At 42.6% G+C, this 144,179-nt stretch overlaps 1 protein-coding gene across 1 annotated transcript; it reads right to left on the minus strand.

Annotated features, from left to right (window-relative positions):
• Positions 1-9,519: 9,519 nt before the first annotated feature.
• opn5 (opsin 5) lies at positions 9,520-63,984 on the minus strand. Its single transcript, XM_072279094.1, has 5 exons — positions 63,852-63,984; positions 30,512-30,631; positions 18,586-18,756; positions 18,157-18,491; positions 9,520-9,771 (listed from the first exon to the last, which is right to left on the minus strand). The coding sequence occupies exons 1-5, from the start codon at positions 63,982-63,984 to the stop codon at positions 9,520-9,522; spliced, it is 1,011 nt and encodes a 336-aa protein (XP_072135195.1).
• Between the last annotated feature and the right edge of the window lie 80,195 nt (positions 63,985-144,179).

Raw genomic sequence — 144,179 nt, forward strand, 5'->3', positions numbered from 1 at the left:
TATCGCAAGAACATCAAGTGTGAAGGCAAAATGCCTGCAAAAGTAGATGCACAGACCAAAACCCAGCTGGATGAATGGAAGGACAAAAATAAAGGAGTCAATGCAGATACAAATACAGAGGGTTCGGTAGATGATGTTGTGGAAGATTTTGTGGATGAAGAAACCAAGAGGAAAGATCAGATCGTGAAGGGAGCAATAGAAGGATTAATAAAAGAACACTCAAGTGAACTTTGCCAAGGTCAAGATGCACAATCTAGAGAGAAGAAAAAGAAAAAGAAAGAGGGGGATGACCTAGTGCTATGGAAATGGAAGAGGATTTACAACATCTAATTTCTCAAGAAATTAGCCGGTTCAGAGATACCCACGAGAAACCTGAAGAAGGAAGGCAAGAAGAAGAAAGACAAAAAGTTGAAAAAAAGAGAAAAGATGAAAAAAGGGGAAGAAAGGTGTCCAGAGCAGTTAGAACCACTTCCCGTGGTTTCAGAGTCAACTCCTACAACCACCACGGGGTAGGGCCCAGAACCTGAGACTGTTTCACAGCCAAGTCTCAGCTGCCGAGCAGAGTGACCCCCTTTGTCTGGAAAGGCATTGACCTGTAAGTGTAGGAAAGTCTCCACAGTGATTAAATCTTTAGGCCTGAATGGGACAATTTAAAATTGTAGATGTTATATAGTATACTGTGTATATCATTGGGATGCATTCTAAATTGAGTTAGAGTTTATAGCTAAGCAGGGAGGAGTGTTGTGTATTTAATATTTCATTAATAATTGAGTAATATTATAGATATACAGTATTGTTTGATTAAGCATTCTTGTTTGCTTAATAATACATCATGGGTTATATGTAAAAATAAGTGAATTGCATATGTCATAACACTACCACATGATACGTGCACACCTCACTTCAAGTAAACACAAAGTTAGGTTCATTATTCCCATCTCCCTTGTTTTTATTTCAATTAGTTTTTGTGTTTTGGATGTCCGAAAGGTAAAACCTTATTCTGCGGAGAAGGAAGAAGAGATTCATGGAGGGAACTTACCCGCTACTTCTTTTTAAAGATTAGCATTATTCGCCACGTGTACATCAAAATGTTGAAACATACAGTGAGTAGAGCTACTAGGACTTGATGTTTCAATCCCTATGGTAAGTCGGCACTCTCGATGTTGGCAGTCGGCTTGGAGTGGTGACAAGGAGGGAGGGTAGCTACATCATCGGGGTCATCAGGTGGGCACCCTCCTTCTTTGACATTTCATTGATAAGCCCACGATGTCTCCAGAGGGCTCAACAGTGCTACCTGGCATCCCAGATACACCCCCCTCAGTTCCATACCCTCCTGTCTTCATCTTGCAGCCCAGTTGTTGTCTTTCCTTTTTTAATCCAAATCCAATTGCTGCTTTCTTCTGCTGAGTTTGACAAGGACTTGATTGCTTGTTGGAGGGGGTAGCCCCTCACCCCCATTTTCTTCAATAGACTGTTCGTAGATGTAGCAACGAATCCCCTGCATCCCACTTCCACAGGGAAAATCTTGGTCTTCCAGCTGTTCTGGGCAGCTTCAGTTGCCAATTCAGAGTACTTGGTCTTTTTCCTCTCATAAGCTTCTTCGACACCATCTTCCATTGTCATTTGTGTCAAATCAAATCAGCAAGGATTGTGCTGGGCAGCGCCCACGGTTTCAGCGCCAACCTAGCATGTCCACAACTCACTAAACCTAACCATAGGTCTTTGGAATGTGGGAGGAAATTGGACTACCTTTTCTCTCTGTTTAGTTCAATAATCTTTTCTCAATATTGAATTGATGATTGTTACATCATACGCCTGCTGTTTACTTCACAGGCAACCTCAAAATATACCCACAAATACAAGGGATTCTACAGTTGCTGGAAATCCAGAGTATCACACACAAAATGCTGGAGGAACTTAGCAGGTCAGGCAGAAGCTATGGAAAGGAATAAAGAGTTGACGCTTCATGCTGATACCTGATGAGGGATCTCAGCTTGAATCCTTTACTCTTAAATACCTTTCTATATACTGTATGCTGCCTGACCTGCTGAGTTTCTGTAGCATTTTGTGTGTATTACTCTCAAACCATACCTTCCTATCTCTAATAGGCTTCTTGCTCCCATCAGAAAAGATCAGCATTTTCCTGTTGGCCCTTCCAAACCTGGCACTGCATCCAGTTAAGCATCACAAAACAATACCTGTGCTGTATTACTCCAATAGGTCACAGTGTATTGTATCAGTTGGCATGACACTATTACAGCTCGGGGTGTCAAAGTTTGGAGTTCAATTCCTATGTCCTCTGTAAGAAACTTTGTATATTCTTCTCATGAGTTTCATATGGGTGTTCTGATTTCCTCCCACAGCCTAAAGATGTATTGGTTAGTACAGTAGTTTAACTGGTCGTTGTAAATGGTCCTGTGATCAGGCTAGGTTTAAATCAGTGGGTTGCTGGGTGGCACAGCTTGGTGGGCCATAAGGCCTGTTCCGCCCTGCATTTTAAATTTAAAATTAATATATCTCCAAAAGCATGAGTTGAAATTGATTGCTGTTTATTTTCCAAGTACCTGAGATTGCTCAAGAGACATAGCAATAACCTAAAGATACACATAAAATTCCATGCATCCCATGTATAGCTCAGTAATGAAACAACCTAGAAGTCTGAAATTTTTCATGTAAGTTAGGCTTAGCATAAGGATGTGCAGTGCATTCCTAGTTTCTCTAAAAAAACCCATGGAGGATAGCCATATCCCAAAAGAGGTCTGTCCAATTTTAATTTTCTCCACCAAAAGTTTAAGATAATGTTTTGGATTCACATTTGAGGTTCTAAGTACTTGGTTGGATCTGACTTAAATACCTTGGTCTTCTTGAACCACAAAGAGAACTTGGAACATTGTGCACCAAGTACATTGTGCGTTGCAGGCTACTTGAATCAGTCTGATGAACTTATCCAAGAGAAAGAGCCAAGCTCAGCGAGATACAGAAGAAATACCTCAGATACTATTACAGAGGCTGCTTAAAATGACCAAGGATTTTTTCTTAAACAGACGCTGGAAATCCAAAGCAACACACACAACGTGTTGGAGGAACTCAGCACGTCAGGCAGCATCTATGCAATGGATAAATGGTTGACATTTCGGACCAAGATCCTCCCCTGGGGCCTTTTCTTTTTTTTTTGGAGGCTTCTAGCAGAATGAGTTAATTTTTCCTTATTTACCTACTTTTGGCTAAAGAAGTCCTCATCAGGCATTGCTTCAACAGGGGGTAGCTTTTAAACTATCTTTAAATTTGACATATATGGAGACCAAGATGTAACATTGTTCGGGGAATGTCAAAGGCAAACATTCTAAAAGATTGTAAACTTACTGACTAGGACGAATACACAACGGCTCAGAAAGCAGCCACTTAAGCTTTTAGTCCAATATTGCAAGGTCATGGACACAATAATAAATTAATCTCTGAGAGAGTTTGCTTCAAGTTAGGAAATGGGAAAACTAAACATAAGACTCAACAGGAATTTTGCAATATCTTTAGGCCAAATTGTTACCTCACTTCATGATCTGATATAAACAGTTTTCCTATATTTCACTCAACACTGATTTTAAAATGTCGCGTGAAAGAGCAACTTTAGCACAAAAAAATTATGCTATATATGCTATGAATAAAGATCATCTTTGGAAGCGCCTGGCCAACCTGTAAATAGACTTCTTTTGACAGTATGACGGGCATTGAGGAGGCTGTGGAGAATTTTAAAGCTCTCTATCACCACCTGCTGGCAAACTAACATAAGTATTTCTAGTCATAAAAGATTTGTTTTATTTGTCACGTGTACATTGAAACATACAGTGAAATGCATCTTTTGCGTCAAATCAAATCAGTAAGGGTTGTGCTGGGGGCAGCCCATAAGTGTTGACTCAGTTCTGGTGCCAACGTAGCATGCCTCCAACTTTTCAACCCTAAACCTAACTACATTCCTAGAATGTGGGAGGAAACCCACTTAGTCATAGTCATAGTCATAGTCATACTTTATTGATCCCGGGGGAAATTGGTTTTTGTTACAGTTGCACCATAAATAGTTAAATAGTAATATGTAAATTATGCCAGGAAATAAGTCCAGGACCAGCCTATTGGCTCAGGGTGTCTGACCCTCCAAGGGAGGAGTTGTAAAGTTTGATGGCCACCAGCAGGAATGACTTCCTATGACGCTCTGTGTTGCATCCTCTTCCTCGATCCTAACACCTTGGTTTCCTTCCCCTTGCCAACTTAGGGAGGGTTTAAACTAAGTTGGCAAGGGGAAGGAAACCAAGGTGTTAGGATCGAGGAAGAGGAAAATAGAAATAAGTAAAAAAAATGTGCAGCAAAGATGGTAAGAAGGACAGGCCGGTGAATATACAGGATAATTTGCTGCAAAATAGATATATAGCACAAGTGGCAACAGGTACCGATCTAAATGTACTGTACTTAAATGCACGCAGCATTAGAAATAAAGTGGATGACCTTGCTGCACAGCTGCAGGTTAAAAGGTATGACATTGTGGCCATCACCGAGTCATGGCTAAATGATGGATGTGATTGGGAGCTGAATATCCTAGGATACTCAGTGCACAGGAAGGATAGGAAGGTAGGTAAAGGGGGTGGCGTGGCCCTGATGGGAAGTAACGATATCAAATCAATAGAAGGAAGGTACATAGGATCAGAAGGGGTAGAATCCTTATGGGTAGAATTAGGAAATGGCAAGGGTAAAAAGACACTAATAGCAGTTATATACAGGCCTCCAAACAGCAATCGGGATGTGGACTACAAGTTGCAGCTGGAAATAGAAAAAGCGTGTCAGAAGGAAAATGTCAAGATAATTATGGGGATTTTGATATGAAAGTAGATTGGGAAAGTCAGGAAGGTAATGGATCTCAGAAGAGGGAGTTTGTAGATGCCTACAGGATGGCTTTTTGGAGCAGCTTGTCCAGAAGCCCACCAGCGGACCGGCTGTTTTGGATTGGCTGCTGTGTATCGAATCTGAGGCAATTAGGGAGCTGGAGGTAAAGGAACCTCTTGGAAGTAGTGATCATAATATGATTGAGTTCAGTTTCAAATTTGAAAAGGAGAAGCTGGTATCAGGTATTTCAGTGGAACAGGGGAAATTACAGTGGTATGAGAGAGGAACTGGCCCAAGTCAATTGGAAAAGTAGACTAAATGGAGTGACGGCAGAGCAGAATTGGATGAAATTCCTACAAGAAATAAGGAAAATGCAGGAAAAATATATTCCAAGAAAAAAGAAAATCATGAATGGAAAAATGGCTCAAATGTGGCTAACGAGAGAGGTTAAGGCAAAAATAAAAGCAAAAGAAACGGCGTACAAGGAAGCAAAAATTAGTGGGAAAAATGAGGACTGGAAGACCTTTAAAAACTTACAGAAAGAAACTAAGTCATTAGGAAAGAAAAGATGAATTATGAAAGGAAGTTGGCGATAAACATAAAAAAGGATACTAAGAGTTTTTTTAAATATATGAAGGGTAAAAGAGTGACAAGGGTAGATATGGGACCGATTGAAAATGATGCTGGAGTAATTATAATGGATAACAAAGAGATGGCGGAGGAGCTGAATGAGTATTTTGCATCAGTCTTCACAGTGGAAGACATGAGCAATATACCTGATAGCCAGAGGTATCAGGGAATAGAATTAGGTACAGTCAAGATAACTAGAGAGAAAGTGCTTGGGAAGCTAAGTGGACTAAGAATAGATAAGTCTCCCGGCCCGGATGAGGTGCACTCAAGGGTTCTGAAGGAGGTGGCTTTGGAGATTGTGGAAGCATTGGAAATGATCTTCCAGGAATCAATAGACTCTGGCATGGTTCCGGAGGACTGGAAGGTCACAAATGTAGTTCCGCTATTTAAGAAAGGAAGGAGGCAGCAAAAAGAAAATTACAGACCTATTAGACTGACATCAGTGGTTGGAAAGATATTGGAGTCAATCCTCAAGGATGAGGTTATGAAATACCTCGAGGTGCATGACAAGATAGGCCAAAGCCAGCATGGTTTCATGAAGGGAAGATCCTGCCTTACCAACTTATTGGAATTTTTTGAGGTAATCTCGAATAAGATTGACAAGGGAAAGGCTGTGGATGTTGTGTATTTGGATTTTCAAAAGGCCTTCGATAAGGTGCCACATATGAGGCTGCTTAATAAGATGAGAGCCCATGGAATTATAGGAAAGATATTGAAATGGGTGGAGCATTGGCTGATAGGCAGAAAGAAAAGGGTGGGAATAAAGGGATCCTATTCTGATTGGTTGCCGGTTACTAGTGGTGTTCCGCAGGGGTCGGTGTTGGGGCCGCTTCTTTTTACGATGTATATCGATGATTTGGATTATGGATTAAATGGTTTTGTGGCCAAGTTTGTGGATGACACCAAGATAGGTGGAGGAGCGGGAAATGTTGAAGAAACGGAAAGGTTGCAGAGAGACTTAGTCAGTTTAGGAGAGTGGGCAAAGAAATGGCAGATGAGATACAACGTTGACAAATATATGGTTGTACATTTCGGAAGAAGAAATAATCGGGCAGATTATTATTTAGATGGGGAGAAAATTCAAAAATCGGAAGTGCAAAGGGACTTGGGGGGTCCTCGTGCAGGATACCCTAAAGGTTAACCACCAAGTTGGATTGGCGGTAAGGAAAGCGAATGCTATGTTGGCATTCATTTCAAGAGGAATAGTGTATAAGAGTAAGGAGGTGTTGATGAGGCTCTATGGGACATTAGTGAGACCTCATTTGGAATACTGTGTGCAGTTCTGGGCCCCCTATCTTAGAAAGGATATACTGATGTTGGAGAGAGTTCAGAGAAGATTTACGAGGATGATTCCTGGAATGCAGGGGCTAACATATGAGGAGCGTCTGTCGGCTCTTAGATTGTATTCATTAGAGTATAGAAGAATGAGAGGGGATCTCATAGAAACGTTTCGAATGTTGAAAGGGTTGGACAGAGTAGATGTGGAAAGGTTGATTCCCTTGGTGGGTGAGTCCAGGACAAGAGGCCATAGTCTTAGAATTAGAGGGTACCCAGTTAAAACAGAGATGAGGAGAAATTTTTTTAGCCAGAGGGTCGTGGATTTGTGGAATTCGTTGCCACATATGGCTGTGGAGGCCCGATCATTGAGGGTGTTTAAGGAGGAGATTGACAGGTATCTAATTAGTCAGGGTATCAAGGGATATGGGGAAAAAGCCAGAAATTGGAACTAGATGGGTGAACAGTTTAGCTTATGGGGGAGGTGCGGAGCAGACTCGATGGGCCGAATGGCCTACTTCTGCTCCTTTGTCTTGTGATCTTGTGATCTCGGTGGAATGAGTCTCTGGCTGAATGTACTCCTGTGCCCAACCAGTACATAATGTAGTGGAAGGGAGACATTGTCCAAGATGGCATGCAACTTGGACAGCATCCTCTTTTCGGACACCACCGTCAGAGAGTCCAGTTCCACCCCCACAAGACCACAAGATCACTGGCCTTACGAATTGTTGATTCTGTTGGTGTCTGTTACCCTCAGCCTGCTGCCCCAGCACACAACAGCAAACATGATAGCACTGGCCACCACAGACTCGTAGAACATCCTCAGCATCATCCGGCAGATGTTAAAGGACCTCAGTCTCCTCAGGAAATAGAGACGGCTCTGACCCTTGGTTACTGGGAGAGCGATTGTGCTAACTGCTTCTATGCCGCCCTCAAGAACTTAGATCTACCTATACTATTGTAACGCACTCTAAGGTTTCACTGCTAATGTAATGGCCTTTCTGCAATGTTTCACTGCTAATGTAATGGCTTCTCTGTAGCAGCAATGTTTGGGTTATGACTAGAGATAACGGGGGCTTTGAATTTGTGCGCCATCCAATGAGAGACATGTTGTTTCTTTCTTGTGGGTCTGACAGAAGGGATTCGTGGTCTTTTGCTGGTGAGAGATGGAGAGAGAAGATGCGAATGGAAAGAGTTGGTAGACTGCCGGACAGAGTGGACTTGGAGCGAGGGTCGGAGGGTCGGCGATGCTCGGGGAGGTCGAAGAGGAACAAATGGACGGAACCGTGAGCTCCAATCTTGCGCATTAGACTGTTTCATCAGAATGGGCCCTTTTCCTTTTTTGCTTCTTTACTAACCCTATAGTCAAATTAAGAATTATAAAGCTCAATCATTTAATTGCATATTGTGTACTGTTTGTTATTTCGTGGTATTAATTTGTAACAGGGGAACACATCATGCAGCATCCACCCAAACAAGATTTCTCAAGTTTGGCCGGGCTGGAGGCTGTCTTCCCCTAGATCAACGCCGTTAGCCGAACCGGAGGGTTACATGATGTAACAGCATCGGATTATCAGTTCAAAACTTGCTACCACATCTAAGTAAGGCTGCAATAGTGACTGGTGATGTTGTTGCGGAAAATACCTTCATCCCTCGGATACCAATGTTATCACTTGATCTACCTTTTCAATTCAAACATCCTCAGTTTCCCTATGAACATTAACAAGCTGGAAGTAAAAATCATTAAAAGTTGTTGGTCTTAATCTTGAGACTTAGTGCTTTTCACATGGTCAGCTATATATGGGTTGCTCCAGAGCTGAAAACAAAAATAATTTATACACTTCACACTGGATTCAAAGGAAAGAAAATATCAAACACGAGAAAAATTTGCAGGTGCTGGAAATCCAGAGCAACAAACACAAAATGCTGGAGGAACTCAGCAGGCTAGGCAGCATCGATGGAAAAGAGTAAACAGTCAACATTCTGGGTCAAGATCCTCCATCAGAAAAAATATAGTGTATTCAAAAGCATTTCATCATAGGTTCATAGTTATGTACCTACTTAAAAATAACTGTATTACATGCAATGTTTGTATGCCCATTTATTTTTAGTATGCATGCTTTGATTAGAAATTTGATTAGAAATTAGAAATGGTCTAATTAAATCATTAATGAAAAAATTAAAGCTAGATCAGCTTTCTTTGTCGCAGGTACAATATATCGAAACGGTGAAGCATACAGTGAATTGCATTGTTTGCATCAAATCAAATTAGCGAGATTTTTGCTGGGCAGCCCACAGTGTTACAACACTACTAGCACCAAAATAGCATGCCCACAACTTACTGACCCTAACCGTACATCTTTGGAATGTGCGAGGAAACCAGAGAACGTGGAGGAAACCCATAGACACCTTAGAGATGGTGGCAGGAATTGAACCCTGATTGGTGTTCACTGGTGGTGTAATGGCGTTACGTTAACCACCATGCTACTGTACTGCTGCATGGCTTAAATTACATATTTGAGTTAGATTTTATTCCACTTGTAAGGACTATCATACATAAGGAATATCATACAATCTAATGTAAATGCAGGAACTAAATACAGTTACTATAATGAAGTTAATAATAAGAAGAGAAACACCAGGTACAGCACCAAATACGGTAACCATGCCTCATCAACACCACCATAGATCAGAGATGTAAAGCTCAGCCCAATAAGTCCAAATATTATTCTATCGCCACAATATTTACCATGTATTCCTGTCTGATGTCTTTGGATGTGACGATCGGAGGCAGCCGCAGATTCTCTCGTAGCTACATCTACAGCCAATGACTTGATATATGATGGGATTATACATTGCTGCTGACTTTGCAAATAAAGTTGGTACCAGAGAAACTTTTATTGGCACGGAGTCAGGAGTTCCAAACGCTGACCAGATTGAAACAACTGCATACGGAATCCAAGCAATCAAGAATCCTGCGCATATTAACATTGCTACCTGATATGAAAATAAAACAAACATGTTTATTAAGTCAAAATCACACTGCATACAAAAATTGCAATATTTAATGGGAATAATATCAGAATGTGAATTTGGACCTGGCTGGTCCAGAGATCTGACAGGACTTTTCTATTTCTATTTCTTTAAGACAACAAATAGGCGTTTGATGAAAGGCCTTCAACCTGAAATATTAACTCTGTTTCTCTTTCCAATGGTGAAGCCTGGCCTGCTGAGTATCTCAAGATGTCTCTGGCTTGGTTTTAGATTTCTAGCAACTGTGGTATTTTGCTTTTTGAGCATTAAATTTAAGGTGCAAAGCTTGGACCTTCAACTCTGACCTGTGGTTTTTCCATAAGACTGTAACAGCATAAGACATAGGAGGAGAATTGGGCCATCTGGCCCGTCAAGTCTGCTCCACCATTCAATCATGGCTGATCCTTTTTTTTTCTCCTCCTCAACCCCGGTTCCCAGCCTTCTCCCCGTAACCTTTCATGCCATGTCCAGTCAAGAATCTATCAATCTCTGCCTTATATACACCCAATGGCCTGGATTCCACAGCTGCATGTGGCAACAACTTCCACAAATTTACCATCTTCTGGCTAATGAAATTTCTCAGCATCTCTGTTTTGAAAGGGCGCCCCTCGATCCTGAGGGTTGTTCCCTCTTGTCCTAGACTCTCCCACCATTGGAAACATCCTTTCCACATCTAATCTGTCTAGGCCTTTCAACATATGAACGGTTTCAATGAGATCCCCCCTCAACCTTCTGAATTCCAGCGAGTACTGACCCACAGCCATCAAACGTTCCTTGTGTGATAACCCTTTCATTCCTGGAATCATCCTTGTGAACCTCCTCTGGACCCTCTCTAATACCAGCACATCTTTTCTAAGATCAGGGCCCAAAACTGTTCACAATACTCAAGGTGAGGCCTCACCAGTGCCTTATAAAGCCTCAGTATCACATCCTTGCTCTTGTACTCTAGACCTCTTGAAATGAGTGCTAACATGGCATTTGCCTTCCTCACCACCAACTCAACCTGCAAGTTAACCTTTAGTGTGTTCTGCGCAAGGACTCCCAAGTCCCTTCGCATCTCAGATTTTTGGATTTTCTACCAGTTTAGAAAATAGTCTGCACATTTATTTCTACTACTGAAGTGTGTGACCATGCATTTTCCAACATTGTATTTTATTTACCACTTCTTTGCCCATTCTCCTAATTTGTCTAAGTCCTTCTGCATCCTATCTGTTTCCTCAACACTACCTGCCCCTCCACCAGTCTTCATATCATCTGCAAATTTGGCAACAAAACCATCTACTCCATCATATAAATCATTTATATACAACATAAAAAGAAGTGGTCCCAACACCGACCCCTGCGGAACACCACTAGTCACTGGCAGCCAACCAGAAAAGGATCCTTTTATTCCCACTCGCTGCCCCCTACCAATCAGCCAATGCTCTAACCATGTTAGTAACTTTCCTGTAACGCCATGGGTTCTTAGCTTAGTAAGCAGCCTCGTGTGTGACACCTTGTCAAAGGCTTTCTGAAAGTCCAAATATACAACATCCACTACATCCCCTTTATCTATCCTACTTGTAATCTCCTCAAAGAATTCTAACAGGTTCGTCAGGCAGGATTTTTCCTGAAGGAAACCATCCTGACTTTGTACTATATTGTCTGGTGCCAACAAGTGCTCCATCAGCTCATCCTTAACAATTGACTCTAACATCTTCCCAACCACTGAGGTCAGGCTAACTGGTCTATAATATCCTTTCTGCTGCTTTCCTCCTTCCTTAAAGAGTGGGGTGACATTTGCAATATTCCAGACCTCTGGCACCATGCCAGAGTGCAATGACTTTTGAAAGATCATTTCTAATGCCACCACGATCGCTAATGCTACCTCTTTTAGAATCCTAGGGTGCAGTTTATCTGGTCTGGGTGACTTATGTATCTTTAGGTATTTTCGATCATGCAGTCTCTGCAAGTGCAGTTGAATGTGTGAAATGCATTTGTAGAGTTTGCATGGTTGAAAAGCCAAGGTAGTTCGGCTCTTTATACATCAGTGTGGTGAGTTTTAATGACATTTGAAAACCTAATGAGGAAAGAACTCCCTTTGATTATATAAAAGGCATGGAAAATAGTGAATTCTGCAATTTGCAGTCCTGCATTTTAAATCCTATAGTGTGAATTAAGTATCAGGCATATAAATATGAAAATCTTCCTTCTGCCCTAACTATACATATTAGAACTGCTTACTGATTTCATTTGATTTAGTATGACTGACAGAAATTATACTTTTATGATTCAGAGAGTTTACTGGAGTACGTCAGCTGCTAAAGAAATTTGACCTGAATTAAGGCCTTTATGTTATATTAATTATAAATTACATCTAAACAAGCAATACATTATACAATGCCACATAGCAGGATATGAAGCCTGCTATGCTGCTGGCAGTTAGTATCAATATGTTTGCACTTAATGGAAATTAAAATCAATTCCCACTGTTCTATATCACTCTTAAAGTAACATATCAGTACATATTATCAACAATGTTGTCAGGGCACTACAGAACAGAAACGGGACCCTTGGCCCAAATTTCCTGCACTCAAATAAATGCAGTTTAAATGAGTATTCTTTTCCCTGCCTTTACTGTGGCCCTGGCTATCCTGGATACCAATCTTGCTCTTGCTGGCTACTGGGTTATCCAAGCACCATGCGACCTGCATGGGTCCCATCCCGAAATGGAGTATCCCAGCAATGGTGTGCATGGCCTGGTGCAAGATGTGCCACACCAAAATGGTACTGCCTAACACATGGTGTATGGAGGGCTATGGTCCAGTGGTGGTTGATGGGACGAGGATAAATAACAGGTCAGTATGGACCAGCTGGACCAAGGGCTCTGTTTCTGCTCTGTTTGTTTGACAACTCTAGCATCATTTCTAATATCTTCCCTGATCAAAAAGACTACACCGTCCTCTTGCCTACTTGTATCTCCGTCACATCGGTAGCATCTGCATCCTTGACCTCAGAGCCAATCCTACCCTTCTCTGAGCCACTTTTCTGTCATGACGGTAACATCCCAGACCCCTGAGCCAATCCACACTCTCAGTGTGTCTGCCTACCAGTTAAATATCATGCATTCAAATAAATGCAGTTTAAATTGGTATTCCTTTCCATGTGTTTCCTTGTCTCTGTCTATTCTGGTTACTAGACGTGATCTTGCTGGCTACAGGGCTATCCTATAACTTGGTCCTGACCAAAATCTCAATCCCTGCCAATCTAGTTCAAACTCTCCAGTGTAGTACTAACAAATTACCCTGCAAGGACATTGGCCCCTCTCTGATTCAAGTATCATCCAATTCTATTGTGCATATCACCTTCATCCTAGAAGAGATCCTACTGGTCCAAGAACTCTTTCCCTTCCACCAGCTCTTTAGCCACAAATTCTTCTGGGCTACGCTTCTACTTCTGACCTTGCTAGCATGCGGCACTGGGAGTAATACAGGGATTACACCCTTGAGATCCTGATTCTTATCTTCTGACCTAACTCTGTATATTCATATCTGCAGAACCTCGTCCCTTGTTCTACCTATATCAAAAATAAGTCTGGTCAAAAACATGCTTAAATTGGAAAGAGTGCAGAAAAGACTTGAGAACATCAGAACATAAGGAGTAGGAACAGGATTAGGCCAACTGGCCTGTCAAGCCTGCTCCGCCACTCAAGCAGATCATGGCTGATCTGACCATGGATTCATCTCCACCTACCTGCCTTTTCCCCATAAGCCTTAATTCCTTTACAATGCAAAAATCTATCTAACCTTGTCTTAAATATATTTACTGAGGTAGCCTCCACAACTTCATTAGGCAGAGAATTCCACAGATTTACAACTCTCTGGGAAGAGCAGTTCATCCTCATTTCTGTCCTAAATTTACTCCCCCAGAAGGGTTATATCCCCTAGCTCTAGTCTCACCAATCGGTGGAAACAACTTTCCTGCTTCTATCTTATCTGCCCCTTTCATAATTTTATATGTTTCTATAAGATCTCCTCTCATTCTTCTGAATTCCAGCGAGTACAGTCCCAGGCGATTCAATCTAACTCCCTCATCTCTGCAATCAACGTGGTAAACCTCCTGTGTACGGCCTTCAAAGCCAGTATATCCTTCCTCAAGTAAGGAGACCAGACTGCATGCAGTACTCCAGATATGGCCTCAACAGTAGCCTGTACAGTTACAACATAACCTCCCTGATCTTAAATTCAATCTCTCTAGCAATGAAGGCCAACATTCCATTTGCCTTCTTGGTGGCCTGCTGCACCTGCAAACCAACCTTTTGTGATTCATGCACAAGCACTCCCAAGTCCTTCTGCACAACAACATGCTGCAATCTTTTACGATTTAAATAATAATCTGATCCAAAGTGAATGACCTCACATTTACCAACATTGTACTCCATCTGCCAGACCTTTGCCCACTCGTTATATCTCTCTGCAGACTCCCTGTATCCTCCGCACAATTTGCTTTTTCACTTAATTTTGTGTCATCAACAGACTTAGATACACTACACACAGTCCCCTCTTCCAGATCGTTAATGTATATCGTGAATAGTTGCAGGCCCAGCAACTACCCCTGCGGCACACCACTCACCAATGATTGCCAATATATCACAGCTCTCTGCTTTCTATTGGTTAACAAATCCTCTCTCTATGCTAATACATCACCCCCTACTCTATGCATCCTTATCTTATGGATAAGACTTTTATGTGGCACCTTATCGAACACTGGAAATTCAAGTAAATAACGTCCATCTGTTCCCCTGTATCCACTGTGCTTGTTATATCCTCAGAGAACTCCAGTAAATTTGTCAAACAAGACCTGCCTTTGCTAAATCTATGCCGCACTTCCCTGGTGGATCCATTTCTTTCCAGATGCCTCACTATTTCTTCCTTAATGATAGCTTCAAGTATTTTCCCAACTGCAGATGTTTAACTAACTGGCCTATAGTTACCTGCCTTTTGCCTACATCCTTTTTTGAACAGTGGCATGACATTCGCTGTCTTCCAATCTGCCAGGTCCTGCCCAGAGTCCAGAGAATTTTGGTAAATTATTACCAAAACCTCTACTATAACTCCTGCCATGTCTTTCAGTACCCTGGGATGCATTCCATCAGGACCAGGGGAATTGTCTTTCTTTAGGCCCACAAGTTTGCTCAACACTACCTCTTTAGTGATAGCTACTGTATTGAGGTCCTCACCTCCCATCGCATCCGTATCATCTCTTTTCAACATGTTAATTGTGTCCTCCATCATAAAGACTGACACAAAATAGTCATTCAAAGCCTTGGTCATTTCCTCATTAGCCAATATCAATTCCCCCCTTCTCGCTCTCCAAGGGATCTACATTCACTTTAGCCATCATTTTCTGCTGTATATAATTATAAAAACTTTTACCATCCATTTTTATATTTTGATTATCTATCTTCCCTTTCTTTATTGCTCACTTAGTGGTTCTTTGTTGCTTTTTAAAGTTTTCCTAATCTTCCAACATCCCATACACTTGGTGACTTTATATGCACTAGCTTTTACTTTAATGCCTTGCTTTATTTCCATGGCTTGACTCTCCCCACCCTTACTGTCATTGCTTTTAACTGGAATATACTTTTGCTGAGCGTCACAAAAAATCTCTTTGAAAGTCTTCCACTGTTCCTCAACTGTCCCACCAGATAGCCTGTGTTCCCAGTCTACCCTATCCAACTCCTCCCTCGCCCCATTGTCATCTCCCTTGTTTAGATGTAATATACTGAGCATGTTGCCAGGACAAGAGGGCCTGAATTATAGGGTGAGATTGGCCAAGCTAAGTCTTTATTCCTTGGAAGATAGGAGAATGAGGTGCAGCATTATAGAAATGTTTTAAATCATACTTTATTATAGATAAAATAGATGGTAACAGCCTTTTCCTCAAGAGTCCAAAATTAGGGGGCATAGATTTTGGGTGAGAGGGGTAAGGTTTAAAAGGGACACGAGGGGCAACTTTTTCATGCAGAGAATGGCAAGTATATGGGATGATCTGCCAGAAGAAATGGTTGAGGCAGGTACAAATGTCTGTTGAAGAAGCACTTGGACAGGTGGACGGGGCTTAGAGGAATCTGGGCTAAATAGAGGAAATTGGGACTAGTTGGTTGGGCATCACAGTCTGCATTGACTTGTTGGGCTGAAGGGCCTGTATTCATGCAGTATTGCTCTACGATTTCAAGAACTTTTTTAATTGTACAATCGGTAATTTAATTGAAAAAGTAATATTCCACAAATTGAAGGATATTTGCAGGACCTTCACAAAGTTGCCTTTAAGTCTCAAACTAGGGTTGTGGTCATACTTAGCAACTCACACAAAATGCTGGAGGAACTCAGCAGGTCAGGCAACATCTATGGAAATGAGTAAACAGTCAATGTTTTGGGCCAAGACTGGAAAGGAAGGGGGAAGATTGTGCCGGTAGTTTTCTCGTACTATTTTTCCACCTTTATAATTCTTAGGAATATTGTATTGGAGCATGACAGAGTTCCTGACGTGGCTATGTGTGGATGAATCGGCAAGAAGAGCCTACTGATTAGAACCACAATGTTTTCTCTTCATGATGTGCCAAGGTGTGAGCTGCCGAAACTTATTCCTACTCCTTCATAGGGAATCGTGCCAACTCCTCGCCCCATTTCCTGTCCTAGTCAATACCAAACATTGAAATATATCAAAACAATCTGAAAACAAAACACCAGCAGAAAAAAAATCCAGCTTGTATTTAAATAAACAAATGTTTCAATGAAAAGAATTATTAAGAAATGTTTTGTTTCTATTACTCTAGTTACAGGGGGAGAAATCTAAGGTGATTAGAGCCCAGAATCCTCCTGGAACTTCTAAGTTTTTTCCATGTAAGCATAGAGAAGGCTGTCCACCTATAGGCAGGTGCATTAACATCAATTGATCAATGCAAGCTCCTTGAATGGTCAGAATTTCCTAACAATATCATTTTTTTTCAATCTGATTCCTAGAATTATACTGCTATCAGAAAACAACAGAATTCCATGGTTTATGACCTGATTCTGAGTCATGCAAAACATTCCCACTAGAGTTAAGACCATAAGACCACAAAATATAGGAGCAGAAGTAGGCCATTCAGCCCATCGAGTCTGTTCTGCCATTCAGCCCATTGCATCTGTTCTGCCATTCAATCATAGGCTGATCCAATTCTTCCAGTCATCCCCCACTCCCCTGCTTTCACCCCATACCCTTTGATGCCCTGGCTAATCAAGAACCTATCTATCTCTGCCTTAAATACACCCAATGACTTGGCCTCCACAGCCGCTCGTGGCAACAAATTCCACAGATTTACCACCCTCTGACTAAAGTAATTTCTTCGCATCTCAGTTCTAAAAGGATGTCCTTCAATCCTGAAGTCGTGCCCTCTTGTCCTAGAATCCCCTACCATGGGAAATAACTTCGCCATATCTAATCTGTTCAGGCCTTTTAACATTCAGGATGTTTCTATGAGATCACCCCTTGTTCTCCTGAACTCCAGGGAATACGGCCTAAGAGCTGCCAGACGTTCCTCATATGGAAAACCTTTCATTCCTGGAATCATTCTCGTGAATTTTCTCTGAACCCTTTTCAATGTCAGTATATCCTTTCTAAAATAAGAAGCCCAAAACTGCACACAATACTCTGTGTGGTCTCACGAGTGCCTTATAGAGCCTCAACATCACATCCCTGCTCTTATATTCTATCCCTCTGGAAATGAATCCCAGCATTGCATTCGCTTTCTTCACAACCAACTCAACCTGGAGGTTAACCTTTCAGGTATCTTGCACAAGGACTCCCAAGTCCCTTTGCGTCTCTGCATTTCGAATTCTCTCTCCATCTAAATAATAGTCTGCCTGTTTATTTCTTCCACCAAAGTGTATGACCATACATTTTCCAACATTGTATTCATTTGCCACTTCACCCATTCCCCAAAACTATCTCAGTCTCTCTGCAGGTTCTCTGTTTCCTCAACACTACCTGCTCCTCCACTTATCTTTGTATCATCGACAAATTTAGCAACAAATCCCTTAATACCGTAGTCCAAATCATTGACATACTGTACATCTTAAAAAGCAGCGGTCCCAACACCGACCCCTGTGGAACTCCACTGGTAACAGGCAGCCAGCCAGAATGGGATCCCTTTATTCCCACTGTCTGTTTTCTGCCAACCAGCCAATGCTCCACCCACACTAGTAACTTCCCTGTAATTCGATGGGCTCTTATCTTGCTAAGCAGTCTCATGTTGCAGCACGAGATGCGGTAAATTTTTTGTTTGTTCTTAAACACAGATGATAGATAATTGATAAAAAAAAATACCTTGGTAAGTTTAATTTCCAGTAAGTGGTTTCCTTGAACTCTTGAATCAAAATGTGCAACCTCTTTGGCAGATGATTTCACTTTGCTTATGATCTTTACATAGGAAAATACTATTATAGCTGTTGGAAGCACGAGACAGAAAAACAGTATGCTCAGTATGAAGACCTGTCCATTCACAGAGGCCTGTGCAAGCCACCAGTTCAGAGTGCATGATGTACCGAAAGGCTCAGGGACATATTCTCCCCATCCAACAAGGGGTATAGTGGCCCAAAATACGGCATAAAGCCAGATGAAACCCAAACACATGAAGGCATGACGTCTCTGAAACCAAACACCTGAAAGATAAAAATTTTAAACTTAACAATAGTTATTGCAGAGGCTGCTGCAGAAAACTAAATTTGCACAAATCTAAATTTGTATGGCACTTACCATACCGTAAATGACAAATTTTCAGATATCTGTCCAGACTTACAACAGTTATTGTAATTAGACTGCCACATCCAAAGAAAAACCCTGACCACCCATGCCAACGGCAGCCAATCCAACCAAAGATCCATCGATGAGAAAAACAAGAGGTGATCAGGAATGGTTTTCCTCCGACTGAGAAAACAAACATGCATGATTAAATAAAGACGCATATATAGCATTAATTGTTGCTTTTGGACAGAAAAGTTACTAAACACCTTTATAAAGTCTTTGTCATTATGAAATTCCTTTCCCAAGTCTTGAAAAATAGACTGTAAAATATTTTATTTTCAACAACCTTAAAAAAAACATTTTCCCTTCTTCTAATCTCTTAATCAATCTCTTCTCTTAATATATTCCACCTACTTACTGAGGATTTCCGATAATCTATACTTGCAGTATAATCTGCTAGCTTTTACCTATATTCCCAATGTGACACTGATGAGAATATTGTAAAAGACAACAAATAGAATGAAAAAAAAGGTGTTTGATTAAACTGTTTCACACCAATACTGATTTCACATCGGTAAGACCAAATTATTCAGTGGATGGCATTTATCTTGAATAAGTTTTATCAAATCTAACATGCATGGGAGAACACGCTGAACTTTAAACATATCTGACATTCACAATTTATTACAGAAAACTTGTGCAAAGTGTAACTCAGTATTTGCAGTATTTTGATATTAAATTTTGGTCAATGTAATTAGTAAGAATAACCTCTGCAGTCATAACATTTTGAGCAAAGATAACATCTTTGATCAGCTGTCTGGAACAGAAGGAAAATTTATGCAATTATTCTATATTAATGTAAATGAATACATTTTAAAAACAAGAACTGTTAAATGACCATTAGAGAAAAGAATGAAAGATATCGGTTCATATGGTTTTTCATTTTGACTTAGTTCTACTCCTGAAACCATCAATTCTGCAAAAGCCATTAAGATATTTAAATGTCATGTGAAGAGCATTTGATGGCTCTGGACCTGTATTTACCAGAATTCAGAAGAATGAAGGGTGGCCTAATTGAAACCTATTGAATGTTGAAAGGCCTGGATAGAGTAGATGTGGAGAGGCTATTTCCTGTGGTGGTAGAGTCCAGGATCTGATGACCCATACTCAGAATACAAGAAGGTCTTTTTAGAACAGAGATGAAAAGAAATTTCTTTAGCCAGAGAGGGGTGAATTTGTGGAACTTGTTGTCACAGGCGGCTGTGGAGACAAGTTATTGGGTACATTTAAGGCAGAGCTGGATAGATTTTTGAACGGTCAGGGCATGAAGGGATACGTGAAGAAGGCAGGAGATTGGGGCTGAGAGGGAAAATGGATCAACCATGATAAAATGGTGAAGCAGGCTTGATGAGTCAAATGGCTTAATTCTGCCCCTATACCATATAGTCTGCTATTATAAGAGAGATTCATCTGAGTATTCACTGGGGGAATACACTAAGGTACTGAAAAAAATATTCTTATAAAGATATTGAAATCAAATACGCAGTCTCTTGGGTCCACATAAGGAGAATGGCTTATAAGAACACTATTGTTAGACCATGAGGGAGTTGGTGGTGTATGGAGTTAAATAACTATACTGGTAGTCTAGTGGCCTGAACTACTACTAACAATACAGAAGACTGAATTCCGATTCCAACATGACAGCTATAGAATTGAAATTCAGATAAAATTCTGAAATTATATTATTAAAAAATTACATAATTAGAAATGATTACCATGAAACAACTGGATTATAAAACTTCATCTACTGCATTTCGGTGATGTAAATATACTATTCTCATGCCCTCTGGCCCATACATGATAATTAATTGGGTTAGTAAGTCATGAATGAATGCTGGCTTTCAAAGAGATACCCAAATCCTGGGGGGAAGAAAGAATATTTCAGATATTGAAAAAAATCAGGGAGGTTTACTACTGCATAATTGAATTTTGTCTTTGCTGTAGAGGATAGATCGAGAAACATGAGCTAAATTTTAAGAGCAAGCCCTGACTCCACGTGGCTTCCAGTTAAATTTTAATTCCATTTAAAGATTTCAGATTAATGCAGTTCATTGATGTGCAAGTATCAAAGAAACCCTTCATGAATAGTTAAGTAACTTCAACCACAGAATCCATGTGGCACACACTTGTGGCTAAGGATTTCCTGTACCCAGCAATTTTACTGCTCTTGCTGTCAAGCGGAAGATTTAGGCTGTCATACATTTTTCTGTATAAAATGCTTGAAGGTGTTTTTGTTATGTATAAAACCTGTAGCAACAGATGATACCCCAATGACTTTCCAAATGTCTCTCTTCTTTAAGTGGGAATACAAATGTGAATGCAGTAAGCTTCCACATTTCACCAGTAGATGGCAGTATACAGCGGCATTATAACATTCAGCTCCCTCAAATCTCTTGGAACAGTAGTGATGCAGAACACATATCCCAGATCAAACCAATGTCCTACCATAAACTAGTTCAACTCTTGGCAGGAGGAAGCCCCTTGTTTCAGAAACTGCTAAGATGGAGGGGATCCTTTAGGCAGAAGTAGATTTATTGAGTTAAGTTTTTGAGCGGCATGTCTAACACAACACTTTGCATCGTTATTCAACTGAGAGACTCCAGATCAAATATTATCTCAGGATCATTAGCTTGACACTGCCTAAGGCCTAGGCATAATAAGTTACATATTCAGATAGGAGGCTCAGAAGATCAGAGAGGTCAAGAGGACTGCAGTATTGATAGGAGATACCCTAGTCAGAGGAACAGAATGAGGTCCTGTGGACTTCAAACGGACACCTGGATGGTAGTTGCCTCCCTAGTGTCAGGATCAGGGAGGTCACGGATCGGGTCCATGGCATCCTCAAGGGTGAGGGTGAGCAGCCAGAAAACTTGATGCATATTGGCACCAATGACATAGCTGGACAAGGTGAGGAGGTCCTGAAGAGAGATTTTAGGAAGCTAGGTAGAAAGCTGAGGAAAAGGACCTCCATGGTAGTAATCTCTGGATTGCTGCCTGTGCCACGTGCCAGTGCGGGTAGGGATAGGATGATTTGGCAGGTGAATGCGTGGCTGAGGAACTGGTGCAGGGGGCAGGGATCATTGGGATCTCTTCTGGGGAAAGTACAACCTCTTTCAAAAGGGATGGGTTACACCTGAACCGGGGGGCGGGGGGGGGGATCCATCATCTTTGCAAGCAGGTTGACTAGAGTTGTTCAGAAGGGTTTAAACTAATTTAGCAGGGGAATGAGAACCAGAGTGATAATGCTGAAGATGAGGCAGCTGGTTTACAAACAGAGGCAATGCCTAGTGAAGAGAAGCTGTTGATAGGGCAAAATTGCAGTCAACAGTATGAGCTGCAACATAAAAGGCAGACAAAATCGAAAAGGGTGAATAGAGGACTGAAGGTGTTGTATTTGAATGTGTGCAGAATACAGAATAAGGAACTTGAACTTGTAGCACAGTTGCAGATTGGCAGGTATGATGTTTTAGGCATCATTGAATCATGACTGAAAGAAGATTATAGCTGAGAGCTTGATGTCTAAGGATACACACTGTATTAAAATAACAGGTAGGAAGACAGAAGGGGGCGGCGTTACTCTGTTGGTAAAAAATGAAATCAAATAATTTGAAAGAGGTGACACATGGTCAGAAGGTGTTGAACTATTGTGGATAGAACTTAGGAACTGCAAGGGCAAAAAGACACTGATAGGAGTTGTAGACAGACCCCCAAACAATAGCAAGGATGTAGTCTACAAATTACAATGGGAGATAGAAAATGCATGCCAAAAGGGCAAAGTTACAGTAGTTGTGGGGAATTTCATTATGCAGGTAGATTGCGAATATTAGGATGCTGTTAGATGCCAAGAGGGGAAATTTCTAGAGTGCCTACAAGATGGCTCTTTAGAGCAGCTTGTGGTTGGGCCCACTAGGGGATCAGCTTTTCTGGATTGGGTGTTGTGTGGTAAGATCATAAGACCATAAGACATAGGAGCAGAGTTAGGACATTTGGCACATCGAGTCTGCTCTGACATTCAATCATAGCTGACTCTTTTTTCTCCTCCTCAGCCCCACTCCCCGGCAATCTCCCTGTAACCTATCAATCTCTGCTTTAAATACACCCAATGACATAGCCTCCACAGCTGCACGTGACAACAAATTCCACAAATTCACCACCCTCTGACTAAAGAAATTTCTCTGCATCTCTGTTTTAAATGGACACCCCTCTATCCTGAGGCTGTGCCCTCTTGTCCTAGACTCCCCACCATGGGAAACATACTTTCCACATCTACCATATCTAGGCCTTTCAATATTTGGATGGTCCCTCCCTCATCCTTTTAAATTCCAGAGAATACAGACCCAGAGCTGTCAAACGCTCCTCGTATGATAACTCTTTTCCCGGAATCTTCCTTGAGAACCTCCTCTGAAGTCTTTCCAGTGCCAGCACATCTTTTCTTAGATGAGGTATCCAAAACTGTTCACAGTAATCAAGGTGAGGCCTCACCAGTGCCTTATAAAGCCTCAGCATCACATTCCTGCTCTTGTATTCCAGACCTCTTGAACTAAATGCTAGCATTGAATTTGGCTTTTTCAAGACTGACTCTACCTGCAAGTTAACCTTTAGGTTGTTCTGCACAAGGGCTCCCAAGTCCCTTTACATCTCAGATTTTTGGACCAAAGTGCATAACGATGCATTTTCCAACATTGTATTTAACTTGCCACTTTCTTGCCCAATCTCCTAATTTGTCTAAATCCTTCTGCAGCTCACCTGTTTCATCAACACAACCTACCCCTTGACCAATCTTCATATCATCTGCAAACTTGGCAACAGAGCCATCTCTTCCATCATCTAAATCATTGATATACAGCATAAAAAGAAGTGGTCCCAACGGCAACCCCTGCAGAAAACCACTACTCACTGGCAGCCAACCAGAAAAGGATACTTTTATTCCCACTTGCTGCTTCCCACCAATCAGCCAATGCTCTAACCATGCCTGTAGCTTTCTTGTAATAGCATGGGATCTTAACTTGGTAAGCAGTCTCATGAGTGACACTGTATCAGAGGCCTTCTGAAAATCCACATATACAATATCCACTGTATCCCCTTTATCTATTGTACTTGTAATCTCCTCAAAGAATTCCAACAGGCAAGTTTTTCCCTTAAGGAAACCATGCTGACTTTGTTCTATCTTGTCCTGTGTCACCAAGTACTCCATAACCTCATCCTTAACAATTGACACCAATATCTTCCTGGGGTTGAGTCAGGAACGTTCACGCCGTGACCCTGTTAATCCGAAAGGAGACCAATCCTGACATTATGTGCCAAACCAAGTGATCCAATGAGTGGTAAAAGGATAAACCCTCGGCCAGCTGGAAATCATGAAAATCGTTAGCCACAACATCAAAGGCTTCAGCCACAGTAAAGCAGAAATCCTGGCAAACTTAAAACCGGACATCGTGTGCATACAAGAAACTCATAGTCTGAACAACCAACCCGATGTGCCAGGAATGCACTTGGCTATTGACTCCCCTAGCCAAACTTACGGAAGTGCAGTCTTTGTTAAAGATAAATCTATAATAATGAGCACAGCAAACATCCAAGCTAGCTCAATGGAACTTCTGAAAGTTGAAACAAAACACATAAATATCATCTCGATCCACAAACCCCCTAATGAACCATTCATGTGGCCACCTAACCTAGATCTCCAGGACAAAATGTACCTCATTATTGGTGACTTTACAGACGGAAGTGGTTCACTCTCAACAGAGCGAGAACAGGAGTTTGTAGGACGGGAGACAATATGGTGAAGTGGGGTTCAAAGACCAGCGAATCCTGTGAGTGTGGCGAAAGGGTGCAGAACAATGAACATGTTCTGTGCAAATGCCCACTCTCACCTGATTTACCTGACTCTGACCTGCTCAACATCAACCAAACAACACCAGAGTGGCTGGCTGTCTGGTGTGACAAGCTATGAATGAAAAAAACAATATCTTCCCAACCACTGAGGTCAGGCTAATTGGTCTATAATTTCCTTTCTGCTACCTTCCTCCTTTCCTAAAGAGTGGGGTGACAATCGCAATGTTTCAGTCCTCTGGCACCATGCCAGAGTCCAATGAGTTTTGAAAGATCATTACTAATACCACCACAATCTCTAACACTACTTCCTTCAGAAACCTAGGGTGCAGTTCACCTGGTCCAGGTGACTTAAGTACCTTTAGGTCTTCCAGCTTTTTGAGCACCTTCTCCCTTGTAATAGTAACTGCACTCACTTCTCTTTCCTCACACCCTTCAATATCTGGCACACTGCCAGTGTCTTCCACAGTGAAGACTGATGCAAAATACTCACATAGGTCAGAGGACATCTCCTTGTCCGCTGTTATTATCTCTCCGGTCTGATTTGCTAGCGATCCCATATCCACTCTCATGTCTCTATATTTTACATACTTGAAAAAGTTTTTACTATCTACTTTGATATCGTTTGCTAGCCTGCTTTCATATTTCATCTTCTCCCTCCTAATGATTCTTTTAGTTGCTCTCTGTGGGTTTTAAAAAGCTTCCCAATCCTCTGTCTTCTCACTAATGTTTACTTTGTTGTATGCCCTCACTTTTGCTTTTGCATTAGCTTTGACTTCCCATGTCAGCCACAGTTATACTATTTTATCATCTGAATATTTCTTTGTTCTTGGAATACATTTATCCTGCGCCTTCCTTATTTTTCCCAGAAACTCATGCCATTGCTGCTCTGCTGTCATCCCCCACAGCATCTCTTTCCAATATACTTTGGCGTACTCCTCTCATGTACCACTGTAATTTCCTTTACTCCACTGAAATACTGCTACCAGGACTATCATAACATTTCTCTTTTGACACACCCTTTCTATTTTCGATTGTAATCTGTGGTCCACGTCCCAGCTACTATTGGGAGGCGTGTACATAACTGCCATCAGGGTCCTTTTACCCTTGCAGTTTCTTAACTCAACCGACAAGAATTCAATATCTTCCAAACCTATGTCACATTTTTTTAATGATTTGATGCCATTCTTTGCTAACAGAGCAATGCCACCCCCTCTGCCTACCTTTCTATTCCTCCGACATAATGTGTAACCTTGGACATTCAGCTCCCAACTACAACCATCGTTGATAAACCAGAATTGATTATGGAGCTTCAAGTAGAAGAACCCTAAGGGGCAAGTGATCATAATATGATCGAATTCACCCTGAAATTTGAGAAGGAGAAGCTATAGTCAGATGTATCAATATTACAGTGGAGTAAAGGGAAATACAGAGGCATGAGAAAGCAGGTGGCCAGAATTGATTGGAAAAGAACACTATCAGGGATGTCAGCAGAGCAGCAATGGCTGGAATTTCCAGAAACAATTCGGAAGGCACAGGATATATATATATATATATATATATATATATATATATGTTCCAAAAAGGAAGACGTTTTCTGAAGGAAGGATGTTACAACCATGGCTAACAAGAGAAGTCAAAACCAACATAAAAGCCAAAGAGAGAACATATAACAGAGCAAAACTTAGAGGGAAGTTAGAGGATTTGGAAGCTTTCAAAGACCAACAGAAAGCAACTAAAAAGTCATTAAGAAGGTAAAGATGGAATACAAAAGTAAGCTAGCCAGTAATATTAAGGGGGAATGTCGACTCAGACCATGAGAGGCCTGCGTCGGGCATTTTCATGCCTTACAAGGCGCAGATTGGAAGTCTGTGTGGGGCGCCACTCCTCGCACAGACTAGAGCAATGTGTGATTAAGTGCCTTGCTCAAGGGCACAAACATGCTGCCACAGCTGAGGCTCGAACTAGCAACCTTGAGATCACTAGACCAACATCTTAACCACTTGGCCACATGCCCAACATATTAATAATAATAATTAATAATTAAGTAATATTAAAGAGGATACCAGAAGTTTCTTCAGACACATAAAGTGTAAAAGAGAGGCGAGAATGGATCTCAGACTGCTGGAAAATGATGCTGGAAAGATAGTAATGGGGAATGAAGAAATGGCAGACAAAGTGAATTAGCATTGTGCATCAGTCTTCACTATGAAGACATGAGCAGTATGGTGGAAGTTCTGGGTGTCAGGGGTCATGGAGTGTGTGAAATTACTATTACTAGAGAGAAGGTGCTTGGGAAACTGAAAGGTTTGAAGGTAGGTAAGTTACTTGTACCGGATGGGGTACACCCCTGGTTTCTGAAGGAAGTGACTTAAGAGATCATGGAGGCATTAGTAACGATCTTTCAAGAACCACTAGATGCTGGAATGGTTCCAGAATACTGGAAAATTGCAAATATCACTCCACACTTCACAAAGGAAGAGAGATAGAAGAAGGGAAACTATAGGCCAGTTAGTCTGACCTCAGTGGTTGGGAAGATGTTGGAGTCGATTACAAAGGATGAGCTCTCAAGGTATTTGAAGGTACATGATAAAACAGGCCAAAGTCAGCATGGTGCCTCAAGCAAAAATCTTTCATGACGAATCTGCTTACATTTTTTGAAGAAATAACAAGCAGGATCAACAAAGAACAATCTGTTGATGTTGTGTACTTGGATTTTCAGAAAGCTTTTGACCAGGTGCCACATGTGAAGCTGCTTAACAAGTACAAGCCCATGGTAGAACAGGAAAGATTCCAGCATGGATAAAGCAGGGGCTGATTGTTAGGAGGCAAAGAGTGAGAATAAAGGGAGCCTTTTCTGGTTGGCTGTCGGTGACCAGTGGTGTTCCACAGGGGTCTATGTTGGGACCGATTCTTTTTACGTTATATGTCAAAGGCTTGGATGATGGAATTGATGGCTTTGTTGCAAATTTTGTGGACAATATGAAGACAGATGGAGGGGAAGGTAGTTTTAAGGTAGTAGAGAGGCTACAGAAAGACTTAGACAGAATCGGATAATGGGAAAAGAAGTGGCAAATGGAATGCAGTGTCCAGAAATGTATGGTCATGTCCTTTGGTAGAAGAAATAAAAGAATTGAGAATTTTCTAAATAGAGGGAAAATACAAAAAACTGAGGTGCAAAGGGACTCGGGCGTCTTTGAGCAGGATTCCCTAACGGTTAATTTGTAGAGTGGATCTGTGGTAAGAAAAACCAATGCGATGTTAGCATTCATTTCAAGAGGTCTAGAACATAAATGCTATAATGTAACATTGAGACTTTACAAAGCACAGATGAGGCCTCGCTTGGAATATTGTGAGCCAGTTTGGGCTCCTTATCTTAGAAAGGATATGCTGAAACTGGAGAGGGTTCAAAGGAAACATATAAAACATAGAAAACCTACAGCACAAAACAAGCCCTTCGGCCCACAAAGCTGTGTCGAACGTGTCGTTACCTTAAAACTACCTAGGCTTACACATAGCCCTCTAAGCTCCATGTAGCCATCCAGGAGTCTCTTAAAAGACCCTATCGTTTCCACCTCCACCACTGCCGCCGGCAACTCATTCCATGCACTCACCACTCTCTGCATAAAAAACTTAACCCTGACATCTTCTCGGTACCTACTTCCAAGCACCTTAAAACTGTGCCCTCTTGTGTTAGCCATTTCAGCTCTGGGAAAAAGCCTCTGAATATCCACACAATCAATGCCTCTCATCATCTTATACACCTCTATCAGGTCACCTCTCATCCTCCGTCGCTCCAAGGAGAAAAGGCCAAGTTCACTCAACCTATTCTCATAAAGCATGCTCCCCAATCCAGGCAACATTCTTGTAAATCTCCTCTGCACCCTTTCTATGGTTTCCATATCCTTCCTGTAGTAAGGGGACCAAAATTGAGCACAGTACTCCAAGTGGGGTCTGACCAGGGTCCTATATAGCTGCAACGTTACCTCTCTGCTCTTAAAATCAATCCCAGGATTGATGACGGCCAATGCACCGTATGCCTTCTTAACCACAGAGTCAACCTGTGCAGCAGTTTTGAGTGTCCTATGGACTTGGACCCTAATATCCCTCTGATCCTGCATACTGCCAAGAGTCTTACCATTAGTACTATATTCTGCCATCATATTTGACCTACCAAAATGAACCACCTCACACTTATCTGGGTTGAACTCCATCTGCCACTTCTCCCCTTAGTTTTGCATCCTGTCGATGTCCCGCTGTAACATCTGACAGCCCTCCACACTATCCACAACACCCTAATCTTTGTGTCATCAGCAAATTTACTAACCCATCCATCCACTTCCTCATCCAGGTCACTTATAAAAATCACAAAGAGCAGGTGTCCCAGAACAGATCCCTGAGGCACACCGCTGGTCACCGGCCTCCATGCAGAATATGACTCCTCTACAGCCACTCTTTGCCTTCTGTGGGCAAGCCAGTTCTGGATCCACAAAGCAATGTCCCCTTGGATCCCATGCCTCCTTACTTTCTCAATAAGCCTGGCATGGAGTACTTTATCAAATGCCTTGCTAAAATCCATATACACTACATCTACTGCTCTACCTTCATCAATGTGTTTAGACACATCCTCAAAAAACTCATTCAAGCTCGTAAGGCATGACCTGCCTTTGACAAAGCCATGGTGACTATTCCTAATCATATTATGCCTCTCCAAATGCTCATAAACCCTGCCTCTCAGGATCTTCTCCATCAACTTACTAACCACTAGTCTATAATTTCCTGGGCTATCCCTACTCCGTTTTTTGAATAAGGGAACAACATCCGCAACCCTCCAATCCTCCGGAACCTCTCCCGTCCTCATTGATGATGCAAAGATCATCGCCAGAGGCTCAGTAATCTCCTCCCTGGCTTCCCACAGTAGCCTGGTGTACATCCCGTCCGGTTCCAGTGACTTATCCAACTTGATGCTTTCCAAATCTCCAGCACATCCTCTTTCCTAATATCTACATGCTCCAGTTTGGAGGTTCACAAACATGATTACAGGATTGAATGGCTTTTCTCATGAAGAACATTTGATGGCTATAGGGCTGTATTCACTAGAATTCAGAAGAGTGAGGGTTCCTTATTGAAATGTACTGAATGGTGAAAGTCCTTCACAGATTGCATGTGGAGAGGATGCTTCCTACGGTGGGAGAATCTAAGACCAGAAGACACAGCCTCAGAACGGAGAGGCATCCTTTTAGAACAGAGGCAAGGTGAATTTTCCTTAGCCAGAGAGTGGTGAATCTGTGGAATTCTTTGGCAGCTGCAGAGGCCAAATCTTCATGTATATTTAAGGCAGGGATTGATAGGTTCTTGATTGGTCAGGGCATGAAGGGATACAGGGAGAAGGCAGGAGATTGGGGCTGAGAGGAAAATTGGATCAGCCATGATGTAATGGCAGAACATACTTGATAGGTCAAATGGCCTAATTATGCTCCTATATCATATGTTTTTATGGAATTATGGAAAAAACAGGGTTCTCCTAAATTTATATACGACAGCCATATTCCCTTTTAAAAATGGTGGGTGGTGCAGGTACGATCCATTTTAGAACTATTAGTAACCCTAACCACATCAACACGCACAAAATGCTGGAGGAAATCAGCAGGCCAAGCAGCGTCTATGGAAAATAGCGCAGTCGCTGTTTCAGGCCAAAATCTTTCGGCAAGACTGGAGAAAAATTGCTGAGGGTAGATTTAAAAGGTGGGAGGAGAGGAGGAGGTGGGATCTTCCCCAGTCCTGTCAAAGGGTTTCAGTCTTGGGGAACTTTAGTCATTCAAGTATCCAGGAACTTCAGCAGGGAATGAGCCATTTGCTATAGAGGGTGGAACAGCAGTAACTTAGTATGGCCTTTCCACGCCTAATAATCATTGTGCATTGTGTGGAAATATAGTCTGTGTGTATACTTACATATTTAAAATACCACTTCAAAAATACTTTCTGTTCCTCAGTCTGCAACTTATTTCAATCCTAAAAAGGCTATAATTCAAAGAAAATATTTTACCTGCCATGCCAAAATCAAAAATCGCTAGATTTACTGTCATCAGTTCAGCGGGTTTTAGCTTATTCTTCTGTTTGATTGCCATATAAATCACATAACCATTTCCAAAAATTGATACAAATCCTTTGAAAAAGAATAAAAAAGAATTATGCTTAGTAACAAGAACATCACTTTCATATTTTCAGAACTTACTGTTAAAAGGAAGATATTTTCTAATCTATCCTATGAATATACTTGAACGAACTGGGACATAATTTTGAAGCCACTTACCTGTTTTCCTTTAATTCATACCCCAAAATTTCCTACTCTGTGCTATTCTTCAAGTACAGTTTTGGGCATAAGGTGTGTAGTCAATTGTAAGAGTGTAGTGACATCAGCTGATTGGTGTAATCTGACCCACAGCTGAATTCTATTTCAATATCACCATTCAACACAAAAAAGATGTTGCTAATTTTAATTTATTGAGATACAGCACTTCGAGCCATGCTGCCAAGCAATCCCCTGATTTAATCCAGGACTACCCACAGAACGATTTACAATGACCAATTAACCTACCAACCAGTACGTCTTGGATTGTGGGAGGAAACTGGAGCACACGGAGGAAACCCACATGAACACAAGGGGAATGTACAAACTCCTTACAGGCAGTGGTGGAGCAAAGGAAAATGAAGATGACTAAAAAGAAAAGCAATAATAAACAGTATACAATGTTGTTGTTTTTGCAAGAACCTTTGGATGGAATGTCAGAAAATTCTTCTTAGAATTACATAGAAATGCCAAGTAAATGCATACACATCAGAAATGGGCCGTTGGTCCACGGCAGTCCATACGGATACGTCTCCTCCTCATGAGCTGTAGCCTTAAACCAGCTGGATGGGTCTGTTTCTAGGTTCCTTTATTTACCTCTACATCAAAAGCTAACTAACCTATTCTTCATTTTGGTTTTCCTCTACATTCATTACCAACTGCGCAAATAAGTTTGAGTCTCACCCGAATATCAGATAAACCAGCGGTCTCCAACCACTGGGCCGCAGACCGGTACCAGGCCTCAAAGCATGTGCTACTGGGCCACGAGGAAACGATATGAGTCAGCTGCATCTTTCCTCATTCCCTGTCACACATTGTTGAACATGATGATAGGGTTGCCAACTGTCCTGTATTTGCCGGGACATCCCGTATATTGGGCTAAGTTGGTTTGTCCCATACGGGACCGCCCTTTTCCTGTATTTCCCCCGCTAAGGTAGTGCGTTCCTATGAAACTGTTAGTGCCAAAATGGCGTAAAGCAAAGAAGCTATTACCATTAATCTATATGGGAAAATATTTTGAGTGTTCCCAGACCCAAAAAATAACCTACCAAACCATACCAAATAACACATAAAACCTATAATAACTCTAACTTATAGTAAAAGTAGGAATGATATGATAAATTCACAGCCCATGTAAAGTAGAAATAATGTATGTACAGTGCAGTTGGGAAGATTAAGGCAAAACCGATTTGTGGAAAAAAAATCGGCACGTACGCGCATGCGCACGTCACATATGTGCACGTCACGCATGCGCACACGTGCCCGCGCAAGGCTTCGTGGTCATAGTAGTCTTTCTCTGGGTAAACAAGTGTCCCGTCAACACACACAAAAAATGCTGGTGAACGCAGCAGGCCAGGCAGCATCTATAGGAAGGGGTACAGTTGACGTTTCGGGCCGGGACCCTTCGTCAGGATTTGAGAGCTACTTTTGTCCCTTATTTGGGAGTGAGAAAGTTGGCAACCCTAACTGTAAAAGACATGTTAAGGTGAGTTTAACCCTACTTGAAAACCACCCGCTCCCCCCCGCCACCTGGTCGGCCGGTCCGCAAGAATATTGTCAATATTAAACCAGTCCGCGGTGGAAAAACGGTTGGGGACCACTAAGATAAACCACTATATTTCCTCAATTCCAAAGGTGTGGGTTTAAACTGCAATATTTTGATTCAGGGTAATATCCTAACCTACTAAGCATTATTTGCAGCATCATTACCCTCAATGAGGACCATGGACTTGCACTTAAAATGTCACTGCAAAGCTTAGAATGCAACTGAGAATATCGTAACTTTGAAGAGCAGGTTTCTAGAACAATGAAGCAACTGGAAACATCAGAGTATCTTCAACACAACATCCTGGGCAAAGAACCTGTACTATGCTGTATTGTTCTTTAGGCTGGAAGGGTTAGGTTGATGTTAGATTAAGTTAAAGGCTGGCACAACACTGTGGGCCAAAGGACCTGTACTGTGCTGCAATGTTCTATGTTCTTTGTTAGCACCACAACTCAGGGGAAACATAGACACAGACCGCAAAGCTACAATTTGAATAGGGTCACCAAAATTCAATAAAACAAGCAAACGTAAATGGTTTGCTCTTCCTTGTTTTAAATAATATTCACGATTTTAGTTACCTGTTAAATGTGTTTTTAAGAGAATGCATGACATAGAAACATAGAAGTGCTGTGCCGACCATGTAACCTACTCTAGAAGCTGCCTAGAATTTCCCTACCACATAACCCTCCATTTTTCTAAGCTCCATGTCTCTTATAAGACCTTGTTATATCCGCCACTGCCATTGTAGCTGGCAGTGCATTCCACGCACCCACCACTCACTGTGTGAAAAACGTACCTCTGACATCCCCCTTGTACTTACTTCCAAGCACCTTAAACCTATGCCCCCTTGTGTTAGCTATTTCAGCCCTGGGAAAATGCTTCTGGCTATGCACACGATCAGTGCTTCTCATTATCTTATACACCTCTATCACGTATCAGGTCACCTCCCATCTATCACTCCAGGTAGAAAAGGCCAAGTTCACTCAACCTATTCTCATAAAGCATGCTCTCCATTCCAGGATTAAAGACACTATCAGACTGTATTATCATGTGGAATTACAGAATACGCAAGCTGATAAGCATGAAAATCTCAGACACCTCTAAGCAAATATACTAATGTTCTAATTCTCTTCCTATGTGGGCTCGTGGCCAAGTGGTTAAGGTATTCGACTAGTGATCTGAAGGTCGTGAGTTTGAGCCCCAGCTGAGGGAACGTGTTGCTTATGCCTTGAGCAAGGCACTTAACCACACATTGCTCTGCGACGACACTGGTGCCAAGCTGTATGGCTCCTAATGCCCTTCCCTTGGACAACATCGGTGTTGTGGAGAGGGGAGACTTGCAGCATGGGCAACTGCCGGTCTTCCATACAATCTTGCCCAGGCCTGCGCCCTGGAGAGTGAAGACTTTCCAGGCACAGATCCATGGTCTCGCAAGACTAACGGATGCCTTTACTTAATTCTCTTCCTGTTATTTCCTATTATACACTACCTTCATTTGCAAGAGGAAAATTTGACAGTGAGTATGCATGGTACTCACTGTAACTTAGTGAGAGAGATGGAAAGAAAGAAGAGTGTCCAGTGTGCGCTAGGTATGCAGTATTGACACAGGAGACTGTGGATGCTGGAATCTGCAGCAACAAACACCTGGAGGAACTCAGTGGGTCAAACAGCATCTGTGGGAGGAAAGGAACTGTCGATGTTCTGGGTCAAAATATGCAGTGTTGGTGGGGGAGACTGAGGGTCTTCAATTAAAGGTGCAAGTCCTGGGAACAGAGACGATTTGGTGCTCCAAAAAAGCTGCTTCAGTGCAAGAAGATTAATGCTTTGACACCAGCTTTCAAGGAACGTAAGCTTGATTTACAATGCCATCTGGACCATTAGTCTTAACCTTTCTTCAATTCTTTTCAATCCTTCAAACCACGTAATTTCCATCATTCACACATTCAGCAATGATGCAGGTATCACTTCTATATTTCATGTCCGCATACATACTGGAAACCATTCAATCATAGCGGGCATATCATGCATACTTGCTGTCAGTGACTCTTACTTACAGGTAACGGTGGTAGATAGTAAAGGCATCCATTAGTCTTGCAAGACCATGGATCTGCGTCTGGAAAGTCTTGGCCTGGGCAAGGTTGTATGGAAGACCAGCAGTTGCCCATGCTGCAAGTCTCCCCTCTCCACGACACCAATGCTGTCCAAGGGAGGGGCATTAGGACCCATACAGCTTGGCACCAGTGTCGTCGCAGAACAATGTGTGATTAAGTGCCTTGCTCAAGGACACAACATGTTCCCTCGGCTGGGGCTCGAACTCACGACCTTCAGGTCACTAGTCCAATGCCTTAACCACTTGGCCACGTGCCCACACAATGGTTGTAGATAACAGGAAGACAATAAGAACTTTTCAGCATATTTGCTCAATTTGATAGCACAGCCTGTAGTATGTGTTTAATTCAAAGTAAACTGGCATTAAAGGGGATTGCATTGCAATGTATTCCACTAATCTTTTGTGCACAGTGAGTGGAACAAAACCAACATTTTAGAAGCCAGAGGAGGGATATGTACCTGATTGCATTCATAATGACCATTTACTATAATTGACAGATTAAGAAATTTCACCTGATGCATGAGTAAATTAAAATTAAGAAGGTTAATTAATGATCAAGAAGTCCAACAGGTGTGACAGCACAGTAAGGAGTAATGCTGAAATCCTCTAATAACGCTGAGCCATCACATATATACCCTAATTAGAGTAGAAAATTACAGCATGAATTAATTTTTTTGGTCAGTTATCAAATAGAATTATTTTCTTGAGGTAACAATGGACTAATTCACTTAATCAACCAATTTATAGATGCAATAAAAGAGACAGGATTAAAATTAGGGATACGTTCAGAATGAGAGGGGAGGGTGTCACCCAGTTAAGAGAGAGACAAGCAGGGTCATGCACCTTTGGAATTCTCTACCCCAGGTGGGCTCATTGAAGGAAAACCTGGTAGACATTTAAAATAAAAGAGGTCGGGAGGTATAGGGAGACAGAATGGGGAAATGGTGTTGAAATCAAAATTGGACCATAATGAACAGCTGGAGGAACAGTCTAGTGGAGCTACTTCTTCCTAGTGTCAACAGCTTGGGTTCAGTCCTGATTTCCGGGGCTGGCTGTATGTACTTTACATCTTCTCACCACTCTCACTTGGTGCTTTGGCTTCATCCTTCTGTCCCAAAGACAAGTGGGTAGAAAAGTTAACAGCCCTAATGTATACTAGAGTTAATGGGAATGTGGGGAATAATCTGATGATAGGGAAAATTAGTGGAGGAGTAGGATTGCTCCGTGACTTGGCCTAGACCCAAAGCCTGGCATGCCCTCTTTTCATGTTCCAAGGAAACTCACCAGTTCCTGCATTTCATGTTCAAATGGATTAATTCTGGGGCCAAATCCTGGCAAATTGAAAGGGAACTGCTTAAAATTTGATCATCTGATCAGATAGAAATACAAACGTTTGTAGATTTTTCTGAGTGATTATTCAGGTGCAAGGTATGAATCAGAGAAATTTAAAGAGAATTGTGCATGTGAGTGATGTTTAAGGTTAAAAGGGACAAGTTAAAGAGAACAGATTACTAATCTTTGTACAGTATTCATAATAAGGGACACTGAACTGCATTGTTGGTCAGCCCTAAACAACCTATCACAGCAGAACTGCTGTAGGTCAAATTTGGGAATTATAGTAATAGAGGAGAGGTGTTAGTCCTTGTAGTCATACACCTCTTCCTCCCCATCCCCATTCTTCTTTGCAGTATGAGGAAGGGCCATGACCATAAGATAGGCAAATTGCAGGGGGTGGACTGCAGAAGAAGGGAGATATTTTGGAAGGCACAGCAGCTCCAGACACCTAAACAATTGTTGTCAGCATTCTCAGTGGTGGTCTCCACTATCTTCCTTGAGGCTGCACTCCCATTAAAACGGCTCTGCTTTTCTCATTAACGGCCCTAGCTGATTTGAAAAATCATGTGCAAAGGTAAGGACCCTTATCCCAAAACGTAATAGTGGCAACGGGTAAGTTTTAAAATTAATCCAAGATGACTACCTACTTGTTGAAGTGTAGTGTGTTTTCTCTCTTCACAAGAGGAGAGAGAGATGGTTAAGTTTTAAAAAGCACAACACGTATCCCTTTGGAAAAGGAGAGACAGTCAAATTTTTTAAAAAAGTGGATGAAATTCATGAGTTCATAAGCAGTGTACCTGGTGATGATGATGACAATAATAATAATAAATAAGCAAAATGGCTGGCTACAAAGGAAAGATGGACATGTTTGATTGCACAAGAGATAACTCAATATTGTATACTGAATGAATTAAGCAGTATTTTAAAACAAGTGAAACAGCCAATGAAAAGCAAGTGCCACTTTTGTTGAGTGCATTGGGTGGAGAAGCATAAAGTTTGCTGAGAAGTTTGATTGCTCCAACCAAACCAGCCAAAATGAGCTTTGCTGATATCATGAAAGAAATGCAGGAACATTGAGAACCAAAATCATTGTTGATTGCAAAATGCTTTAGGTTTTGTAAATGGAATCATAAGGAAGGGGAGTCTATTTCAGCGTAAATGGCTGAGCTGAAGAGACTCTGTGAGCATTGTCAGTTCAGTGATGGACTCAATAATACACTGAAAGATCATCTAGTTGTGGAATCTTACAAGAAAGCATTCAAAAACAGTTCCTAACTGAAGCACAACTCATATTTAAAAAGCAGTTGAAATCACTGTGTCAATGGAAACAACAGACAGAGAGACTGGAATGAAATTGAGTGTAAACAAAATTGCAATATCTAAACAGGAACATGCCTGGCCAAATAACTGTGGTACGTTGTGGCAGGAGCCACACATACAGCAGCCCAATGCAGATTTAAAGGTGAAACCTGCAGAAGATGCAAGCAAAGTCGGACAATACAAAGAGCATGCTGACAAACAAAAATAAATGGACTGCACAGGGAAGAGAAAAAAATAAAAAGTCAAGATGCAATTTCAAAATGAACACCAATCTGCAAGACGTTGATGAAAAACCTGACAATGATGAGAGTGACACAGGAGTGGGTAGCCTTGAGATTTATGATCTGAAACCTAAGAATAGACAAGCAATATGGCTTACACCAGAAGTGAATGGCAAATTAACTAAAATGGAATTAGACCAGGGGTGTCAAACTCATTTTAGGTCACGGGCCAGACTGGGCAAAATGCGACTTCATGTGGGCCGGATCAGTTGTGCATGCGCAAACACTCACGCGCGTGCTCCCACAGCTTTTATTGCCTTCGTTTTTTCAACCTGCTCTCATGTGTCTCAGTCTCTGCTATAACTACAAAGTGTTTCACTTTACAAATTTCGTTTCTTATGAAGAAGATTGCCTAGCAAGCATTATTTTTATGATTGGTATTAACTTACAGTCGTAGGCTACAAGAAAGTTGTGATGAGCGAGAGAAAAACGATGCTATTTTGGCTAAGATTGTTTTGGGAGCCATACCCTTTCCATTAATAAACCATTTGAGATCGAACATTAGCAGACACAAATGTCGACCTAATGAAACAAATTGTAAATGTAGGCTACACAACTGCACCTAATTTTTATTAGCCTGCTTCCAGCAATCAAACTAAGACAAGGAACACAGTTAGCCTCTAATTTTTATTGAAGTGATCACATTTACAATAATAGTCAGAAAATGAATGAATCACAATACTATGACACTCAATATTTCATAATGCATTTTGCTTACATGTCGCAGTGCATCGAACAGTGTCACTCATTTTTCACTTGCTGCTTCCAGACACCTGACATCTCTTGGCTTTAACTAGCCTGTCAACATCAGGGAGCAGTTTCTAGGCGGTTGTGATTTTCATAATGTTTGTGTGTCAGTTTGGATTTGTTAATGTTCATTATGGAGAACGCCTGCTTACAGAGATATGTTGTCCCGAACTTGCAAAGGCTCTTTGAGGCAAAGTCTGTCATCTTGGGGTACATCAGTCCCAGGTATTGATAGAATGAGTCCAGACTCACAGTCTCAAATTTATATTTCAAAGCTGAGTTACACTGAATTTCAATTAGTTCCATTTGGAGTTCCTCCAGCACATCTGACGCTGCGTTGACAGCAAACGGCGAGCAAAATAGTGAGAATTCCTTCTCGAGCTGAGTGAAGACTTGGAAATGATTCTGAAACTCACTTTTCAGCTGTGATACTTTGTCCTTGTACCTGTCCATGTTGTCATTATTCCCATGAGCGACACACACAGACTGCAAAGAGGGGAAGTGAGCTGGGTTGCTCCCAGATAGTTGCATCTCCCACAGGCCTAATTTAATTTGAAAGGCATGAATGCTGTTGCAGTATTCCATAACAAGTTTGTTGCATCCTTGTATGTTAACATTAAGCACATTTAAGTGCTCTATTATATCCACGAAAAATGCAAGATCGTGAAGCCAGTCTGGGTCATCCAACTCTGCCAGTGGTTCCCCTTTCTCATTCATGAATAGTCCAATTTCTGCACGAAATTGAAAAAAACTTTTGAGCACAACTCCTCTGCTCAACCAGCAGATTTCAGTGTGGTAGGATAGGCCGTGTCCAATATTACTTTCGGACAAAAGAGTGTCAAATTACCAATGGTTGAGACCCTTGGCTCTAATAAAATTATCTGTTTTGATTACTACATCCATGACATTGTCCATTTTCAGGCTCCTGCTACATAACGCCTCTTGGTGTATAATACAATGAAAATTCCAGAATTCCTGCTGTGGATTCTCTGTCTGAACTTTCTCTTTGGGTTTCGCAACAACACCTGCCTTTTTCCTGACCATGGACAGTGCGCCATCTGTTGCCACGCTGACAGCGTGACTCCAGTCAACCCCCAGTCTGTCCAAGGCCTCGACGAGGCTGGAGAAAATGTTGTTTGCCGTTGTGGTGTTTGTCATGGGCACCATCTCCACAAACTCCTCGGTGACGGTCAAAGATGCATCAACACCATGGATAAATATTCCCAATTGAGCTACATCAGTCACATCAGTACTCTCATCAATTGCAATAGAGAAGGCAATAAATAACTTCACTTTGTCTTTTAGTTGACTGTTCAAATCTCCTGCAAGGTCCCCAATTCTCTCTGCAACAGTATTTCTTGACAAGCTGATATTACCAAAAACCTGTCTCTTCTCAGGGCACACCAGCTCAGCCGCTGTCAGCACGCATGCTTTGATGAATTCCTCCTCTGAGTATGGCTTCGACACAGCAGCAATAATATAGCTGGCCTTGACAGCTCCATCATGAGTCTCTCAACTTTTGGTGAACACTGATTGCTGTCTTTTCAGAGCTGCTTCAAGCTCATTTACCTTTTGCGTTCTGAGTCATCCTGCGTACTTGTCATATTTTTCTCCGTGTGACGTCTCATAGTGTCGTTTGATATCGTACTCTTTTGCCACAGCCACTTGTTGTGAGCATATCAGACACACAGGTTTGCCGTTGACCTCACAGAAGAAAAAAATGATCTTTTCAATTATCGTTGAATATCCGACCTTCGATGTCAACTTTTCTTTTCTTGAACCACAGCAACGAACAGTCTCAGCCTTGCTACAGGTGTTACTTACCTGCGTACTCTGTGTGTTTATATTGACGACGTAAGTGGGGCCCTAGTGGTCTTCAGTGCAGGGTGGTAGGTGCTTACGCACAGCGGGTGGTTAACTGCCGCCGTTTGTTTTCTAAGTACACACAACAAGCTGCTGGCGCAGCAGGCAGCACAGACAGCGGCGGGAGAGAGAGAGCGGCTGCCGTACAGATACATAATATATGGTCATGAATATACTTTTTTTTTCCCAAATCATCCCGCGGTCTGGATTGGACCCCTTCGCGGGCCGAATGCGGCCCGTGGGCCAGTAGTTTGACACCTCTGAATTAGACACTGGCTTGGCTGTTTCAGTCATTCCATAAAATGAGTTTTAAGGGCATTTTCAAAGATACTGAACTGAAGGCTGAAGATATCCAACTAAGAACTTATACTGGAGAAAAGATAATTCCTGTGGTAACAACATTCATTACCATGAAATACAACAACCAACAAACCACACTGGGATTGTATGTGGTAAATTAAGGAGGGCCAACACTGTGGGTCATGAGTGGCTGAGACAGCTACCATGTGATTGAAGATACATCCACCATTTGCATGCCATATACCCTGCAATAGAATCAACTGAAAGCAAATTAAGAAAGGTACTGGATGATGCTGCAGCAGTGTACATGGATGGAATTTGAAAACTCAAATATATGAAAGGTAAAGTAGTGTTAAATGAAAATATCACACCCAAGTTTTACAAAGCCCATCTGGTTCCTTATACCATTCAGTGATAACGTAGTCAGTGAGTTAGACTGCCTGGGGGCTAAAGGAATTGTTTTCAAGGTTGAGTGGAGTCCATGGGCAACACCAGTGGTCCCAGCAGCCAAAACGAATGGTTCTGTCAGGATCTTTGGTGAATTTAAGGTCACTATCAACCCAGACTGAAAGTAGATCAATGCCATCTGCCCAAGATAGAAGATATCTTTGCAAACACTTCTGGAGGAAAATACTTCAGTGAAGTGGACTTAGCTAAGGCCTACCTACAGATAGAAATAGATGAAGTATCCAAAGTGTTTCTCACCATAAACACTCACAAAGGGCTTTATCACTATAATAGGCTTACTGTTGGAATATAACCTGCACCCGCACTCTGGCAGAAAGCTAAGGCTCCCCAGGCACTCAGTGTTACCTGGATGACATCGTAGTTACCTGGATGACATCATTGTTACCGCTGAGGATGACAACAAAATCTCAAGGCAGTGTTAAAATGATCAGATGATTATGAAGAAACTAAGCATCACCTACTGTCGTCACACCATTAACACACAAAGATTACACGTGTGCTGAGAAAATTCAAGCAGTGGTGGATGCCACAAGGTCAACGGAAGTGCCACAATTGTGGTCCTTTTTAGGATTTGTCAATTACTATAACAGGTTCTTGCCAAACCTGGCTACTGTGCTCCTCCCCGTGAACTCATTGCTACAAATCGGGAAGAAATGTCAATGGACAAAGCAGTGTGAAATAACTTTCCAAAAGGTAAAGGAAATTGTGACATCAGACACTATATTCACACATCATGATCCATGTCATACCGTGAAGCTTCACAATTTCACCTCACTTTATGGTATAGGTGCAGTGATGCACATGTCCTGAGTGATAGAAATAAATGACCCATAGCCTTTGCATTATGTTCCCTTACCACTGCAGAGAAAAATTACACAGATTGACAGAGAGGCCTTGAGTCTGTTTGGGCTGTAAAATGTTTCAACCAGTACTTGTACGGGAGAGAATTTACCCTCATTACTGATCATCAACCACTAGTGTCCATTTTCAATCAACTGAAAGATGTTTCACTAACAAACGCAGAGATGGGCTCTGGTTCTTGGAAGACACAATTATAAGACTGAATTCAAGATCATTAAAATGATGATGGCTTGTCCCATTTATCCTTGGAAAATGAAATACCTGAAAAATTTACAAAAGAGGACACTCCTCTTGATGTATTCTCCCTAAAACAAATCAAAACTCTCCCTATTATGGCAGAGATGATCCAGAGGGAAATGAGAAAAGACCCCACACTGTCTCAAAAAGGCTAGAATGTGCAGGAGAAACTCCAGTACCCCTATTTTTATGAGATCAAGAAGAACTTGCCCTTGATGGAGATTGCCTTATGTGGAGATAGAGAGTTGATATACCATCCTAGCTGAGAGCTGAAGTGTTGGAAAAGCTACATTCCGGTCCTCTATGTCAAAATGAAAGCATTGGCTCAAAGCTTTGTCCGGTGCTCAGATTGAGTAGCTTACCATGTATTGGTCAGGATATCAAAATGTCTAGAAGAAAAGAGCCCAGAGCTGTCAGAACCAATTCCTGCAGTCCCAGAGTCAGCTCTTACTACTGAAATGAGCTTTTTCTGATATTGTGAAAGTAATGCAATGCATGAACATTTAGAACTGAAACCACTGGTGATCGCAGAATGCTCAAAGGGGAGTCTACATCAGAGTGTATCGCTGAACTGAAGAAATTGTCTGAGCATTGTCAGTTCAGTAATGGGCTTAATGATGCACTGAGAAATCATTTAGTTTGTGAAATCTTGCAAGAAAGCATTCAAATATGGTTCCTAACTGAGGCACAACTCACATTTAAAAGAGCATATAAAATTTCTATATCAATGGAAACAGCAGAGATGCAATTGGGTTGAAGTCAGGAATGAAAGTGAACCAGAACAAAATTGCAATGTCTAAACAGAAACTGGCTTGGCCAAACAACTTGTGTTACAGTTGTGGTAGGGGTTCACACACACAAGACCAAGTCAAGATTAATGGCAAAACTTGCAGAAAATGCAAGAAAGTAGAACACATACAAATGGTACGTCAGGTAGAAAAAATAAATGGACCACACAGAATAAAGGAAAAGATAAAAAAATCAAGTTGTGGTTTCAGAACAAGAACTAATCTGCATGCTGTTGATGAAAAACCTGATAATGACAAGAGTGACACAGAACTTAATAGCCCAGGGACTTACAACGCAAAACCTAATGACAGACAAGCAATATGGCTTACAACAGAAGTGAACAGCAAATTAATTAAACTGGAATTGGACACTGGTTCAACTGTTTCAGTTGTTCCATAAAATGAGTTTGAACAAAATTTCAAAGAGACTGAACTGAAGCCTGCAGATATTCAGCTAAGAACTTATGCTGGGGGAAAGATCATTCCAGTGGGAATAACATTTGTAACAGTGAGATACAACAACCAACAAGCCACAGTGGTATGTGCTTACAACAGGAAGGCCAGCATTGTGGCGCTGTGGTTGATTACATCCACCATTTCCATTAAACATTCCCAGCACAGAGTCCACTGAAAGCAAATTAAGAAAGGTACTGCATGATGCCACAAGGATAGCATTGGGAAACTCAACAGTAAAACAATGAAAATGTCACATTCAAATGTCACAAAGCCCGTCCTGTTCCTTATACCATCTGTGATAAAGCAGCCAGTGAGCTAGTGAGGAGGATGGAGAAATTCTTTCCAAGGTTGAATGGAGCCCATGTGCAATGCCAGTGGTGCCAGTAGCCAAGAAAAATGAGTCTGTCAGGACCTGTGGCAATTTGAAGGACGCCATCAAACCAGTGCTGAAAGTAGATCAATACCCTCTCCCCAGGATAAAGGATACCTTAACCGAGCTTTCTGAAGGGAAACACTTCAGCAACATGGAATTAGCTGAGGCCTACCTGCAGAAGGAGATAGAAGAAGAGTCCCAAGTCTTTCTCACCTTAACCACTCACAAGGGGCTTTGTCACTATAATAGGCTTATTTCTGGAGTAGCATCTGCACCTACACTGTGGCAGAATGCTATAGACCAGGTGCTTCAAGGGTGCTCAGTGACCCAGTATTGCCTAGGTGACATCATTGTTATCAGTAAGGATGACCAGGAACATCTCCAAAATCTCTAGACTGTGTTAAAAAGATTAGAAGATTGTAAGTTCGGAGCACAACACAACAAGTGTTAATTTTATAAACCAAGCATCATTTACTGTGGTCACACCAACAAGTCATAAGGAGAAAAGTGTGCTAAGAAAATTCAAGCAGTGGTGGATGACCCAAGGCCAAATTCCAGCTATTGCTGCTTTATCATCATCCCTGCCAGTGTTCTTTTCCAATCAATTCTGGCCAAATACTCTCTCATAGCTCTGAAATTCCCTTTGCTTCACTGTGATACTGATACATCTTCAGTATGCTGGATGAACTCAGCAGGTCGGGCAGCATCAGTCAGAAACGATGAGTTGACGTTTCGGGCCGGAACTCTTCGTCAGGACTGAAGAATGAAAGATGGGAAGGATTTGAAGAATGCTTGTAGCGTCAGTTGATAGACCAGTAATTTGAAAGACAAAGGGGTGGGGGAGGGGAAGCATTGACATCATAGCCCTGAAAACAATGGGTAGTAGAAGAAGGAGGCGGAACCATGAGGGAGTTGGGGGAGGGGGTGGAGTGAAATAGGGATAGAGGAAGGGAGGGGGAGAGAATTACCGGAAGTTGGAGAATTCTATGTTCATACCAAGGGGCTGGAGACTACCTAGACAGTATATGAGGTGTTGCTCCTCCAACCTGAGTTTAGCCTCATCATGGCAGTAGAGGAGGCCATGTATGGACATATCAGAATGGGAACGTGAAGCAGAGTTGAAGTGGGTGGCTACCGGGAGATCCTGTCTGTTGTGGCGGACAGAGTGGAGGTGCTCGACGAAGCAGTCCCCCAAACTGCGTCAGGTTTCACCGATGTAGAGGAGGCCGCACCGGGAGCACTGGATGCAATAGATGACCCCAACAGACTCACAAGTGAAGTGTTGTCTCACCTGGAAGGACTGTTTGGGGCCCTGAATGGTTGCAAGAGATGAGGTGTAGGGACAGGTGTAGCACTTATGCTTACAGGGATAAGTGCTGGGTGGGAGATCAGTGGGGATGGACGTGCGGATAAGGGAGTCGCGAAGGGACCGATCCCTGTGGAAAGCGGAGAGGGGTGAAGAGGGAAAGATGTGCTTAGTGGTGGGGTCCTATTGAAGATGGCGGAAGTTGCAGAGGATAATGTGCTGGATCCGGAGGCTGGTGGGGTGGTAGGTGAGAACAAGGGGAACTCTGTCCCTGTTGTGGTGGTGGGAGGATGGGGTGAGGGCCGAAGTGCGGGAAATGGAGGAGATGCGGGTGAGGGCATCATTGATGACGGTAGAAGGGAAACCACGATCCTTAAAGAAAGACAACATTTGAGATGTCCTGGAACGGAAAGCCTCATCCTCGGAGCAGATGCGGCGGGGACGGAGGAACTGGGAATAGGGAACGGTATTTTTGCATATGGCGGGGTGGGAAGAGGTATAGTCGAGGTAATTACGAGAGTCAGTGGGCTTGTAGAAGATGTCAGTGGACAGTCTATCTCCAGAGATGGAGACCGAGACATCGAGAAAGGGGAGAAAAGTGTCCGAGATAGAGTAAGTGAATTTGAGGGCTGGGTGGAAGTTTGAGGTAAAGTCGATGAAATTGAAGCAGCACCAATGTAGTCGTCAATGTACCAAAGGAAAAGTTGGGGAGCAGTACCAGGATAGGTTTGGAGTACAGACTGTTCCACATAACCAACGAAGAGGCAGGCATAGCTAGGGCCCATGCGAGTTCCCATAGCTGCACCTTTAGTCTGAAGAAAGTGGGAAGGGCCAAAAGAGAAGTTATTAAGTGTGAGAACCAGTTTCGCCAACCGGAGGAGGGTAGTGGTGGTGGGGAACTGGTGAGGTCTATTATCCAGGAAGTAGCGGAGGGCTTTGAGGCCTTCTTGATGGGGAATGGAGGTATCAATCCAGCCCTCAAATTCACTTACTCTATCTCGGACACTCCTCTCCCCTTTCTCGATGTCTCGGTCTCCATCTCTGGAGACACATTGTCCACTGACATCTTCTACAAGCCCACTGACTCTCATAACTACCTCGACTATACCTCTTCCCACCCCGCCACATGCAAAAATGCCATTCCCTATTCCCAGTTCCTCCACCTCCGCCGCATCTGCTCCAAGGATGAGGCTTTCCATTCCAGGACATCTCAAATATCGTCTTTCTTTAAGGATTGTGGTTTCCCTTCTACCATCATCAACGATGCCCTCACCCGCATCTCCTCCATTTCCCACACTTCGGCCCTCACCCCATCCTCCCGTAACCACAACAGGGACAGAGTTCCCCCTGTCCTTACCTACCACCCCACCAGCCTCTGGATCCAGCACATTATCCTCCGCAACTTCCGCCACCTTCAACAGGACCCCACCACTAAGCACATCTTTCCCTCTTCACCCCTCTCCGCTTTCCGCAGGGATCGGTCCCTCCGCGATTCCCTTATCCACATGTCCATCCCCACTGATCTCCCACCTGGCACTTAACCCTGTAAGCATAAGTGCTAAACCTGTCCCTACATCTCATCTCTTGCAACCATTCAGGGCCCCAAACAGTCCTTCCAGGTGAGACAACACTTCACTTGTGAGTCTGTTGGGGTCATCTATTGCATCCGGTGCTCCCGGTGCGGCCTCCTCTACATCGGTGAAACCCGACACAGATTGGGGGACTGCTTCGTCGAGCACCTCCGCTCCGTCCGCCATAACAGACAGGATCTCCCAGTAGCCACCCACTTCAACTCTGCTTCCCACTCCCATTCAGATATGTCCATACATGGCCTCCTCTACTGCCATGATGAGGCTAAACTCAGGTTGGAGGAGCAACACCTCATATACCGTCTAGGTAGTCTCCAGCCCCTTGGTATGAACATAGAATTCTCCAACTTCCGATAATTCCCTCTCCCTCCCTTCCTCTATCCCTATGTCACTCTGACCCCTCCCCCAGCTCCCTCATGATTCTGCCTCCTTCTTCTACCACCCATTGTTTTCAGGGCTATGATGTCAATGCTTCCCCTCCCCCACCTCTTTGTCTTTCAAATTACTGGTCTATCAACTGACGCTACAAGCATTCTTCAAATCCTTCCCCATCTTTCATTCTTCAGTCCTGACGAAAGGTTCCGGCCCAAAACATCGACTCATCATTTCTGATTGATGCTGCCCGACCTGCTGAGTTCATCCAGCGTACTGAAAGTGTTGCTTTGATCTTTTACAGCATCTGCAGATTATTTTGTGTATACTGATACATCTGACTTTAGCTTCTTCTCAGATTTCAGGGTGAATTCAATCATATTATGATCTCTTGGCCTGAAGGAACCAGTGATTTTCCCACCTGATTTTCCCAATCTACCTGCAAATTGAAGGCCTCATGACTATCATAACACTGCTCTTTTGGCACGCAGTTTCTATTTCCCACTGTAATTTGTAGACAACATCCTTACTACTGTTGCAGTTCTTTAGCTCTATCTACAATGATCCAACACCTTCCAACTCTATGTCACCTCTTTCTAATGAACTGATTTAAATTTTTACTAACAGAGCAACGCCGACCCCTCTGCCTTCCTGCCTTTCCTTTCGATACAAACTGTATCCTTGAGCATTAACCTCCCAGCTATGATCTTCTTTCAGCCATGATTCAGTGATGCCTACAACATCATACCTGCCAATCTGCAACTGTGCTGCAAGTTCATCTACCTTATTCTGTATACTGCGCGCATTCAGATATAATACTTTCAGTCCTGTATTCAACCTTTTTAATATTGTCCGCCTTTTACATTGCAACTCATCCTGTTGATAGTAATTGTGCCCTATCAACAGCCTCTCCTCACTACATATTGCCTCTCTTTGTACACCAGCTCCCTCATCTTCAGCACTATTACCTGCCTTCCCTATGATACTTCTTGCATATATATATATACACGCAGCCAAGGACACTAGTCGCACCATGCTCAACCTTTCGATTCCTAACTTTGTCTGATGTCTTACCAACATCTGCCTCCACAACCTCTCCACTAACTGTTCTGGCACTCTGGTTCCCATTCCCCTGCAACTCTAGCTTAAATCACACCATGCAGCATTAACAAAACTTACTGCTAGGATATTAGTCCCACCAGTCCCCCTTCAGTTCAGGTGCAAGCCAAACCTTTTGCACAGGCCCCATATTCCCTGGAAGAGAACCTAATGATCCAGAAATCTTATGCCCTTCTTCCTACGCCAATTCCTTGGCCACATATTAAACTGTATAATCTTCCTAATTCTGGCCTCATTAGCATGTGACATGGGTAGTGAGATTGCAACCCTGGAGGACCTGCCCTTTATCTTAGTTTCTAACTCCCTGAATTCCCTATGCCAAACCTCGTCACTCGTCCTACCCATGACATTGGACCACGACTTCAGGCTGTTAACCTTCACATTTAAAAATGCTGAGGACTCGATCTGAGATATCCCAAACCCTGGCACCCGGGAGGCAACATACCTTCCAGGAATCTCATTCTCACCCTCAGAACCTCCTGTCTATTCCCCTAACTAACGAATCCCCAGCACCACTACGTGCCTCATCTCCCCACTTCCCTTCTGAGTCACAGAGGCAGACTCAATGTCAGAGACTCAACTGCTGTCACTTTCCTCTGTTAGGTCATCCCCTCCAACTGTATCCAAAATGATATACCTGTTGTTGAGGGGGATGGCCACAGGGGTACTCTTCATTGGCTCCTTAACTCCTTTCCTTTTCCTAACTATCACCCAGTTTCCTGTGCCCCTCACCTTAGGTCTAACTACCTCTATATGTCCTATCTATCACTCCCTCAGCCTCCTGAATGATCCAGCATTTATCCATTTCCAGGCCATACTGCTTAATGCAGACTTTTAGAAGCTGCAGCTGGATGCACTTCTCACAGTTGTAGTCAGCATTGACACTGAAGGTCTCCCTGCCTTCCCATGTCCTGCAAGAGGAGCATTCAACTATCCTGCCTGGCATCTCTACTTTCTTAGCTGAGCAGATATAAAGAAGGGAAGGAAAAAAGCTTAACCTTGAGCTTTTCTTTTCCTTTGTTTTCACTAACTGAAGCCTCGAAGAGCTAAAGCCTCAAGATCACCATGCTGATTCTGTCCACTGAGACGATGGCCGTTGCGTTTGCTCCTGCCTTCCTTTAATTTGCTCTTGCTAATCAATGGCAAACGTGAACTGGTCGCTGGTCAAAGCTCTTTATTGCTGTAGTGACCATCTACTCCCTTTTGTACTTAGGCAGTGGACCTAATTCCCCTCCTCTTAAAACTTCTAATGTGTGGATTGGCCACAGGTCAAAGCTCTTTATCACTGTAGAGACCCTTCTTTGGTGTTCATATAACTAATTACAGATTATAGGTAAAAGTATGTGAATGGCATACATTATCACATCACCATGCACATCACCCAAGGTAAAAACGAGGTTGGATATGTTTATCCCAGTCTCCCTGTGTTTTTCTTTTGATTACAATCCATAGCATACAGGACCTTCAACCTCCCATCCTCCTTGGCCAATTCCAAGTAGTTATTTTTAAGCCAAGAATCTGTTGGCTTCTGAACATCTGTCATACACAAAGCATTAGCTACTGACTGTTAGTTAATGCAAAACAAGGTTGGTTGTCTTTAAAAGCAAGTGTAGACAGTGGGGCTATATCGGGCTGGAAGAGTTAGCATGTGACTTGCACTGTTTTGATGGTCAGCTCTCATTACAACATGGTCAAAGAGTTTCCAGTCGTTCAGGGAAAGGTTTACTAATTTGGTGCTCACTGAGTTAATCCAATGTTGATTAATCCAAGCATGTAGGGGAAATGAGGGAATGATCCTTAATGAAAGAATTTCCTTAATTTGGAATTGATTTAATAAAAATCCTAGGTTAAGTAAAAGATATTTACAGAAGTCTAAAAAGGAGGGTGGTCTGGCATTGCCGAACGTCAGATTTTACTATTGGGCAATTAATATTCGATATTTAAAATTTTGGACATGGGACTTGGACATAATTTCAAGTCTACATTGGGTAAATCTTGAATATAAATCTGTTCAAGGGTTTTCACCGGGTTCTATTTTAGGGACTTTGCTTCCCTTTGCTCTTTCTAAATTGCATAAGCAAATGGATAATCCAATAGTTAAATATACTTCATGAATACGGTTTCAGTTTCGAAAATTTTTTGAGTTGAATCAATTTATTCTAGCAAGTCCTATTATATCTAATTTTTTTCAGCCCTCTAATATGGATCAAGCCTATATGGTTTGGAAAACCAAAGGTATATTACAATTTTGTGATCTATTTTTGGATAATTGTTTCATGTCCTTTGAACAATTATCTAATAAATATAATTTGCCTAGATCCTATTTCTAATTAGATATTTACAAACTAGAAACTTTTTAAATACTGTTCTTCCTACCTTTCTGAATCTATATCCAACGGATATTTTGGAAAAAATTTTAGATTTAAATCCTTTTCAGAAAGGTGTAATAGCAATTATTTGTAATATAATTATGAAAATACCTCCAGTCTTATCCAATAAAATTAAGAATGATTAGGAAAGAGAACTTAAGCTTACTTTACCTATTGAAAAATGGGAAAAAAATCTTCAATTAATTAATTCTTCCTCTATATGTGCTAAACATGCGCTGATACAGTTTAAGGTAGTACATACGGCCCATACGTCTAAGGATAAATTAGCTCGTTATTACTCTCACATAAATCCTGTATGTGATAAATGTCACTCTGAGCATTTCCTTTTTTGAAAAACTACTGGAAAGACATTTTTGATATTATTTCAACTGTTCTGAGTATTGATTTACAACCTCACCCTATTACTGCAATTTTTGGTTTACCAATGATAGAACCAAATAATTTAACTTCTTCAGTTCGTCGGATGATGGCATTAGTTACATTAATGGCTAGAAGATCCATTTTGCTGAATTGGAAAGAGATTAATCCTCCAAACACATTTCACTGGTTTTCTCAAACTATGTTGTGTTTAAATTTAGAAAAAATTAGAAGTGTCATTTATGATCCTTCTATTAAATTCGAAAAGACTTAGAGGCCATTTATTCAACACTTCCATATGATGTAATTTGACCTTTTCCAAACCTATTCTATTACTTTCAAATATATGGAGAGAGGAGCAGAGTTAATGACACTAATGGTCCTATTTGATGTAACACAATAGCCCATGTCTTTTTCTTTTCTTTAGTTTAGTTGATTAGTATTGTTTAGATTAGTTTTCTTTTTGGGGTATTTTGTTTTTTTTTTCTTTTCTTTTTTTCATGCTACTTCTGCATTTTTTTCTTATATTCGTATTCTGTAAGATTTTGGGAGGTTTAATATCTGTGTGTTAACTGAGTTTATATTTATATATGCTAATTAGCAATGTAATCCCAATAGCTTTTTATTAATATTATGTTATGTTTAACATTTTGATATTAATAAAAAGATTGGAAAAGAAAGAAAAGGAATTGAATGTCAGTGTTGAATCTACATCACTATAATCCTGTTCTCCCTGAAGAGCATCCTCCAAAGTAGTTAAGACTACTCCGCATCTTGTGTTTGTATGTGAAGGTCACAGTGAGCTAAAACTATGTTTCTGGAAATAATAAAGAAGAGGTTGCAGATGACCTCTCAACTTTCCTCAGCAAAGACCCATTTCTAACAAAGAAGCGACCATCTTAATGAAGAGGTATGAGCTCTTGCTGCTCTCCAGTGAGCAGGCACTCGTCATTGGGTGCTCTCAGGCTTGGTTTTCAGGCCAATCGGTGAGCGATCCAGTGACCTTACTTCTTCACATTGTGTGACAGGGATGTACGGTTCTGGTCCAAGTGCCAAGGCAGAGACGCTGAAGTCGATCAACAGTTCACTGACTTTTAATAGGAATTGTGCAAAAGTAAAGGAAAGACAATAAATGCTGGGTCAACAGGGCTGCTAACTAAATCTTTCAGACTAAAGCTCATGCCGATACAGCAGCTCGGCAGTAATAGCTTAATCACAAACAAGAGGAAATCTGCGGATGCTAGAAACCTGAGCAACACACACAAAGTGCTGGATGAAGCATCTATGAGAAAAAGCACAGTCGACATTTTGGACCAAACCCCTTTGGTAGGGCTGGAGAGAAAAAGCTTTGAAAGGTGGGGGAGGGAAGAGAGAAACACAAGGTGATAGGTGAAACTTGGAGGGGGAGGAATGAAGCAAAGAGCTAGGAAGTTGATTGGTGAACGAAACAGAAGGCCATGGAAGAAAGAAAAAGGGGGGGAGGAGGACCAGAGGGAGGTGATGGGCGGACAAGGAGATAGCATGAAAGAGGGAAAGGGGGATGGGAAATGGTGAAGGAGGGGGAGGCATTACTGGAGGTTTAAGAAATTGATTTCATACCTTCAGGTTGGAGGCTACCCAAACGGAATATAAGGTGTTGTTCCTCCAACTTAAGTGTGGCCTTATCACGATAGTGGAGAAGGCCATGGGTGGACATAACAGTATGGGAATGGGAAGTGGAATTAAAATGGATGGCCACTGGGAGATCCCGCTCGCTCTGGCGGATGGAGCGTAGATGCTCAGTGAAGCCGTCACTCAATCTACATCGGGTCTCACTGATATACAGGAGGCCACACCAGGAGCACCAAACACAGTATATGGCCCCGAACAGACTCACAGGTGAAGTGTGGCCTCACCTGGAAAGACTGTTTGGGCCCTGAATGATAGCGAGGGAGGAGGTGCAGGGGCAGGTGTAGCATTTGTTTCACTTGCAACAATAAGTGCCAGGAGAGAGATCAGTGGGGAGGGACGAATAGACAAGGGAGTCACGTAGGGAACGATCCCTGTGGAAAGCAGAAAGTGGGGGGGGAGGGAAAGATGTGCTTGATGGTGGGATCATGTAGGGAGCGATCCCTGTGGAAAGTGGAGGGCAGTAATAGCTTAACACTAAATAAATACCACGTCTTAACAGCGTCAGTCTAAATGGTAGTCTGCAATCAAGACAACGGTAAGAAAGGAGTGTTGACATTGCTGTGCTTCTGGTCAATTCTCGACAAGACTGAAACAAGAGGAAGGGTGTTAAATACCATCACAATGAAATGCTAATTATCTGAGCATGCATAATCATCAGTGTGATTGTCAAATCCATTCCGCTGGATGTTTGCAAGGGCGCACAGATCCCACGGCAGAGGGCATGGTTGTGACGGGACCCCCCCTCCCCTCCCTGGGCACAGCTCCCGATGCCTTCCCAGGATGGCAAGGTTGACCGACGGGTAAACACTGAGGCCAGCGCCTCCTTGATTTATCCCGTATACATTTGAGATACAACACTGAGTCATGTCATCTGTAGTAATTCTCCGATGACTCAGAAATTGTTGGGTGTATAAAGGAAGGACGTGAGCATGAATACAGGGCCCTAGTAGAGGATTTTGTCAAATGGTGCAAGCTGAATCATCTGTAGCTGAACATCAGTAAGACGAAGAAGATGGAGATGGACTTTATGAAGACTAAGCTTGCACTTCTCACTGTTACTATTGATGGTGAAGAGTAGATGTGGTGAGGACCTATAAGTACCTGGGGGGGGTGCACCTGGATGACAGACTTGAGTGGAGCACCAACACAGAGGTTGTGCACAAGAAGGGCCAGAGTCGCCTCTACTTCCTGAGGAGACTGAGGTCCTTTGGAGTACACAGGCCTCTCCTTCACCTGTTCTACCAGTCTATGGTCACCTGTATGATTTTCTATGTGGTGATATGCTGGGGCAATGGCATCTACATGGATTATGCCAACAGGCTCAATAAACTGATTAGAAAGGCTGGCTCTGTTATAGGAGTGAAACTGGATACACTGGAGGCTGTGATAGAACAAAGGACCCTACGGAAAATCCTGGCAATTCTGGACAATGTTTCTCACCCTCTGCATGCCACCTTGGCTGAACTGAGGAGCACTTTTAGTAATAGACTAAGACAACTGTACTGCTCCAAAGAGCATGATATGAGGTCATTCTTACCCTCGGCCATTCGGCTATATAATGAATCAACCTACAGCCGGAGAATTGATGCCCCCCTCCTGTCAGACTGTTTGTGGTTACTTATTTTTTTATTCTTTCTACTTCTCTTCTCTTTTTTTAATTTTATTTTTATTTGGATAAGGAATTCACAAATATCATGTACTTTTTTCACACATAAACCTTTTCCATTTTTTATATGTATAAAACTACAATTATTTATACATTCTTAAGTACACATTGAGATGATATAAAAGGAAAATAAACATTTAAATAGATAATTATGTACTGTGGTAAATCTAACCTATTAGGCTAAGTAATGGAATTAGTTGTTAAGAAAAATGGTAATAATAGTTTCCATATAACCCTTCTGGACCATTTCCACTGGTCCAAAATGTTGTATATAAGCCTATGTAACAACCATTGTAGGTGTTTATATCTTAATTTGTTCATGCTTGCTCCTGCCCCCAGACATAATTATCCAATCCCTATATACTTATTTACTTAATTTTATCATTTTTTATCCCTTTTCCAAATCTTTCCCTTTACTTGTGTTAATTCTCTATTTTCCAAAAGAAAACAAAAAAAAAGACATTTAGACTAGGGGTGCTTACGTTAGCAATATTACTGTGTTGATGAGAAGAGCAGTATAAATCATTAGGAGAGTCATCTAAAGTCTGCTCGCATTGGGGTTATATATTCAATCCATTTATTCCAGATTTGATAAAATTTTTCTTTTTGAATTCTCAGGGAGTAAGTCAACTTTTCCATTTTAAATATTTCCAAGATAATTTTGTGCCAATCTTCTAATGTAGGTGGTATTGGATTTAGCCACTTTCTAGTGATTGATTTCTTACTTGCCGCTAAGAGGGCCTGCAGCAACTTTATATCTTCCTTCTGTTCAAGAAACAATACATGCCCCAAATAGAGCGTCTCAAAGTTCAGAGGTATCTGGGACCTAAATACCTTAACTAATGTTCTATGAATACCTTCCCAAAATAGACTTAATTTAGGGCAATCCCAAAAAATATGAAAATGATTTTCTACTTCTCTTCTAATATTTTTATCTCTGCACTTGTAATGCTACTGTGACACTGTAATTTCCTTTAGGATCAATAAAGTATTTATCTTGATGTACCTTCAATGGCCACCATTTCAAGGCAAGAGAAGGAAAAGAGTTGGTCCCAGTGAGGAGTAGTACTGGGTCGAAGGTTAATGATGCAGTCGTGGATGCAGGGAGGTGGTCTTATTTTTACTGACGATCTCAAGAAGGCCAGCATATTCAGCCAGAATGCCAGACAGGTCGAAACTAGTAGTTGACACAGGAGGGGATTCGTGGACAGGGGCATGAGCTGGACCAATGCTGGTAGACAGGCATGCCAGTTCCCACTATTGGAGTACCTTTAGGAAACAAATAATCCGTGGGTTGTGTTGAGATAACCAAAGAAGGCCAAGCACCTGCAGTAGTTCAGGTAGAAGGAGAGTTGTTCCCTATGTTTGTCATCTAGCACAAATTTGAAAGAGTTCTATGGAAAGGTGGACCCTGCCAGTGCCCAGAAGCCAGCCATTGATGTCTATATTTTCTCTCAATTGCTGGGTTAGAACTCTCCATTTTTGAGCCAGAGGGTTATCCATGAGATTCCCAGCTGCCCCAGAATCAATAAATGCTTGAAACTCATGAGCGCAAGAACCCCATGAAAAAGAAGCTGGGAGCATGCACAGTTAGGGGAAGATGCTTGCAGGGAGACTGACCCATCAGAACTCTCCTGTCTGCTCATGGGTTTCCTCTTCTCCCAGGCACTTGACAGATGAAGTTTGGAAGTGTCCTGGATCATTACAACAGTTCTCCTTAACTGATCTTGTTCCTCCTGAGATAAGTGTATGTGCCCCACCTGCGAAGGCTCCTCCACCCACTGTGTACGGGGAGATGTGCGAGAGAGTGCAGACAAACTGTGATCTAAGGAGTAGGTAGCTCTAGCATTCTTTTTTGCTCCACTCAATTGCCTGGTTGTCAATTCAAATAGCTAGATTAAATAAATTATCCAGGCTGTCCTCGTGTGCTAGACCCCTGTGCTCAGCCCCCACTGGAAGACAGTGATGACAGATCTCTCGTTCCACCCTGTTTCCACCGCAAACATGCAGAACTTTACTGCATAGTTCCTCACTGCACCTCCACCTTGACACAGGTCCAGGAATCGGTGCCTGGCTCCTGACCCCATCCTGGAAGATTAAAAGCTCTCTTAACTTGACAACAAATTGCCGTACCAATTGGGTTGCGGGGGAACCTTGTTGTCATAGAGCGCTGAACAGGCCGAGTGGAGGTCCATCTAAGAGATTCACCATGTATGCAATCTACACGCATCATCACTAAACTGAGCAGGCTAGGCTTGCAAAGTCAGCCCACACTGGGTAATAAAATTCTTACAGCCGTCAGGGTTACCAGAGTATCTGCCTGGTGGAGCAATTCTCTGTTCTGGTCCAGACCCAGTTATGGGAGTCGGGGTATTAGTGGCTGAGGTTGCTATGGCTGTTGAAGATGAGGATCTTGGAGATGCTGTGAGTAGGACTGAAGTAGATAAAGGCTGCTGAATTGCAGCTGTGAGAGCAGAAATCGCTGGCACCTGATTCCGGTGTCTGCCGTGAGTTGCTGAACTGTGTGAAACTGATACCTGTTCTTCTAGCTGGCACGGGCCTGTCACCCTGAAATTAGCTGTCACACTGCACGAGTAACACTGACCAACCCAGCTTCTACTGGTTCTAATTTCTCCTCCTTCAGTCTGGACTGAGCATTCTTGTCGCACTGCTTGAGTCACTTCTCTCAATGCTGCCTCAACTATGCAGAAATAAAGGAAAAGCAATAAACACAGGCTAACAGGGAAATTGATTGGAACTTTCAAACTAAAGCCAGTGCTGGTACAGTGGATGGGCAGTAGTGGCTTAATACTAAATCAATAATGCTCCTGAACAGCTTCGGTCTAAATGGTAGTCTTCTTTCCTAGAACCCCCAAGACAATTGCAAGCAGGCAGGTTTATGTTGTCCTGCTTTTGTTCAGTCTTGACCAAACTGAAACAAGAGGAAGGGATTTAAATACCACCACAATGAAATACTAATTAGCTGGAATGTGCATACCCATGAGTGTGATTGCTGAACCTTTTCTTCAGCTTGCCTGTGAGCCAACCCTGTGCCAGAGTTTGTGGTTATGATATTATGAGGGAATTCTGTATTCTGTAGCACAAAAGTAACTTCCAGAATGTCTGATGAGGACAATTAGACTACAATTCTGATATTGTTATTATGAGCCCTTTCTTGAGGAGTTGTTATAAGGGAGCCTGCACTCTAGAATCTTCTGAGAACAAGGTAAACTGCAAGATTGTTGTTGGCTTCCTGTGATAGCACTGCAGAGAGCATAAGCTACCTGATGTTAGGATTGTTATTTTTCCTCAAGGTCTTAGGCCTGTTTTATGCGGGTTATTTCGGCTTACTGAGAAGGATTCCATTGGCATTCCAAGGAAAGGCCTGAGAAAACTGTTTGTGCTGACCACCAAATGAAAGGCAAGAACTCCTGAAAGCTTGTTATCCAGCACAGGAAAAAGCTTGAACCTATACCATAAAAAAAGACTGGGGCTGGATGCCTGTGAATTGAATTCCAACTCACACAATTTTCCTCATTCCAAATGATATTTTTCTGTTCTTGCTCATTTGCACATTCAGCATGTTGGAATTCCTTCTGTGATCTCAATATCAGAGTTTCCACAGTAACAACAGAGCAGTAGGTCAGGAAGAAGAGTCCTCAACAACCTCAGTGGCAAACAGGAATGAGCAAAGAAGAGCAAACCCCCAAGTGATAGTAAATATGAAGGCACATAACTCTCCATGGTGTCACAGTTTCATGTTGCTATCTCTCTATTATTATCTATCTCAGTTATCTAAAAGGAAAAGCATTCAACCAAGAACTAAATATATGAGAATTGCAAAGACGTTTACATTTCCATTCCAGTCCAACACCATGAAATTGCTAGCGAATCACCCTAGTGTATATCATTGATGCCCATTCTTCATGTGCCTTTCCCTGCCCTATTCTTTCTGTATAGTCTATAGGCAAACTGTAGGATGGTCACTCATTCTGAAGTGGGGAAAGGGAGTTGGTATGAAACATGGTGTGAGAACATGGCACAGCTTCACACTGCACTGTCTCACTAAGAACAGGAGCAGTCTGGTCAAGACAGCTAATGGACAACTGTAAGTACTCGAGGAAAGTACAAAACTGGTTTATATATATACAACAAGCAAGAGAATGAATAAGAAGCCAACAGGTTTTATTAGGACCAAAATCCTAACCTGGGAAAGATTCTAAGTGAATATTTTGCAAGTTTCTTCACAGGAGAGGGGATGGAGCTCATAACATTGTTAGACATGAACTAAATTTTGATTGGAAGAAACGTAGTAATGGAGGAGGCTTAAGAGGCTTAGTATTTTTAAAACTAGATAGATTGGTAGACTTGGATGAAATATAAGCATTTTAAAACAAAAAAATGAAGGAAATTGCTATCTTCCCTGATTGTTGGAGTTGGTCCCAGAGGATTAAGGGCTGCTAACATTGTACCATATTGTATGTAAAAAGGGAGACAGACATGTATTGAATAATTACAGATGAATTAAATTCTCTTGGGCAAAGTATTGGAAGCAATTCTAAGAGAAAGTATAAAACTTCATTAAGAAAGATATAGTTTAATTAGGGACACACAACATGGACTTCTTAAGGGAAGGCCATATTTGAATAACCTAATTGATTTTTTCTATACTGTTGACAAGGAGGGTTGATGAAGGCATAAATGCTGTTTACATGAGCTTTAGCAAGTTTTTTGATAAGGCTGGTCAGAAAAGTAAAAGACATGGGATTCAAGAGAGGGTGGAAAATTGGCTCAGAGGAGGGATGGAAATATGGTGGTTGATAATTGCCGACTGGAAAGCTGTTTTCAGTGGGATTCTGCAAGCCCCTGTATTCAGTCTGTTTTGCTTAAATCTGAATGTACGAAACATGATTTTAAAAAAGTATACATAAGACCATAAGGCATAGGAGCAGAATGAGGCCATTCAGTCCATCAAACCCACTTCGCCATTTCATCGGGGCTGATCCCAGATCCCATACACCTGCCCTCTCACCATATCCCTTGATGCCCCAATCAATCGGGTATCTTCCAACTTCTGTTTTAAATTACCCCTAGACTTGGCCTCCACCTGGTCTGTGACAACGCATTCCACAGGTTCACCACTCTATGGTTAAAAAATTTCTGTTCTAAAAGGTCACCCCTCAATTTTGAGTCTATGCCCTCTAGTTCTGGACACCCCCACCATAGGAAACATCCTCTCCACATCCACCTTTTCTAGTCCTTTCAACATGTGGTAGGTTTCATTGAGATCCGCCACATTCTTCTAAATTCCAGTGAGTACTGGCCCAAAGCTGCCAAACACTCCACATATGTTAACTCCTTCATTCCTGGAATCATCCTCATGAACCTCCTCTGGACTCTCTCCAATGACAATACATCCTTTCTGAGATTAAGGGCCCAGAAATGTTGATAATACTCCAAATGCAGCCAGACTAGTATCTTATAAAGCTTCAGCATTATCTCCTTGTTTTTATATTCTATTCCCCTTGAAATAAATGCCAACACTGCAATTGCCTTCTGTACCAAAGACTCAACCTGTGAATTAACCTTCTGGGAGTCTTGCACGAGGACGCCTAAGTCTCTTTGCACTTCTGATGTTTGAATCCCCATTTCGATAACAGTCTGCACTATTGTTCCTTGCACCAAAATGCATTATCATACACTTCCCAATACTTTATACCATCTGCCACTTTTTTGGCCATTCTTTCAATTTGTCTAATACCCCGTACACATTGCAACAGATATTAGGCATTGTCAGATTTATTCACTCTGGAGACCGTTTCTGAAAATCTCCATTTTCGGGGGATGAAACGCTGTTTTAGTGTGGCAGACATTCCACCTCTCCCAGAAGTTCCGGGAGTCTCCCCCATATTAATAGTGGCTCCCTGATGCCCGCAAATTATATACAATGTCCCGGAAATTGACTTTTTTGAGAGCAAGCATGAGAGAACACGCAAGAAAGAGCGAGAGAGCGAGCGCAAGAGCAAGAAAGCAAGCGCGAGTGAGAGCAACCGCGAGAGAGATAGTGAGAGAGAGAGAGAGCGAGAGCAAGAAAGCAAGCGTGAGAGAGCGCGACCACGAGAGAGAGAGCATGAGAGCGAGAAAGCAAGTGCGCACAAGAGAGAGTGAGAAAGCAAGCGCGAGAGCGAGCGCAAGTGAGAGCGACCACGAGCGAGAGAGCGCGCACGTGAGAGAGAGAGAGTGAGAGCAAGAGCAAGAGCGAGAGAGTTCCAAAAAAGTCAGAGTGGCAGAATGTTCCAAAAAAAAATAAAACGTACGTCACCCCAGACTACACTAAAGTGTACCCCTGCCTAATAGGGGTCAAAATAATGACAGTGTTGCTCGCTGCACTGTTTACAACCGTGACTTTTCTATTGCCCATTGTGGGTTAAGACTGTAAAAGACATGTTGAGGTGAGTTTAACAGGTGTCATTCATTCATTAGCATAGCTAACATTATTTAAACTAGCTGGCTAGCTGCTAAGGATCTACTCTATTGCAGACATCCCACCTCTCCCGGAAGTCTCCCGCAAATCCTCCTTTATAGCTGTGAAGCTGGGGTAACCTACAGCCGTCACATCAAGTCCTTGGAACTCTTCCACATAAGCTGCCGCCAGCGCATCCTGGGAATTACCTGGTGTGAGTGGGTGCCTCACACTGAAATACTTGTAAAGACCATGGTGGCCATGGTCAGCTGCAGCGGCTGGGGCACGTGATAAGGATGCCCCCATGTTGACTACCCCGCAGAGTGTTATACAGCCAGCTACATCATGGTCGACGCTCAGCTGGAAGGCCGAAGAAGCGCTATAAGGATCAGATGAAGAATGCTTTAAGGAAGTGCAAGATCAGACCCGAGGACCTGGAGAATGTTGCTGCTGACGTACCACTTGGCGACAGCTGTGTAGGGAGGGGGTTCGTATTCTGGAGATGGAAAGAACAACCAGAAGACAGCAGAAGAGAGTCAGGAGAAATGCAGCCATGGTTGCCACCACTACCATATATACATGTCCCACCTGCAATAGAGCTTGTGGTCCAGGATAGGACTGTATAGTCATCAAAGATCTCACCATTAAAGGAGTGGACGTGGTCATCCGATTTCGATGGACAACCAAAGATTACATATTACATCATCTACTTGTAAACCTGCTTACTCTTCCTCTATTCTGTTATACTGGTTCCCATCCCCATCATATTAGTTTATACCACTCCCAACAGCTCTAGCAAACCTGCCCACAAGGAGATTGCCCCCCTGGGATCAAGTGAAACCCATCCTTTTTGTGTAGGTCTGAATCCCTGCTCCCTGCTCCAATTTTTCAGTCACACATTTATCCGCCACCTTATTCATTTCCTACCCTCACTGTTGCATGGCACAGGCAGCATACTGAGTTTACTACCTTTGATGTCCTGCTTCCCAGCTTCCTAACATCCTGTATTCTTTTTTCAGGACCTCCTCCCTTTTCCTATCTATATTGTTGGTACCAATATGTTGGTACTAATACTATGACTTCTGACTGCTCACCCTCCCTTTTCAGGATAATGTGAATGCATTCAGAAATAACACGGACCCCAGCACCTGAGAGGCAAACTACCATCTGTAGTTCCTTTTTGTGCCCACAAAATCATCTATCTGTCCGCCTGACTGTAGAGTCCACTGTTACTGTTGTTATCCTCTTCAGTTCCCTACCCTTCTAAGCTGCAGGGCCAGACTCAGTGCCAGAGGCATGGCCACTGTTTCTTGCCCCATATAAGGTCCCCCCCCCCCAACAGTACTCAAAATGGAGTACTTATTGTTGAGGAGGACAGCCACATGTGCTTTCCACTACCTGACATTCTCCCTTCCCTCACTTGACGGTCATCCATTTACCTATCTCCTAAAGTCTTGGGGTGACTATCTCCCTGTAGCTCCTGTCTATCACCGCTTCACTTTCCCTAACATGCCGAAGGTGCAGCTCCAGTTCCCTAACACAGTCTCCATACATGTATTCCAATAGCTGAGAAGATGTTGCAATGAAGCCAAATGGTTTAGACTGATAAATGATCTGGTCACTTGGTAAGAATAATGACAAACTGACTTTATTCCAGAGCAAATACCTTGTGGATTTATGGAAGAACAACAAGGCAAGAGAAATACAAAAACAGACGTGGAAAACCAGGTCTTTGGTGTGCATGTCCTCAGATCCTTAACCTGCCAGGTCAAATCAGGCGTTGAAAGATGCATACATAATTATTTTATTTATTAACAGAGGCATAGGGTAGAACAAAAAGGTGATGTTAGGACTATTTACCGTTTCAGTTAGACCACACCTAAAGACGATGCAAGGTGAAATTCTACTAGATAGGCTGTGGAGAAGATTTACAAGGATCTTGACAGGACTGGAACACCGACATTAAGATGAATGATTGTGTAGGTTGTGGTTGCTTATTTTGGAACAGAGGAAGCTGAGGGCAGCTTTAATTGTGTGGTATAAAATTGAGTGTCCTAGAGTACAAGAACCCTGGGTCAAGAACTAGCAGCATAGATTTAACAAAACGGTAGAAGGATTAAGAAGGGCATCGATGAACATCAGGTGATAGAGACAGAAATCCACACCACATTTAAATAGTTTATGTGATGACCTGTGACCTGCAGACCTATGGACTCCTGTTTACCGGCACACTGAAAATATGCCAGATCCTTTGTTATTCATTGCAAAGTTTCTAAGATTTCCTCCATGCAAACAATTCCTTTTTCTCTGGATTAGACATCACTAAAAGTTCTGGATGAATTCGAGCTAGAGCAGCACAAGGGTGAGAGGGGAAAATGGCAAATCAGCAGGAATGTCATTGCAGCGTGGGAGTAAGTTTTTTAAAGAGAGCCAAAGAAAACAGGAGCTACAATATTAGGAAATTATGACAGAGAATGAAGTCCACAAAGGAAAAGATGGAGAACCATTCTGGAGGTGGACTGAGTCTAGCTGTTTGCCTCTTGCATCCAATCAGGTCCATGATCACCATACTGCACACCAGGAGTATCTTTTGCCCAGTGGTCCAAGTTAGTGAAGTTAAACAGGACAGAAAGGACTGAATGACCAGAAAGGCAAGCCCAATAACTCTATTGCCTGATGTCTCTATCTGCCATTGGTGTTTGGATGCAATGTACAGGAATGGAATGACAGTTGGGTGCCCTGACAAAGGCAGAAAAAGGTGTATTCAAATAAAGACAGGGAGGTAGCTATGTTCTAATTCTCCATTTCTCCTGTCGCATAACTTAAGGCTAGATAAAGTGGGAAATTCCAGCTCAGTGTATCCAGGTTCAAACAGCATCAATTACATCTTATTTCTCCCAAGAATCTTAGACCTTGTCTTATAAACATAAGATGATAGATAATTAAGATCAGGAGAAAGCCATTCATCCCTTCACATCTGCTTCATCGTGCAATGAGATCCTGGATAATCTTCTAGCTTACTCTTTTCCTACCTTATTTGTGTATGTCTCGATTCCTCTGACAATTCAGAAATCTCAGTCTCTGTTCTGAATAACTGAGCCCCCTCCTGTAGTTTGCTGAATTCTCCAGACTATTAGATGCCCTTCTCTTATCTGAAGATAAGCGGAATTATATCTGCATATTTCATCAGGACTGTTGGACTGTACATTCCAACACAGTAGCAATATTCATTGGTATTGATCAGCATCTTAATTATACCAACAGTTTTATGGAATAAATATAAAAGTTTAATACATTTTACTATTCCTGTAACTTTCACAGAATAAAATAATTCAGACAGAAATACATGTAGCTAAATACTTGCATGCATTTTAATGACAGTATTGCCTCAAAAAGTAAAGAAGCATATAATGTCTTACCTATGACAATTAAATAAAACGCAGCAATCACATCAGCTTCCCAGGACAGTTTAGAAATGAACGGATCTTCAGACAGAAGAGGGGGAGGCACCTCACCAGAGTGATTTACTGAGTCATTTTTGTTTTGTGTCATTCTTAAACAGTAAGTCACCTAAAACAAAAATAAAGTTTTTTTGAAAAGGCAAAATACATCACAGATTCAGACTCAGATTTATTTCTCACATGTACAGCGAAAGTCCAAACCTATGTCCTCTTCGTGGGAGGTGGAAATGGGTAAGGCCGGCCAGCAGGGCTTTGTTGAAACTGTATAGGCCAATGTCCTGTACAGAGGATACAATGAATTACAGAAACATTGATGAACTCCAACCACACCATCAACTTTGGACGATGGAGATGAGAGGTCACCAATGGCCTATGAACTAAGGGCAGAAGAAGAAAGCATTGAAACATACAATGAAACACCTTATTCGCATTAACAACCAACACACCTAAGGATATGCTACGGCAGCCCACAAGTGTCACCACACATTCCAACTGTAAAGTCCTTTTAACTACACCCAGTTTAAATTATGACCCAATGTGAGATGCATCCATCATCCCCGACTTTGCTGGACTGGAAACCAATGTCCATCAGCAGCACCTCATTTAAAACACCCATCTTTTTATTCAGATTCTCCCATGACCTTGCCCCCTCTCTTCCCCTTACAACCTTCTGAAGCCTCCAAACACTTACAATTCTGGCTCCCTGTGCATCCTTCATTTTCATCGTTATATCACTGATCTTTAGCAATTCATGTCTCTGATTCCCGCTAATTCAACCTTTCCACTGTGTTCACTCTCCTTCTTCAATTACTCCCAATTACTTTTTTTAATCAAGCTCTTTGTCGTTTGCCCTTTAGATTTATTGAAAATCAAAAGCTGTGTATTGTATGAAAGAAATCTGAAACAAAAACAGCAGATGCTCGAAATACTTAGTGAGTTAAGCAGCATCTGTGAAAACCAAAGCAAAGCTAACATGTTCAGGTCTGAGACCCTTCACCAGAAATGGGAAAGTGAAAAAACAAGCAACACACACAAAATGCTGGTGGAACGCAGCAGGCCAGACAGCATCCATAGGAAGAAGCACAGTCAACGTTTCAGGCTGAGACCCTTTGTCAGGACTAACTCTCCCTTCTCCAGCCTTGTATCCCTTTTGCCAATCACCTGTCCAGCTCTTGGCTCCATCCCTCCCCCTCCTGTCTTCTCCTATCATTTCAGATCTCTCCCTCCCCCTCCCACTTTCAAATCTCTTACTATCTCTTCTTTCAGTTAGTCCTGATGAAGAGTCTCAGGCCGAAACGTCGACTGTGCTTCTTCCTATGGATGCTGTCCGGCCTGCTGCATTCCACCAGCATTTTGTGTGTGTTGCTTGAATTTCCAGCATCTGCAGATTTCCTCGTGATGTGAAAAAACAAGCTGGTTTTAAGTTGTATGGAAGGTGACAAAGGGATGGATAGGACAAAGTGAATACCTTTGATAGGGAAGGGCAGAAGCTTCCATTGGTTCAAGTGATTGGTTATCAATAGATTATCAGCATGCTGCTAACCCACTGAGTTCATCCAACAGGCTGTCTGATGCTCCAGATTTCAGTATCCTTAGTTTTTTGTGACTCCATTTGCCTCATAATATCCCTATTAATGATAGCATTTTACAGTTATTTGCTCTATATACTTGCCACTGTTGTTGCTGTACTGGAGCCCTGCTGTTGAGATCTGAAGTGAAATCCTCGCAATTAGTGAAGAGTAAAATTTATGGAGTTAGTTACGGTATTTGGATTTGTAATTGAAAAATTTGACCTTTTTTCCCAAAAATCTCTAGTTAAAAAAATTGGCTTAAGCTACAATAAAATCCCTGATGTGAACAGTCAACTATTACCTTTTAGGGTTGAAATTACGCTGTGGGACAGGAATGTTAGAACAGAAGCTTTTAGCCAATCGTGCCTGCTCTTCTGTTCAATGGGCATGTGGTTAATCTCTATCTTAGCTCCTTCCGCCTGCCTTGGATTCACAAATTTAGCAAATGTTTAGCAAAAAAAACTATTGATTTTAGATTTAGTGGTTTCAGTGTGATGAGAACTTCTGTATTTTTCTGGAAGAGTTCTGCATAGTGACTATTTGTGATATTTTTTCCATTTGCCTGGCTCTAATTTTGTGGTTAATTTCCCTACCATCAGCAAATATTTTTCTATACCCTTAAAATCGTTTTCAAACTCCAAGAGCTCTCAGTCAAATCACCATCTAACATTTTGTAGAAAAAAATTGAACGCATTTGAGCACTGCGGAAAAAAGAATTAGCACAATATTTGCAATCTCTCCTTTAATGGGTTGAACCATAAACATTAGCTGCTTTCAGCTCAGCATGTCTCAAACACCTGTGCCTATACACCCATATGCCAAAGTCCAAGAGAAGGTGCACTTCACAACCTCCCTCAGTTTTGAACCACAGCTGACCTGTGTACAAGCAGTGACATCATTCATTGAAAGCCTGTGCCCCTCAGCTATGTGGGGTACTTCGCCATGTCTTCAACCTGAGCCTGAGGCTCCTGAGGGTTCCTGTGCTGTGGAAGACGTCCTGCCTCGTCCCTGTGCTGAAGACGCCGCGCCCCAGCGGCCTCAATGACTACAGACCGGTGGCATTGACCTCCCACATCATGAAGACCCTGGAGAGACTTGTTCTGGAGCTGCTCCAGCCTATGGTCAGGCCACACTTAGATCCCCTCCAGTTCGTCTACCAGCCCCGACTAGGAGTTGAGGATGCCATCGTCTACCTGCTGAACGGTGTCTACGCCCACCTAGATGAGCCAGCGAGCACTGTGAGGGTCATGTTTTTTGACTTCTCCAGTGCATTCAACACCATCCGCCCTGCTCTGCTGTGGGAGAAGCTGACAGCGATGCAGGTGGATGCTTTCCTGGTGTCATGGATTCTTGATTACCTCACTGGCAGACCACAGTACGTGTGCTTGCAACAGTGTGTGTCTGACAGAGTGATCAGCAGCACTGGGGCTCCACAGGGGACTCTCTTGTCTCCCTTTCTCTTCACCATTTACACCTCGGACTTCAACTACTGCACAGAGTCTTGTCATCTGCAGAAGTTTTCTGATGACTCTGCCATAGTTGGATGCATCAGCAGGGGAGATGAGGCTGAGTACTGGGCTACAGTAGGACACTTTGTCACATGGTGTGAGCAGAATTATCCACAGCTTAATGTGAAAAAGACTAAGGAGCTGGTGGTAGACCTGAGGAGAGCTAAGGTACCTGTGACCCTTGTTTCCACCAAGGGGGTCAATGTGGACATGATGGAGGATTACAAATACCTGGGGATACGAATTGACAATAAACTGGACAGGTATAAGAACACTGAGGCTGTCTACAAGAAGGGTCAAAGCCGTCTCTATTTCCTGAGGAGACTGAGGTCCTTTAACATCTGCCGGACGATGCTGAGGATGTTCTACGAGTCTGTGGTGGCCAGTGCTATCATGTTTGCCGTTGTGTGCTGGGGCAGCAGGCTGAGGGTAGCAGACACCAACAGAATCAACAAACTCATTCGTAAGGCCAGTGATGTTGTGGGGATGGAACTGGACTCTCTGACGGTGGTGTCTGAAAAGAGGATGCTGTCTAAGTTGCATGCCATCTTGGACAATGTCTCCCATCCACTACATAATGTACTGGGTGGGCACAGGAGTACATTCAGCCAGAGACTCATTCCACCTAGATGCAACACAGAGCGTCATAGGAAGTCATTCCTGCCTGTGGCCATCAAACTTTACAACTCCTCCCTTGGAGGGTCAGACACCCTGTGCCAATAGGCTGGTCCTGGACTTATTTCCTGACATAATTTACATATTACTATTTAATTATTTATTGTTTTATTACTATTTAAGTATTTATGGTGCAACTGTAATGAAAACCAATTTCCCCCAGGATCAATAAAGTATGACTATGACTATGACTATGACTGCAAAGAATTGTTAAATATGCTTGCCTTTTTCCAAAGTAATGCAGAATTATATTTCTTTAAACTTAATTTAATTTCTTTTTTTTCTAACCTGATCCATTAATGTTGGTAACTTGCTTGAGTCATGGTAACAAACTAGTGTAAGCCTTCCAAATTGGAGTGCAGTGGTTCAGCATCACAACTTCAGCAACCCAGGTTCAATCTTGACTTCAGTGTTGGCTGTATGGCGTGAACACATTCACCTTGCAACAAGGCAGGATTCCCCATGTCCTGAAGAAGAGTCTCAACCTGAATCATCGACTGTTTATTCACTACCATAGATGCTGCCTGACCTTCTGAGTTCACCCAGCATTTTGTATGGTGTTGCTTTGGATTCCCCAGGTATTCCATTGCTCCCACATCTCAATGGTTTGCAGCTTGACTGGCTAATTGTCCACTGTAAATTGCTCCAAGTGCAGCAATGGGTGGTGGAATCGATGGGAATGTGGGAAGAATGAGGGATTATAAAATGGCAGATTATTTGGATCAATAATCTAAATAATTCCCTTCTGTTATGAAATATGAAAATATGAAAAACTATTATATTACTACTGTGACATATTTCCCAGATCAATTCTGAGTATAGTGTAGTTCTCCAGGGCTTGGTTTAGCTACAAGAAACCTTCCTCCTCTTAATACGCTATTAGCGAACATGTCTTTAGCCTTGCTTGTTAATCTTCCACTCTTTAGCACTTACATGATTTCAGGATAGTTTGTGTTAACAAAGGCTTTATTGGCACCGTGTACTGATGAACAGCATTCACTGAGCAACAGTGTGTGTCTGTTTATAATTCTCACTGCCTCAATAGCAGCCATCATAATCAAAGACCCCAGACATGTACTCTTTCCCTCTCTTCCACCAGGCAGAAGATGCAGAAACCTGAAGGCATGCACCACCATAGAATAGCTTCTGTCCCATTTTCATCAAACTCTAAAATGAACCATTAGGTGGACTCATGACCTCACAATCTAATTTATTATGATCTTGCACTTTATTGTTTACCTGCACTGCACTTTCTCTGTATCTTTTACAACATAGTCTGCATTGTGATCGTTTTACCTTATTAGACCTAAATACACCGTGTAATGATTTGATCTGTGTGAAGTATATGCAGAACGAGCTTTCGACTGCACTTTGTCATATGTGACAAGAATAAACCAATACCAATGATGTGGGCAAGAATTTCCTCAAACCAGCTCCCACTCCTTTTCTGGAACAGATGCTCTGTACTGTGTGCAGATCTGCATAACATGCCTGTCTTAATAACATGAAACACTGTTTGTTCTGACTTAATGTAATTTGTCAAGTGTGCTTTCAACTCTTCAAGGTATAGCAGGAGACCCTTTGGTAGAGCCTGAGCCCTCCAGCCCATGGACTAATTGAACAAGAGCTCAATGTGACAGAGGCTTTTTTTAGAACAAATAGTTTCTACTGCTAGGAAAAGCTCCCTTACAATTTGTAACATAAATATTCAATGTAAAATTTGCTTTTGCATTTCATTCATACACATGAGTCAAATTTGGGAAAAATATTATCAACAGCATATCGGTATTCACCAGCAAAGATTCTTCCTTAGGAGTTGTCTCAACTAACTTTCTTTCCAATCGCAAAGTCTGTGATGAGCTGCTGGAGGACAACGTTTTCCAAATTACCAATCAGGCCTGATGAGATCTGCACAACGTTACTTCCATTGAAGCCCAAACTATTTTGAAATCACTTGGGTTAGAGAACAGAAGCATAACGTATGCCGAATCCCTACTATGAAGGTGTCACTATAATTACTGGTGTTGGGTCCTATGAGGTATGACACTCTCTAGTAAATCTCAGAAGCTGCATGTCATAGATCTCTCTTCAGTCCCAAGATACAGCACTCAGTAATCAAATGCTTTTCTTCTGAGGACACTAATGGCTGCTCTAGGTACTTCTTTTTAGGTCACATACACCAGGGTTTACTGACACAAGAATCTGATCCTGTTTCATACACTCTGATGAACTCCTAAATGTAGTTAAAACTCAAGGTTCAAGATTCACCTTTATTTATCACGTGGACATTGAAACATACGATAAAAATGTGCTGTTTGCGGTAACAACTAACCCACATGAGGATGTGCTGGGGACAGTTCGCAAGTATCACCACACATTCCAGCACCAACACAGCATGCCCACGATGCTCCGCAGAACAGCTGAGAACACCACAAGCAACAAAGCAACAACAGCAAAGCAAGCTCTGCTCTTTCCTCCTACCCACGCACACTGTCCTCCAAACCCAGGACAGGCCATTTCAGCCTCCAGCCTTCAGCAAACTTGGATTCAGACCTTTAACGTCCTCATTCCTATAGATCCAGGATCCATAGGATCAGAATGCAGGATATCCAAAGCCAGAAGCTGACATCTGCTTTGACTCTTGACTTCTCCACTGCTTGGTGCTTGGTCCTTTGACCTCTGGAAAAACATTTGTCAGTGTTGCTTTTGTCCAAGTGATGATCGCTGGACTGATGTATGAGGGAGAATGAAGATTGATGGAATGGATGATCATGTTGCAATATAGCCTCAGCAAAGAGGTCTAGGTCTGTTTCTTGCTTCCCATCAGCAGTTTTTTTTAATGTGAATGAAAGAAAAGTATTTTTGTTCTTTTTGTTCCTACTTCTTCATTCCTTATTTGTTAAGGCATAGTAGTTTTATGGCAGTGTTTTATGCTGTGTGTAAGATGTGGAAATTCAAGGAGACCTCCAGATTCCTGGGTAACCACATCTGCACCATTAGTGGGAAGTTAGAGGATTGGGAAACTTTTAAAAACCAACAGAAAGCAGCCAAAAAAAAGGCATTAAAAAGGAAAAGATGGAATACGAAAGTAAGCTAGCCAATAATATTAAAGAGGATACCAAAAATTTCTTCAGATACATAAAGTGATAATAAAAGAGGCAAAGGTAGGTATCGGACAGCTAGAAAACTTTGCTGGAGATGTAGTAAGGGGGACGATGTCAAGGAAATGGCAAGAGAATTGAATAAGTATCTTGCATCAGTCTTTACTGTGGAAGACACTAGAAGTATGTTGGAAGTTCGAGAGTGTCAAGGGCAGAGGTCTGTGAAGTTGTCATTACTATGGAGAAGGCTATTAAAAAACTGAAAGTTCTGAAGGTAGATTCAGAACTACCTTAGAGGTGAAGGGCTGAAGAACAAGAAACGTTGAAAAGACTCGATAGAGTGGATGTGCGGAGGACGTTTCCTATGGTGGGCAAGTCTAAGACCTGAGGATGTGGCTTCAGAATAGAGGGGCATCCTTTTAGACTGGAGATGAGGAGAAATTTCTTTAGCCAGAAAGTGGAGAATCTGTGGAATTCATTCCTACAGGTGACTGTGGAGGCCAAGTTATTGGGTATATTTAAGGCAGAGGCTGATAGATTCTTGATTGGTCAGGGCATGAAGGGATATGGGGAGAAGGCAGGAGACTGAGGCTGAGGGGGAAAATGGATCAGCCATGATGAAATGGTGGAGCAAACTCGATGAGCCAAATGACCTAATTCTGCTCCTATATCTTATGGTCTCATATCTAATATTTGAGAGAGAAGCTGAGAGCTTTTATGGCCAATACATGAGGACATTCTTTTAAGGTAATTGGAGGAAAATATAGGGGGGATGTCAGAGGTGGGTGTTTTACACAGAGATAATACAGTACATGGAATGCAATGCCATGGGTGTTAAATAGGCACATGGATGAAAGAAAAATTAAGGGCTATGTGGAAGGGGAGGGTTAGATTGATCTTGGAGTAGGGTAAAAGTTTGGCAGAAATTCATGGCTAAAGGGTCTGCACTGTGCTGTCTCAATCTACGTTCTATTTTCTATGCTTTATGTTTCCTTGTTGTGCTACACGTGCTCCCACACCAGACAGTGGTCAAAATGCATGTGATCCAGTATAAACCCATCTTCTGCCACCTTCTCTCTACCTTCACTAATATAAATAGTATCCTTCCTGCTTCTTCCAGGATTTCCATTGTTTTCTCCTAATACTAGGCAAACTATCAGGAAAATGTCAGTCATTTTCTTAAACAGTAGAATCCATCTGATGTTTATATCTCAGTTGGTATTAAACTAGTCTCTGTCACTAGGTTGTTAGGTTGAACTAATACTGATATTTTGGGTCATAATCAGGATTTAGGATTCTAATGCAGTTCTGAATAAAGTCAGAGTTGTTGCTATTCTTTGAGGTGAATCATCTGACTTCATGTTTGTGAAGGTGAGCTTTAAGGATTGCAAGGTTCTGTTTAATAAAGAGCCAGAAGCTCTCTTTATCTTCTCTGCATTCCCTCTTCAAATATACTGTTGCCATTATCAACCATTTGTAAAGACAAATATGCAACTATGATTGTATGCATTCACTGCAGCTCAAAACCAGCATATCATTGGTCCTCAGCAGGTCAGTCAGCATTTGAAGCTGACACTCATCATGAGGACTGATGAAGGGTCTTGGACAGAGACGTCGATGGTGCCTAACTTGCTGAGTTCCTTCATCATTTTGTGTGCGTTACTCGAGATTTCCGGCACCTTTGGAATCCCTTGTTTTTTGGGCATGTGTTTTAATAATTTTATAAATTATTACAGGCATTATAGGGTCTTGCTTGTTTTAATTGGGTTCTGTTGGGTTTCTTGCTTTGTAACTGCCTGTAAGCAGAGAAATCTCAAGGTTGTATAATCTATACATACTTTGATTATAAATATATTTTGAATTGGATCCTTTGAGGGTAGACTGCTCAATTCCTTTTCCTGAGTAAAATGTCAAATACTAGATGTCATGCATTTAAAATGACGAAGTACGGGGTGGGGGTGTGAAGGAGAAGTAGAGAGCAGCAGATGCCTGGAATGAGCTGTCAGAGCAGAAGAGACACATCTTAATTTGGCATTGTGTTCAGCACAGACACTGTAGGACAAAGTTCCTGTTTCCTGGGCTGTATCGATTTGTGTTCCCTTATTACTGAGCAGTTAGAACACACACACACACAGGAATTTGGGAAAAAATAAACAAGGAAAACATTAGACATTTTGAAAAGGAGCAAATGAGAAGAAAAAGCACATTGGAAGGGAATATTGTTTTATTATCAAGCCTGTTTTCTAAAATTCCTACATTTTAACACATTGGTAGAGAAATTTTAAGCTAGAAAAAGGCAAAAGTAGAAGGTGTTTCGGAACTAAAACGAGCTAGAATTGAGAATTTTCCTGTCAGATATTACTGAAATTAATGCTCAATTGTCTCTTCAAAAACGAGAGAAAATCTGCAGATGCTGGAGATCCAAGCAACACACACAAATGCTGGATGCTGCCTGGCCTGCTGAGTTCCTCCAGCATTTTGTGTGCTTTGCCCAATTGTCCCTGTTGATATTGTTCAGCATTTGCTTCTAACTTCCTTTGCTGCAGAACATCTATGTAACGTAACCTGGAGAATGACCATAGCAACCCCTGTTAAATCAATAGCGATTGCTCATCCACAATCATGTGAACTTTAGATTTTTGGAAGGTGGACTGTTTAGTACCGGAGAAATGAAAACTACTGAAATATACAAATACATATTAACTTTAAAGATTATGTTTCATTGATCAAAGAGTAGGATGCTCAAAAATGCATACAGAAGTCTATAAATATAAAATATGAATACAATTTTGAGAAGATAAAACCAAATGTTCCTTGCAAAAGGAGTCGTGCAAGAAATGACAGTAGACAAGGCAAAAGTTAAATGTAAATGCTATTGATAGAATTATTTAAACTAAAACAACAGCCAATGTTCTGTCAATGTTCTGTCCTTTTGATATTCTGAACTACCGGTCTGGTGTCATTCAAACTTGAATTTGTTCAAGAATGTTAATGAACCCAGTTACTTCCTTTATTCAAAGATTCGAATATAAAGTTTGGTTATTTTTTAAACAGCTTCAGAAATGTACCTGCAGAGAGCCTAAATATGCGTTTCCTGTTGAGGGTGTAGTAATGACAGGGACAGCTGCAAGGCAGCCTTGGACCACAAATTGGGACAGAACCAACTGGCTATTCAGTTTAATGAAAATTGCCTCAATTCTTGCTTCTGGTATCTCCCAATTTTATTCTTCTGTCAATTTCCTGGTAAGATTTCACAAAATGTAGAGTTTCACAATTTAGAAGAACAATTTATAATAAAGTGATATTTTCTCTGTAATGCCTTTTTCTTTGTCATTTTCACTTTTCAAATTCAAGTTTATTGTCATAGGCGTACAGGTACGCAACTGTATGTGTCATAAAAATTAACTTTCTGCGGAAAAAGCACAGTACGTGTCAAACATAAACTTAAATTAACATAAGTTCGACATAAATTGACTTGCACAACAAAGTAAATAAAGTAAACATAGTGGTATTGCTGCAAGTTGAGAGAAAGAAAAAATAAATTTAATCTGATGTATGTTTCATATATGAATACAACATATATACTTCAACATTTCTGATTCTTCATTTTTGCTTGGCGGCTCTTCACGTAATCCACAGATCCCAGTTGCACTAGATATTCTCTTACCCTGTAACTCTGCCATCCCGCTCTTCATACTTTTAATTTTTATTCAGATTCTGCTCAATTCTGACATGTTCCTTATTGTTCGCTAGTGTGCAACTACTCTGCGTTGAATGAAACCACACAGATTTACCTTCTAATCCATAATGAGGGGTCTTCAGTGATGCCATAATTGTGACCATCTTCAAAAAAAGAGACACCTCTGGTCAGTACATAGGGGTCTCTCTTGTCATCTGTCTCAGAGAAAGTCATTGCCAGGGTCCTTCTGGACCATTGTGGGCAAAGAGCCTGCTCCCAAACTGCAGGTTGAATTTTGTCCATCTAGACCAGGCATGACTTTCACTATGCAGCAACTCTAAGAAAAATGCAGAAGTTTATTCGTGACCCTTTCCAACCCTCCCAAAGCTTTTATCTGTGTCACTCTGGAGGGATTGTGCAAAACCCTCCTCAAATTCAGCTTTCCACAGAAGTCCCTCTCAATCACACATTTCTTCCATGGCAGCACAAAGCCATGATAACAGCATGGATCAACAGAAGAACTGACCTCAGTGAAGACTAGAGTCAAACAATTTTCTCTCTTTCTCACCTGAAAATTGTACCTCATGTCCAACAACCCATGCAGGGGAGTGGAAGCAAAACTTCAGAACTAATGAAAAGATGGTCAGCCAGGGGCAACCACACTCCCAAACCAAGGGCAGCTGAACTTCAGTCATTGAGGAACAGTCTGAAAACAATGCCACTACGTGTGTCTGCACCAGTTCCGAGGTAACATGAATGTGTTCACTGAGGCACATAGGAAAATAAGTTTACACTCATTATGCACAAAACAAACATCCCAACTGCATCATGTGGACCTCTGGCAACAAAGGTTCAAAATAAGATCTTGGAAAATGTTGACCATTTTGCCATATTGCAGATTCAGCCGCCTGGTGAGACATACAGTACTGAATAAAAGGCACATACAAAAAAGTTCTGTAAAGTGAAGATACTTCCAAAAACAATCAAATGAAAAGTTCATAAATATCAAAAAATTACTTTAAATAGCAGTAAACAGTAAAAAAATTAAATCGAATCAATATTTAGTGTGACCACCCTTCACCTTTAAAACTGCATCAGTTGTCTTAAGTACGCTGTTGTGCGGTTTTATAAGAAAATCAGCTGATATGTTGCTCCAAGAATCTTGGAGAACTTGCCACAGCTTTTTGACAGACTGTGGCTGTCTCACTTGCTTCTGACTCTCCAGTTAATCCCAGCCATCCTTAATGATGTTGTGTTTGGGGCTCTGTGGAGGCCATGCCATCTGAAACCAAGTAAAAAAATCTAGAACACGAGGAAATCTGCAGATGCTGGAATTTCAAGCAACACACATAAAAGTTGCTGGTGAATGCAGCAGGGCAGGCAGCATCTCTAGGTAGAGGTACAGTCGACGTTTTGGGCAGAGACCCTTTGTCAGGACTAACTGAAAGAAGAGCTAGCAAGAGATTTGAAAGTGGGAGGGGGAGGGGGAGATCCAAAATGATAGGAGAAGACAGGAGGTGGAGGGATGGAGCCAAGAGCTGGACAGTTGATTGGCAAAAGGGATATGACAGGATCATGGGACGGGAGGCCTAGGGAGAAAGAAAAGGGGGAGGGGGGAAAACCCAGAGGATGGGCAAGGGGTATAGTGAGAGAGACAGAGGAGAAAATGGAGAGAGAGAAAAAGAATGTATATATATATATAATAAATAATGAATGGGGTACTAGGGGGAGGTGGGGCATTAACGGAAGTTAGAGAAGTCAATGTTCATGCCATCAGGTTGGAGGCTACCCAGATGGAATATGAGGTGTTGTTCCTCCAACCTGAGTGTGGCTTCATCTTTACAGTAGAGGAGGCCATGGATAGACATCAGAATGGGAATGAGATATGGAATTAAAATGTGTTGCCACTGGGAGATCCTGCTTTCTCTGGCAGACAGAACATAGGTGCTCAGCGAAATGGTCTCCCAGTCTGCGTCGGGTCTTGCCAATATATAGAAGGCCACATCGGGAGCACCGGACGCAGTATATCACCCCAGCCGACTCACAGGTGAAGTGTCGTCTCACCTGGAAGGACTGTCTGGGGCCCTGAATGGTACTGAGGGAGAAAGTGTAAGGGCATGTGTAGCACTTGTTCCGCTTACAAGGATAAGTGCCAGGAGGGAGATGGGTGGGCAGGGATGGGGGGGGCGAATGGACAAGGGAATTGCGTAGGGAGCAATCCCTGTGGAAAGCAGGGGGGTGGAGAGAAAGATGTGCTTAAGTGGTGGGATCCTGTTGGAGGTGGCGGAAGTTACGGAGAATTATATGTTGGACCCGGAGGCTGGAGGGGTGGTAGGTGAGGACAAGGGGAACCCTATTCCTAGTGGGGTGGCAGGAGGATGGAGTGAGAGCAGATGTGCATGAAATGGGGGAGATGCATTTGAGAGCAGAGTTGATGGTGGAGGAAGGGAAGCCTCTTTCTTTAAAAAAGGAGGACATCTCCCTCGTCCTGGAATGAAAAGTCTCATCCTGAGAGCAGATGCGCCGGAGACGGAGGAATTGCAAGAAGAGGATGGCATTTTTGCAAGAGACAGGGTGAGAAGAGGAATAGTCCAGACAGCTGTGAGAGTCAGTAGGCTTATTGTAGACATCAGTAGATAAGCTGTCTCCAGAGATAGAGACAGAAAGATTTAGAAAGCGGAGGGTGTCAGAAATGGACCATGTAAACTTGAGGGCAGGGTGAAAGTTGGAGGCAAAGTTAATAAAGTCAACGAGCTCAGCATGCTTGCAGGAAGCAGCGCCAATGCAGTCATCGATGTAGTGAAGGAAATGTGGGGGACAGATGCCAGTATAGGTTTGGAACATGGATTGTTCCACAAAGCCAACAAAAAGGGCAGGCATAGCTAGGACCCATACGGGTGCCCATGGCTGCACCTTTAGTTTGGAGGAAGTGGGAGGAGCCAAAGGAGAAATTATTGACAGGAAGGACTAATTCCGCTAGACGGAGCAGAGTGGTGGTAGAGGGGAACTGGTTAGGTCTGGAATCCAAAAAGAAGCAGAGAGCTTTGAGACCCTCCTGGTGGGGGATGGAAGTATATAGGGACTGGACATCCATGGTGAAAATAAAGCAGTGGGGGCCAGGGAACTTAAAATCATCGAAAAATTTCAAAGCGTGAGAAGTGTCACAAACATAGGTAGGAAGGGATTGAACAAGGGGGTATAAAACAGTGTCGAGGTATGCAGAAATGAGTTCAGTGGGGCAGGAGCAAGCTGAGACAATGGGTCTACCTGGACAGGCAGTTTGTGGATCTTGGGTAGGAGGTAGAAACGAGCAGTGCGAGGTGTGGGAACTATAAGGTTGGTAGCAGTGGATGGAAGATCCCCTGAGCAGATAAAGCTGGTAATAATGTGGGAGACAATGGCCTGGTGCTCCTTAGTGGGGTCATGTTCGAGGGGTAAATAAGAGGAGGTATCTGTGAGTTGTCGCATGTGCCTTACACCACAGTACTATAGATAATGAAATAGAAAATCAAATACACTACCATCTTCAATCAGGCAGTACAGCCTTTAGCTCGTTGACCAAAGGGTGTCTAAAGATCAGGATCGCCAGTGATTCCCGTCCTCCTGTATGATTCAGAACCTGGACTACCTACGGACAGCAATGGAGGAATGATACCTCCAATATTTTGTCTGCAAGATCCCTGAAGGATGTATGAACTGAGACTATTTACACACACAGCTGACTGTAGTGAGCAGGTGAGGAACCCGGCACCAGAGTCCCTAAACAGACTCTCTATTCTGAGCTCTTCCTCGGGAAGTAGCTATCAAGCAGGCAGAGGAAAAGATGCGGAGATGTGCTTGAAGCCTCTTTAAAGAAAGAGAATCTCCGGCCCATGAGGAAGCATTGAGATAGTATTGCAAGCCTGAGCTCCACGTGTCAGGAGCATGCAGAAGTGTTAAGTATGCAGGACAAGGGAAGGATCGCTCACAATCTATCCTCCCATTAGTGGAAGAGACTGTACTTCCAACCGTGACTTCATTAACCACTTCAGAACACGCACAACAGGACTACTGGCAGGGCACCTTCTTCATCCAGAGAAACTACCTCAGATGACTTCATCAGAATCTCACTTTACTGGCTACCTCAAGTATACATCATGCTTCCCGGGAACGGGTTCATAGCAACTTCTGCATGAAGGGACATCTCATTGACACCACTGCCATCGTTAGCAATAATGGCAGCCCAGTTCCTAGCCCCGACTCCGAATTATTTCAAGGTGAGCAATAAACTGAAAAGAGGAACGCACGAGGAAATTTACTGTTTAGGAACAGCTTTAACCAGCGCCTTTACTAAGGGACAAAGAACAGTTTGAATTTATTGATCACAAACTGTAAACCAGGTTAATGCAGTTAAATCATTATAAAGACATCATTGTAGAAGTATCCAAGATTTTTTATGAAGCACTGACTCCAGTAAACTCGTATGAATTAACAAACTACTTAAATCTAAATATGTTATTATGCTCTTGGTTCCATTTGATAAGACTTTAAAAGCAACACTTTCAACATGACAAGTAACAAGAGCGATTTTTTTTTAAAAAAAACTAAATAAACAGTAAACATTTCAGAGATAATTGGAAGGCTGTAAACATGTTTCACATTGCGAAGGCGCCCTTTTTACCAGAAGATTGCAAGTTTAACAATTAAACTGGTGAACCTACTTCGCGCGTGCAGTCTCCAAACAGTAGCAGCAAAAAAACAGCAACCCTTGAAGATCAGTGACGTGTGTGTTCCCGGTCCTGATCTCTTCTGTGTAGAGAGTGGAATGCTGTTCCACATTCAGGATGCCGTCTACACTGGCAGCGCCTCACCAACTTCTGACTGGTGGCTACTTGAACGCCTCACTGACTAAATCGATTCGCTCCTCGCTGGAGCCGCCCGCAGACCAAACGTCCCCGCAGAGTACGATCTAAACCCAACAATGACATCTTCATTCTCGCTCAAAACACATGTCACGCGGAAAACACTGCAGGCGGCTTTCCAAGAGCAATAGGAAAATCATCTACTTCACAAATCTCGACTGTGAATTGCCACTTCAGAAGAACATTTGAAATGAAAACAATGAGCTTGGTGGGTAAATGCACCCACCATGACCCTAAGAATGCCAAATATGATACTGACTGTTAGGCGTAAAAAGATATGGCAGTATGGGTTCGCTTCGGTTTGTACTGGTCACTAAAATTCATCTCCACTAAATTCAGTGGAAAAAGGGATCACAGAATCATAAACATTACAGCACAGAAACGGGCCCTTCGTTCCATCCAGTCCGTGTCAAACCATTTAAACTGCCCACTCCAATCGACCTACTCCTGGACGATCGTCCTCCTCATCCCTACCATCCATGTACCTATCCAAACTCCCTTAAACGTTTAATCAAGTTCGCGTGCAGCTCCTTCCACACTCTGAGTGAAGTTTCCCTTCATGTTCCCCTTAAACTTTTTACCTTTCATCCTTAACCCATGACCTCTAGTTGTGGTCCGACCCAACCTCAGTGGAAAAAGCCTGCTTGTATTTACCCTACCTATAGCCCTCATAATTCTTCAGATGCTGGAAATCCAGAGTAACACACATAAAATGCTGGAGGAACTCAGCAGGTCAGGTAGCATCTATGGAAGGGTATAAACAGTCGATGTTTCTGGCCGAGGTCACTACATCAGAACACTTCACGACAGATCCTACTTTAAAGTGCTCCTAGGACACTACTAGTCTTTTTTAACCATCTTTTTTCATCATTTTCTTAATCAGATATTGTTGAAAAAAGTCTGAATTGATACATTACATCACCACATTATAGCTTTTATCAGAGCTTAGAAGAAAACACACTCAGTGTTATTAATTTATTGAAATTAATTGTTTAAAGCTTTTTAGATAGAATGATACATCATGCGATGCACTCAGACACATCATCAGTGATTGGGTTTGGTTGTGTGACTGTGTTAGGATTAAGATTATTCCATGCTTTAATTGTGCAGGGGGAGAAATGAATTGCTGTACACATCTGACTTGGTAGTTAGTACTTCAAATTGAGTTGAGTGCCCTCGTCTGCTCCTAATAGGTTTGGGTTTGGGATTGGTAGTCTATGTCGAGTTGACCATTTAACATTTTGTAAAAACAGGTCAGGCGGTGTACTTCACGTCTATCTTGGAGAGAGTTCCACTTTAATGAATTTAAAAGTTGAGTAACACTCACTTCTCTCTCATAGATATTTGTGACAAATCGGGCTGCCTGTCTTTGGACTCGCTCGATGGAAGTAGTGTTTTTGTTTGTGTATGGGTCCCATGCAGCGACTGCATATTCAAAATGTGGCCTAACAAGGGTGAGGTACAACTTCTTAACTGAAGCTGAACTATGATGAAAATTGCGTCTCAAAAAATTTAAGACTCCTGTTGCATGATGCATCTGAATCTTCCAGTGTAGATCATTCTGGCTTAAGCATGGTTGTGGAGATGCGCTCAGGGAATGTGAGCTGTTTCCCTAGGCCGTCTCTCCATTGCCAGCCCTTTGCTGTTTCTAGAAGGCGGGCAGGAAACTTGGGTTGGATTTGAGCCTTCTCCCCTGTCGTAGTAAAACCAATTTGTGTGCTTTGCTGGACTCTGGTGTTTAGCCTGGGTGATGACTGTGCTCAAGGTGTCTGCCATTGTCTTTAGCACCTGATTGTGGCGCCAAAGATAACGCCCCTCCCCCAGGGCTTTTGAGCTGCAACACACATCAAAGTTGCTGGTGAATGCAGCAGGCCAGGCAGCATTTCTAGGTAGAGGTACAGTCGACATTTTGGGCCGAGACCCTTCGTTAGGACTAACTGAAGGAAGAGCTAGTAAGAGATTTGAAAGTGGGAGGGGGAGGGGGATATCCAAAATGATAGGAGAAGACAGGAGGGGGAGGGATGGAGCCAGGAGCTGGATAGTTGAGTGGCAAAAGGGATATGAGAGGATCATGGGACAGGAGGCCTAGGCCTAGGGAGAAAGAAAAGGGGGAGGGAGGAAGCCCAGAGGATGGGTAAGGGGTATAGTGAGAGGGACAGAGGGAGAAAAAGGAGAGAGAGAAAAAGAATGTGTGTATATAAATAAATAACGGATGGGGTACGAGGGGAAGGTGGGGCATTAGCAGAAGTTTGAGAAGTCAATGTTCATGCCATCAGGTTGGAGGCTACCCAGATGGAATATAAGGTGTTGTTGCTCCAACCTGAGTGTGGCTTCATCTTTACAGTAGAGGAGGCCGTGGATAGACATATCAGAATGGGAATGGGACGTGGAATTAAAATGTGTGGCCACTGGGAGATCCTGCTTTCTCTGGCGGACAGAGCGTAGGTGTTTAGCGAAACGATCTCCCAGTCTCGCCAATATATAGAAGGCCACATCGGGAGCACCGGATGCAGTATATCACCCCAGCCGACTCACAGGTGAAGTTAAACGCAAACAACACCAAAGTGTTGCCTCACCTGGAAGGACTGTCTGGGGCCCTGAATGGTGGTAAGGGAGGAAGTGTAAGGGCATGTGTTGTTGTTCGTCCATCGTTGACGTCGATGAGGACCTCGACACCATAATGATGGTGTCGAGACTAGCGGTGATTTGGATTTAAGTGAGGGAGAGTTGCGCAGCGTCAGCCTCACTCTCTCTTCCCAATTCCCATCTGGATCCAGTGGCAAGACAGAGTCTAGACTGCTGGAGATGGGACTAGGCGCAATGGATGACCAGGATGTCTTCTGTGTCTTGTCCTGCTCTACACATTCCACGACGCTTGCAGAGACCGCCTTCTTGACCGTTGGACCTTCCATTGGTTTCGTCCGCTCAATCCGCCGGAGTCTGTTTTCACATGCTGGGGTAGACAACTCCCTATCTCACCAAGGGTTTGAGACCCGTCGGCTACCCTCACCTGGTTTAGCTGGCTTGTCGAAGCCGTTGCCCGGGGTGTGGCCGCTGTCGCATGCAAACAGCTACGGAGAGCCACAGGTGAGATCTGAGTGCCAGGTGGGGACCAAAGGTGGACTAAGGGCATGTGTAGCACTTGTTCTACTTACAAGGATAAATGCCAGGAGGGAGATCAGTGGGGAGGGATGGGGTGGACGAATGGACAAGGGAATCGTGTAGGGAGCGATCCCTGCGGAAAGCAGAGAGAGGTGGGGAGGGAAAGGTGTGCTTAGTGGTGGGATCCCGTTGGAGGTGGCGGAAGTTACGGAGAATAATATGTTGGACCCGGAGGCTGGGGGGGTGATAGGTGAGGACAAGGGGAACCCTATTCCTAGTGGGGTGGCAGGAGGATGGAGTGAGAGCAGATGTGCGTGAAATGGGGGAGATGCGTTTGAGAGGAGAGTTGATGGTGAAGGAAGGGAAGCCCTTTTCTTTAAAAAAGGACATCTCCCTCGTCCTGGAATGAAAGGTCTCATCCTGAGAGCAGGTGCGGCAGAGACGGAGGAATTGCGAGAAGCGGGTGGCATTTTTGCAAGAGACAGGGTGAGAAGAGGAATAGTCCAGATAGCTGTGAGAGTCAGTAGGCTTATAGTAGACATCAGTAGATAAGCTGTCTCCAGAGATAGAGACAGAAAGATCTAGAAAGGGGAGGGAGGTGTCGGAAATGGACCATGTAAACTTGAGGGCAGGGTGAAAGTTGGAGGCAAAGTTAATGAAGTCAACGAGCTCAGCATGCGTGCAGGAAGCAGCACCAATGCAGTCGTCGATGTAGCGAAGGAAAAGTGGGGGACAGATACCAGAATAGGTTTGGAACATAGATTGTTCCACAAAGCCAACAAAAAGGGCAGGCATAGCTAGGACCCATACGGGTGCCCATGGCTACACCTTTAGTTTGGAGGAAGTGGGAGGAGCCAAAGGAGAAATTATTAAGAGTAAGGACTAATTTCGCTAGACGGAGCAGAGTGGTGGTAGAGGGGAACTGGTTAGGTCTGGAATCCAAAAAGAAGCGGAGAGGTTTGAGACCTTCCTGATGGGGGATGGAAGTATATAGGAACTGGACATCCATGGTGAAAATAAAGCGGTGGGGACCGGGGAATCATCGAAAAGTTTAAGAGCGTGAGAAGTTTCACGAACATAGATAGGAAGGGATTGAACAAGGGGGAATAAAACAGTGTCGAGGTATGCAGAAATGAGTTCGGTGGGGCAGGAGCAACCTGGGACAATAGGTCTGCCAGAACAGGCAGGTTTGTGGATCTTGGGTAGGAGGTAGAAACGCGAAGTGCGGGGTGTGGGAACTATAAGGTTGGTAGCAGTGGATGGGAGATCCCCTGAGCGGATAAATTCGGTGACGGTGTGGGAGACAATGGCCTGGTGCTCCTTAGTGGGGTCACGATCGAGGGGTAAATAAGAGGAGGTATCCGCGAGTTGTCGCTGTGCCTCGGCAAGGTAGAGGTCAGTACGCCAGACTACAACAGCACCCCTTTTATCGGCGGGTTTTATAGTAAGGTTAGGATTAGTGCGGAGGGAGTGGAGAGCAGAGAGTTCGGAAGGACTACTACAGCACCCCTCTTATCGGCGGGTTTTATAGTAGCAGCAGTATTCTAGTGTCTCCTTAAATTAATTACGTTTAAAGCTTTTTAGAGAATGATGTTGGGGAAATAAATGGAATGTGATATTTAACGACGTTCGCACTTCGTTTCTTTTTAATTAAAAGTCAGGAAAAGAGAACTTCAAAATGTTTTAATTTTTTTACTTCGGCTTTTCCTCAAATACGAACGCAAACTCTAAAGCAGAGTTTCCCGGAGCTGAAGCAAACTGCGCTGGCAGTCAATCGGACTGACCAACAGCGGCGATACAGTACGTGTGGGTAGACAGTGCACACAGCTCATGTTCAGACGGCCTGCAATCTGATATTAGATAATAGACTAGCCGTGGGCAAAATAACGGGCGACGCAAGAAACCCTGCAAAGGCTGGAAATCCTGAAATCTTGTGGGGGAGGAAGGTAGGTGGGTGGAGATGAGTCCATGGCCAGATCAGCCATGATCTTACTGAATGGCGGAGCAGGCTGCACGGGTACACTCACACTCACACAATAATGGAGAAACTCAGCAGTTCAGGCAGCTTTTCCAGAGGGAATAAACTGTTGACATGTCCAGACGTTCACGATTCCCTTTTACCTCTTCCAGCTGTCGTCTCCCAGCTTCTCATATCATCCCTCTTAGCTGGACTTATCCATCACCTGCCGACTTGTATCCCCTCCCCATCCCCACTTTCTTATTCTGGTTTCTAGCACCTTCAGTTACAGTCTTGACGAAGGGTCTCGGCTCGATGATTTATCTCCCTTCCATAGTTGCCGCCTGAATTGCTGAGTTCCTCTGGCGTTTTGTGTCTGTTGCAAAAATAATGGGATTCGTAGGGTACTCCCGTTGCAATTATTTCCAGGACATCGTGTAAAAGAAAGCAGGCACCGAAAGCTGTTGAATTAGTAGACGGGAATTGACGTATTTTAGACACTTTCGATCGTGAGTTCAATGGAAACTGTCCCATCTCCTTCCGCAGGGAAGACATGTGATTCCCGCCAGTTTGGAGTCTAGAACAGGAGAAAATCTGCAGCTGCTGGAAATCTGAGACCCTGAAGGGTCTCGGCCCGAAATGTCGACTGTACTCTTTTCCTAGATGCTGCCTGGCCTGCTGAGTTCCTCCAGCATTTTGTGTGTAGTTCGGAGTCTAGCATCAGTTCATCATGCTGGCATCTCGGACAGCAATCACTTAATCAAAGCTTGGGTTTTTAATTTCTCTTAGTACATAATACTCAGGAATAATTTCAAGAAGCCTGTACAATAACTGGAAGTAATTTACACTAAGGGGGCTGCTTTAAAGGGACAGGCACTAAAATGATGTCATAGTTCATGCAGAGAAATGACGGCATCGGGTACCTTGTACTTCTGAAACAATCCTTGAGATCTCCTAAAAGGGGGTCTTGTATCTTCAGGCGCACAGGAGGTTCTTCCAGATTGGAAAACAAGATTAAATAGGATGTTGCTAAGGATAGATAGGATGTTGCCGTGATTAGACACGGCATCAAAGGTTACAGAGAGAAGGCCGAGGAGACAAAATGGGATCAGTCATGATTGAATGGCGGAGCAGACTTGATGAGCCAAAGTGGCCTATTTCTGCTCCTATGTCTTATGGTCTTACGGTCTTATGTCAATGTTAAGAATAACGCCGAAAGAAGTTTCATGGCTTTAGTGTGCTGTTTTGGTCAGTGATCACGTTAACAGATCTAGTCTACATGCTGTATACATCATCTCTCTCTGTAACTCAACAAAAAGTAAGCTCTATCAGTCACCACTCTTAACACTCTTAACGTCAGCATGTCCTCACGTGCATATTCTGCGTCGTTCTATATTTTTCTGACAGTCTATATCGGTTTTTTGACTTGTATGTGCGAGGACAGGGTATCAGGATGCATGGTGGGATGATGTCGGGATTATTTTACTCTGTGATTGCGATCTTGTGTGTGACTATTGGTGATGTGTTTTAGCACCTCGATCCCCATAGTAACACTGTCTCGTTTGGCTGCATTCATGTATGGTTGAATGACAATTAAACTTGTATTGAATTACCAATATTGGTACGCACCGGGTCATCTAACCAACCATGAAAGTAGTGTCACGACCAGTGGTCATTTTTTTTTTAAAAAGAGATCTATTTTTGTCAGTTAGTATGTGGACTTTTTTTTCCGGGTGTCACCTGGTGCATATGCATTGTCCATGGATTGTTTACCCTTTATGTCTACTTGTTTGTCTTTGCACCAGCTCTGGATTTTCACTTTGTTTTGCAGGTGTCTCATATGTGATCATAGGGATTTTTAAGCTCTTCGTATTTATCACTTTTCTTTAATTCGGAATAATTTAATTAGTACGTTATGTTCAATGTCCGGAATTCCTATCTGCTCCAGGGTGTATTTCAGGGGTGGCATATGGGAGCTTCTCTCTTTTGGGTCGTTGTAGTCCCTTGTCAGGTGAAACTCACACCGAGTTCTTCTGGCTTTCGCCAGTGATTTCTGTTCAGCAAGGTTCCGTACAGTTTGCCAGAGCACTTGTTAGTTTTTCTCGTTAATTTCTGTGATAAATCTTCAGTTTTATTTCAATTGCCGAAGTCCCCGTCATTCCTGCACTTGAGTTTGCTAGTGATCCTCACAAGTAGATCAATCAGGTACTTTACAACAAACATGCGTTCCCTCTTGCAGACGACAGCAATCAGCCAGCTGCTGGACTCGTGTCCACGGGTTATGACGTTCTCCTGGGGAAGGTGTTGCTTGAAATGAGGTCAGCCAGTGGGAATAGATGTTACATTTTGTCACTGTCCAGGACATCCTCAAAAGGCAATGCCTCCAGAAGACAGCTTCCGTCATGAAGGACCCGCGCTATCCCGCACATGCCCTCTCTTCCTTACTACCATCAGTCAGGAGGCGCAAAAGCCTGAAGATGCACATTCAACATTCGAAAAAGGGTTTTTTCCCCACCACCATCATATTTCTGAATGGACCATGAACATTACTTCAATAGCTTGCTCTCTTCTTTGTACTATTTATTTATTGTAATTCATAGTGATTGTTATGTATTGTACTGTATTGCTGGTGAAAAGCAATAAAGTTCATGACATACGTTAATGATAAGGGGTGAATCTGTGGAATTCTTTGCCACAGGCAGCTGTGGAAACCAAACCTTTACGTACATTTAAGGTAGAGGTTGATAGATTCTTGATTAGTCAAGGAATGAAGGGAAATAGGAGATTGGGGCTGAGAGGAAAAATGGATCACCCATGATAAAATGGCAGAGTGGACTCGATGGGCTAAATGGCCTAATCTTGCTCCTACATCTTCTGGTCTTATGGTCTTATAATAAATCTGATTCTGATTCTAATTGTCTGCCTATCCCATTATCATTTTCTTCTAACAATTATTTTCATTAATGGAAAAATAGGCTACATTAGTCTCATGAGACCATGGATTTGCACATTGGAAGGTTTCCAGGGAGCAGGCCTGGGCAAGGTTGTATGGAAGACCAGCAGTTGCCCATGCTGCAAGTCTCCCCTCACCATGCCACTGATGTTGTCCATGGGAAGGGCATTAGGACCCATACAACTTGGCATCGGTGTCATCGCAGAGCAATGTGTGGTTAAGTGCCTTGCTCAAGGACACACACACTGCCTCAGCCAAGGCTTGAACTAGCGACCTTCAAATCACTAGACGAACGCCTTAACCACTTGGCCATGCGCCAACACATTCAGCTAGCATTAATGGAAATACTAGCTGAATTAAACTTCTTACCTTAAGACCATAAGATTTAGGAGAAGTAGTCCATTTGGCCCATCAAGTCTGCTCTGCCATTTCGTCATGGCCGATTCATTTCCCTCTCGCACCCAATTTCCTGCCTTCTCCCCGTATCCCTTCATGCCCTGGCTAACCATGCCTTAAATATACCCAGTGACTTGGCCTCCACAACTGCCTGTGGCAACAAATACAAAGTCAGTCTACCACCAACTTAAAAATATAGCGAGAATTAAAGTGCTTTTGTCTCAGAAAGATCTAGAAAAACACATCGATGCATTTATGTTTATTAGGATTGACTACTGTGATGGTGTTTTCACTGGTCTCTGTAAAAAAAACGCTCAGACAGCTGCAGCTCATTCAGAACGCTGCTGCTAGAGTCCTCACTAAGACCAAAAAAGTAGAACACATCACTCCAGTTCTCAGATCACTACACTGGCTTCCTGTCCATCAGAGGATTGACTTTAAAATATTACCACTGGTTTATAGAACACTGGATGGTCCAGGACCAAAATACATCTCCCATCGCTTGTTGCAATATGAACCTTCCCAAGCCCTCAGGCTGTCTGGGGCAAGTCTGCTTCCTGTTCCCAGGGTCAAAACTAAACATGGTGAAGTAGATTTTAGTTACTATGCTCCACATACCTGGAATAACCTTCCAGAGGATCTGGTCCGCCCAACCTTAAGCTCTTTTATATCGAGGCTTAAAACTTTTTGCTATAGCTTTTAATTACAATTTCCTGCACTACAACTTTTATTTCTTTATTTCTCTGTGTGATTTTATTCTCTTTTTGTTGTTTGATTTTATATGTTGTTTTATGTAAAGCACTTTGAACTGTCTTGTGTTTGAAAAGTGCTATATAATTAAACCTGCCTTGGCTTTTATTTCTTCTTCCAAAGTGTACAGCCCTACACTTCCTGACACTGTAGTCCATCTGCCAGTTCTTTGCCCATTCTCCTAATCTGTCTAAGTCCTTCTGCAACCTCTTTGCTTCATCAAAACTAACTTCTATGCTATCTCCTGTTTCCATGACCATGTATTTCTTCCTTTCTTCTTTCAGATCCTCAAGTTAATGCAGCAAGTTTCAGTGCATCTGACCCTTACGTTCACGAGCTTAGTGATAAATCTTCCTGACCATAGCATTCCTGCCTCTTGCCCTTTGGCGCTCTCTGGTTTCTTGTTGTGACACAAACCTAGCACCAATACCCAAATTTAATTAAGTGCCACTAAACCTCACTTCACTTAGGTGGAAATAGGTTGATCCAAGTAAGATGGAGGTGATAGGCAATAGGTTGGACCAGGTGAGTGAGTGATAGGTGATCCAAGTAAGGGGATGTGACAGGTGATAGATGATAGCTGGATCCAGGTGAGGTTTGATAGCCGATTCGTTGATCCAAGTTAAGGGGAGGGAAATAGATGATAGATGAATCCATCTAAGGGGAAAATTGGCAAGAGGTGGATAAAGGAGAAAATTGATAGGCCACAGGTGGATCCAGGAAGCAGGTATCAAATTCGATTTGCTGATCTCCCATGCATGCGAACGTGATGTTAACCATCTTGATACATACACTCAGTAGTCACTTTATCAGGTATCTCCTGTAACGAAATAAAGTGATCACTGAGTGTGTGTTTGTGGTCTCTCTTGCTGTAGCCCATCCACTTCAAGTTTCTACATGTTGTGCATTCAAAGATGTTCTTTTGCACACAACTGTTGTAACACGTGGTTATTTGAGGTACTGTCATCTCACTATCAGGTAGAATCAGGTCATTCTCCTCTGAAATCTCTCAGTAAAGGAAAGAAATGTCAAGGTTAAGTTTTTTTTTAGAAACATAGAAAACCTACAGCACAATACAGGCCCTTCAGCCCATAAGGCTGTACCAAACATGTCCTTACCTGAGAAATTACCTAGGGTTATCCATAGCCCTATATTTTTCTGAGTTCCATATACCTGTCCAGGAGTGTCTTAAAAAGACCCTATCGTATCCACCTCCACCACCGTCACCAGCAGCCCATTCCACACACTCACCTCTCTCTCTGCGTAAAAAAAACATCTCTGTACCTACTTCCAAGCACCTTAAAACAATGTCCTCTTGTGCTAGCCATTTCTGTCATGGTCCGGTCCGTGAAGTCCGCGTTCCGGTTCACGGTCTGGTCCATGGATTCTGGACTCCAGGTCTTCCGGCTGTCCCTTGTTTCAGTTGGGCTTAATCATAGGCACCTGATGCTCGTCTTGGGGCTGGGAATATAAGTGGCCCTGGGATTGAGTGTGGGTACTGGTTTATCTTGTCAGTATTCTCTTGGAGTAACCTGCTGGTGGAAGGCTAGAGCAGCCATTCATGATCTCCAGGCCTGGTTGGAGGACCACTGCTTCATGAGCCTTGTTGTCTCTAGCTGGAGCAGTCATTGTAGTATGGATTTGGCTGTTTCTGGGGCCAGCTGATTGACTGTCTGCCACTCCAATCTAGATATGGATTTGGCTGTTTCTGTGGCCAGCAAAGGTTGCTAGCTGCCCTGAGACTTGGAGCCATCCTGGATTGAGCTCCCTTCCTGTCCTAGCCTTGGTGGGGTAAGTTAGGCTGTCTTTGCTGTAACCCTGTGGTTGGCTCTTTCCCTTGCTGTCCTTGCCATTACTCTGAGGCTGGCCTGCTCCCTTCCCCTCTCCATCTGAATCCCTGATAGTCTCCTTGGCAGTTTACCTCAGCAGTCATCCTAGCCCTGCATCCTAGTAAACATCCTGGCCCAGTGTTCAAGGAAGGGGCCTTGCCCTGTGAAAGTATCCTATCCCTGTGTCCTTGGAAGGGTCCTGGCCCTGTGCTGTAAGAAGGAGTACCTTGTCCTGCCTAGGGGACCCAAGCCTGTAGCCATGTCATGTCCTCGCCTAGTTCTGGGGTCCGAGCCCAAGTCAAGACCCAGGTTATGGGTCCTTGTCCAGTCTCTGGTTTAGAGACCAAATCCAGGCTCCGAGTTCCCCGTTCCTAGTCCTGGTTCTGCTTTCCTCGCCCAAGTCTGTGTTCCTGTCCCAGTTCCCAGTCTATGTCCAGTCCTGTCCCTAACTCTAGTCCAGTCCAGTTCCAGTACTTCAGTTTTGTCTTGCATTTGGGTCTGCTCTCAATGCCCACTGTATGACAATTTCAGCACTGGGGAAAAAGCCTCTGACTATCCACATGATCAATGCCTCATTTTTTTTCTTTCTTCCTTCCTATCTGCTCAGCTAGCACAGTAGAGATGCCAGGCAGTGCAGTGAAATGCTCTTCTTGCAGGATGTGGGAAGGCACGGAGACCTCCAGTGTCCCTGATGACTACAACTGCAAGTAGTGCATACAGTTGTAGCTTTTAACAATCCACGCTAAGGAGTTGGAGTTGGAACTAGATAAACTCCGGATCATTTAGGAGGCTGAAGGGATGATAGATAGGACATATAGAGAGGTGGTTACACCCACAGTGCAGGATAGCAAAGTGTGTGGCAGTCAGGGAAGGGAAAGGGATTAAGGAACCAGTGCAGTGCAAAGTACCCCTGTGGCCACCTCCCTCAATGACAGATACTGTTGGGTACACTCTGGATACTGCTGAGGCGAGGAGATCTAACAGTGGAAGTCACAATGGTCTGGTCTCTGGCCACTGAGACTGCCTCTGTGACTCAGAACAGGAGGAGGAAGAAGAGGCACATTGTGGTGATAAGGGATTTGTTAATTAGGGGAATGAACAGGAGGTTCTGTGAGTGAGAATGAGATTCCCAGATGGTAGGTTGCTTCCCAGGTGCCAGGGTCTGGGCTATCTTGGATTGCATCCTCTGCATTCTTGTGTGGGAGAGTGAAAAGCCAGAAGTCATGGTCCATGTAGGTACCAATGGCAAGGGTAGGGTGAATGATGAGGTTCTGCATAGGGAGCTATGTGCTAAGTTAAAGGGCAGGACCTGCAGTGTTGCGATCTCAGGATTGCTACCCATCTCACATGCTAGTGAGGCCAAAACTAGGGAGATTATACAGCTAAGGAGTTGGTATAGGAGGGAAGGCATAAGATTTTGGGATCTTTGGGCTCACTTCCAGGGAAGGTGGGACCTGTACAGAAACATAGAAAATATACAGCACAATACAGGCCCTTTGGTCCACAAAGCTGTGCCAACCATGTCCCAACCTTAGAACTACCTAGGCATTACCCATAGCCCTCTATTTTTCTAAGCTCCATGTAACCATCCAGGAGTTTCTTAAAAGACCCTATTGTTTCTCCCTCTACTGCTGCTGGAAGCCTGTTCCACACACTCACTACTGTTTTTAATTAAAAAAAAATAATAGTTACCCCTGAGATCTCCTCTGTACCCACTTCCAAGCACCTTAAAACTATGCCCTCTCGTGCTAGCCATTTCAGCCCTGGGGAAAAGTCTCTGACTATCCACATGATCCATGCCTCTCATTATCTTGTACACCTCTATCAGGTCACCTCTCATCCTCTCTTGCTCCAAGGAGAAAAAGCTGAGTTCACTCAACCTATTCTCATAAGGTGTGCTTCCCATTCCAGGCAACATCCTTGTAAATCTTTGTACCCTTTCTATGGTTTCCACATCCCTCCTGTAGTGAGGCGACCAGAACTGAGCAAGTACTCCAAATGGGGTCTGATCATATAGCTACAACATTACCTCTTGGCTCTTAAACTCCTTTGCACAATTGATGAAGGCCAATGCACTGTATGTCTTAACCACAGAGTCAACCTACGTAACAGCTTTGAGTGTTCTACGGACTCAGACCCAAAGATCCCTCTGATCCTCGACACTGCCAAGAGTCTTACCATTAATATTATATTCTGCCATCATATTTGACCTGCCAAAATGAACCACCTCACGCTTATCTAAGTTGAACTCCATCTGCCACTTCTCAGCCCAGTTTTGCATCCTATCAATGTCCCATTGTAACCTCTGACAGCCCTCCACACTGTCCACAACACCCCCAAACTTTGTGTCATCAGCAAATTCTATCAGGCTCGTAAGGCACAACCTGCCTTTGACAAAGCCATGCTGACTACTCCTAATCATATTATACCTCTCCAAATGTTCATAAGTTCTGCCTCCCAGGATCATCTCCATCAACTTAGCAACCACTGAAGTAAGGAGGAACCTGAACTGGAGGGGGACTAATATCCCAGTGGGAAGGTTAATGCTGCATGATGCTCACGCCCTCTCCATGAACTGTTTGTTCTTCTGCCATCAGGCAAACGTTACAGGAGCATCAAAACTAAAACCACAAGACTACTAAACAGCTTCCTCCCGCAGGCAGTTAGACTGCTAAATAGTTGCTCTACCTGACTCTGCTTTGGACACATTTAACTTGCACTGGACACTTATAACTTGAATTTAACTGACATGTGGCTGTTGTGTTTTACTATTTATTGTTATGTTTATTATTTAGTGTTGTGTTTGTTATGATTGCACTGCTCCTGGGAAATGCTGTCTCATTCTGCCCTGCAGAGCTGACGTATGGTTAGAATGACAATAAAGTTTTTTGAATTTTGAATGGGGTTTAAACAAGCGTTGAAGGGGGATGGGATTCAGAGTGCCAGAATGGTCAGTGGAGAGGTTGTGGAAGCAGATGTTAGAAAGACCTCAGGAAAAAGTCAGGAATCAAAAGGTTGAGTATAAAGTGACTAGTGTCCTGGGCTGAGTATATTTCAATTCAAGAAGTATTGTAGGAAAGGCAGATGACAGTACTGAAGATGAGGTTGCTCTTTTACAAACAAAGGTAATGTGTAATGAGGAGAGACTGTTGATAGGGCAAAATTGCTATGAATAGGATGAATTGCAACATAAAAGGCAGACAAAATTGAAAGTGGTGCAAACAGGACTGAAGGTGTTATATTCGAATGCGAGCAGTATACTAGATTATAAAAGCAAGGATGTTTCCTACGATCGGAGCGTCTAAGACCAGAGGGCACTGTCTCAGAACAGAGGAGTATCCTTTTATAAGGGAGAGGAGGAGGAACTTCTTTGCCCAGAGAGTGGAGAATCTTTGGAATTTTTTGTCACAGGCAGATGTACTGGTTGGGCACAGGAGTGCATTTAGCCAGAGACTCATTCCACCGAGATGCAGCACAGAGCGTCATAGGAAGTCATTCATGCATGTGGCCATCAAACTTTACAACTCCTCCCTTGGAGGGTCAGACACCATGAGCCAATAGGCTGGTCCTGGACTTATTTCCTGGCATAATTTACATATTACTATTTAATTATTTATGGTTTTATTACTATTTAATTATTTATGGTGCAACTGTAACGAAAGCCAATTTCCCCCGGGATCAATAAAGTATGACTATGTGGAGGGCAAGTCTTTACGTATATTTAAGGCAGAGGTTGATAGATTCTTAATTGGTCAGAGCATAAAAGGGTATAGAGAGAAGGCAGGAAATTGGGGCTGAGAGGGAAAACTGGATGAGCCTTGATGAAATGGTGGAGCAGACTCAATGGGCCAAATAACCTAATTCTGCTCTTGTATCTCAGTCTTATTGTCTTATTATCAAGGCACTCTTGCCACCGAACTGCCACCCACTGGATTTGTTTTTTGTATTTCACTGTAAACTCTAGAAACTGTTGAGTTTCTGCCACAATTGGTTAATTAGATATTTACATTAATGATTAGGTGTGCAGGTGTACCTAATAATGTGGCCACTGATGTATATGTAGCTGCCTGGGTGTTTCAAGATGATTAATATAGATGTTGCAGTCCCTCCATGTTTTTCCTGTGCAGGTGTGATACTCCAATCTTACAAATTACATGAAGCATTCAGTAATTCAAATATCACGTTCAATGTTGCGCCCAAGTGACCAGTAGTACTTTGCATCAGTGTGAATGGTTGATACCCAGGCCCCTGTTGCAAGTTAGACCATAAGTCCATAAGACCACAGGATATAGGAGCAAAATTAGGTTGTTTGCCCATCAAGTTTGCTCTGCCATTTCCTCATAGAAACATAGAAAACCTACAGCACAATACAGGCCCTTTGGCCCACAAAGCTGTGCCGAACATGTCCTTATCTTAGAAATTACCTAGGGTTACCCATAACCCTCTATTTTTCTAAGCTCCATGTACCTGTCCAGGAGTCTCTTAAAAGACCCTATGGCTGATCCAATTTTCCTCTCAGTCCCTATCTCCTGTCTTCTCCCTTATCCCTTCATGCTCTGACCAATCAAGAATCTATCAACCACAGGCAATGAATTTCAGATTCACCACTCTCTGCTAAAGAAATTCATTCTCATCTCCATTAAGCCGCAACACTATATTCTTGTCCTCTTGATAGGAATGCTAACATTATATTTGCTTAACTCACCACAAACTCAACCTGCAAATTAACCTTCAGGGAACCCTGCCCAAGGACTCCCAAATCCCTTTGTACCTCAGCTTTTTGTACTTTCTCTCCATTTAGAAAATAGTCAACCCTTTCATTTCATCTACCAAAGTGCATAACCATACTCTTCCCAACACTGTATAATATCTGCCACTTCTTTACTCATTTTCCTAATCTATCTAAGTCCTTCTGTAGTCTTCCTATTTCCTCAAAACTACCTGTCCCTCTACCTATCTTCATATCGTCTACAAACTTTGCAACAAAGCCATCAATTCCATCATCCATATCATTAACACAGATGTAAAAGAATCGGTCCCAACAGAGAACCCTGTGGAACACCACTAGTCACCAGTGGCTAACCAGAACAGGCTTCCTTTATTCACATTCTTGTCTCCTGCCAATCAGGCACTGTTTTATCCATGTTAGAATCTTCCTTGTAAAACCATTAGCTGGTAGCTTGAAAAGCAGCCTCCTGTGAGGCACCTTGTCAAAGACCTTCTGAAAATCGAGTACAGAACATCAACTGATCCTTCTTTGTCTATCCTGCTGATTTCTTCTTCAAAGAATTCCAACAGATTTATCAAGCAAAATTTTCCCTTGAGGAAACCATGCAGACTATGGCCTATTCTATCTTGTGCCTCCAGGTACCCTGAGACCTCACCTTTAACTGTTGTCAGGCTAAATGGTCTATAGTTTTGTTTCTTCTGCCTGTCTCCCTTCTTGAAGAGTGGAGTGACATTTGCAGTTTTCCAGTCTTCTGGAGGCATTCTACAAGCTGGTGATTCTTGAAAGATCATTATTAATGCCTCCACAATCTTTTCAGACACCTCTTTTGAACTCTGGGGTGTCTGGTCCAGGTGACTTATCTACCTTCAGAGCTTTCAGTTTCCCAAGAACCCTCTCTAGTTATGGTAACTTAACACACTTCCTGCTGCTGACACCATACTGGTCTTATCTTTGACAGTGAAGACAGATGCAAAATACTCATTCATTTCATCTGCTATTTCTTGTCCCTCATTACTTGTCCCTCAATACTACCTCTCCACCATCATTTTCCAGTGGAACGATATCTACTCTTGCCTCTCTTTTACACTTTTTATTTCTCTTAAGAAACTTTTGGAAAGTTATTGATTTTATGGCACTCCACTTGTGTATGTCCACCCAACAGTGCTTTAACAAACATCCAAGACTGGTTCAGGAGTTATTGACCTCTAGTTCTCAGATCTCCTGTAAACTACAGATCATGTACTGTACTTTGTACTCCATATTTCAAATGCTAAAAGTTTCAGCATGGGGACGCAGCTGGAATGGAAAGTGAAAAGTGTTGTTTTGTCCTCTGAGACGAATGATCTAGGAACATTTGCTTATGTTAGAAGACAATACTGGCACTGAAATTATGAGTTCTTCTGAATGCTTTCAAAGCTACCATTTGCAGCCACGAGATTTGTCTGGAAGGTGGACATTATGCCAGAGAAACATCTTAGATACCAAGAGTGTTGACAAGTAGAAGATATCAATCTGGTTTTACTTTGGCACCAGAGTAGTACCATGTAGCACCATGCTCCTGGAGGACCAGTGTTTCGTTTTTACTGTGTACTGTACCAGCAGTTATGGTTGAAATGACAAAAGTGACTTGACTTGAGTATAATAGAAACTTTCCAAATCTCATAATGGTGTTTAGAGATTTTGATTCTCCAAGGAAGGTGTGTCAGAATAGGGCATATAATTTAATATGATTGAAAATTGCATTACAAGGTAGGTATATAAATGCCTGTGCTGACAAAATGAATGCCCCTAAGAAACTTGTTGGCATTGAGTCTTTCCAGTGCGCAAGACATTCTTGCCCTCTACTATTAGACTTCTGAACAGCCCACGAACTCCTGAGAATAATTGATTAGTCCTTTACTTGCACTATTTATTTGTAATTTGTGGTAATTTTTCTGTCTGAGTTGTACTGGTGACACAAAACAACATACTTTATGTCAGTGATAATAATTCTGATTACGATTTGGACAAAAGTACTAATCTGCTGAATGATAAAAAGAATGATCATCAGGTTTTTTAAAACAGGAAGAGAAAGAAGACTGGTATAAATATAGTGGGGGAAATTCCAGTGAAGGCCTACATTTAAAGAAGGGAGAAGGGGCATGAACTATCCATCTGGTTGAAAAGGTGAACTTGGTTGAGAACAATACAATCCAGAAGATCAAGAAGGATGTAAATTTCTCTGAAAGCCTTGGGAAACATTGTACCACAGTAAGTAAACTAAGTAATCGTAAGTGTAAATTTTTGCAAGAGAGATTATGTCTCATAACTTTAGAGCATTTTGAAGAGGTGACAAAGAGGATTGACAAGGGCAGGGTAGTAGATATTATCTATATAGAAACATAGAAAATCTACAGCACAATACAGGCCCTTCGGCCCACAAAGTTGTGCTGAACGTGTCCGTACCTTAGAAATTACTAGGGTTACCCATAGCCCTCTATTTTTCTAAGCTCCATGTACCTATCCAAAAGTCTCTTAAAAGACCCTATCGTATCTGCCTCCACCACCGTTGCCATCAGCCCATTCCACACACTCACCACTCTCTGCTATTATTTTTAAAAAAGCTTATCCCTGACATGTCCTCTGTACCTACTTACAAGCACCTTAAACCTGTGCCCTCTTGTGGCAGCCATTTCAGCCCTGGGAAAAAGCCTCTGACTATCCACACGATCAATGCCTCTCATCATCTTGTATACCTCTCAGGTCACCTCTCACCTCCGTCACTCAACCTGTCTTCATAAGGCATGCTCCCCAATCCAGCCAACATCCTTGTAAATCTCCTCTGCACCTTTTCTATGGTTTCCACATCCTTCCTGAACTGAGCACAGTACTCCAAGTGGGGTCTGACCAGGGTCCTATATAGCTGCAACATTACCTCTTGGCTCCTAAACTCAATCACACGATTGATGAAGACCAATATACCATATGCCTTCTCAACCAGAGTCAACCTGCACAGCTGCTTTGAATGTTCTATGGACTCGGACCCCAAGATCCCTCTGGTCCTCCACACTGCCAAGCATCTTACCATTAATACTATATTCTGCCATCATATTTGACCTACCAAAATAAACCACTTCACACTTATCTGGGCTGAACTCCATCTGCCACTTCTCAGCCCAGTTTGGCATCCAACCAATATCCCACTGTAATCTCTGACAGCCCTCCACACTATCCACAACACCCCAACCTTTGTGTCATCAACAAATTTACTAACCCATCCCTCCACTTCCTCAACCAGGTCATTTATAAAAAATCACAGAGTAAGGGTCCCAGAACAGACCCCTGAGGCACACCACTTGTCACCAACCTCCATGCAGTATATGACCCGTCTACAACCACTCTTTGCCTTCTGTGGGCAAGCCAGTTCTGGATCCATAAAGTAATGTCCCTTTGGATCCCATGCTTCCTTACTTTCTCAATAAGCCTTGCATGGACTCAGCAAGGACTAGCTCCTGCTTGGAAGCTAGTCTAGAAGGCTAGACCACATGGACCTGGGCAAATAGCCAATTGGATAAAAAATTGGCTTGGTGGCAGGAGTCAGGGTGATATTGAAAGAGTGTGATTCAGGTTGGATAGGCTGAAACATTTCCTATGGAAAGTAAGAAGTTCTGAAGCAACCTTAAAGTTGCATATAAAATCATGACGGGTATAGATAAGGTGGATGGTCACAGCCTTTCTTCCAAGATAGTCTAAAGACTTCAGGTGAGAGGGAAAGATTTAAAGGGTGCTTTTGGGGGGCAAATTTTTTGACACAAAGGGTCCTTGATAAATGGAATAAGCTTCCAGAAGAAGTAGTAGAGGTGTGTATAATCATAATGTTTAAATGACCAGGAAAAGCTTGGAATGATATGGGCCAAACACAAGCATACCCAAGGACAAGCTCATGTAGACATCTTGGTTTTTATGGATAATTTGGCCAAAAAAGCTTGTCTCTTTGCTGTATGGTTCTACAACTATTAGAAACTAGATAAATTACAGTGTCGGTATCCTGGATCTGGAGTTAGATGGAAAACAAGAAGTCACAATTGTATGCTTCAAGTCTTCAGATACAATGCTTATGGAAAACAGTCGTTGGTTTTTACTAAGTAAATCCGTCAGGTCTGTAGCACCTGAACTTGCTGCTTAATAGGACTCAAAAGAACTAAAGCAGAAATATTGGAACTCAGCCTGGACCTGGCATAAAGATAGCTTTACCTTTAAATCTTCCCTGTCAGGAAAGATTGAACAAACTGCAACTCTTCTCTCTGGAGAAGAGGAGGTGTGGGGTGTGGAACAGGATATTTTAATGACGTTTGAATAAAGATGAGAGGAACGTTAGCTCTGGCATAACTAAGTGGGACTAAAATATAATATCCATTTTATCATCTTGTTCCAAAGTTGTCAGAAGTTAAGGTATCACACTCTGTACAATATATTTGTTTTCTCGCAGCCCAGCTTGGAGTTTGCAAAGATACCTCTGGCATTCATTGCCACAGTGTCCTATGTTTTGTTTTAAAGCATGAGTGAATCAATGAAAAGTTACTTTGCATGATGTCTGTTCTATTTAATTCTGTGTGAAAATACACGACTGAGAAAAGGAGGTCAAGGCTTGTGGAAAAAATTAAACTAGCAGCCTCACCTCCAGGAATGCAGTGAGCTGCACATGTCAATCAAACATCCCAATGCTAAAGGAACTTAGCAGGACAAGCAGTATCTATGGACCCCAAATCAGAGCTGGTGTGTGTTGCCCCAGTTTTCTGGCATCTGCAGTCTCCCGTGTCTTCAATGCACCGTGGAGCAGACTTGTTTGGCAGCATAAGCAACACCTCTCGGAGTTGAGAATGTAACTGAGATATAATTTCTGGCCAGCAAAAGTCTACAATATTCATGTGCAAAGTGACTTTTCATTCATAAAATTAAAAAAGAAACATAGGACACAGTGGCAGTGAATTTCAGAGATACTTTTGCAAACTTCAAGCTGGGCCGTGAGAAAACAAATATATTGAATAGGGCGTAATCACCTTAATTCCTAACAACTTTGGAACAAGCTGATAAAATAGATGTTATATTTTAGCACACCAAAATGTGTTAATTGAGGGTTGTGTACCAAGCATTGGAAGCTACCAATTTAGCCATTTAGCACCACCAGAGATGAGGCTCTTCCACCTCCCATTGTATTTTGTCTCCAAGTTTGATGCCTCTGAAAGTATATTTTACTGATGAATATAGTTTGGAAATAATGTTATTTATTTCAGCAGACTGTCACCAAACTAATATCTTTTGATACATCCAACTACGGAGACCGTTTGGGTGCTTGGTTCAAAGTTCAAAGTAGATTTATTATTGAAGCATGTATGCATTATACAACCCTGAGATTTGTCTCCTTACAGGCAGCCACAAAGCAAAGAAACGCAAAGGAAACCTTTATATAAAAAAAACAACATTGACATACACCCAATGTGCAGACAGGAAAAAAAAAATCATGCAAACAATAAAAGTGAGCAAATAGCATGTAGAACGAAAGTGAGTCCTCAGACACGAAGCCCAGAGCAACAGCAGCAGGCCACAACCTCAGTTCAGTGCATGTCGGGAGTAAATTTCATTGAGCATGTAGACATGAAGCCCAGAGCAGGCCACGGCTTCAGCTTCAATGCAGCAAAGAGCAGAATAAGCATCGCTGAGCAGTGAGCACAACTGTCCCAACCCTTACCTCTGGTCCCAACACCCTGCTTTCCTATCCATCTAGCCTGGCACTTAAATTGTCCAAACATCGGGTTGTTCCTTGCTCTGAGATCCGGGCCCTGTTGCATCGATGTGCTCTGATGACCCCAAGTTAAGGAGAAAAAAATGGGAAATTTAAACAGAGTTGAATAAAGGAATAGGATAAGATCCTTGCAATAACTCAATGATTGTAAAGTTTTCAAGATAAATCAGCTTGAATTAACTGAAAAATAAGTAAGCTTTTGAGGAGTTTATTGTTAGAGTTGGAGAAAGAAACAATATTAAACATTGGGTAAATATTTCCTCTTCATAAAACAGGTTTTATTCTCAAATTCTGCATTTCTACTTTCTTTCTTTGATTTATTTTAGGATTTGGTAAATTGCTAGTTCGGTTTATTATTGTCACAAGTTCTGAGGAACAGTTTAAAAAAAAAATTAATGTGTGGCCACTGGGATTTTTAATTCCATGTCCCATTCCCATTCTGACATGTCTATCCACGGCCTCCTCTACTGTAAAGATGAAGCCACACTCAGGTTGGAGGAACAACACCTTATATTCCGTTTGGGTAGCCTCCAACCTGATGGCATAACATCGACTTCTCTAACTTCCACTAATGCCCCACCTCCCCCTCGTACCCCATCCATTATTTATATACACACATTCTTTCTCTCCCTCTCCTTTTTCTCCCTCTGTCCCTCTGACTATACTCCTTGCCCATCCTCTGGTTCCCCCCCCCCCTCCCATCTTTCTCCCCGGACCTCCTGTCCCATGATCTTCTCATATCCCTTTTGCCAATCACCTGTCCAGCTCTTGGCTCCATCCCTCCCCCCCTGTCGTCTTCTATCATTTTGGATCTCCCCCTCCCCCTCCCACTTTCAAATCTCTTACTAGCTCTTCCTTCAGTTAGTCCTGACGAAGGGTCTCGGCCTGAAATGTCGACTGTACCTCTTCCTAGAGATGTTGCCTGGCCTGCTGCGTTCACCAGCAACTTTGATGTGTGTTGCTTGAATTTCCAGCATCTGCATAATTTCTGTTGTTCGAGTTTCTGTTCCCTCTTGTTTTGTGGCCTTCTGGCTTGTTACTTTGTGGTCTATTATTAAATTTAATGTTCATCATTGAATTGTCTCCATTGCTCTGCTTTTGGGTCAAGCTTCTTGTACATTTCCTGACATTTGGAAATACTTGGCTACCAAAAAGCAAACAATGAAATGCAAAAGCCTGGCAATTTTTCCCTCTAATGTTGTTTTAATTGCATTGGGCCTTGACGAGCCACGTTGAGCACCAGAATCAACAGGGATTTTAGCCATGGGAGTCCTCAACATAACCAACTCATCTTTCAAAACCTCTTTTCTCACTCGCACGTCCTGCAATGCTTCGGTCTCAGCTGTCTTAATGTGACAAATATTCCTCCAATCCGGGGACCTTTTTCAGCCAGCTTGTTCCCACAGTTGTTTCTGGAGTCTGCAATAATTGCTAATGATAATGTTTTAACTTGTCTTTCGGATTTCACTGACATGCCAGATCTCATAGGCCAGAAATGAATTTGTACTAACTTTGGAATTATCATACTGAAACAGATGAATTAGTCTCATGGTATTTTAGTCTCATGGTAATTAATCCCATGGTATATTCCCTGAGGCTCTGTCTCTTTGGATTCAGTTTCTTTGAAATGGCTGCCTTTCAGTTTCTACGCTGGTCCGTGATAAATTCCGTCCTAAACCAGATTTGTCTTTTGATGCAATTTAGAGTTGTTGTCTTATTTTATTTGCCAAACTGCTATTCCTGCAATTTTCTTTTGCATTTAGTCACTTTAGTCACTTTATGTCAATTAGGGATGTTTTCTTTAAATTTGTGCATATACAGATTGGTGCTAAGCTCAACTGAAGTAAAATACTTTCCCAATGGACCTATGCGCAATCAGTCTAGAAATATACTGGAGTACAGTGTGAACTACACGTGCTGTCAACTTGAGCCTTCAGGACATTATGGTCATAGAACCAGGATCAAAGTTCTGCTCTTCTTTGGTGCCTTGTCCAAACCTGCATGTCCATATGCTACCCATTGTAAATCTTTGCTTACATGCGTGTTTAACAACTCCAACTAGGTTTAGTCCCTCAATATCCACAACTAAGAATTGATGCACAGCAAAGCAACTTGTATTTTAAAAAGGGTATTTTAGAAAGTGTTGGTTAAATTGTTGGCTATCGACATTCCCACGGAGTTTCCTTCCATTTCACCTCAAACCCAAGACAAATTAATTCACATTCTAGCAATGTAAATTTCAAACTGACAAATTGTTGATGGGAAAAGAGCTGTTAAGCCTCAACTATCCAGCCTAACTAATGTTTTTCACTGATAGCTTTCATAAAATTTGAATGAAAAGAACAGAACATCTGTTATGTTTTGGCTGTTCGTTCTAGTTCATTCCTTAAGGAGCTTTAACTGTTATCTTCAGACACAGTAAATCCAGTTGTCATTCAATGATTAATGTGTGTGTGTACATATATGTTGCTTAAATGAAAATCATCAACGCAAGTCAATTTTTATCTACGAGTTTCCATTACCTCATAGGATAACATGCTCTCATGTTAAGAAATATCAGCAATTCTGTTACCACATTTTTTGATATCTTAATTACAGTGGAGCGGCTGCTGGGTTGGTATTGGAAGAACAACCTAAGCCTGAATGTGGAGAAGACAAGGAAAATCATTGTGGACTTCAGGAAGGTGCAGATGAACCTGCGCGAAGACATGGCTCCTCTGTACAGAGAGCTAAGTGTACCAAGTTCTTGGGAGTTCGCATCATGGATTACCTCACCTGGTTCCTTAATATCACCTCCCTGAACAAGAAGGCACAGCAGCACCTCCACTTCCTAAGAAGATTGAGGCAAGCAAGACTCCACCCCAACATACTCCCCCACCCCACCCCAACATCTTAACTGCACTTTACAGGAGCACCACTGAGTTGCTTCTCCATCTGATCCCTGAGGAACACCACTGGTCATTGGCAGCCCACCAGAAAAGGCCCCCTTTATTCCCACTTGCTGCCTCCTGCCTGTCAGCCATTCCTCCATCCATGCCAGTATCTTCCTGTAACACCATGGGATTTTATTTTGTTATGTAGCCTCAGGTCTGGCAACCTATCAAATGCCTTCTGAAAATCCAAGTCAATGACACCTACTGCTTCTCCCTTTTCCATCCTGCTTGTTACTTCCTCATGGAACTCTAACAGATTTGTCAGGTAAGATTTCCCTTGACAGAAACCTTCGACTTATTTTACCATTAGTCTCCAAGTACCCTGAAACCTCATCCTTAGTAATAGACTTCAACACTTACCCAATTATTGAGGTTAGGCTAACTGCCGTATAATTTCCTTTCTTTTTCCTTCCTCCCTTCTGAAAGGATGCAGTGACACATGCAATCTTTCAGTGATTCTTGAAAGATCATGACCAAAGCATCCATTTTCTCTTCATAACCTATCCATCTTAAGACCTTTGGGTTTGCCTCACACTTTTCCTTTGTAATAGCAATGGCCCTCACTCCTGCTCCCTGATAGTCATGGACCTCTGGCATACAGCCAGTGCCTTCACACAGTATAGACAGATGCAAAGTACTTATTAAGGTTATCTGTCATTTCTTTGTACCTCACCAGCATTATCTTCCATTGGTCCACTGTGAAAACTCACCTCCTTTCACTCTTTATATAACTGAGAAAACTTTGTTTCCTGTTTTATATTATTGGCTAATCTGCCCTCATATTTCATCTTTTCCCTTATAGCTTTTTTTTGCTGCCTTTTGTTGGATTTTAAAGCTTCCCAATCCTCCAGCTTCTCACTTACTTTTGCTACCTTATATGCCCTTTCCTTGGTTTTTCTGCAGTCCCCAAATTCCCTTGTCAGCCATAGTTGCCTACCCCTGCCAGTTGAGGAAATTCTTCTGTGGGACATATCTATCCTGCCCGTTGTGAACTATCCCCAGAAACTTCAACCATCTCTGCTCTGCCATCGTCACCACCAGCATCCTCCTCCAGTCCTCCTGGGAAATCTCCTCTCTCATGCCTCTGTAATTCCCATTATTCCACTGCAATACTGATACATGTGAGTTATGCTTCTCCCTCTCAAACTGCAGTATAAATTCATTCATATTATGATCACTGCCTTCTAAGGGTTCCTTTGCATTAAGCTCCCTAATAAGATCTGGTTTATGACACAACACCCAATCTAAGATGGTCTTTCCCCAAGTAGGTTCAAGCACAACCTGCTCTAAAAAGGCATCTCATAGGCATTCAACAAATTCCCTCTCTTGCGATCCAATACCAACCTGATTTTTTCAATTCCCTTGCATATTGAAATCCCCCTTTACAATTGTTTCATTACCCTTATTACATGCCTTTTCCAGCTCCCTTTGCAATCTCAACCCCACATCTTGGCTACTATTTGGAGGTCTAGATATGATTCCCATTAAAGTTTTTTTTTACCCTTGGAGGTTCTTCACTCCACTCACAAAGATTTGACATACTCTGACCCTATGACACCTCTTTCTAAAGATGTAATTCCATCCCTTACCAACAGAGCCACACCACCACCTACGCCTTCCTGCCTGTCCTTTTGATATTAAGTATATCGTTTGATGTTACGATCCCAACAATGGCCTTTTTTCAACAATGACTCAGTGATGCCCACAATGTCATACCAACTAATCTGTAATTGTGCCACGAGTTCATCCACTTTGTTCCGAATGCTACGTACATTTGAATACAGCTTGTCCTTACTTACATTCATGTTACACCTATCATCTACTTGTAAACCTGCTGGCTCATCTTCAACTCAATCATACTGGTATCCATTCCCCTGCCATATTAGCTTAAACTACTTTTAAGTGACAATAAACTTGACTTGCCTTGATTTGAAGTTATTTTACAATCTTATTCTCTGCAGTGCCCGTCTGTGTAAAAGCATAAATACTCTTGCACCATCGAAAGATCAAGCTGATACATTAAAGAAATAGAAATTCCTCAGATTTCTGAAATGAGCAATGACTGGGCAGGGAATGGGTCTTCAATAGGGTAAAGCAGTCTGAACAAGATGGAGAGAGAGGACATCACCACAAGGTCAGATTCACCATTGAACATTCCAGGGTATTTATTGAATCTTAACCCAACCTCCCTGCCAATGTATTTCTCTCAGATGTTTCAGATCAATTGCAGAAGGATTCTGAAGAGGAAGCAGAGGTTTGCCAGCTCTAGCATGAAACACTGGGCCCAGCTAAAGGAACAGTGGGCACCAGCATATTTGATTAAGAGGCAGCTCCAGAAGGTGACCGTGTTTTTCCACAGGTGGAAGAACCAGCCCCAGTGGGTGAACTAAGAGCCAATGCCAGCAGAGAACAGCCAGGTGCAGCAGGTGGAAGAAGGGCAAACTCTATTGAAGGAGATGGTGTTGTCCTCAGCAGGGACAGACCATGAGACAGTGGGATTTGGAAAACAGAACTTTGGCAAAGGTGCCAGAGTCAGGAAGGGCTTTAAAATGCTTAATTCCAGCTTTTCTCCCAAACAGCTTCAAAGGGTGTCCCAACCAGTCCTTTTGCCTCTCCAGTTCCTCCTGCCAACACCCTACGCTTCCCCCAAAGTCATGACTTTAGAAAGCAGAGAGGAAAGGTAATAAAATTAAAACCTGATGAATTCAATAAAAGCATGTAGCATGGGGAAAATGTGGGTTCAGTAACTATCACAGAAATAAGGAAGTGCTGTGGAATACTGATAGCAATATTGACAAAACAGAGACAAAATATGAAGGTTATGCTTCAGAGAAAGGTTGAAGATCAGAAGTAAGTCAAGCATTAAGTAAAAGCCATTTTCTTGTATGCACTCTAGAAGTGAGAACAATTTGTTATAAGAGCATCAAAACACTGAAGTGTCAAAGGGAAAGGTGATTTTACTTGTTAAGTGTAGATGAAAAGAAATGTGTTGGGAGAGAAATATTTCATACAGCTAGCTGCAGTAATGAAAGAGATGTGGAGTGTTGCATTTCAGAGGCCAAAGAAATAACTAAGACTTTAAAAGACTAATGGAACGCATAGGGGAACATCAGACTGGAAAATTTGCACTTCCGTAATATATCCCAATAAACATTATATCTTAATGGATGGGAAACTGGGTCAGCTTTCATGAGGTGTTTTCTAAAGAGTGATTGCATTAGGTGAAAATATATCTTTGATACTGAGAAATTGATGTTAAGCTTCCTGAGATTCTGAAGGAATTTAAAAGGAGGTTTTTGAGCTGCTGACTTGTGTTACAAAACATGAATTGGGAATAGATAAGGTCCTGTGTAGTAGAGAGGAATAAAAATTTTTGAGATGTATAACAACTTCTGACAAACTATTACTTGTTTATTATCCTACTTGATAACATTTACATAGTCATGGAATGATGGAGCATGACATCAGACCATTCAGCCCATTGTGGCCATGCTAACATTAAGCAACCCCCCAAACCTCATTGCTGTTCAGAAATTCATCCACAGACATCTCTGTGCCTTGGTGATTTGACTGTGTGTGCAGATTCTTTTAAAACCAACCTTCTTGCAGAAGCCACAGATAAAACAGACAATGATGCCTGTTTTAGTACAAGTAAGCTGTACCTTTAGGCAATGGGTCTAGGAAACAAGTTTTCCTTACATTAGAGCTGCATGACCCAAGGAGTTTTTCCAGCACTTCCATTTTTAATTTGGATTTTTAGAGAAATGTGTAGTTCCTAGTGGAGTGCTATGTTAAAATGTAAACACAAAATTCTCTGCAGATGCTGGGGTCAAAGCAACACTCACAACATGCTGGAGGAACTCAGCAGGTCAGGCAGCATCCATGGAAATGATCAGTCAATGTTTCGCGCCGGAACCCTTTGTCAATGTACGCAGCTTTCAGCATTTAGATGTGTCCAACACTTATTGGCCAATCCCATTTGTGCATGAGATGGTGGCGATGAGATGCCTTTTTATGTCCCTGCAGAGCTTCTGGTAAAGGCAGTCCCAGAGTGCTGCTGCGGAGGGAGATCCAGGATTTCGACCTGGCAAAAAGGAATGACAATATGTTTCCACGTCAGGATATCTGTGCACCTTGGAGGGGAACATGTGTCAGAATCAGGTTTATTATCACTGGCATGTGACGTGAAATGTGCTAACTTAGCAGCAGCAGTTCAATGCAATACATTATCTAGAAGAGAGAAAAAAATAATAATAAGTAAGATAAAACATAATAAATAAACAAGTAAATGAATTATGTATATTGAATAGATTATTAAAAATGTGCAAAACCAGAAATACTGTATATTAAAAAAGTGAGGTAGTGTCCAAAGCTTCAAAGTCCATTTAGGAATCGGATGACAGAGGGGAAGAAGCTGTTCCTGAATTGTTGAGTATGCGCCTTCAGGCTTCTGTATCTCCTGCCTGATGGTAACAGTGAGAAAAGGGCATGCCCTGGGTACTGAGGTCTTTAATAATGGACGCTGCCTTTCTGAGACACCGCTCCCTAAAGATGTCCTGGGTACTTTGTAGGCTGATACCCAAGATGGAGCTGACTAGATTTACAACCTTCTGCAGTTTCTTTTGGTCCTGTGCAGTAGTCCCTCCATACCAGACAGTGATTCCATACCGGACAGTGATGCAGCCTGTCAGAATGCTCTCCATGGTACAACTATAGAAGTTTTTGAGTGTATTTGTCAACATGCCAAATCGCTTCAAACTCCTAATAAAATATAGCCGCTGTCTTGCCTCTATGACTACATCAATATTTTGGGACCAGGTTAGATCCTCAGAGATCTTGACACCCAGGAAATTGAAGCTGCTCACTCTCTCCACTTTTGATCCCTCTATGAGGATTGGTATGAGTTCCTTCCTTCCTCCAATCTAAAAATTGGAGCAACTGGGCTTGTATACACTGGAATTTAGAAGGATGAGAGGGGATCTGATTGAAACATATAAGATTATTAAGGGATTGGACACGCTAGAGGCAGGAAACATGTTCCCGATGTTGGGGAGTCCAGAACCAGAGGCCACAGTTTAAGAATAAGGAGTAGACCATTTAGATCGGAGTTGAGGAAAAACTTTTTCACACAGAGGGTTGTGGTTCTGTGGAATGCTCTGCCTCAGAAGGCAGTGGAGGCCAATTCTCTGGATTCTTTTAAGAAAGAGTTAGATAGAGCTCTTAAAGATAGCAGAGTCAAGGGATATGGGGAGAAGGCAGGAACGGTACCGATTGTGGATGATCAGCCATGATCACAGTGAATGGTGGTGCTGGCTCGAAGGACTGAATGGCCTACCCCTGCACCTATTGTCTTACCTTTCCTGAGGTCCACAATCAACTCTTTTGTCTTACTGGCGTTGCGCCAGGTTGTTGCTGCGGCACCATTCCACTAGTTGGCATATCTCACTCCTGTACGCCCTCTTGTCACCACCTGAGATACTACCATCAATGAAAGTATTGTCAGCAAATTTGTAGATGTTATTTGAGCTATGCATAGCCACACAGTCATGTATATACAGAGAGTAGAGCAGAGGGCTAAGCACACACCCCTGAGGTGTGCCAGTGTTGATCGTCAGCAGAGAATATGTTATCACTAATTCACACAGACTGTGGTCTTCCAGTTAGGAAGTCCAGGGTCCAATTACAGAGGAGGTGGTCCTCCCATGTGCAGGAAGCCCTGCTTCTCCTCATGGGTAGGACAGTACTGTTAGAAAACCCAGGCACATAGCTGCAGTCCATTGTACACTGGTGATAGAGGGAATGAGTATCTGGGATGGTGGAATTGATACCACAGTACTGGTTATCATTGAGCCTTTGGGGAACTGTTGGATTGTAATTATCCAGGCACTCATTCAAGTTCAGAGAATTCCATCAGACTCCCAACTTGTGCATTGTAGCTGGTGAAAAGGACATGAAGTGTCAGGTGGAAACCAGCTTTGAAACTGTTCTTGTAATTACACTATTTATGTGGTTGGTCCATCCTATCATCTCAGAACAAGATAGATCTGTGGAATTTGCTACCCCAGTGGACTGGGATGACTCACTCATTGAGTGCATTCAAAGCAGGAATTGATAGATTTCTGAATATTAATAGATCAAAAGGGATATTGAGATAGTGCAGGAAAACATGGCCATGCTTTTCAAGAATGGCAGAGGACCCAGAGCTGCTGTGGGACTTAGCAGGCCTCGTGCAAGACTCCCAGAAACTTACTTTACAGGTTCTGTCTGTGATAAAGAGGGCAAATGCGATGTTGACATTTATTTCAAGGGGAATAGAATATAAAAGTAAGGAGATAATGCTAAGGCTTTATAAGACACTAGTCAGGCCACACTTGGAGTATTGTCAACAGTTTGGGGTCCCATATCTCAGAAAGGATGTGTTGTCATTGGAGAGGGTCCAGAGGAGGCTCACAAGGATGATTTCAGGAATGAAGGGGTTAACATATGAGAAGCGTTTGGCAGCTTTGGGCCTGTTCTCTCTGAAAGTTAGACGAATGTGTGAGGATCTCATTGAAACCTACCAAATGTTGAAAGGACCAGATAGGGTGGATATGGAGAGGATGTTTCTTAAGGTGGGGGTATCCAGAACTAGAGGGCACAGCCTCAAAACCGAGGGGTGACCTTTTAGAACAGAGGTAAGGAGGAACTTTCTCAGCCAGAGAGTGGTGAATATGTGGAATACTCTGCCACAGCTTGTCAGAGACCAAGTCCGTGGGTATATTTAAAGCAGAAGTTGATAGTTTCCAGATTGGTCAGGGCATCAATGGATATGGCGAGAAGGCAGGTGTATGAGGTTGAGTGGGATCTGGGATTAGTCAAAATGGAATGGCGGAGCAGACTCGATGGGCTGAATGGCCTAATTCCGCTCCTATGTCTTATGGTCTTATGGTCCATGAACTAAATGCAAAACACACAAAATGCTGGAGGATCTCAGCATTCAGAATCAGGTTTAATATCACTGGCATACGTCGTGAAATTTGTTAACTTTACAGCAGCAGTACAATGAAATACATGATCAATATAGAGAAAAAACTGAATTACAGTAAATATATATGTCTATCAAATTATTAAGTTAAAATAAAAACAACAAATACATGAGCTGATTGTACCTTTAGAACTCGGATGGCAAAGTGGAAGAGGCTGTTCCTGAATCGCTGAGAGAGGCTTCTCTATGTTAATCAGCATCTATGGTGGAAATAAGCAGTCGATGAGGCCCTTCGCCAGGACAGGAAAGGAAGAGGGCAGAAGCCAGAATGTGGGGAGAGGGGAAGGAGAACAGGCTAGCAGGTGATAGATGAAACCAGTTGAAGGGGGAAGGTGGGTGTCTGGGGGGGAGTGGGGGATGAAGTCAAAAGCTGGCAGTGGAAAGGTGGAAGGTAAAAGGCTGAAAAAGAAGGAATCTGATAGGAGAGACGATGGAAGAAAGGAAAGGAGTAGGGAACCAGAAGGAGGTGATGGGCAGGTGAGGAGAAGAAGGGTGAGAGGGGAACCAGAACGGGGAATAGGAAAACAAATAAGGAGGGGAATGGAAGAAATTTCTGGAAGTTGGAAAAATTAATATTTGTGCCATCAAGTTGGAGGCTACTCGGAGGGAATATGAAGTGTTGCTCCTCTGGCATGAATTTGGCCTCATCACAGCAGTAGTGGAGGCCAGGGAGAACATGCCAGAATGGGAATGAGAAGTTGAATTGAAATGGTTAGCCACTGGGAGATACCCACCAGTGTGGCTACGATTGTTCAACCAGAGCAGAGCAATCCAGAACGAGTACAACAACAGGAATTCTGCAGATGCTGGAAATTCAAGCAACACACATAAAAGTTGCTGGTGAATGCAGCAGGCCAGGCAGCATCTCTAGGAAGAGGTGCAGTCGACGTTTCAGGCTGAGACCCTTCGTTAGGACTAAGTCAGAACGAGTAAGTCATTTGAATTTCCCAGAGGCAGGGAACTGACCAAAAAGATCCTTTAGTGATGGTTTCAAACAATCTAGATGTTCAGCGAGTGCCCACCTTCCCAACTGATGAAGAAGTACAGGTTTACATGTGGGGGCTGGAATCTATCACTCCTGAATTTTTGGAAAGCCTAGTCTGTCTGTACGAAGCTGTGTGAGTGTGCTGCCCGCATCCCTTTACTTGAGATGGAAACGGTGACTCTGAAGCAGCATTGTGATGCTGTGGTGGATTATATAGATTGCTACTGGGCCTGATTTCCATCAATCCAGTCCACAGCTGTGGCCTAGCCCATAAGGGTAATGAATCTTTGTTCAGATTGCCGTAGAAGATTTTAACCTTCGGATACATTACTACTGGGACTGGTTGAGGCATGATGTAGGGTTTCTTCCCTCAAGCGCCTCCGCTCCTGCACACCAACCCAGATGTCTTCTGTCTGCCCTTGGCTCTGCTGTGAGGGAGGCAGAGTCTTTGACCTTTCTTCTGCTGGCCGGTTTGCCAGACTATCATTGCAGTGGCACCACCCAGGCTCGCACACTTCACTCAGCTGAAAGCAAACTGGTGAAGATTGATGATACTGTCTGGGCAAGAGTTCGTGGCATTCATGAGACGGCGACTGGAAGTTCCATTGTGCATTAGGGACTATGAACTTTACAAGGTCACGGTTACATTGATATATTAATTTTAGGTTACAATTCAGTTGTAACCTTACCTAACTGCACATTAAAACGCACACTGCATGACGAAAATTTGAGGCTGCTGTTTCCAAAGGCTGAAGGATCAATAACCAGATGGCTAAGTAAAAGGTAAAGGAACAGACAAGACATGCAGAAAGGCTTTTAAAAAAGCAACAAATTGCCTCAGTTTGGAACCTACTGCTTAACAGATTAGCAGAAACAAATTCAATGCTCTCTTCATACAGGAACCTGAAAAAATATTTGAAGCAGAAAATAAACTGCAGGGTTGTGGAAATGAGTAGAACATTAGGATTAACTGAATTTAGCTCCAGAAGATTAGATTTGAATTGCCGAATAGCCTCTTGCTTCAATAATTCCTCATCTTCCATGACTTCCTCCATCCAGTCTACTCGCTGCTGCCATCAGGAAGAAGGTACAAGAGCCTCAGAACTCACACCGCCAGGTTCAGGAACAGTTATTACCCCTCAACCATCAGTCTCCTGAACGAGCATGGATAACTTCACTCACCTCAACACTGAACTGATTCCACAACCTACAGACTCACCTACAAGCATGCTGCAACCAATGTTCTCACTTTTTGTTTTTGTATTTGCAGAGTTTGCTTTCTTTTGCACATTGGTTGTTTGTCCCTCTCTGTGTGTAGTTTTTCATTCATTCCATTATAGTTCTTTGTATCTACTGTGAATGCCTGCAAGAAAATGAATCGCAGGGTAGTACATGGTGATGTATACAGTATGTACTTTGATAATAAATTTACTTTGAACTTTGATCCAGCGCTTGGATGATCTCCTGTAATGCAGGGCTCCGGAAAATAAATGTGGGAAGATAATCATTGGGATATTTAGCATAGACCTGATGGACAGAATGGCTTCTTCTATGTGTTAAGAAAATTCAAAAAGTAGGATAAATGATAACTCTGCTTGTGAATTTGAAGCTCAGAAGTTCATAAGCATAAACAGAGACTGACAAGCAATCAATGTGCAGAGGAAGACAAACTGTGCAAATAATAATACTAAGAACATGAATTGTAAAAGGTCCTTGAGAGTGAGTCTGTGAGTCATTGAATCAGTTCAGAGATGTGGTGGATGGAGTTATCCCTCGCTGGTTTAGAAACCTGATGGTTGTAGGGTAATAACTGTTCCTGAAACAGGGCATTAATAAAGGAAAAAACACACTCGCCCAAAAATAGTCCCCCAAAAAACAACATATGAGGAGGTTACATAAACTGTCACAGGGAGTGAGTGATCAGTTCAGTAATGGCAAATTTTTAAATGTCTTTCTCTCCCAGTCAAGATGGTGCCTGTGTACAACGCTCCTTCGGTTGATATCTTCTGGATAGATCATGAAACCACATATTTCACTTCTTTTATGTCTTTTATGATTGCTTTGCATCTTGAATCTGATTCTGGAACTGTTCGAGCCTGTAGATTTTCCGTTTGGAGATCCTTTGGGTGTTTTAGTGCACTTCCATCTCTGAGGGGATTCTGGGAGGCAGAGGCAGCGTGCGGGAACCTCATGGCAAGAAAGCTGTGGGACAGTTGCGGGCAATGTTTGATTCTATTTCACCAATTAAAGCTTCCATTGTTTGCCAGTTAAAGCACTGAGGGAAATTGAAACATCAAAGCAAATGCAGAAGGTGAGCACCAGCTGCCTGCTTTTTTATCACTGGTGAGATCACTCTGCTACAGAGAGGAGAGACTGCTTTTTTTTTATCCTGTGTTTTTCACCCAATCTTTCTCAGTCTTTTTGTTTGCGGGAGAGTGGTATTTGGGGGTCAATGTGCCTGTTTTGTTTTTGTTCATTTTTTGTGAGGGGAGAAGGAATTTGGGGGGGGGGGGGTTGATGATCATGCTGTCATTCTTTTCTTTCTTGGTTTTGTGGCTATCTGGAGAAGAAGAATTTCAGAGTTGTATACTTTGATAAGATAATAAATGAACCTTTGAACCTTCTTGTTCTTACATTTTTTTCTACATTTTAATCTTTTTTGCTTTTGTTTCTCTTATTCCACCCCTTCTGCTTCTATCAGCAGTTCTTTTCCTCCACTATTTTCTCTGACTTCCACTTTGCCATGGATAATATTCAAACAATGAAGATATTGCAATCGTTGGTTGAGTGAACATCTGAGCAATGAGATAGTTTTCTCTTTCCACAAGAACAGAGGCACAAGAAGCATCAGGACCAAAGCAGAGCCAGAGACAGATGATGTTCGGAAGGGAAAAGTTGAAATTGGTACGATTTGCAGCAATCTTACAACTGAGCAGCAGTCTTCAAGCTTAATGGCTAATGTTCCAACTGTGCACGCATTGACCTCAATGATGGATCCATGGAGTCTAGCTTTTATGATGTTCCAACACTAGATCCCCTATGTATGTGAATGATTTCTAATGCCTACCCTTGAAGGACCCTCACCCACAAATAGATCTTTCTCAAGTTTATTTACCAGTCCAGATGTGTCATGACCAGGTACAGTGAATTTTAGATTAATGAAATGAGACATAAGTGACCCGTGTCTTAAAGCTTTAGTTCAATTGTTGCAAACACGAGGAATTCTGCAGATGCTGGAAATTCAAGCAACACACATCAAAGTTGCTGGTGAATGCAGCAGGCCAGGCAGCATCTCTAGGAAGAGGTACAGTCGACGTTTAAGGCCGAGACCCTTTGTCAGGACTAACTGAAGGAAGAGCTAGTAAGAGATTTGAAAGTGGGAGGGGGAGGGAGAGATCCAAAATGATAGGAGAAGACAGGAGGGGGAGGGACGGAGCCAAGAGCTGGACAGTTGATTGGCAAAAGGGATATGAGAGGATCATGGGACAGGAGGCCCAGGGAGAAGGAAGAGGGGGAGGGGGGGAAAAACCCAGAGGATGGGCAAGGGGTATAGTGAGAGGGACAGAGGGAGGATCTCCCAGAGGCCACACATTTTAATTCCACATCCCATTTCTATTCTGATATGTCTATCCACGGCCTCCTCTACTGTAAAGATGAAGCCGCCCTCAGACTGGAGGAACAACACCTTATAGTCCGTCTGGGTAGCCTCCAACCTGATGGCATGAACATTGACTTCTCTAGCTTCCGCTAATGCCCCACATCCCCCTCGTACCCCATCCGTTATTTATATACACACATTCTTTCTCTCTCTCTCTCCTTTTTCTCCCTCTGTGCCTCTCACTATACCCCTTGCCCATCCTCTGGGTTCCCCTCCCTCCTTTTGATGTGTGTTAGTTCAATTGTTGGATTTGTTTCTTCCAAAAGTTCAAGTAAACTTATTATCAAAGTGAATATACAGTATGTCACCATATGTTACCCTGAGATTCTTTTTCTTGCAGGCACTCACAATAGAACAAAAATAAATAGGATCGATGAAAAATTTCACATAATGAATGACAAACAAAACAATGGATCAGGAATGATTTGAAATTGTACCTTTTCATCCAATACTGTTAAATCTTGATGTGTCTATTCAGCTTTTTCTCTAGACTTTTCTCCCTTACTTACCAAGATGTATATTAAAATGCCTGTGTATGAATTTACAGACAATACAGCAAATGAAATACAAAAATGAAAATTTTACAGTAAAATATGAATTATTATTCCCTTAAGAGAAGTCTGAGTATTATATAGCTTGTAGTTTTCATATCTGTGTTTTGGTTCATTATAGGACCGCTACACTCGTGTCTTGGGCTGTAGTCCTGTGCTGGATAAGCCAAAATTGCCTCCAATAAAACATTGAAAAGCCAGTCTATTTATCCTAATTTTAAATCTGCGAAGATCAGTTCATGCCAAAACATCCTGAACAATATTTGAAATAAGTGCAACACTTTCTGTATGTCTTTCTAATTTAGTCCTCTAAATGTTTCCGAGGATCTTTATTATACTTTATTTATACTTTATACTTTATTGTTGCCAAACGATTGATACTAGAATGTACAATCGTCATAGCAATATTTGATTCTGCGCTTTCCGCTCCCTGGATTACAAATATTAAAAATAGTAAAAATTAGTAAATATTAAAAATTTAAATTATAAATCATAAGTAGAAAATAGGAAAATGGAAAGTAAGAGGGAAGAGGGACGAAAAGTGCGTTGGCTGGGTGGGTCGTGTCCTTGATTATCCTGGCAGCACTGCTCCGACAGTGTGCGGTGTAAAGTGAGTCCAAGGATGGAAGATCGGTTTGCGTGATGTGATGCGCCGTGTTCACGATCTTCTGCTGCTTCTTTCGGTCTTGGACAGGACAACTTCCATACCAGGTTGTGATGCACCCTAGAAAAATGTTTTCTACGGTGCATCTATAAAAATTAGTGAGGGTTTTAGGGGACAGGCCAAATTTCTTCAGTTTTCTCAGGAAGTAAAGACGCTGGTGGGCCTTCTTGGCAGTGGACTCTGCTTGGTTGGACCAAGTCAGGTCATTTGTGATATTGACCCCGAGGAACTTAAAGCTTTTGACCTGTTCCACTTGCGCACCACCGATGTAAATTGGGTCGTGCGATCCGCTACTCCTTCTGAAGTCAACAACCAATTCCTTCGTCTTGCTGACGTTGAGGGATAGGTTATTGTCTTCACACCATGCCACCAGGTTCTTAATTTCCTCTCTGTACTCAAACCCATCATTACTCGAGATACGGCCTACAATTGTTGTGTCATCAGCAAACTTATATATTGAGTTTGATGGAAACTTGGCTACACAATCATGGGTGTACAGTGAGTAAAGCAGGGGGCTGAGTACACAGCCTTGTGAGGCACTGGTGCTCAGAGTGATTGTAGAGGAGAACTTGTCCCCTATTTTTACAGCTTGGGTCCTGTCTGTGAGGAAGTTGAAGATCCAGCTGCAGATCTGAGAGCTGAGGCCCAGGTTCCAGAGTTTAGGAATCAGTTTATTTGGAATGATGGTATTAAAGGCACTCTTTATAGCCTGAGTAATTTGTGTTCCTACTCTAATAGTTTATATATTTTCATTCTTAGACTTTTTTTCTCAAGTACCACAGTTAGGTACATTGATGTGAATCTCTAATTTCTGTTATCATCCTGCATTTCATCTGCTGAATCGCATTTGCAGCTTGCCAGCTTGAAAAGTCTGCTTCTCCTCTTGTAGTTTGGTTTTCTAGTCTTCTGGAAAGTGGGAGGTCTGACCCTCTTGAGCACTCCAACAGCTGGAATATGTTTAACTCAAAATATACCAACATTAAACAGGTCAAAAAGTTAAGGCTGTTTCGTGGCATTTACGTATAAATACTGGCTCAAAATTGAAGGAGCAGCAGTAGTTTCAGAGACCATCATACAGTGGAGGAAACATTTTACACAATGATGGATCTGAGAGAAAGTATTATCTGCTTTATGGTCAGACAGCTCTGGCTGCATTACTTTAAGACAAGTCTGCCTTATCTGTGTAACGGAGACAATATTAAGAAAACTACGGACACAATAAGGAAGCTACATAAAGTAATCATTTTAAGATCAAAGACCATTCAGGAGAAGATAGAAGTCCTAAAAGAGTTTGCAATCAAACTGTGTTATTTTTTTAATGAAACTCAAAGAGAAGGATTGACTTGGAATCAATTGGCAGGAGTCAGTCTCAAATAGTGGCATACCACTGAGCGTGCTTAAATGGGGCACCGTCACAAGAGAGCAGAGATCCATCATCAAAGATCCCTAACAGCTAGGCCACGACTTCTTTTCATACTATATCGGGCAGAAGGTATAGAAGCTTTAGGTCCCAGACCACCAGGTTCAGGAACAGTTATTATCCTACAACCATCAGGCTCCTGAAAAGATGTGAAAACTTCAATCACCACTGCTCTGAGCTGATGCTGCAGCCTCCTGACTTACTTTCAGGGACTCTTTACAACTCATATTCTCAGTATTATTTTTATTCGTACACTTTGTCTTTTTTTGCTCATTGGTTATTTGAGTGTCTTCATCTGTCTATGTATAGTTTTTTTGTAAAATTCTTTTGTATTTAATTTTTTCCTCTAAATACCTGCAAGAAAATGCATCTCAAGGTAGTGTATGGTCGCTTTAATATACTGTACATACGTTGACGTACAGTATATCAGCTCACTCACCTTTGGTCTTCACCAGACACTCAGCTCTCACCTGTGGCTCCAAGTGGCTGTCTGTGTGCGACAGCGGCCACACCCCGATACACCGCTTCAGCAGGTGGGCTAAACCAGGAGAGTTAACGGGCCACCTCATACCCTGGTGAGATGGGGACATGCCTGTCCTAGCACGTAAAGTCAGCTCTGGCGGATTGGACGGATGAGATCTACAGTGAGATCCAACGGCCAGGAAGGTGGTTCTGCAACACTCCCTGGAGAGTGAAGGACGTGACAAGGAACAGAAGACATCATGGTCATCCACCGCAATCAACGGGGACCCCGGTTTGTGACGCCATTTTGAGAGAGAGGACCGCCCCAGTGCAATGGCTTTTCCGCTTTAAAAACTCGACTGCACTGGTTTTCTGTCATCGTCGGACACGATAGACAACCACCACACGCTTCAGTAATAAATTTACTTTGAAAGTTTCACTTGGGAGATCCAGGCATGGCCGAAGCATGAGTGATGAGGGAGTTGTGAAGGGTCCATCAATGAAGCCTTCGCCAATGGGACCTGCAGGGGATCAGTTATCACACACAAAATGCTGAAGGAACTCAGCAGGTCAGGCAGCATCTATGGAAATGAATAAACAGTCAATGTTTCAGGCCGAGACTCAGTTATAGGATCATACAGAAAGTGGAAGCTTAACCTGAATGATTATCAAGAAGCCAAAGCCATAATGGACAATTCTAACACATGCGCCATACATAAGCAGAAATTGGAAAGATCTGAATTGAAGTGTGGACTATTTTAATTAGGCTACTCATTGCTTGGGACTGTAGGGCAAACAGATTTAATAATTTGAATCTGTAATAGAGGAAAGGTTGCTTTTGGAGCTTTGACTGTGGCTGAATACATCTGTCTTTATCATCTTAATTTATTACAGTCTTTTCATGAAGTTTGTGCTATTATGTTTGATGCTGTCCTGTTTACTTAACTCTCGAAGGTAGATCATATTTTGTTTCTGATCTGATTTAAAGCCTATGTATTCTCTTTTAAAATACTGCATGAGTATGGCTTAGGCTTCTTGAGTTACATGGGCGAGAAGAGAGAGAGAGAGAAACAGGGAGTGGGGGAATAAAATGCATTTAGGTGCTTGTTAAATCAGTGCTGGGAAACCGAACATAAATTAATCCTGAAAGCTGTCCAAGTTAATAAAATATGATTATGGAAAAGATTCTCGATGATATTTAATGTGGAAGAAGGAAACACAAGCCTGGACTTTGTAGTTTCAGATTAGATTTTTAGATTATGAGGACATGCAGTCCCCTTTTATTGTCATTTAGTAATGCATGTATTTCCTGTTTCAACTGCTTTGTTTCCTTTTCTTGGTTTTCAGATCCATATTCAAATTGAGAGCCATAGAGCACTACAGCACAGAAGCAGGCTCTTTGGCCCACCTAGTCCATGCCAAACCATTAACTTGCTTAGTCCCATCGATTTGCAGCTGGATCATAGCACTCCATACTATCGAAATTTCTCTGAAATGTCGAAATCGCACTCACACCTACCACTTGTGCTGACAGCTCGTTCCATTCTTTCACTACCGTCTGTGAAGAAGTTTCCCCTCATGTTCTCCTTAAACTTTTCACCTTTCACCCTTAACCTATGACCTTTAGTTGTAATCTCATCCAGTTTAAATGTGATTCAGATACCACAGGTACATGGACACACACAGTGAAGTGTGTCATTTGCATTAGCAGCCAACTCGCCTAAGGATGTGCTTTGGGCACACGTTCCAGGACCAACATGGCATGCCCACAATGCTTCAGGCATGGTAGTGTAGTGGTTAGCACAATGCTTTACAGTAGCAGTGACCCGGGTTCATTTCCCGCCGCTGTTTGTAAGGAGTTTGTACAAACAAGAGAAAATCTGCAGATGCTGCAAATCTGAGCAACACACTCAAAATGCTGGAGGCTAGACAGCATCTAAGAAAAAAAGTACAGTCGACCTTTCGGGCAGGACTGGAGTTTGTATGTTCTCCCCGTGACCACATGGATTTCCTCTGGGTGCTCTGGCTTCCTCCCACAGTCCAAAGACGTACTGGTTGGTAGGTTAGTTGGTCATTGTAAATTGTCCCGCAATTAGGCTCTGGTTAAATCACGGGATCACACTGTATCTCTAGAAATAAACACAGCACACAAAGCAGAACACAACAAACAGCCAAACAAGCCTCTCTCCTTCCACCCTTTGTTTACAAGCTAATGCATTTTAAATAACAACTTTTGCTGACTGAGTTATTATCAAAAGACTTGAATTTCACAATAGTCATGTGCAGTTCCAGATTATAATGAGAATTAAGTGAGCATCTAAATCTGAACTCTTATTATAACTAATAAATTTAAATAGGCATTTTAGGATATGGTTTGGAAACATAGAAAGCCTACAACACAATACAGGCCCTTCGGACCACAAAGCTGAACATGTCCTTACCTTAAAAATTATCTAGGGTTATCCATGGCCCTCTATTTTTCTGATCTCCATGTACCTGTCCAGGAGTCTCTGAAAAGCCCCTATCGTATCCGACTTCACCACCATCACCAGCAGCCCATTCCACGCATTCACCACTCTTTGCATAAAAAACTTACCCCTGACATCTCCTCTGTACCTACTTCCAAGCACCGTAAAACTGTGCCCTCTTGTGCTCGCCATTTCAGCCCTGGGAAAAAGCCTCTGACTATCCACACGATCAATGCCTCTCAACATCTTATACACCTCTATCAGGTCACCTCTTATCCTCCATCGTTCCAAGGAAAAAAGTCTAAGTTCACTCAACCTATTCTCATAAGGCGTATTCCTTAATCCAGGCAACATCCTTGTAAATCTCCTCTGCACCCTTTCTATGGTTTCCACGTCCTTCCTGTAGTGAGGCGACCAGAACTGAGCACAGTACTCCAAGTGGGGTCTTATATAGCTGCAACATTACCTCTTGGCTCCTAAACTCAGTCCCACGATTGATGAAAGCCAATGCACCGTATGCTTTTTTAATCACAGAGTCAACCTGCCAGCAGCTTTGAGTGTCTCAGACTCGGACCCCAAGATCCCTCTGATCCTCGACACTGCCAAGAGTCTTACCATTAATACTATATTCTGCCATCACATTTGACCTACCAAAATGAACCACCTCACACTCATCTGGGTTGAACTCCATCTGCCGCTTCTCATCCCAGTTTTGCATCCTATCAATGTCCCACTGTAACATATGACAGCCCTCCACACGGTCCACAACACCCCCAACCTTTGTGTCATCAGCAAATTTAGTAACCCATCCCTCCACTTCCTCATCCAGATCATTTATAAAAATCACGAAGAATAGGGGTCCCAGAACAGATCCCTGTGGCACACCACTGGTCACCGACCTTCTTGCAGATTATGACCCATCTACAACCACTCTTTGCCTTCTGTGAGCAAGCCAGTTCTGGATCCACAAAGCAATGTCCCCTTGGATCCCATGCCTCCTTACTTTCTCAATAAGCCTTGCCAAATGGTACCTTGTCAAATGGCTGGCTGAAATCCATATACACTACATCTACTGCTCTACCTTCATCAATGCCTTTAGTCACATCCTCAAAAAAATCCAATCAGGCTCGTAAGGCATGTCCTACCTTTCACAAGGTCATGCTGACTATTCCTAATCATATTATGCTTCTCCAAATGTTCATAAACCCTGCCTCTCAGAATGTTCTCCATCAGCTTACCAACCACTGAAGTAAGACTCATTGGTCTATAATTTCCTGGCTATCTCTACTCCCTTTCTTGAATAATGGAACAACATCCACAACCCTCCAATCTCCAGGAATCTCTCCCGTCCCCATTGATAATGCAAAGATCATCGCCAGAGGCTCAGCAATCTCCTCCCTCGCCTCTCACAGTAGCCTGGGGTACATCTCATCCAGTCCCAGTGATTTATCCAACTTAATGCTTTCCAAAAGCTCCCAGTACATCCCTTTTCTTAATATCTACATGCTCAAGCTTTTCAGTCCGCTGTTAGTAATCCCTACAATCACCAAGATCTTTTTCCATCATGAATACTGAAGCAAGGTACTCATTAAGTTCCTCTGCTATCTCCTCCGGTACCATACACACTTTTCCACTGTCACTCTTGACTGGTCTTACTCTCTCACATCTTTGAGACAATCTAATAACCTCAAATGAAACCCTGCTTAACATGAACACTTTTCCCAGAATGTCACGTCAGATGTTTGCTGCTCAATCCGATTCCTAAAGGGAAAATATGCATTAAGTCCAGCTAAACAAAAATGTGAAAGGTTATATAAGACATTGATGAGGGCACACTCAGACTATTGTATACAGTTTTGGTCACTCTGGTAAAGGAAAGGTATTACTAAGCTGGAAAGAGTGCTGAAAAAATTTATCAGGATGCTGCCTGGATTCTGGGAGGCTAAATTGCAGGAGAGGTAGTGTGGACTGGGACTTTACTCCCAGGAGGGTAGGAGATTGAGAAGTATCCTGATGAAGATGTAAGATTATAAGGGGCATAGACAGGACTAAATGCTAAATATAAAGGCCATATGTTTGAGATCAGAGCCAAGAGATTTAAAAGAAATATCAGGGATGGCATCTTGATGCAAAGAGTGGTGTGTATTTGGAGTGAGCTGCTAGAAACATTGGCTAAATTGGGTATGCTGGCAAAATTTAAAAACCATCTAGTTAAGTACATGGATAGGAGAGGTTTAGAGGGAAATGGGTCAATTGTGAACAGATGGGAGTAACTTGTTGAACAACACAGTCAGTATGGATGAATGGGGCTGAAGGGCCTTTTTTGTGCTGTATGACTCTATGGATAGATTAAAGGCAAGAACATTTCCACACTGTTATAACACTCACAATCAGCCAGTACTCCCTCAGTGCTGGGAAAGAAAATCTAATCACATTTGAAATCTTGGCTTAGATTAACCTTTGAAGTGGGTTCTGAGCTGGAGGAAATATTGGCTTCATACATGATGAACTTCACACTGACACATTAACTAGGGTAATTGGACTAAATAATCATACGTGTTCAGATCTGTCTGTCTTCTCTGAACCCCTGGGGTCCGGCTGTCCACATCATTTCTAGTTTCATAGTTCCACCAAATCTATGTCGTTCTTAAAGCCTCAGGAAATGTTAATGCCGGGTTGTTGCAGAGGTGAAGTGCATTCATCAGCCTTTTAAAACGTTAATAAACCCAGAACTTTTCCATCAGATGGTGACGAAAGGGCATACAGGAGCAAGGTATACCAGATAGTTGAGCGGTGTCACAGTAACAAACTTGCACAATGTCAGCAAAACCAAAGAGCTGATTGTGGGCTTCAGGAAGGGTAAAAACGAGGGAACATAAACTGATCCCCACAGAGGGATCAGAAGTGGAGAAAGTGAGCAATTTCAGGCTCCTGGGTGTCGATATCTCTGAGGACCTAACCTGGATGCAACATATTGATGCAGCTATAAAGAAGGCAAGACAGGAGGAGTTTCGTTAGGAGTTTGAGGAAATTTGGTTTCTCAACTAAAACACTTGAAAACTTCAATAAATGTACTATAGAGAGCATTCTGACTGGTTGCATCACCATCTGGCACGGGGAGGGGTGTGGCACAAGATCAAAGTAAGTTGCAGAAACTTGTAATATTAGTTAGCTCCATGGGTACTATCCTCCATAGTATCCCAAGACATCTTCAAGGAGCAGAGCCTTAGGAAGGAGGCGTGCATCATTAAGGACACCCGCCACCTAGGACATGTCCCCTTCTCATTGTTACCATCAGGAAGGAGATGCAGAAGCCTGAAGACACACTCTTGGTGATTCAGGAACGGCTTCTTCCCCTCTACCATCCGATTTCTAAATGGACATTGAACCCATGAACTCTAACTACCTCACTAATTTTTGCAACACACATAAAAATTGCTGGTGAATGCAGCAGGCCAGGCAGCATCTATAGGAAGAGGTACAGTCGACGTTTCGGGCCGAGACCCTTCATCAGGACTAACTGAAAGAAGAGCTAGTAAGAGATTTGAAAGTGAGAGCGGGAGGGGGAGATTCAAAAAGATAGGAGAAGACAGGAGAGGGAGGGATGGAGCCAAGAGCTGGAAAGTTGATTTGCAGAAGGGATATGAAAGAAACATGGGACGGGAGGCCTAGGGAGAAAGAAAGGGGGAGGGGGGAATCCCAGAGGATGGGCAAGGAGTATAGTGAGAGAGACAGAGGGAGAAAAAGGAGAGAGAGAAAAAGAATATATATATATAAAATAATAATAATAAATAAATAATGGATGGGTACGAGGGGGAGGTGGGGCATTAACGGAAGTTAGAGTAGTCAATGGTCATGCCATCAGGTTGGAGGCTACCCAGATGGAATATAAGGTGTTGTTCCTGCAACCTGAGTGTGACCGACTGGGAGATCGTTTCACTGAACACCTACGCTCTGTCCGCCAGAGAAAGCAGGATCTCCCAGTGGCCACACACTTTAATTCCACGTCCCAGTCCCATTCTGATATGTCTATCCACGGCCTCCTCTACTGTCAAGATGAAGCCACACTCAGGTTGGAGGAACAACACCTTATATTCTGTTTGGGTAGCCTCCAACCTGATGGCATGAACATTGACTTCTCTAACTTCCGTTAATGCCCCACCTCCCCTTTGTACCCCATCCGTTATTTATTTATTATTATATATTTTTTTCTCTCTCTCTCTTTTTCTGCCTCTGTCTCTCTCACTATACTCCTTGCCCATCCTCTGGGCTTCTCCCCTCCCCCTTTCTTTGTCCCTAGACCTCCCGTCCCATGATCCTCTCATATCCCTTTTGCCAATCACCAGCCCAGCTCTTGGCTCCATCCCTCCCCCTCCTGTCCTCTCCTATCATTTTGGATCTCCCCCTCCCCTCCCACTTTCAAATCTCTTACTATCTCTTCTTTCAGTTAGTCCTGACGAAGGGTCTCAGCCCGAAACGTCAACTGTACCTCTTCCTATAGATGCTGCCTGGCCTGCTATGTTCACCAGCAATTTTTATGTGTGTTGCTTGAAATTCCAGCATCTGCAGATTTCCTCGTGTTTGCATCACTACTTTTTTGTTTCTGTTTTGTTGCAGTACTTATTTCAACATAACTGTTTAATAGACATACAAACATTTGTATATATATATATAATATATATACACACACACACACACACACACACACACACACATTGTAATTCAGTTTGTTTTTTCTATATTTATTTATCATGTATTTCATTGCACTGCCCGGTAACACCTTTGCTGGATAATAGTAAAAACATCAGAACTGGTAAGATCCCACTATGAACGGGGTTTCTCTTCTCCCACCAGTGCTGCTGCCCCCATCTTTCATTTTGCAGACATCCCCACTCACCCCTCGTTCCCACGCCTCAACAGTGATATCATTCCTCTTGTCCTTACCTACCATCCCATGAGCCTTCACATCCAACACATCAGTCTCCACAACTTCCGCCGTCACCAAAGGGATCGCCAGACATATCTTTACCTCCCGCCCACTCACCGCTTTCCACAGGAATTGCTCCCTCTGTGATTCCCTCGTCCATTTGTCCCTCCCCACTAATCCACCTCCCGGCACTTATCCCTGGAAGTGACCAAAATGCCAATCCAGCTCCTCCCTCGCCTCCATTCAGGGCCCTAAACAGTCCTTCCAGGTGAAGCAACACTTCACCTGTGAACCTGCTGCAGTCACCTATTGTGTCTAGTGCTCCCGATGCAGGCTTCTTTACATTGGTAATGTAAATTGGAGGGCCACTTCGTCAAACACCTCCATCCCATCCACCAAAAGCGAAACTTCCCAGTAGCCAAACATTTTAATTCTGATTCGCATTCCTGTTCTGACATGTCAGTCAATGGTCACCTCTTGTGCCATGTTGAGGCCACCCTCGGGGTGGAGAAACTATATTCTGTCTGGGAGCCTCCAACCCTGACAGCATAAATATTGATTTCTCTTTCCAGTAAAGAATTCCTCCCCCTCCCCTCTTCTTCTAAACCCCGCGCTGGCCTCTTAGTTCTTCGCACCAGCCTATCACCTCCCCCTGGGTCCCGTCCTCCTTCCCTTTTTCATATGGTCCTTCCTCCTCTCCAGCCTTTTACCTTTCCAACCCATCTGGCTTCACCTATCCTCCTGCCCCACCCCGATTTTTTTTATTCTGCCATCTTCTTCCTTCTTTTCCAGTCCTGAAGAAGAGTCTCAGCCCAAAACATTGACTGTTTATTAATTTCCATGGATGTTGCCTGACCTGCCGAGATCCTTCAGCATTTTGTGTGTGGTGCTCTGGATCTGGAGAAATTCTCGTGTTTATGGTAAGGTTCTTTTAAAAGCCGAATGGACCAATTTACAGACACTGTCACAACCAGGGATTCTGCAGTGCAGAAGGTACAGCAATTGCACATGTCAGCTAATTATTATTTCATTGTGATAGTACTTAACTCCATTCTTTCTGTCATAGTATTTGTTAAGACTTGGACACAGATACGCTTCGCTACCTGCATCCCGCCTTGCCTGAGAAATTGGACTGTCGAGTCAGCTGACTCTGAAGACTAGCGATATTTTTTCTATTCTTAGTTGTTCTTTATAACAACAGTGCAGGCTTTGTTTTCTATTTGAGAGATTTAGTTAATGGCCCTGTTAGGCCTAGCATTTATTATTTTATTTTCCCTTTAACACTGTTCGCATTAAAGTCTGTGAACTATTGGCCCGCATCAGTGTCACTCACTCCACACTTGGGTCATATACGAACCCGGTGACAGCAAGTCTCGACCACACGAAGATGGACCCAGCAGAGAGAGAGAGAGAGCAGCTGACCTTGGCCATGAGATTCATTGGTCAGACTAATTCGTTGAGGCAACAATGTTCTGTTGGAATCCCTATGTATAAACTCTTGTTTGTGTTTCCATCGTGACAGAAGGATCTTGCCAAGTAATAGACAATAGGTGCAGGAGTAGGCCATTCAGCCCTTTGAGCCAGCACCGCCATTCACTGTGATCATGGCTGATCATCCACAATCAGTATCCAGTTCCTGCCTTATCCCCATAACCTTTGATTCTGCTATCTTTAAGAGCTCTACCCATCTCTTTCTTGAAAGCATCCAGAGACTTGGCCTCCACAGCCTTCTGGGGCAGAGAATTCCATACATCCACCACTCTCTGGGTGAAAAAGTTTTTCCTCAACATTCTAAATGGCCTACCCCTTATTCTTAAACTGTGGCCTCTGGTTCTGGACTCATCCATCAGCAGGAACATGCTTCCTGCCTCCAGCGTGTCCAATCCCTTAATAATCTTAATAAGATCCCCTCTCAGCCTTCTAAATTCTAGAGTATACAAGGCCAGTCGCTCCAATCTTTCGACATATGACAGACCCGACGTCCCGGGAATTAACCTTGTGAACCTACGCTGCACTCCCTCAATAGCAAGAATGTCCTTCCTCAAATTTGGAGACCAAAACTGCACATAGTACTCCAGGTGTGGTCTCACCGGGCCCTGTACAGCTGTAGAAGGACCTCTTTGCTCTTATACTCAATTCCCCTTGTTATGAAGGCCAGCATGCCATTAGCTTTCTTCACAGTCTGCTATACTTGCATGCTTGCTTTCAGTGACTGATGTACAAGAACACCTAGATCACGTTGTACTTCCCCTTTTCCTAACTTGACTCCACTTAGATAATAATCTGCCATTTAGATAATAATCAGACCCAGCAAGGTCTGAACAGTGACGTTTTGACATTGGTGGCTTGAGGAGAGTGTGTGAGCTTCTCTAGTCTACATTGAGTCTCTCCAGTATCTATTCCAAGCTTTTCAAGTCACGAGTACCCAGGTTACCAGCTTTGTGGTCCCGTGACTTGGGTCTGCATAACAAATGAGTGCTGCAAGCAAGCTTACCAATAGATTCAACAAATCATCATTCAATTCAATAGTGTAAATTTTGGAAGAGCCCTGCTCCAAAAGCTGATCCCTGGCTGGAGCGTGCTACACTATCAAGAGTATTTTAAACCTCTTGATGAAAGTCATGGTACAGGCTGGGAAAATTGAACTTTCATGCAGCAAATTAAACAGATCTACAGAGAACCACCTAGCTTAGTGATGAAAGAAACCTGTCTATGCTGTCTTGATCTGTAAAATTGAGAGTATATCCTAATTGCCTCTGGAAAAATTGTGAAAGATAAAACACTAAGCAAGATTTGAAAAGGTTCCTTCTCAAGGTTTCTAGGTTTCCTAAGGAAATGTTCCCATGTTCCCAGGGTTTTATTTTCCCAATTGTTTCCAAGGCTTATTCAACATGTTTAGGGGTTTTCAATGTCCTCCCCATCTCGATGACTCCCAAGCCTCCCTCTCGGACCCACCAGCGGTTTCTTAATTTCAGACTATTGAGGTTCCCAAGACTCTCAGGATTCAGCGGTCTCTCGCTCTGTTGGGGTTCCTAGGTCTCAAGGTCTCTCTGGATCCCCAGGTCTCCCTGCCTCTGTAGTTCCCCATGCCTCCCTCTCAAGTCCCCCAGGTCTCTCCAGTCATTCCTGGATCCCACATTTTCAGCTCTTCCTAGGCCATCAGACGACAGCTATGGGGAGGGGGCTCCTGTAGTGACTTCTTCAGGCCTATGCAGGGCATCAGGGAGCTTTGGGCTCTGAGGTTTTTAGAGCACCTGAGTTATTTAATTGTTGCTTAACAACAGTTATTAATGGTTTAAGAGTTCCTTGTGTTTTTCTTCAGCTACTCGCTCTTTGTAATGCGGTTTCCTGGTGCTTTGTGTTTAGGTTTAAGTTTATTTTGATAGGCTCGGAGATTCAGAGTTAGTTTTTATTGTTGAAGCAGATGCCTGCTTAGTTCCAGTCGGGGGGGTCCTCATTTTGAGAATGATCCGTCTCACGGTGTCACTTGGTCGAGCTACCTCTGTATAAGCTCTTGTTTCTGTCTCTACATTGGAAGTCTTCGGCTCCGATATTGGTAGTGCACACCATGGCACTTACCTATCAGCATCACTGAAGGACATTTTGGACAAGTCCCACTTTCAGCAGACACAGGTCTGTGGCGCCTCAGGGGCTGCGCTGAGAGAGGGGAGGGCCGGGCCCTGACACAACCACGGATTCGGCAGCACGTCAATTGCGCTCGTGAATATGCGTGTCAGCTAATTATTTCATCGTGATAGTATTTAACTCCATTCATTCTGTCGTAATACTTGTCGAGACTTGGACATAGCAACGCTTCGCTGCCTGTATTCCATCTTGCCTGAGAAATTGGACTGTCGAGTCAACTGACTCTGAAGACTAGCGGTATTTGATCTATTCTTAGTTGTTCTTTTCAGACGCAGTGTAGGCTTCGTTTTCCATTTGAGAGTTTTACTTAATGGCCCTGTTCGGCTTAGCGTTTATTATTTTCTTTTCCCTTTAACACTGTTCGCATTGAAGTCTGTGAACCATCGACCTGCTTCAGTATCGCTCACTCCGCACCTGGAACATATCCGAACTGGATGACAGACACGTCAGTGGGATGCAACCATTTCTCAGACCTTCAACAAACAGATAAGGTAAACATAAAGCGGGTTGGAGATGCGTCTCTCCCAAAGGAACTGTAAGGTGTTATGTCCCTCTGCTAGGCTGCAGGTTACCCTTGGGCAAGGTGTAGCACCTGTTTAGCCCCACGATCAGGGTCATGTGAAGCCCTGAGAGCAGGTGCGGGATGGCTGGATGAGTAGCAGGTGCATATCAGAAGTCTTGGTTCTGCACCCACTGATGCCAGGCAGACAAACTCTGAAGAGTATTGATAATGGCTGGGGTCACCCAGCTTGTAAAAAAAAAAACAGAGGAAAGCAGAGACAAACCATTTCTATAGAAAAATTTGCCAAGAGCAATCATGGTCATGGAAAGACCATGGTCGTCCACGTCATCTGACACAGCACTTAATGAACAAACAGAACATATCTATGTATATAAAGATGGTCCGATAGTGGTAGCGGGGATTGAAGGGGGAGGGTTGTTGGTGAGGGTAGTTTGTACCAAATAAATTGTCACAGATGTGATTTATGTATTCTAAAGGAGGGCTCAGGAAAAACTTTAAGGACTTGAGAATGAGTTTGCAACTTGCAAAGTAACCCTGGATCCATCTGATTTCATGCACGTATGGGAACAGACGTTTGGGTAATCAAAGTGAGTGGTGTTTTCAATCAAATAGAGTAAAAGAAGTGTGTACAGATGGATAACATTTAAGGTGAAAGGGAATAGTGGATTGATATCTGTATACTATTTATAAGCATATTAGGGGAACATTTTTCTCCACCAATTCCCTGGCTGTCTCACTGATGATTTCCTATCTGTTCCACCTTGTCATTTACTTTTTGTCTTCAGTCACTTAAGTAGTTATGATTTTGCTTTCCCTTGATGTACCAGTGCACAAATGCACTTTAGCTGGGATTTGCTTTAGTCCACCCTTTGCAGTGGTATTTTACATGGTCGGAGCAGGAGGGCCTTTCCTCTCTACATTCTTGCAAAGAATAAATGTGGGCAGTGTGACTATGTGCATAATGCAATTTTTAAAAATGTTGTATTGGTTGTTACATAAAGCACTTATCTGTGGAGAAGGAATGTTAAAACAATTAGGGACAGATTAATCTGCAATTTGAATGTTTTTTTTCATGAGTGTAGGCACAGGGCAGCTATTACACTGGCTCCCTCGCATTCATAAATCCCACCCACTCCTCCATTAATATTTTTCTTTTGAACCATGATTAGGTCATTTGGTTTTATTTGTCCACGCATATCCTACCCACAAAGAATAGGACAAATCTAATGCAGGAACCATGCTAACTTTACAATGTCTCACATTTTGCCTCAAGTCACAAAATTACAATAATACTCATAATTCACTAAAGATTGTAAGAAAAATTGCTGCAGGTTTTGATTTGTAACTTTTTGTCTTTGTCCTAAATCACTCAATGCTGCTTTTCAGCACCTTGTGATCCCCGACCTCCTGCATCTTCATTTAATTTATTTATTATGTTTGGTTTCTTCATTAATTTGAGCAAATTCATCCGAGCTTCTAAATCACACAAATATATTACAGTTTTATATCGATTGTTTTTTTCAAATATTTGTTTTTTTTTAAATGAAGAGAACATAGTATAAAGGTTTGTGCAGTGCATAACATGTATCAAATGTACAATTCACATCTATGAAAGAGATGCATCCACAGTACAATCATGCTTTAGTTACCTCCCTGCCCCGACCCACCCCTCCCAATCCCCAACTCCAAGCCATCATTGCATTAGCAAAACGGGTTAAGCGGAACCTTTGTCCCCACAGAGCTAGCTGCATTGGTATAGAGAAGGTGTATTTTCCTAATACATAAACTGTTGTATGTTTACAAGTCGGTCCGTAGAATTTTACCGGGAAATGCTGGAAGTCAGGGATTTATGTACAGAGGAAAGGAAGAAAGGATGGACCTTTAGTTTGGCTGGGAATTCTGAAAATATTCAAGAAAGGGTCCCCACACTTTTTGGAACTTTATGTCGGAGTTGAGAACTGAATAATGGATCTCCTCAAGATTTAGACTGGACATGATGTCACTGAGACACTGAGCGTGGGTGGGTGGAGCAGCATCCCTCCACCTGAGCAAGACTGCGCGCCTGGCCAAAAGACGCAAAAGACAATGTGCGACGTTTGGTCAGACTTGGGTGCGAGTCCCCCTCTCTGGAGGTGCCGAAAAGAGCAATCAAGGGGTTAGGTTCCAAATTATAATTAAGTATTTTGGATAGAGTTTGGAAAATATCGTTCCAGTATTTTTCCAAGCTAGGGGCATGTCCAGTACATGTGAATAGGGGAAGCCTCGCCCCTTTTGCATTTGTCGCAACAGGGATTAACATCTGGGTAAATGCGAGATTATTTAGTTTTAGACATATGGGTCCTGTGTACGACCTTGAACTGTGTCAAGTAGTGGCAGGCACATAAAGAGGTTGAGTTAACTAACTGAAGAACTGAATGCCATGCATCGTCTGACAGTGAGAAATTTAAACCTTGCTCCCAGGCAGTTTTAATTTTGTCGGGGGGGGGGGGCTCGCCTCAGGACCGCTAGCTTGTTGCAAATAGTAGATACCTGTATTAGACCTTTGTGCAATGGATTCATGCGGAGAAACATATCAACGGCGTTTGTGTCGGGTGCCTCAGGGAAGTTTGATTTCAAAGGGCTGATAAAATGTCTGAAGAAATGAGTGTTGGGTAGGTTGAGCTTTGCAGACAGTTGTTCAAATGATGCAAAGCAGTTGTCTATAAAAAGATCTTTAAAGCGCCTGATGCCCTTTCTGTACCAGTCTTGAAATGTTGGATCATGTATAGAAGGCTGGAAGAGATGATTATATAGAATAGGATTTGAAAGAGAGAAGCCATGGAGACCACTATGCTTTCTGAACTGAGCCCATACTCTCAGGGTGTGCCTGATAACAGGATTAACAACTGGTTTAGATGTAAGAAAAGGGAGTGCGGATCCAAGAAGTGCGGAGATGGAGAAACCTTCAGTTGGGATCCCTGAATGTGTCATCTCCTTAGACGCAGAGACGTGTGGAATGGAATTACCTCTTTGCTGTTTTAGAAAATAATAGATTTTGGACCAAGTTTTATCAGGTGGATTAAACTGTTATATTCGCGTCCCACCGCCTCTGTTTTGACCAACTCTCAGCAATCCCAACCCTTCAGCCTCACACGTGGAACCCGCCAAGGGTGCCCTTTAAGCCCTTTACTTTTCGATCTGGCCATAGAGCCACTGTGCTTAACTCCCTCCCTCCAAATCCCCGTCAGGTCCGCACAACTGCGGAACGCAGTCGCCAAAGTCTCCCTTTATGCTGACGATCGTTTACTTTTTATATCAAACCCGATCACCTCCTTACCCCCCATGTTCTCGTTTCTTAACAAATTTAGCCAGTTTTCAGGATACAAACTTAATTTACACAAGAGAGACCTTTTTCCAATAAATGGAGAAGCACACGTGTCAGAGTTCCATAACCTCCCTTTTAAGGTACTGAATAACCAATTTTCTTGCCTTGGCGTCACAGTTACAGGGGAAACAAACGTCTTTTTGTAGAAAACTTCATTAATTTGTTAAATCATACAAAACAGAGCCTAGCACAGTGGTCACCCCTGTCCATGTCCATGATGGGCCGAATCAGTGTTGTCAAAATGAACATCCTTCCTAAATTCTTATACCTTTTTCAATCCATACCAACTTCCATTCCTAAAGCCTTCTCTGACTGCCTAGACTCAGTCATATCGCCCTACTTGCGGAAGGACAAGCGTCCCAGACTGAATAAAGTCCAATTTCAAAAATCTGAAAGTGTAGGGGGCATGGCTTTGCCCAATTTCCACTTGTATTACTGGGCAGCTAATATATGCTGTCTCATCTTTTGGTCTCATTTTTACAACCAATCTGCCTGCCTAATATGGGTGGCAATGGAGCTGAACTCTATTAAGAATATCTATTACATATAATAATTTAATCTCCCTACTGAACTAGCATCTCACTCCCAGATAGATTTTTATACACTTGACAAAGGAAATCTTAAATGAACTTTGTATGTGCATTTACAGGGAAGACAGACACAGAATCTATAGAAGTGACACAACAATGTAGTGGACTTTATACAGATTACAAAAGAGGTGCTTGCTGTGTTGAGGCAAAATAGGCTGGAAAAATTCCCCAGGACCTGGTAAGGTGTTCCCTCAGACCCTGTGGGAAGCTGGTGCAGAAATTGCAGGTGCCCTAGCAGAGATATTTAAAATATCCTTTGACATGGGTGAGGTGCAAAAAGATTGGAAGATAGATAATGTTGCTTTAAGAAAGCATCTAAGAATAAGTCAGGAAATTATAGGTCGATGAGCCTGATGTAAGTAGTAGGTATTAGAAGTTATTCAAAGTATTTAGATAGACTGATTAATGATGGTCAATATGGGTTTGTGCATGATAGATCATGCTTAACCAATCTTAGAATTTTTTGAGGAAGTTACAGGAAAGTTGATGAAGGATGTTGTCTACATGAACCTTAGCAAGGCCTTTGGCAAGGTCTTGCATGGGAGATTGATGAAGAAGGCTTGGTTATGTGGCATTCAAGATCAGCCAGTAAATTGGATTTGATATTGACTTTGTGAGCGGAGCCAGAGAGTGGTAGTAGATGGTTGCCTCTGTGACTGGAGGCCTGTGACTAGTGGTGTGCTGCAGGGATTGGTGCTAGGTCCTTTGTTGTCTGTATATCAACTGTCTGATTGATAATGTGGTAAAGCGGATCTGCAAATTTGCAGATGACATCAAGTTTTGGGGTGTAGTGGACAGTGAGAAAGACTATCAATGTGTGCAATGGGATCTGGACCATTTGGAAAAATGGGCTGGAAAATGGCAGATGGAATTTAATGCAGGCAAGTGTGTGGTGTTGCACTTCAGTAAGACCAACCTGGGTAGATCTTAGACAGTTAAAGGTAGGGCACTAAGGAGTGTGACAGGGCAAAGGGATCTGGGAATACAGGTCCATAAGTAATTGAAAGTGGTGTCAAAAGTAGATCAAGTCGTAAAGAAAGCTTTTGGCATGTTGGCCTTCATAAATCAAAATGTTAAATACAGGAGTTAGGATGTTATGTTGAAGTTGTATAGGACATTGGTCATCCTAATTTGGAGTAATGTGTGCAGGTTTTTTCACCTACCTACAGGAAAGATATTAATAAGAATGATAGTGCAGGAAAAAATTACAAGGATGTTGACAGTCCTTGAGGACTTGAGTTACTGAGAAAGGTTGAATAGGTTAACTGAAGAGTGGTGAATCTGTGGAATTCTTTGCCACAGGCAGCTGTGGTAGCCAAGTCTTTATATACAGTAAATTTAAGGCAGGGGTTAATAGATTCTTGATTAGTCAGATCATGAAGGATTATGCAGAGAAGGCAAGAGATTTGGGGCTGAAGGGAAAATTGGATCAGCCATGATGAAATGGTGGAGCAGACTCGATGGGCTAAATAGCCTAATTCTGCTCCTGTATCTTATGGTATTATGGTCTGGATTAGGACTTTATTCCTTAGAAAAATGAGATTTGATAGAGGTGTACAAAATTATCAGACCATAAGATACAGGTATAGGAGCAGAATTTGGCCCATCGAGTCTGCTCCACCATTTCATCATGGCTAATCCAATTTTCCCCTCAGCCCCAAATCTCTTGCCTTCTCCCTGTATCCCTTCATGCCCTGACCAATCAAAAATCGATCAACCTCTGCCTCAAACATGTCATGCCCTGATTTGTATTTTTTTACTGTTATGCTGTATGTATTTCATTTTGTGTTCTGTATTTCATTTTGGCAGTTCTGTGCAAGCTGCTTGTTTTCAGCTTGTGTTTGGGTTATTAATGAAGATAAAAGATGTGGAGAAATGCGTCATCAAATTAGGATGGTTGAATTGAAGGGAAGGTTTCTCTGGTGAGGGACACAAAGGTTTGGCTTTTCTTTTGGTTGGAGAGGGATGAAGAGAGAAGACACTAGAGAAGTTATAGGCTTTGACCCAGAGTGGGAATGTGATTCAATGAAGCCCGGGATGAGATCGATTAAGGATCGGTGACTTGGGGAAACTGAGCTCTAACTTGTGCACATTAGACTGTTTCATTAAAATGGGCCCTTTTTTATTCTTTACTAATCCTTTTGTCAAATTAAGAAATATAAAGATAAATCTTTTAATTGCGTGTGGTCTACTGTCTGTCATTTCGTGGCATTCATTTGTAACAGGGTAACAAAAATGGGAGGGGAGAAGAAGATGGTGCGATGTTGCGCGTGTGGCCACTCCAAATTGATATCGTATTTGTTAAATAGGGGCCGTGCACAATCCTGATTTGATGGAGACGGAGGTGAGAAGCATGGAGGAACATCTGGAGAAACTTCTGAAATGCCTGCTTCGCTGCCGCTGCTGCTGCTACTGCTACTGCGTGATCGAGAATCTCCAGGGGGAAAGGCCCCAAATCCTCGGCTTTGCCTATTGCCTGTTGCCGGGGCCGGGGTCGAAGCGCTCATCAGAGATGGTGCTCGGTGTTGGAGAGCTGGTCAGAGGCTCGAAGTTTTTGGACGGACTCGGAGCCGGACTGTGGTCGGGTGCTTCCACGATGCCGCATCAGCAAGTTTGCAGCACAGGAAGCTCATTACAGGAAGAGTTTTCTTCCTTCAACCGTCTGCGTGAGATGATGGGACTTTCGAGAGACTTTGCAATTTTTTTTTATTACTGTGCCCATGGTCCGTTCTTCTATCAAACTACTGTATCGCTTCGCACTGTTGGAACTATATGTTATAATTATGTGGTTTTTGTCAGGTTTTTTTAGTCTTGGTTTGTCTTGTGTTTCTGTGATATCATTCTGCAGGAACATTGTATCATTTCTTAATGCATGAATTACTAAATGACAATAAGAGGACTGCGTGTCCTCATCATATATTTATATTTCACAGCATCTACACAAACAGGGGGTTTGGGGTAGGCACGCAGCTCAATCTCAGTTTTGACAGGGCCACAGATTGTCTTCCCTAGACTTACCAGCTGACGAGACCAGGGTATTTCAAATATAAATACAGACTTGGTCTCCACAGCTGCCTGTGGCAAAGAATTCCACAGATTCGCCACTCTCTGGCTAAAGAAGTTCCTCCTCATATCTATTCTAAAAGGCTGCCCCTGAGGCTGTGTCCTCTGGTCTTAGCCACCATAGATATCCTCTCAACATACACTGTCGAGGCCTTTCACCATTCTACGAGTTTCAACGAGGTCACCCCTCATTCTTTTGAACTTCCGTGAATACAGGCCCAGAGTCATCAAACACTGTTCATATGACAAGCTGTTCAAACCTGGAATCTTTTTCATGAACCTCCTTTGAACCCCCTCCAGTTTCAACACATCCTTTCTGAGATAAGGGACCCAAAACTGCTCACAATACTCCAAATGAGGCCTCACCAGTGCTTTATAAAGTCTCCACATTACATCCTTGTTTTTATATTCTAGTCCTCTTGAAATGAATGCTAACATCACATTTGCCTTCCTCACCACAGACCTGACATTTAACCTTTAGGGGATCCTGCACAGGCACTCCCAAGTCCCTTTGCACTTTAGTGTTTTGTATTTTCTCTCCACTTAGAAAATAGTCAACCCTTTCATTTTTTCTACTTGTGAGAGATATAGAGAGGGTAAATGCACACAGGCTTTTTCCACTAAGGTTAGGTGAGACTAGGACTAGAGGTCATAGGTTAAGGGTGAAAGGTGAAATATTTAGGGGAACACAAGGGGAACATCTTCACTCATGGTGAGAGTGTGGAATAAGCTGTCAGTGCAACTGGTGGAAGTGAGTTGGATTTCAATATCCATGAGAAATTTGGACAGATACGTGGAGGCTTAGGGGACAAGGCAGATAATAGTTTAGCACAGACTGGACAGGCTAAAGGGTCTGTTTCCATGCTCTAGTGTTCAGTGACTCTGAATCCTTGGTGAGTTGATATGCTTAAGGGCTTCATAATCTGTTTCTAAAACAGAATTCCCATAAATGAATTTAATAGTTGATCAAATTTTCTGCTGATTAAATTGAAATTTCTGGGAATTTTTGTTTTATGTTTGAGAATCCTAACACACACTTTGATATATGTTATAAATGGTTGGGAATTATTTAGAAGTCTAGGTTAGATGACTATAATTGACTTAGACTGATGGGCAAAGAAGTGGCAGATGAAATAGTGTAGGGAAGTGTATGGTCTTGCACTTTGGTAGAGGGAGTAAAGGCTAAACAGGCAGAAAATTCAGAAATCCAGAGGTGCAACGGAAGTTGGGAGTTCTCATGAAGGGTTCCTTGAAGGTCAGTTTACAGGTTGAATCAGCAGTAAGGAAGGCAAATGCAATTTTAGCATTCATTTTGGGAGGATTTTAGTACAAAATCAAAGATTTAATGCTAAGTTATTTATCAGGCATTTAGTCAGACTGCACCTGGGAATATCTACGAAAGGATCTGCTAACATTGCACAAGGTCCAGAGGAAGTTCAGGAGAATGCTTCTAGGAACATTTAATAGCTCTCGGTCTGTACTCATTGGAGTTTGGAGGAATGGTGGGGAAGATGAGGCTCATTGGCTGTGGTTGGCAGCTCATCTAGGAGAAGAAAAATTCTGATCTCAAACCTCCACTGCCTTGCACCTATACTCACTCATGGGAAAAGCTTTGGGAATAAACCCTGGGGGAAAAATCCGGACCTGAAGTCCCTAAGGTAGTTTTACATTGAGTTCGATGTCGACTGGTGACTCTTGCGATGCTGCTGGTACCAAATGGTGACTGCCATTGCTTTGGGTTCATCAGATGTGTGGAGTGGGAGAGCTTGCTACATAGGCAACCACTTGCTCTACATATGGTACTGCCTGGGTTTGTGTATCTAGATAGCTAGGATGTAATATTCATGGTCAACACTGACCAACAGACTCAGATGGGGGTGGGGAGAAAAGGGAGAATGTCATTGAAACTTACCAGATTGAAAGGCCTAGATAGAGTGGATGTGGAGAGGGTATTTTCTATAGTGGAGGAATCTCAGACCAGAGGGCACAGCCTCACAATAGAAGGATGTCCTTTTAGTACAGGGATGAGGAGGAATTTCTTTGGCCAGAGGGTGGAAAATCTGTGGAATTCATTGCCAGAAGTTGATAGTTTCTTTATTAGTAAGGGTATCAAAGGTTACTGGGAAAAGGCAGAAGAATTGAGAGGGATAATAAATCAGCCATGATGGAATGGCAAAGTAGACACGATGGGCCGAATAACCTCCTTTATCTTATGGTCTATTAAGACCCTGCTCTTGCTAGACAATAATGCTGCTGGATGCAAGTTTGGTGGCTGCCTAGCCTTATTGCCTCCAAACAGCTCCACCATCCATATTCAGCCAGTTCATGCTCAGGTTAGCCGGCAGTTCATGACCAGGATAGCTGCTGGTTCATATAACAAAAGGTGTTTTGTTTGGAGATAACCCAATACAAGATCACTTTGAAATGAGAGCAGTAGAAGAAATAGGTCATCTCATTACAACCCAGCTTGCAAGTGAATAAAGAGTTACTGTATGGACATAGTGTTCAAGTTACTGGGATATTTTATTGCTATTAACAAATGCATATTCAATCCCGTCCACCCTTGTAACTTGCTACATACTGGGTTGCCAGGATTACACTGAGAGCAAATTTGAAAAGCCACCTTTACTTAGGAATGAAATTCTAACTAAAACAAAATAAGCAAAATTTTGATCTTGCTTTTAACAAATTTAGGAATGTTGAATTATTTACATCAGTGTGCAAAAGCACTCTAATGAATTACAGTGGATAACACTCAGGGTATTTTATAATCACTTTTCAGGTCACATTAATTTTTGGTATGCAATTAAGCTCTAAGGCATACTGTGCTGCTTCCTGCCTGTGTGGAGAACACTTTAAAGCCACGTGCAAAGTCAAATGATCAGAAAAAATTTGGGCTGTGAAGTGGCTAAGTCTGCTTATATCAGTCACATTTTAATTGAACAGCTCTCTCATATTCTCCAAACCATTGACTAGTTGAATATAAATAAAGTGTCATATTTTCACACTGAGAATGACTAGAAAATTCTACTTTACCTTTTTCCACACCTACAGAGTTACATCTGGTGTACTTCCACGGCACAACATCTGCACCCCCCCCCCATCCCCACTTACTTCTCATCTGCTTGCTGTTTTAAACCCATGTACATGCAGAAAACACCCACACTACTTTCACTTGTAATTGCCCCACATCCACATGTATCTGGAGAAGAAACATCTGTTGACCAAAAACAATCATCTTCACCTTAATTCTCCAGCCACCCCCCACCGATTGTTCCCTCAACTGAGCCCGAACCTTTGTGCCTGACTATCACATCTGTGATGAACATAGAACATAGACGTCTACAGCACATGATAAGCCCTAAGGGCCACAATGTGCCGATCGTGCATCCTATTCTAGAAACTGCCTAGGGTTTCCTTACCACAAAGCCCTCTATTTTTCTAAGCTCCACTTACCCATCTAAGAGGATCCGCCACTGTCACCAGCAGTGCATTTCACGCACCCACCACACACTCTCTGGAAAAACTTACCCCTGACATCTCCTACGTACCTACTTCTAAGCACCTTAAAACAATGTCCCTTTGTGTTAGCCATTTCAGCCCTGCGAAAAGACCTCTGGCTATCGACACGATCAATGCCTCTCATCACCTTCTACAACTCTATCACATCACCTCACATCTTCCATCGCTCCAAGGAGACATGGCCAAGTTCACATCACCTAGTTTCATAAGGCACGTTCTCCAATTATCCTTGCAACATTGTCTGCACGCTTTCTATAGTATCTATATCGTTCCTGCAGTGAGGTGACCAGAACTGAACACAGCACTCCAAGTGGGGTCTGATCAACTTGGTCTGATATAAATGTAATGTTACCTCACGGCTCTTGAACTCAATCCTGTGGTTGATGAATGCCAACACATCATATGCCTTCTTAACAACACTGTCGCAGTGCGCAGCAGCTTTGAGTGTCGTATGGACAGGGACTCCAAGACTCTCTGATCCTGCATACTGCCAAATGTCTTTCCACAATGTTATCTTCTGCCTTCAGATTTGACCTTCCAAAATTAACCACTTCACACTTATTTGGAAGCTGAGCATTTGGCCACATTTCTGTGCCAAGTCTACATGCATCATCTCTGTAACACTGGACAACAGCTCTATTGTCTCAGCTCATCTGCTGCTCAAATCATCCATCGATGCCTTTGTTGCCTAACGTGTTCTGGTCCATCTCAGGCTGACCTGTCACTCTGCACCCCACAAATCACAGGGCATTCAAATCTCCGATGGGTTTTTTCTAACTCTCAGTCACTTGTCCCATCTGCCTGCGGGTCTACATTGGCTCCCAGGTAAACAGTTCTTGGATTTTAAAATTCCCAAATAAAATCTGAAATTACTGGAAGCATAAGGAACAAAGAATGTTTGATAGCTCTGGGCCTGCACTCAATAGAATTCAGAAGGATGAGGGAGATCTTTAAAACCTACCATATACTGCATAGCCTGGACTGAGTGGAACTGGAATGGATGCTTCTGTTAGTAGGAGAGTTGAGGATCCAAGGGCATATTCTCAGAATCAAGGAACATCTCTTAAGAACTGAAATGAAGAGGAATTTCTTCAGCTGATGGGTAGTGGGCCTGTGGAATTCATTCCCATAGATGGCTGGGGAGGTTTGTCATTGGGTATATGGTCTCTTGGCAGTGCAGAGGATCAGAGGGACCTTGGGGTCTGAGTCCATAGGACACTCAAAGCTGCTGTGCAGGTTGACTCTGTGGTTAAGAAGGCATACGGTGCATTGACCTTCATCAATAGTGGGATTCAGTTTTAAGAGCCGAGAGGTGACGTTGCAGCTATATAGGACCCTGGTCAGACCCCACTTGGAGTACTGTGCTCAGTTCTGGTCACCTCACTGCTGGAAGGACGTGGAAACTATAGAAAAGGTGCAGAGGAGATTTACAAGAATGTTGCCCAGATTGGGGAGCATGCCTTATGAAAACAGGTTGAGTGAACTCAGTCTTTTCTCCTTGGAGTGTCGGAGGATGAGAGGTGACTTGATAGAGGTGTACAAGATAATAAGAGGCATTGATCGTGTGGATCATCAGAAGCTTTTCCCCAGGACTGAAATGGCTAGCATGAGAGGGCATAGTTTTAAGGTGTCTGGAAGTAGGTACAGAGGAGATGTCAGGGGTAAGTTTTTTACTCAGAGAGTGGTGAGTGCGTGGAATGGGCTGCCGGCAACAGTGGTGGAGGCGGATACCATAGAGTCTTTTAAGACTCTTTTGGATCGGTACATGGAACTTAGAAAAATAGAGGACTATGGGTAAAGCCGAGGTAGCTCTAAGGTAGGGACATGTTCAGCATAATTTTGTGGGCTGAAGGGCTTGTATTGTGCTGTAGGTTCTCTGTTTCTATGTTGACATTCCACCAATTAGACATCAAATACGTTTGAAGTTGCAGAATGTTGCTACAGGATGTGCAGATGCCTTTCATATCCAGCACCCTAGGTTCAATCTTGCCTTCCAGAGCTGTAAATGTGGAGTTTATACCTTTTCCCTCTGACCACCTTGGTACTCCAGTTTCCTCCAACATCGCAAAAAAAATTCAGATTACTGGTTAATTAACTACTGTGTGTTACCTCCAGTGCAATGTTGTAAAATGCCAGTGAATGTGAACTAGACCACAGGGAAATAATTGTGTTAAAAGCATTTCTCTTAGAATTAACATGCACTGGATAGACCAAATGGCCGCCTCCTTTGTTGTAGGGAGATATGAAAATGTGAAAGTTGAAAGGAGAGAAAGATGTGGAGATAATAAAATGGTGTTGGCTGAGAGAGGGAGGTGAAGACTTATAATCAGAATGACTCCATCTGGATGAGTTGTATATTGAAGAAGATGAATGAGACCAGAAAACATAGCACAGAATAAGAAAGGCATTACAGATGCTGTAAGTCTGAAATAAAATTAGAGACTACTTAAAATCTCACCAGGTAAGGCACCAACTATGGAAAGAGATTAAATAAGTCATGATGATGTTTTATCAAAAGCCTGTTACGTGAATTGTCAACTTCAAATGTTAATTCCTGAGGCCTATTATATACCAATTTTCACATTCTGAAATGGAGCTTTCTTTATACCTGTGATATGGTCACAATGTTGGAGAGTGGGTTGTGGTTAATAACATATGATATATTGGCATTTCAGTTATGCTGCTGCCTCGCTGTACCACCTTTGATACAGCCCACATCAGCAAACTTAGACCATAAGACATAGGAGCAGAGTTAAGCCATCTGGCCCATTTGGTCTGCTCCACCATTCAATCATGGCTGATCCTTTTATTTCTCCTCCTCAACCCCAGTTCCCAGCCTCCTCCCCATAACCTTTGATGCTATGTCCAGTCAAGAACCTATCAATCTCTGCCTTAAATACACCAAACGACCTGGCTTCCACAGCTGCATGTGGCAACAAATTCCACAAATTCACCACCCTTTGACTGAAGAAATTTCTCCACATCTCTGTTCTGAAAGGGCGTCCCTGTACCCTGAGGCTGTGCCCTCTTGTTGTTCCAGACTCCCACCATGGGAAACATCCTTTCCACATCTACTCTGTCTAGGCCTTTCAACATTCGAAAGGTTTCAATGAGATCCCCCTCATCTTTCTGAATTCTAGCGAGTACAGATCCAGAGCTATCAAATGTTCGCCGTATGATAACCCTTTCATTCCTGGAATCATCCTTGTGAACCTCCTCTGGATCCTCTCCAATACCAGCAGATCTTTTCTAAGATGAGGGGCCTAAAACTGTTACAATACTTGAGGTGAGGCCTCACCAGTGCCTTATAAAGCCTCAGCATCACATCCCTGCTCTTGTATTCTAGACCTCTTGAAATGAATGCCAACGTGGCATTTGCCTTCCTCACCACCAACTCAACCTGCGTTAACCCTTAGGGTGTTCTGCACAAGGACTCCCAAGTCCCTTTGCATCTCAGGTTTTTGGATTTTCTCCCTATTTAGAAAATAGTTCACACATTTATTTCTCCTACCAAAGTGCATAGCCATGCATTTTTGAACTTGTATATGTTGTTG

Source organism: Mobula birostris, chromosome 2 (assembly GCF_030028105.1).
Source record: "Mobula birostris isolate sMobBir1 chromosome 2, sMobBir1.hap1, whole genome shotgun sequence".
Lineage (NCBI taxonomy): Eukaryota > Metazoa > Chordata > Chondrichthyes > Myliobatiformes > Myliobatidae > Mobula > Mobula birostris.

Bases quoted from the DNA above. Each gene is read 5' to 3' on its own strand.
- opn5 (XM_072279094.1), bottom strand. From the start codon at position 63,984: ATGACACAAAACAAAAATGACTCAGTAAATCACTCTGGTGAGGTGCCT. The intron at 18,757-30,511 runs GTAAAATATTTT...TTGTTTTCTCAG, and splicing joins TTTTGATTTTGGCATGGCAG to TCGGAGGAAAACCATTCCTG. The intron at 9,772-18,156 runs GTATTTTTTTTT...TTTTCATATCAG, and splicing joins TGGAAATTAAACTTACCAAG to GTAGCAATGTTAATATGCGC.